A 110,970-nucleotide genomic window follows, 5' to 3' on the forward strand; every position below is an offset into this window, starting at 1 on the left:
CACTCATAAAATGTTTACCTCAAGTAATTAAAACAAATATACTATTATAAGGAATGTTTATTCTTCAATGAATAAGTATAGCTTAATAATTTGTGTGTAAGAGCACAACAAAATAATCTCTTTCTATATTCATATTTCATTTTGTTCCACTCATACTTACTACAGTATAGTGTAGTCTTGTAGCACAAGAGGAGATTTCACACTGTTTATTAATTCATATCTTTCACGATCATGAATCAGTACAAATAAGAAATAACACGATAAATATGTAAAATTATTGTTAGTTTAATAAAAGTTTTACAAGTACATGCTAGCGTCCATGAAGTTTTAGGTTACAAGAGTGAAAGAGCACATCCGAAATTTATTGCCTTACCAAACCTCAGTAGTTTTGAGAACATATTTAAAATAGTATTTAAAAAGACGCTGATATAACCTTTGCAGTTGCGAGCGTCATTAAATCAATCATAAAATTAAATTCTAACACCTATCACAGATATCACAATTAAGTGTCTCCTCGCGTAGAGGCGTTGATTGGATTTTAAGCTACAGGACCGTGAGAACACAAAAACCGCATAAGAAAGGTTTGTTGCAGATATGCTTCAGTACATGAGTACTTATACCTACAAACGAAACATATTGTGACAGAGCTGGGATACGATCTCACGACCGGCAGGATTACAAGGTCGGCCGTGGTTCGGCGCAAGTTGCGCGCGCATCTTCTTCCTGAGGCATGTGCTGTGGCGTAGAGAGGAGAGGAGAGAGAGCGACCGCGGCAGAGAGGGGAGATATTCAGAGAATTCGAGAGTGCCATCTCTGGACATCCGTGGAAATTTCAAGCATCGTAGAAATTTCTCGCAACTATGGTTTGGTTATAAATTACGACACGCGAGTGTACTTGAGCAGTGTTGTTATAATCGATGGACAGCAAGCCAGACAGTCTTGTGTAGCAGTGAAGCCAGCTTCGAGACCGGAGTTCGACTTGAATGTGTCCGCAGCTGTGTGAGCGTACGAAGTCCTGAGTTCGAGCGCGGTGGACCGCAGTTGGGGGAACCTAGTTCGAAGTTCAGTGTACTGTCCCTAAAGGTCTGGGGTTCAAGATACTGTGAACTTGAGTGACTGAGCTAGAAGAGCTAGCCAAGGCAAACGAACTGTGAACTGAGAACTGACAGTTCTGTTTTGTAAATAGTGCTTTGTGAACAGTTCATTGTTGTTCTCAATAATCCAAGTAAATTGTCATTGTCTCGTTTATAGTTGCAAAATTCTGGTTTAGTTTATCCAAATAGGCCTTGAGTTCGTCTTTCACGATGTTAACAATTCCATCTACATGTCGCTTTCACTCCGCTTATGTCGCATTTCATTTCACTTAGGTCGTGCTTCATTTCTGCTTTTACGTCACTTATGTCGTTGTTCACCTCACTGATATGTTTGTTCATTCTTTTGATTGCTTCCAGGATCTGTTGTAGGTTCTCCATTGTGTCAACAATATCCCACTTCTGACACCAGTTGTAACTTTTATTACAAAACAATAATGTAATTTTATTCTCACACCAATAATAGTCACTTTCAACAATTTAATTCTACTCCCGTCAACAATGGGATTTCCACTCCACACCGTAACAGAGTATTCGTTATTGCACTCCACAGACGACAATGACAATTTACTCGGATTATTGAGACCAACAATGAACTCTTAATCTTAACTACTCTTCACAAAGCACTATTAGAAAACAGGACTGTCAGTTCTCAGTTCACAGTTCGTTTGCCTTGGGTAGCTCTTCTTGCTCAATCATTCAAGTTCACAGTATCTCGAATCCCAAACCTTCAGGGACAGTACACTGAACTTCGAACTCAGGTCCCCCCAATTGCGGTCCACCGCACTCGAACTCAGGACTTCGTACGCTCACATAACTGCGGACACACTCAAGTCGAACTCCGGTCTCGAAGCTGGCTTCACTGCTACACAAGACTGGCTGGCTTGCTGTCCATCGACTATAACAACACTACTCACGTTCACTCGCGTGTCGTAATTTATAACCAAACCATAGTTACGAGAAATTTCTACGATGCTAGAAATTTCCACGGATGTCCAGAGATGGCACTCTCGAATTCTCTGGATATCTCCCCTCTCCTCTCCTCTCTACGCCACAGCACATGCCCCAGGAAGCAGATGCGCGCGCAACTTGCGCCGAACCATGGCCGACCTTGTAATCCTTCTGCCGGTCGTGAGATCGTATCCCAGCTCTGTCACAATATTAAGGAGTTTCGCCAGTGTGCAAGAGAGCATAGCTTTTCAGACTATTCGGCTCAGGCAGTCACTGAACATGAACACGGCATTAGAGAATTTTCCCGCATCTGGCGGAGTTCATGGAATTTCAGGCTTATTTGAAAGGTTTCTCGTCACTGTGCAGGCATTCATGTTTACTTAGGTTACTCGAATCTGAGAAACAATTACCACAAACATCACACGTGAAAGGCTTCTCGCGTGTATGCCGGCGTTCATGGTTTCTTAAGCCACGCAACACCGAGAAACACTGACCACAATCACCACACGAGAATATTTTCTCGCCTGTATGCCGGAATGCATGGTTTCTTAAACTACGCAACACCGAAAAACACTTACCACAAACATCACACTTGAAAGGTTTCTCGCCTGTATGCCGGCGTTCATGGTATCTTAAGCTACGCAACTCCGAAAAACACTTACCACAATCACCACACTTAAAAGGTTTCTCGCCTACATGCTGGAGTACATGGTTTCTTAAGCTACGCAACGCCGAAAAACCCTTACCACAATCATCACACTTGAAAGGCTTATCGCGTGTATACCGGCATTCATGCCTTTTTAGGTTGTTCAACACCGAAAAACACTTACCGCAATCACCACACTTGAAAGGTTTCTCGCCTGTGTGCAGGCGTTCATGGTTCTTAAGATTCCTCAAATCCCTGAAACATTTGCAACAAACACTACATATAAAAGGTTCCTGGCGTGTATGCAGGCGTTCGTGACTCCGTATGCTTATCGAATTCGAGAAGCACTTACCACAATAACCACATTTGAAAGGTTTCTCGCCGGTGTGCAGGCGTTCATGGTTCCTTAGGCTCCTCGAATTCGGGTAACACTTAGCACAAACGTCACATTTGAAAGGTAAGTTGCCTGTGTGTATGCGTTCATGATGTCTTAGGCTGCTCAAATGCGAGAAGCACTTACTACAATAACTACATGTAAAAGGTTTCTCGCCTGTGTGTACGCGTTTATGATCTCTTAAGGAACTCGAATACGAGAAAGACTTACCACAAACATCGCAATTGAAAGCTTTCTTCTTCAGTTTTGCCAAATTCGAGACATATAATTTAGGCAATTCAAATTCCAACTGCTTCTGATATTCACGAGTCCCCACAGGTTTGGCCGAGGAACCGGAATTCTTGGGAATCTCACACACAGTCTCGTTCACTTCAAGTGCAATACCGTCCAATACTGTTGATACAGTCCTCTCGTTGGCAGCTGGAATCCTGAAGGAAATATGCTATCAGTCTATAAAATAGTCGCAACATATATTAATACAATTATTGCATATTCATATCAAAACAAACCCATTTCAGCAGGAGGTATATTGTCATTAGAGATGCATCCTTGTAAATAATTTATGACTAATGCTGCTAGTATCAAAATTCTCAACAGTTTGGACTTCACCTGTACAATAAATTTTATAAGGATTACACAACGTTAGTGAACTCTTAGTAGGTTTTTAGTTTTAATAGACATTTCTGTCGAAAGTCACGTGCCTTTGCTTTACCTCTTTCTCGATACGAGCGTGCTATATTCTGCGTTTATTTTGAAATCCGGTATTGCAAATGTGCTGTAACTTTCTCTATCCCTTATTCTTGTGATATACAGAGTGATTCACCGTCCTTTACGAAACTTATTTCTGAAGACATTCTGAGCAAAAAATTTAATCATATAAACATATTCCTATTCTCATTATTTACAGAGTTACGTTTCGTTATTGGAACGTATTGCTGTAAACGCGTGATCTTGGTCAGCGTGCAGTCAGCAGCCAGCGCGAGCGCTAAGGATATCAAAGACAGCCGTATGCAGTTACGTAGCACGACGAGTGCCATTCACAAGTGTGCGGCCAAGTGTACGCAAGCGGACGTCGACATATTTCAAAATGTATTGTGAACTCTCCAAGACTGTAAATTAGGACGAAAATTGAACTGCTAATATTTAAGTCAGTGGAAGTGGTGTGATTTGTAATAATTGTTGTGATAAGTGTGTAATAAAAATGTACAGTATTTCTCTAGTTAAAAATAGGAAAAGACGTCTGTACGAAGAAACTAAAGAGTTATCAGCTAGATGACTGACAAGTGCGCTATTCGGAGAACTTTTCTGGAATATTATGAACAGCATAGAGAAATTCCTACCCTGAAAAAACTTCTTTTTGCTATAAAAGACAGCATTCAGTTTCGTGGGAGTAACACCACACTTTGGCATCTAGTAAAAGAAATGGGATTCAGGTTTAAGAAATGTAAGAATTTCCGGAGTGTACTAATGGAGCGTAAAGATATTGTTGCTCGTAGGGTAGCTTATCTTAGAGCAGTGCGCAAAAATGAAAGGGGCAAAATAAACCTGTAGTATACACCGACGAGACATGGTTCACACTCACTATACTGTCTCTAAATGCTGGCAACACGACGAAATTTCCGGAGTGATGGTAAATGATTCTGCTGGACAGAGGGCAATAGTAGTGGATGCTGGTGGACGAATAGGGTTTATTCCAGGTGCAGAATTAATTTACGACGGAAAGACCACATCTGGAGATTACCATCACGAGATGAATAGTTCTAATTACAATAAATGGATACAAGAAAAGCTCATTCCAAATCTACCCGCAGAGAGTATTATTGTCATTGATAATGCTCCGTACCATACAGCTCAAGAAAACAAAGCCCCTACCAGCGCCAACCTCAAGAAAGACATTGTTGCATGGTTGAAAGATGTCAGCGATAATCTATTTGACGAATCACACACGAAAAACGATCTTCTGCAAGTAGTTAAACTTCACAAACCCGCAGCAGTCTATACAGTTGATAGAATTTTGCAAGATCACGGATTTATTGTTTTACGATTGCCTCCGTATGGCTGCGACCTAAACCCCAGTGAATTAGTTTGGAATGTAATGAAACAGAAAATAGCAGAAAAAAATGTAAAACCGTGTTCCCTAAGGAAACTTAAAAAGTTAACTAGCGAGTGCATTCAAAATATCGATGTTGAGGACTGGCAAAAGGCGTGTGATAAAGTCAAAACGATTGAGAAGGATTATTGGCGACGTGATGGAACAAGAAACTGAGCAAATTAAATTTAATTAGGTCTGAACACAAGCGATGATGAAGGAGACGATAATAACTGTGAGGCCTCATGCAATGAATCTGAAGCTGGCAATACCACTGACACAGCAGGGAGTTCAACAGACATGCCAAGCGAAGCAGAATAAATGATGGAAGCGTTTTTATAGGATTATCAATAATACATTAAGTTTCTTTTTAAATGTTACCATATACCATAGACACAAAAACTATATTTTAATTTATAATATAGTACCTTATATAGGCCGAACCTAAATAATTTATGAACAATTATAATTATCAACTGTATAGGCTAATATTAACCTAATATAATACTGTTCATTGTCAGGTACTACAGACGTCAAGGAATCCTGTTATACCATGATCGCTTCCATTCTACTGTTGCATGGTATGCGAGAACCTACATACTGTCTATAACATTGCAACACGTACTGTACCATGTTTCCTACCCCCTCTTATGTAAACAGAGACGGTAGTGACATCACTCCGAGAGGTAACGTGAAGTGGAACAGGTAGCACAATGCATACTATTTTCGCCTAGAAGTTAATGCTATAGAAATTAACGAGAAGTACTGTTAATTTATAAAGAAATAGTCAAAAACTCATAATTATATAATATCTAAAATACTTCAACCTTTAAATAATTTTTATGTCTTATTTATATGTTTGTGTTCTGCAGAATTTTTCTACCTTCATTACACATTTTTACTCCTCATTATTTTTTGCAAGACGCATTTCAGGTACTAACAACATAAACTGTCTCATTTGTATGATTATGATTTTCCCTACAACTACAATTCCTTACTTACTGCAACATTTTCTACATCCATGACTCAACGCAGGGTAGTCGTACAGTTATATGCAGTCTTATACAGAGAAGCAAGCAGTTATCACGAGTAACTTGAAAATCATAAATTGCCGTGCTGATTTCGTGACAGCATTGCTCTAAACTCACTATGTGCGAGAAATATTGGAGAGCAAGAGAGTTAATGGCTTTATAGCTAAAAACTCTGCATTATTTAATAACAACACCAAACTGTTTCTTGTGTGAGTAAGACAGTAGGGCCATCAGCTGTAACGATGGAGTAAGAATGTAACAGGCCACCAGGCTTAATACGGGATAGGAAGAAGAACAAGAAGAAGCTGAAATAAATAAAATAGCCAAATTAATGTTAGCCAATGATTTTGTAAAAGTGATGAGCGGTTCGAAGAAAAACACTTGGAATGGACTCAAAATGGTAGTTCATTATTTCCGTGGGAATTACAAAGATCCCAATTTTAAAGAAATTGCATTAAGAGAAAAAGTTTCAAGATCTTGGAATGCAATATGAGTGTGAGAGATCACTTCTTGCATGTCCATCTACATTATTTGCCTGACAATCTAGGCACATTTAGTGAACAACTTGAAGAAAAGCTTGAACAGTACTTATGGAAAATCAGATACCAAGGGAAGTGGAGTCTGAATGTGCTGACTGATTATTGCTGGATGATTCAAGCAGACAGTTCTTCCGAAGGTGCTTCTAGACAGTCAAGTAAACGGAAACTTCAAACATAATGAACTCTCTATGTGAAGACTCGTACTGCATACTCACCTTTCTGTTAAACTATCGTTGTCCTCTGCCGTTAGTTCCATCCTTGGCTCCTCTTTCATTGTGTCCAAGTCACTCTGCTCTTCCTAAAAATACAGAAGAAACAAAAGAAAAAGATAGACAATTTACATTAACAAAAGCGCACCGTATTTCGTATTAATCTTAGTAGAATTAAATAATAGAAGACAATTCTTGGGGCAGATTTTTCGTGGCGTAAGTCTTTTCCTTATAGATCTGCGTTTTTGAACCTTTTCCAAAATGTGATACACAAAGGTGTAATATAAAATCCTGCAGCACATTCATATAATCTAAATCTGATGTTCCAAAACAGCAGGGGAATTTTGACGGTTTTGGAAGGGAAAAAGTACTATAAAATACAATAAATTAGATAAATGTATATGCATTAATATATAAAATAAAATATTTTAAATTTTATGACTTATTTTTAGTAACATACGAGGAATGATAATTTGCTGAATGGTAAAAAGGTGCATAGTACAAAAGACGTTGAGAACATAAACTAAATATATGTTAATCAGAAATTAAATTAACACAAATTTTGTTATTTTTTAAGTAAGTTATTTTACGACGCTATATTAACATCTTAGGTTATTTAGTGTCTGAATGGGGTGAAGGTGATAATACCAGTGAAAGGAGTCCGGGGTCCAGCACCTAAAGTTATGCAGCATTTGCTCAAATTGGGTTGAGGGAAAACCCCAGAAAAAAACCTCAACCAAGTAACTTGCGCCGACCAGGATTCGAACCCGGGCCACCTGGTTTCACGGCCAGACGCGCTAACTGTTACTCCACAGGTGTGGACCAACTTTTGTATTGTTATTTGAAGTTAATGACAGAAATGCATAATTTAGTGACAGAAATTATTCCAATGCAATACCAGTGTCAAACTTAGGGTATTATGCATGTTTTCTTAATTTTATATTTAGGAAATATGAATAAATACAACGTTATTACATGTTTTGATAAGATATCTAATGCAGGAGACATTTTATTTCACAAAAGCAGGTAAAATACGATATTTTTTTAAGGTTAGCACTTCTCTAATCTGGTTACCCTAGATGCGCATAAGTCATTCTCTCCTCTGCTGCTTGCACACCTACACTTTGACTTCTGCCATGACGCATATTCTGCCGCACACCAGTGGGTCGTTTGAGTATACCACGGCACACTGCTGGAAAATAGCTGTTATAGAGTAACTATTTAATTATTTATAATAGCAGAAATTATCTATGAATGAATAATTCAATTTCTAGTCACGAATTCGGTGAATTTTGTAAGTGGTTTATCTTACAACATTTTAACAACTGCAATGGCTATCCAGTGTCCCAGTGACCTCAGCAAAATGTTCTACGGTTCAGCACCGAATGTAACCAGGATTTGCTGTCAATGGGTTAAGGGATAACACCTGAAAAGCTTCAAACAGGTAACTTGTGCCAACCAGTATCTGGACACCGATTTCCTAGCATCACTATCAGACATGCTAATTGTAACTCCACGCCTTTGAACGAATTTGGTAAAATTCCCATTTTTCTGACAATGTCTAATACTAACCCATTGTATGATCCCAAATTTTTAGATTACCAGGTACATAATGATCCGGTTCAGTTTGCTTTGGATATTACTCTATGCTCATTACATTTTCTTCCAGTTTAGCTCCACAATTTCTGTTAGGCAAAATTATGAAGCATACAGCTCCAGTACACAACACTTCCTTTGCTATGACAATACTGATCATTATAGTGCACAGAAAAGATTGGTTAGAAAATTCATTGACCAATTTTGTGAAATTCATAACTTTCCCGAGAATTTTAACTAAGTTGGGGTCTAGTTATAAGAACTAAAGCATATTCAAATACATTGTTTATTTCTAGTAATTTTTAAATTGGCAAAATGAAGTTTGTAATTTTAAGTTTCCCTACCTGTATTAAAATTAAATAAGCAAGAGTAACTAAAATAAACAACGGTTTCCTGCATGAATATATCACAACATTTTGCAAAATTTAGAGCCAATTCTACAATACACTCAAAATCAGCTATATAATTTACAGTAAATTTACAAAAATACCTTCTCTCATGGATAAGATAATATTCGGGCGTGCTTCCGTACAGGGGCAGCGCCAAAATGGCGCCAAAACAAAAAAGAAAGAAACTACATAATATAGCAATGAAATATCCTGAACGATTTTGAAGAGAAACGTACCATTTTCGAGGAAAAAAATATACCATCACAACACCTGAAAAAACGCTCAAGGCAGAAACAAAAAAAAAGTATCATTTATCTATCTCATATCTTCTCTTTCCACTCCCGTCCCTCGCACACTCTTCTACACTCTCATTCTTCCATCCTTTTTCCGCACACAACTACTTTATTTCTACTACCTAATTTTATGCCTACATTACATACCGGTACCTTATCATTAACACACTTTTTACTTACCTTGCCAGTGACGAGACTCGAACCACTGACGTTCATTTCTATCCTCCATAGCATTAACCATTAGGCTACAAGAACACTTGCGAAAGATACGCTTGAAACTTATACAAAACCTCAACCCAATCACAAATCTCCCAATTTACGTCATATACTACGTCACCCACTACGTCACATCTTACATAGAAAAACATTCCTCTCCACCAGTCGCTTAATAACAAGGTATTCGACTAACCTACTATCGATATATCTCGAAAACACTGTCACTACCACTCTTCAAACGCCGACTTCAAATGACATAACTCACAAACACACCGACTATCGATCAACATGACACAAGACACGACGTCCAGCAGCCTAAAAGTCCGAACTACTTTAATAAGTCTGTCCCAAACAGTTCTACGCACAAAGGAAGATACTATACAATATGCAATGAAAATAGGTTTCATCAAGAGCGAAGCCAGATGCCCTCGATGCAAACTAACCTTTTTCAAATACACAAACATAAACTGACGTCTAACCTTTCCAAAAAAACCCTAAACTAACGTCTAACCTAACCTAAACTAAACTAACATTTTTCAAATACACACACCTAAACTGACGTCTAACCTTTCCAAAAAAAAAACCCTAAACTAACGTCTAACCTAACCTAACCTAACCTAACCTAACCTAACCAAACCTAACCTAACCTAAACTGACATATTTCAAATACACACACCTAAACTGACGTCTAACCTTTCCAAAAAAACCCTAAACTAACGTCTAACCTAACCTAAACTAACATCTTTCAAATACACACAACTAAACTGACGTCTAACCTTTCCAAAAAAAAAAAAAACCCAAAATGACGTTTAACCTTTCCAAAAAATACTGAAGTAACATTTTTCAAATACACACACCTAAAGTGACGTCTAACCTTTCCAAAAACCCTAAACTGACGTCTAACCTTTCCAAGAAACCCTAAACTAACATTTTTCAAATACATACACCTAAACTGACGTCTAACCTTTCAAAAAAACCCTCAACTGACGTCTAAGATTTCCAAAAAAACCCTAAACTAACATTTTTCAAATACACACACCTAAACTGACGTCTAACCTTTCCAAAAAAAAAAAACCCTGAACTGACGTCTAACCTTTCCAAAAAAAACCCTAAACCAACATTTTTCAAATACACACACATAAACTGACGTCTAACCTTTCCAAAAAACCTTAACTAACATCTTTCAAATACACACACCTAAACTGACATCTAACCCTAAACTAACATGTAACTTATCACTAATCTATGTCAAATTTCTTTAGTCTAAAATCTAACTAATCAACGATAGGCTATGTGGAAACCAGACTTAAATAATTTAGCGTTCTTATACACTTCAAACTCCCCATGACGTCAACTGACGGCATCACATTCGATCTGTGTACACCATTCCTAATAACGTGTACACAGATTTACGTAAAGAACATACAACAAGAACCAACGTCATTACACAAGCCGTCAGTAAAACAACAAAAGGTTAAAAGGTACGTAAAGTAAAAATCTGATAGCTACATTATATTCGCAACACGAAAATGGCGTCCCATTACAACCGCCTCGTAACCTCTCTGTACCATAACATAACCACGTTCAATATTATAATATACCGTGTCGAAAGCACTTGATCCTCGTAAAAAAATACGCTTATCAATATTAAGTAATTATTAAATCAGTACAAAGTACCATAATCCCAATTTGGCGCTGCCCCTCTACGGAAGCGTGTCCTAATATTCTACAAAAGATACATTACAAATACGTAAATACTTAAAAACAAAAAGGTGAAAAAATGAAAAAATGAAATCAAGCATTAGTTCTATGCAACATTACAACAATAAATATTGAGACGTGCTTTTTGTCTCTATCATAAAGTGGAAGGCACTGCAAACACTGTTGTAAAGAGGTAGTGTCTGTGGCAATCAAAATACAAGATAAACATTGGAAGTAGGACACAGTGCATTCCTTATGCTTCACTCACCTCTGATTCACGTTTCACCACAGGGAATGATACTGGCACCGGATCTTCCTCAAACTTTATCTCGGATATGAGATCAGAGCTCTGGTTCACATATTCCTCTTTTATACAAGTCAAATGCTGATCCAAGGTATTCTGTTCCTGCAGTACAAAGAGACATCTTAAATGAGCAATTTATTACACGGTATTAGAAGACGCCTACTAACATGACAAGCTGCTCTCTATACATCTCCATGCAACAGCTTGACTTATGAGGAATGAGGCCAAGTTTCATATACAAATGCAAATTTTTCATACTGAAATATTTTTAGAGATGTCATGAAGGTCTGTAATAATACGAAAAGCAACTCGTGCATATTTCGGCCATTCCTGCATTTAATATACTATTGCGTATTTTTGTAGCATATTTTCAAGACCGTGATCGACTAAACCCAAAAAATTAGAATTGTTTTGCAAAAAAAAAAAAAAAATGAAATAAAACAATAAGAATTTTGTTGACTGTACTTGTTGGATAGAAAATACTTAAGTATGAAGGGACACTATGATAAAACATCACTGCCTACTTTTGGTCCATTGAACTGCTGCACAAAAACACACATTCCCAAACATCCCTACCTACCTGATTCTAACACCCCTACCCTTCTTTTATAAGGTTCACTTATTCTGAGTTAGCACACCAGCAGTATTTTGTTTCGTACCTGCAAGTACTCAAACATTATACCACTGAGCTACCACACACTTCGACAACAAGCATTTCGCAATATCCTTTCGACATGTATGAGTGGGGAAAATTGAAAACCTCTAATTCTATTTCTAATAATATCAAGATTTGCCAACTGAAGTTTTTAACTTCACGTTTCTCTATCTATAGTAAAATTGAATGCAATTCATTGACAGAAAAACGTACGTAAAATAAACAATACACTGATATATGTACTTACGTGTCTGTATGCATCAGAACATTTTTGCAAAATTTAGCGTACCTTCTGCAATTCAACCAAATAAGCCCCACAATTTACACTACAGTTATAAAATATTTTATATATATATATATATATATATATATATATATATATATATATATATACTGGCAGCATAATGTACTAGAAAAGAAATATCCCAGACTTGTAAATACTTAAAAAACAATGGGTGAAAAGACGAATGAAGACAGGGTGATAATATTCATGCATATATGTACCGCATAATAAATAATCATTTGAAAACCGTAAAACACATTCAGAATTTTACACAAAACCTAGACAAACAAAAAGAAATCAACTCAAGTACAACACATGATCAAAATAATACCACAGTCTAGTATATACAATCACGAAGCTTGAGTTGTGAGGTAGCTAGGAACAATAGAATGTGCAGGTGTTATTTCGCATTGTCTCTAATGAGGAGATAGTAGCGATCCTAGTGGTTAGGAACTATCTATGGATGCAAATTTATTACATATTAAACGTCGTGGCTGTATATACTAGACTGTGATAATACACTGTGGGAATGTGTAGCTATGGCAGTCATTACGAGTAAGTATAACGAGCAATTTCGTTCTGCCACTGTCACAGACTATAAGGCGCTGAAGTACTGTTGTAAAAAGGCAGTGTCCGTTACGGTGAACACACAAGATAAACACTGCAAGAAGAACACACGGTGCATTCTTTGTGTCGCACTCACCTCTGGTTCACGTTTCACCACAGGAAACGAAACTGTCTCCGGATCCTTCTCAAATTTTACTTCAGATGTGAGATCTCGGCTGTGGTCCTCATATTCCTCCTTTATACCTGTCAAAAGCTGATGCACAGGATTCCGTTCCTGCAGTACAAAGAGACGCCTTAAATGAGCAATTTATTACAGGATGTTAGAAGACAGCTTCTAACTTTACAAGTTGTTCTGTATTAGTCCGTATGCCACAGCCTGTGCTTTACATTATGGTGGGTAACGGCAGATTTATATGCCAATGCATATTTTCATGCAAAAACGTTTGTTATACATGTTATTAACTTCCGTGATGTTGACTACGCAGAGTTAACTGTGCATAAGTTTTTTTAAATATTTCGGCCATTAATGCATATAATTTACTAATGTGCATTATATTGTATATTCTTCATAGTGTAAGCTTAGCAACATTGTTTGCGTAGTTTTATAAAAAAAAACAATTAGTCTGGATTGTTGTGTTGTCAGAACATAAATGTTATGGTAGACTACATTCGATGGCTAGAAATTCCTTGTATATGAAGGGAAACTGTGAAAAAAAAAAAACACTGCTCGCTTTTGTTTCATTGACCTACTGCACAAAAGAAAATAATCCCTAACAACTCTACTTTCCTGACTCTAACACCCCTAGGCTATCCTCATTTTGTATGATTGACTTATCAATTGAAACCGCAAAATGATTGAGAGTTTTACACAGACCAAAATAAAAAAAAAATGAATTCGTGTCCTTAAGCACGATATCAAATACCTACACTGAGGGAATGTGTAGCCTGGCAACCATTAAGAGTAAAATGTAAATTGCAATTTCCTTTTAACATGCGACGTATAAAACCAGGTAAATTCAACATTAGACTTAGCTACAACATGACATAAATAATAAATATATAGTTATCCAATTTCTTCTACCTCTAACATACAGTAAAAAGCACTGCAACTAATATGTTGATAGGAAGTAGTGCCTGTGCTAATCAAAATAAAATATAAACTCCGGAAAACACCAGTGCATTCCTTGCGCTTCACTCACCTCTGGTTCATGTTTCACCATCCTGAATGAAATTCGCATCGGATCTTCATCAACTTTCACCTCAGGCGCGAGAGCATGTCCCTGGTCCACATATTCTTCGGCGTAATAAGACATCTTTGTTTAGCCCTACGTATAGCAACTCTGTCGTTATATTTTTGCATGCAGTACCGGTACGTTCTTCATCGTAACGATAAAAAGAAGGTCAGGGCTCACTGAATCCTTTACGAACTATTTTCAAGGCGGCCGTGTTCAGATAGATGATTAAGGTTCAGAACGATTGTAATTCAAAGTTTATTCCTCTTTGTAATTATTTTTAGCATTATTAATTTTCTTCTAATATTACTTATTAATACTAATTAATAGTAACTAATCGCGGCAATGATAAAGTTTAGCGGTCCCAGCTTAGGTCGTTCTTGCACGCATGAAAATAACAATGGAATTTACACTCTTTGGACAGGAAGTACTATGTGACTCAAAAGGATGACGGAAATAACAGAAGGCCAACGGTTTCATTTATGGAATTATGGACGTACTTTACGAAGGCTACACCAGAGTCGCATTTGCGGTATATGTCTGCAGTTTGAACCCAGTGAGGGCAATATTTGCTCGATCCCCGACATGAAATTATTATTTTTGGGTACAGCAGAGTCGCATTCGCATTGAAAATAATACATTTTTGATAATATACACAATTAGAACTAAAAATGAGATGTATATTACCAAAAATTTTACCATATATATTTCATTACTGTTACAGTACCTAATATTGTAATTAATGAAATGAAGCATGCTACATTACGAAATTCTTGCACATTCATTTATGCATGAATCAATAATTTTCAGTTGCATCGCACGTATATTTTGATGTTTTAAAATTATAGGTTATGTTTACTCTATCACTACTTTATTTCTACATTCGCAATTATGCAATTATAATTAAGCATAACGTTACGTATGACGACTTGTAAAGGCAGTTTGTTTACACATCAATTACATTTATTCGTTTCATACAGTACTTCAATCTGAAGTCTGATTAGTTAAATATGTTACTAGCAGGGGCGGCTTTAGAGGTAGTGCCGTTGTGCCATGGCACTACCAGAATACAGAAGGAAATGGAGAATTCATATTTTCCGCTCAAAACCTGAGAGAAACAAGTTACGCTTACACAAACTCTACCGTCAATACGATCTTGGCAGCAAAACACGTTGTAACCAATGTTTGGAGGATGGATCTGTGCCAGGCACTATATCCCATAAGAAATACAATGGGATGCGCGCGCAATCTTCATGTTCGCTCGTCCTTTTCAGCATCTAAAAGCATGATCTGAAATGTGCCAGGCACAAATTGCCGCTGGCTTTTGCAATGCTTGTAAAACTGTATACATCTCCATTTACTACGCCGATCCCTTACTACCTCGCGCTCTGTCACCCTTCCGCTTTGTCGGAACAAGTTTCTTAGCGAAGACTGCAACAATAAGATAATAAAATCTCTCCCGGTTTCTTGAAAACTTGCCTTGAGAAAGTTTTCACTTTATTATTTCTACCAACAGTACCAAGTGTAGTGTGAACATGTTAAGTCGTGAGGTTGTCATCGTAATAGTGATCGTGTTGTGTACTGTTAAAATGAATTCGGTTGGCGTTTTATTGAAATCTCAGTTTTCAACATTAACATATGAAAACAAACTTCGTGTTAAAGAATTAGGCAGACCAACACCGCACTTGAACATTCATCAAAAAGCAGCAAAGTGCTAAAGTTAACAGATCTGGCAAATTCAACCCAGATATTTATTTAAAAAACAACTGGTTGTGTGGATGTGATGTGAAAAATGCGTTCTTCTTTTTCCCGTGTGTTCTGTTCGGAGGTGAACTTAGCTGGTCAAAAGTGGGTGTGACAGATTTAGTACACTTATGGGGTAAAATAAAAACACATCATAAGTCAAAAGTTAATATGAATAACGTCTTCAGTTTGTCTATGCTGGGTAAAGCGAACACTGAAAATCAGTTAAATTCACACTACAGACTCGCGAATGCAAAACACAATGAGCAAATTGATAAAAGCAGATATGTGTAAATTTAATAATAAATTGTATACGATTTTGTGGGGCACTAGATTTAGCACTAAGAGGGCACAATGAATCTGAGGAGTTTTGTTTGCAAAATAGACAACTTCAACAAAAAAATGATGGATTTATTTTCAAGTCAGAAGAATAGGCGAATGGGTTTTATCTATCGCGCATATTAACCTGGTCAACAAAAGTGCTCAAGTGCTCCAGTTGTATACATTTTGGTGAGTGATTATTATTATTATTATTATTATTATTATTATTATTATTATTATTATTATTATTATTATTATTATTATTATTATTATTATTATTATTATTAGAGACGAGAATTTCATGCACTATAAAATCCCAAAATATGCATGCATTCATGCACTATCAAACTATGAAATATGCATGATCAAGCGAAAAATACATTAAAATATGCACTTTTATTTTTGTTTCAAAATGTCTTATTTCACTTCACTTTTTTGCACAGTTAAAAACCTAATAACATTTTTAAATTGGTTTCTGTGAGGTTCCTGCACTTGTCTCTATATTGCAAGAAGTTACGGGTTTAAACTTGAATGAACATATTTGTGACAGTGTCAGGTCAAATTCTTAATTCAAGTTTTCGCCACAAATAACCTTCTTCACTGAACAAAAGAATCCGCAGTCCGGGTTAGCATTTAGGACCCTGTCCAATTTGTTTTTCGCCGCTACATCCACTTTCCCACGGGCATAACTGAGGGATCTATGAAATTCTTTAAAGATTATTTCTTTTGTTGCATTCTTGCAATATGTGAAACAGATGCGACATGCTGGTCGACTTGAAATTTTTTAGTACATTTCATCTGAAATTATAATAGAACTTACGATTACCTAGATACGATTTAAAAACGGACATCATAATTTAATAATTATTTTGAACAAGTTTTGTAATTTTTTTACAAAGAACAATTGTCACATAAAATATTCGGAAACAGAACAGCATTGCTTTACTCTTTACTCCAAAAGTCGCAAAATACGACATCCTCATCTGACCTAATAAAATATTTTTCTTTACAGTAATCCACTGTGCAAAGAATACACTTTTGGAACCTTTAAATTGGAAACATATTAGAACCACATTAACACGCGCAAACAGAATAAACAAGCACATTAACAACTTACGACATTCACACACTGCAAACACAGTTTAACGGTGATTCCAATTTTAGAAGAATATAAATTGCTACTAGTACTAGAAAAGGAAGAGAATTTACAACCTCCCTGAAAGAGGATGCTTTTGACCTAAATTATTTGTCGGCAATTTTCTTGAACCCTCTATATTTCCTCTCTACTTACTATTCTCAAAATATCCAACGTAATAAATTTATGACACGCAGTGTATAGAGGGTCGTCGGTAGAGTGTTGTAAAAGTGGATTTCCGTCCAGGGAAAGGTCCTCTAACACCTTATTGAGAAAATCTTAACATCTTATTTAATTTTTCTGTTATTTAGTTTTTTTTTCTTCAATCCTGATTTCTGAAGCTAAAATATGGGACATAAAATCGAGAAACTAAGGTGTCCACACAAAGCCATTAAAGCATGCATTTAAACTGAATTTAATGTATATTATATGCATTATTAAGCTAAAAATTACCTAAATATGCATTATGCATGTTTTTATCCCTAAAAAATCGAAAACATGCAAATATGCACGGGAAAAGTACACATATTTGGAACCGGAAAGTAATGAAATGGATAAGTACTAAGTATGAGCTATGTCCTATGTTCCTATAAAAACATGCATTTGCATGGAATTCTCGTCTCTAATTATTATTATTATTATTATTATTATTATTATTATTATTATTATTATTATTATTATTTATTATTATTGCTTATAGTAGGAAAAAGAGTTACCCTCTCCCTTAGGGTATCCTGGATATACCACTGATTTTGGCACTATGCATTAAATATGTATGAGCCGCCACTGGTTACTAGGACTAAACTAGCGCATATATGCTTCGCATGTACGAATTAGTTTGGTTAATTTAGACTTTTATTATGCCTTGTTTATAGGATCAAATGCATTTCCACAAAAAATAAATTGAACGGTTTTCACTTCCGAAATCACAAGAACTACCTCAGCGCTAGTAGTCAGTGACGTATGCAATGGAAGGGAACAGGAACTGGCCACCCTACCCCCATTATTTCTTGGCTTAGTTGCTTTATGAGTGATGCTTTATTGGTCTTCGGACACTTGACTAAATGACAGCTGTATTGCAATAAGGCAACCTCAAAGCAACCAGATTTACAAGGTTATGTTTTCATGTCGAATGTGAATGTGATAGCACAATTATTCAAATTACAGGCCACTGTATTAATATATGAATGAATATATTGCTGAATAATTTTTTTACAGCGAAAGAAAGCATTTGTGCTGAGAAATCTTCACATATAGACTACTAGTTATGGGCACTGATAAAGCATTTCCGAAAAATATCAGGAATGCTTAATGTACTCAGTTCAAATTAAGAACCAGTTATATAATATAACCATTTCTGTCTAATTTTGATGTTCTTCAATGCCCCGTCATTCCATAACTACGTTATGATACCATATAGGAATTATAGGTTATGTTTACTGTATTTACCTTATAAATTATTTCTATATCCGCAATTATACATCATAATTAAGCATAATGTCACGTATGATACCCAGCACTTTCAATTGTATTTTAATTAACTTATTTATTATGATACTGAGTTGTATTGAATTGTATTTATCGATTATCTACGAGGCGAAATAATATACGGTAGGCCTAACCTATGTAGACTACATTTCATAGGAAAGACTGTGGTGAATTTTCTACCTACAAGTAAGGATAGTAATCGTGTTCTGAAGTCTATCCTAAATATATTCTTCTTTATTAAATCTCAAAATAGCTTTCGTTCTCAACTTAAAATGTTAATGCAAACAGGTTATGTTAACATGCTGAATTCTCTTCACATTAAAATTAACACAGTTTTATAATTATACCTGCAACATATTATGCAACAAATAAATGGAACTTTTGCACACTTTACACTAAATAAACATTTTCATTGTATTATTGATTTATTTCTTACTATTCTGGGTTGTATTGAATTATATTTAACTGCTATCTACCAGAGGACGTAAACTAATATCATAGAAGGGACTGTGGTGAATTTTCTACCTACAATTAAAGAAGGTAAATGTGCTAAATTAAAATAAACTCTCATTTTGAAAGAGGAACATGGGTTAAGCGTATTTGAGAATAAGGTTCTTAGGAAAATATTTGGGGCTAAGAGGGATGAAGTTACAGGAGAATGGAGAAAGTTACACAACGCAGAACTGCACGCATTGTATTCTTCACCTCACATAATTAGAGACATTAAATCCAGACGTTTGAGATGGGTAGGGCATGTAGCACGTATGGGCGAATCCAGAAATGCATATAGAATGTTAGTTGGGAGACCGGAGGGGAAACAACTTTTGGGGAGGCCGAGATGTAGATGGGAGGATAATATTAAAATGCTTTTGAGGGAGGTAGGATATGATGATGGAAACTGGATTAATCTTGCACAGGATAGGGACCAATGGCGGGCTTATGTGAGGGCAGCAATGAACCTTCGGGTTCCTTAAGAGTAATTTGTATTGTTATTTGAGGTTATAAGGCTAAGTTGTTCCTGTTTTGGTTTTGATTTCTCTTTTCGGCTGAAATGCCATCAATTTAAAGTAAATCAACTATAGTGAATATGATTAATGAATCAGAGGATATTTTATTCGGTGCTTTTTAAAGCATATTAACAAAAATGGTAAAGTAAACCAATGAACAAAAATGTTTGTAATGTTTGAGGCTATGGAAGTGATACCTCAGAACAAAGATTATGCATACGTTAAGAAAGCAACTTTGACAAGTACAAATTTAAGTTCACAGTTAGTATCATAATATGAACATATTATGTAGCCAGTGGGTCTACTGCCGACATGAATGCCACTTAATAGGCCTATGACTTTATGAAAAATTCGCTATTTTTTTTCAGCTTTACATTTGATCTATTCATAAACTAGTGCAGCTTTATATTTAATTTGTAGGCTAAAGTTGACAGTGTCAGAAGAACTGGCAGTGGAGGAGGGAAGCCAGCAAAAATTACTGCAGTCGATGAATTGGTATTAGATTATTAAGAAAAAATTCTGCAAGTGTTGCTGGTCTAGGACAGAAAGACCTGATGGCATTGGAATATATGCCAAATAATCAACATTCCAATTTGTAGAGCAACTTGTATTTGAAGCTTTCCTCATAATGCATGACTTCTATTTGTTTGTCTTGTTATGGCAGGTCTCACTATATTTAACAACTCTTCAAGTTTTTCAGCACTTTACCTAATCTGTTCATTATATTTAAACAGTGCTCCCATAATGGAATAATTGTTCTTTCTGGATATAGTTTTAGCTCTTCTCACAACAACTTCATCACTTGAATCGCAACCAGTAAACCACATATTAAAAAAATAACTACAATATTTTGTTTTGATTATCTGAGAAAGGTTGTCACTGGTAACTGATAATATAGAAATCATCCAATCTTTAGAGTCTTGTAGCAATATTCCTGTTGAATACTAGTATAATCAACTAAATCAGCATTTTAAGAAACAGAATCACTTATGAACTGGTGAAATCGAACAATATTACTAGTCTGTGAACTGGTAACTACTACTTTACCCTTGTAGTTTCTAGAAACACAGACCTTGTAAAAATTTTATTTTATAAATTAATATTACTACGGTAGTCCATAAGTTTCGAGAAACAGGCCCCTGGTCTAGATCGAGAAGGCATTGATATCAGTCTTCAGTTTGAACCCAGTCAGGGCTACATTTGCCAAGTTCGATCTCCGACATTTAATTATTATTTTTGGCTACACCAGAGTCACATTCGCTTCCATCGAATATCCGTCTTCAGTTTGAACCCAGTCAGGGCTATATTTCCCTAGTTCGATCCCAGACATTTAATTATTATTTGAAGGGCTCACAACCAGAGTTGACCAAGTTCACCTGTGATCAGTTTGTAGAGTAATACAATCTCGGATGAAGAAAACTTAGATTTATCCATTGCTATAACAAACAAAGTCCATAACTCATTTGTTACTCCACAGAGGACAGCATTTCCTATGGAAGGTGAATGAAGACTCAATATCTCAGAACTATTCCAGATGAACTTGGTCCACTCTAGTTGTGAACCCCTATGACCCCTATGTAGGTATAATGAAATCGCTGGAAAAATCTAAAAACATGTATAGAAAATGAACCTCTCACTTTAAATGTCAGTCCACTGTTGGAATCCACTGACGGCTATATTTCCTCAGTTCGAGTCCCGAAATTTAATTATCCTTTATTTTAGGTATAATACAATTGCTTGAAAAAAAAAGTATGCACAATTACCCTCTCACTTTAAAGGTCAGTCCACAGTTTGAACCCAGTGACGGCTATATTTCTTTGAGTTCGAGCACCGAAAATTAATTATTTTTTTATTATAGATATAATACAATTGCTGGAAAAACCTAAAAAAAAGTATACAAAATTACGCTCTCACTTTAGACATCAGTCTACAGTTTTTTTTTACCTTGGGGATATAATTGAAGTGAATTTTTATGGCAGGCAGAGTAACTATCTCATGCCCCCATGTTTTAAATTGCTTACAGTGCACTTCATTAGAACCAGGTACCCAGCTTCGAAGCCGTTAGCTCTGTGATCTTACAGTATAATTATTTTCCCCTATTATCATAGTACAGGTTATCTAAGAAATTAGCAAGTTCTTTGTGATAGTAGGAGAGAAAGAGTGGGGGAAGGGAAGTGGTCCGCGGCCCATTTCTTTAGGGCTCATCCCGACATTTGTCTTATTACTCAAGGGAAACCACGGAAAAACCTTGAGCAGGATGAGGTGTCGTGCTGACGACAAGCCAATTGGCTACAATGGGGTCATGGGGTCATCAGTCTACAATTTCAACCCAGGGCGGTTATATATTCTCAGTTCGAGACCCGAAATTTAATTAAATTTATTACATTACTAGTTTTGACAACATCTTTGCTTGTTAATTTAAAATGGCTGTGTTATTACATTATTGTGTATACAAGTTTTTAGATTTTTACAGCAATTGAATTATACCCCCAATAAAAGTAATTAATTTTCGGGGCCAGAACTCGGAAAATACCGGTATAGCCGTCACTTGGTTCAAACTGTAAACTGAGATTTAAAGGGAGAAGTTCATTCTGTATACACTTTATTTAGATTTTTCGAGCAATTGTATTAATTCTATAATAAAGAATAATTTAATTTCGGGGTTCGAACCGCCGACTGACATTTAAAAGAGAGGTTAAAGTGACAGACGTTCATTGTGTAAATATATTCATAGACAATTAATATAATTGCGCTTTTTATATACCTATAATAAAGAATAATTTAATTTCGGGGTTCGAACCGTCGACTGACATTTAAAAGAGAGGTTAAACCGTCGACTGACATTTAAAAGAGAGGTTAAGTGACAGACGTTCATTGTGTAAATATATTCTTAGATAATTAATATAATTGCGCTTTTTATATACCTATAATAAAGAATAATTTAATTTCGGGGTTCGAACCGTCGACTGACATTTAAAAGAGAGGTTAAACCGTCGACTGACATTTAAAAGAGAGGTTAAAGTGACAGACGTTCATTGTGTAAATATATGCATAGACAATTAATATAATTGCGCTTTTTATATACCTATAATAAAGAATAATTTCATTTCGGGGTTCGAACCGTTGACTGACATTTAAAGGAGAGGTTAAAGTGACAGACGTTCATTGTGTAAAAATAATCATAGACAAATTAATATAATTGCGCTTTTTATGCCACTCTAGTGTCGGCTTCGTAAACTACGCCGTCAATTGCATACATAAAACCGTCAGACTTCTTTTATTATGGCAGTGCTTTTGAATCTCGTTGTACTTGCATGCGTGCAATAACGACCTAAGCAGGGACCGCTAAAGTTTACCATTGCCCGGTAACAACCAATAATCAGTGCGATGGCAATACTTCTAAATATGAATTTAAATTGGGATACCGCATTTTTCCTTTCTCCCATCCTACAGCATTTCGCTGCGTTTTTATTTATTTATTTAATCCACTCAACAATGTAATTACAGAGTAGATAAAATGAAAATAACAGTAGTAATACATATAATAATGGTATTTAAATTTAAACAGTTACAATCCAATACTAAACAAAAGATATTAAGCAAATATTACATGTAAATCTCGGTTAACAAAAACAAATGTATTTACAGTATGAAGAAAACATGAAATGCAAATAACTAGTCACAGATTAGTAACAATAATACAAATGATGAGGGGCTAGACCTACGTTAAGTCAGAATTAGGAGCGAGTTCGTAATGATAATTGATATGCAATAATTTAAGAAGGAAGACCAAATATACAATATGCAAACCAGTTAAGACTTATTTATTAGTAAAATACTTATGGAGTGTTTTGAATGCTACCGCTATTTATTTCTCTCAAGAGTGTTACTATTTTTCTATTTTCCTTCTAATTACTTTATTCCACTGACTACTTTATGTTAAATAGGAATACCTAACTTACCGGTACCTTTAAATACGCAATGATTCGATCCTAGAACTTTCCGTTTAGTGAACCACTATCATAGCCATTACCCTACGAATTCGTTAACGAACAAACCCTTAAAAATTATATTTACACACAATTAACATCAAATACGTCCAAAGGTATTAAACATATGACTTTAGTATTATATAGTAGAACTGAATTCATTGGTTTTCTATTATTACACTTAATATGCCAAATTGGTCACTAATTAATTATTCTACTATTGTACTGTACAAGGAACCAATATGATAGCATTAGTACATTTATCCACTACTAATTTTGTCACTATAGTCTACATAAATTAGGCCTAAATCGATTCACTACATTAGCCTACTTTCTTTACTATTCGTTTAATCTCATTGTGATAAGTCAAATTTTCACGTTTGTATAAAACAATTTTTTACAAATGTAATCTTCATCTTACGATGTTTGGTGACGTATTTTTTGTACTGCAATGTAATCTGCGGATATACGTGAAGACATATAACTTAGGTCTATTATGTCTTCCAACTTTTTGATCGGTAAAACACCGACTCTTCCTTGGATAATACCAGTTAATCACGTATATCAATGTCAAAGCCGGCTAGACCGGCATTAGCTTCGCTTTCTGACCAGACAGTAACTTGTAACAAGAAAAAGTTAGGCAGATACTATGTTTTTCAGGATGAGTGGTCAACAGAATGGACAAAATGGCTTCAGATGAGTGATGACTCAAATGCCGAATTTAGGTTATGTACCGATATACAAAGATTAATGTAAGATACGAAGGACAACGCGCAGTGAAACGTGTCTTTGAAGAAACAATATTAGGCCTACAGGTGGTTTGACAAATGTTAGCAGTCTCATATGATGTCCAAATTTTTTATACAAAAAGAGTCGAAAAAAATCTTGTGCAGCATACATAAGTTGTATCGGCTTACCATGGTCTTGTCCTCAGTGTAAGTTAGAATACTCAAGATTGTCCAAATAAATTGCATCCAGAACTCACCTCTCATTCCAAAATTGCTTGCGAAATATCGAGTGTGCGCACGAAAGATGCCAGTGTCGTTGGGACTGTTTTGGGGCCACATACTCAGGATTGACTCATTCAAGAAATAAAAAACAGTTATTGTTTCTTTTAGTAGTTTATATGGTCAAATTTAGGAAATAAAAGATTTTCCCTGTACCAGTTACTGTAACCTCAAAACTGGGGACAGTCCTGGCGTTTTACTCTTCTATCAAGACGAAAATGAGTCCATTGAAGTAATCTCCAAATACATCTGAACAATTTTAAATAGAAATGATTTAGAATTATCTCAAGTCGCAGTATATACGGTTCTTAATCATGCTTTAATTATGGAAAAAATGTTTCTGTGCATCAGAAGTTGTTGGCAGTTAACCAAAACATACCAATGACAAAATCTATCTGCCGTATTTTAAATAATTGTTTGATATCTTCCGTAATAGTTTTCAAATTTTTTCATTCAGAGGCATTTGTCATAAAGGTATGTAATGAATTTTCATCTTCTGCAAAAACAAACGAATTAAAACATCTTTTCGACTTTGTTCACCTGAAGTAAGTTATAAAACACTTCTGAGGCAGGTACCAACGCGATGTCTTTAATTGTACCCTGTGATTGATGAACGCGTCTTTCTCAACTGAAAGGCTATGAAGTCGTACTTCTTATCTCAAAGGGAATAAGAGTGCAGCAGTTTGTTGTGGTGTGATTTTAGTGAAAATGGCGATGGCGATTATTCAGTTCATTTGTGCATTTTCTGGTTCCTTCACAATGTACTAACTATTTCACAGAATCATATAACAGCTCGAACACAAGACATTTACATCGACTGAGTTGCATGCTGTGATGTAAAACTTGATATCTGAGCTTGAGAATGAGCAAATTGATTAAGTTTATGGAGTGAAGCCAATAAAATATATAAGTACTTGGGTGATTGAGATAAACAGAAGTTTCAGTCTAGTGCATCGCTTTTCTTTGACAAAGCTCTGCAATATCTTGTAAATGATATGATCTTGAATAGTCAAGTTTAAAAAAAGGCCTCTTTTGTGTTTGGAAACTCCGTTCACTTGGACGGCTCTTTGCAATATTTGTTACTGAGCTTCATCTCATCATTGATGTTGACAGATTGTATGAAGAGATTTGTACCATTAAAATTTTATTATGTTCCTAAATGAAAATGATTTGGAAACAAAACTGAGGTCTAGTTTCCAAAAAAGGTTTGCAATAAAAGTGTATAATATTTGGTTATTTCAAACCTTAAAATATTTGATAATACGAAATCTGTTAAAAATAAGGTTATATGAAAATTAAGAACCTTAACAATTTAAAGATTCAGAGAAAATAAACGAAGGTATGTATGTAATAACTCGGCTACATCAACATTTGGAACCGCTTATTACAGGATTCAAATGTGTACGAGTAATAAATTAATGTATATATGCTTTACAAAATAAAAAAAAACAGCACCACACCGATATGAAGGTAATAGCTTTCTTAAAAACACAATTTCCAATACGTTTAACCCCGTCTTACTAGGAAACTAATATACATAAAACTCTTGATGTCAATCTAATGTCGAAGAGAATGCAATTAAGAATGATTTGGACGCACGCGAACCGTCGAGGTGATCGGGTGTATGTGCCTTGTGTTTTGATACAGTATTGATTTTTCGAGTGATTTAATTGTGATTATTTCAACCTGAAGAGTCAATATTAGTGTTAATTGTTGTTTATTTTGTTATAGTGTTGTTTAATTACTTAAAATAATGGTTTAATTAGTTTTTAAATTAACATTATTATCCATTGATGCGAGTGCGTGAAAAACTTTCTTCAAGCATGGACACAGTTCAAATTAGTGGTTCTTCTGGAAATGAATCCGATTCTTCTGGTTTAGATCCTAGCACAATTGAACATGATTTTCATACTATGGTTGATCAAATGGAAACTGTGAGTAGCGATATAAATATTAATAATTGTGGAAATGATACAGGTTCTCTAAACATTTCCTTGATGCCTAGTAACAAACAAAAGAAGATCAAAAAAATATTTGTGCAGCTACTTAAAAAATCACTGAAAACTCTTTCTGCTAAGCATGTTAAGTTGACTCCTCTTGGAAGTAAAACTGTTACTATTTTAAATACTACGAACAAGAATGTTTCTTCAGTACCTAATCTGAATACAACCTTTTCTAATATGCAAATTAATAAGTGGCGGTGCACAAGCTCAAATACAGAAATAGCACAGAATATGACGTATTACACCAACATTCCAACTTAAAACAGATTTCAGCCCTTAGCTACGGAAGACAGTATGGAGGAACCTTCTGCAGCTTCTACACTTCAAAAGGAAAAAATTCCACCTATCTGCTTAAAGAACATTGAGAACTATCAGCTCTTATTACAAAACATACAGAATCATGTACAATCAGAATTTCATACGGAGTTGAAAGGTTCAATCATAATAGTATACGCATCAACATCCTATGATTTTCGATCACTTTCTACTTACTTTGATTCAATTCATCAGCAATATTATGCTTATAAAAATCCCTCTGAAAAGAAATTTTCTGCTATTATTCGAAATGTACCCTACTCTCTTAGTGATCAAGAGATAAAAGTCGCCCTTGAAGAACTTAACTATCCAGTTCATAAAGTAACGAGACTCCTAGGAAAGAACAAACAGCCCACTCCACTTTGTGCGATAGAACTAGACAACAATGAACAAGGTAAATCAATATTAAATCTCATTCGCCTATTTTACAGTGTAGTTAAAGTCGAAATCAGACGCCAATTCAAAGAGATTCTTCAGTGTACAAGGTGCCAAAATTTTGGTCATACTCAGAACTATTGTCAACTCGAACCACGCTGTGTACGATGTCTAAAGGCTCATAATTTTTCTCAATGCCCTAATCCTAAAATAACACCGCCTAAGTGCGTGAACTGTCAACAACAACATCTAGCTAATTACAGAGGCTGCGAACACTATTTACAATTGAAGGAAAAATTCTCACGTGGTGTTCAGTTAAGACAAGAACAACGGACTCATATTCCAGAATCTTCGCAACCATTATTTCAACGCAAAGTAAATTCTCAACATCAAGTAAATCCTTCAATGTCTCAACCATCTACGTCAAAATTTCAAGCAAATTATCGATCTAACACATATGCAAATGCAGTGAAAGGATCCTTTGATCAGAGTCATCGTCGCCCTATAAATCAACCTGCTCCAGAATCTCCCTCTACATCTCTCTTAACAGATCTACTCTCTAAGGTTATCCCACACATCATCACTCTCTTGACTCCATTCTTGTCAGAAATTAGAGATTACTTTATCTCTTCTCTGTCATCTTACTTCCAGAATGGCAGCAAATAATATAATTTCTATTCATCAGCTCATTATAATCAATTGGAATGCTGATGGTATTAGAATGGAACGATCTTCTCTGATTGCCTTTTTTGTCAACACACAATATTATGATAGCCTGTATCACAGAAACTCACCTTCTTCCAAACGAAGTCTTCACTGTTCCAGGATATAAAATATACAGAAACGATGGGAATGCTTCAACTGCATCTGGTGGTGTTGCCATTTTAATTAAACTTAATATTACACATCATCAAGTCCTTCTTCCTTATACATCTGATATAGAAACAGTCGGAATCAAAATTAAGTGTGCTTATAAGCCCCCAAAATATTTGCTAAATACTGCATACCTTGCTCTTTTATTTCCCTCAGTCGGCTCAACACTCCTTGTGGGCGATCTAAACTGCAAACACACATCATGGGGCTGCAGAGTAACGAACCCAAATGGACATCGTCTTTACGACTGTATTAACAACCTTGGTCTCCATATTCTCGCACAAACTGAACCAACACACTATCCGTATAATCCCGTCAACCTTCCTGATATCCTTGACATTGGAATTCAAAAGAATATTCATTTACCAACTTATATTGCATCATTAACAGCACTTGATTCAGATCATTGTCCAGTGTTGATTACTTTCCACTTGTCTCCTAATGTAACACCTCAAGTGCAACGTCTTATTAATGGTTTTGTTCATTGGGATAAATTTCAGTTGACTCAAAGTTAGTCACAGAAGATCATCCACTAACAGCAAAAGACATTGACAATGATGTTCAACATTTTACGGACACAATATGTTCATGTGTAAATTATTCTACATTGTGCTCCAAGCGGCCATTAACCCGCTACTACTTACCATCTTCCATACTCCAATTCATTAAGGAAAAACGTCGTATTCGTAGACAATGGCAACGAGAGATGCAACCATGGCAACGGAAGAAGCTGAATTATCTCATACGATTAGTCAAGACAAATCCTGAACAACATCGTCTGCAGTCGTATCAGTCTTACTTATCATCTCTATCTGCAGCTGATAATACTCTTTGGTACGCCAGAAAGCGTATTCTGCGCGAGCCAACAGCCATCCCAACACTTCGTGTAGACTCTCAAATAGCCACAGACACAGAGTCGAAATGTAATTTGCTTTCAGCTCATTATCAACATGTATTCACCCCAAACGATAATAAAAATGAACAGACTACCTCTGAATTTGAAGAAGAACTTATAGAAAATATTAATAAACCGACTGTGCCAGAGAAAATTTCCTATACTACTCCGCAAGAATTGTCTCACTTTATTCAAAGGCTTCCAAATAAAAAATCTCCAAGTCATAATCTTATACCAGTGGCGGCTCGTGATAAAATATTATGTGTGTTCACAATTTTGTGGTTCCAAAATCGAAGAGAATTTGAAATTGTACGTTTAGTCTAATATGAAATGTCATGATTCCAATGTTTCACTATCGAAAAAACCGTATATAAATTCAAAACGACATATAATAATAATAATAACAACAATAATAATAATAATAATAATAATAATAATAATAATAATAATAATAATAATAATGAAACTCAGTCTTTCTATTTCCAATTTTTTTTGGTAAGCCAGTTTACCAAGTTCTTTACTGTTCCAAATTTCATTGAACAGAGTTCATTGTTTACGTTTGTTAATAATGAATACATACCACAGTCCCGTTATTTACAAACGCGTGTGTTCAGTAATATATTTTGATTCACAACACACTGATACACTATAGCCTACACCAGTACTGTAATCCCATTCGCATAGATTGATTGCTATAAATACATGCCAATAAATATTATTCTAAAATATTATACACTACCATACAGATACTTACATTCATACCACCACCACCACCACAGTCAGCCAGCACGTGTTTGAAAGTCAAACTATGCTATTATGCCGACACTGAAGTATAGTAATTCACAAACTACACTCTCGTAACCATAGACAAATAAATAGAAAGACCCCCAACTCAATGCATTACCTTCGACACGCTATTGACGCGACGTCAAGACACTTGGCGGCAAAACATCGGAACTACATCTCGTTACACATAGCGGCAGAATGCGGAACTACATCCCTTGTTACACGGCCCGATCGGTATTACAGGTATCCGTTATGCCAACATTAGAGCACGATCGGTACTGCAGATACCTATTATACCAACACATACTGGCATTTTTCATATCGCCAAAGGAGTGTGTAATGGTTTATCAGTTTAAATAACATGTTTAACCATAATATTTATATCACATTTTTGTTCTAACATGTGAATATAAATATAATGGTTGAACATGAAACTGAAAACCATTAACACACTCCCTCTTTTAACACAGTCATTTAACCCTTTTATTAAATTAATTTATCAAATTTGACTAATAAAAGTTTTTGCATCTTCTAGATCAAATATGTAATTGAGATACAAGATGCGAATAGGATAGGATACTTCTCTCCAAAACACCTTAAGCACTATTTTTAAATAATGTTATGTATCATGTATTGGAAGATAAAAACAAAGATTGACTTTGGAATATTGACTTCGAAGTTATTATTGGTCAGTTATATAATTATAATTCGCTCTTAATTTTTTTATGTCTAACATTAGCTTGAAAATAGTCATAAGATGTTTTGCTGTGACATAGTACAACGCACGTTCATAAACATTTATAAAACACCACTTTATTTGTTTTACACTGTCAGAGCTGAACATCTATTTTTAAAAGTAACTGCCATTAGTTTAATATATGGATATTAAAAATCTAAGTAATCAATAATCACCACTGATAAAGAATACAAAGAAAACTATTTGTCTACAACAGACATAAAATTAACTTAGACTTTTAATAAAAACACCATTAAGAAATACAAGTAAAAAAATTATTTTTCATTCTCTGATGTATAGTTGATTCAAAACACTCAACATATTAGAAAAAGTGCAATACAATTTATTAGAGATAAGTCTATACTTCGCAACATTTCCTAATTTTGAGCTTTGATACTGAGTGTTTGATTTGGTTGTGGCCCCATTGCTCAAAATATGTTGTTGTTGTATTCTAATGCCAGGGGTTTGACAAAGTCATTTGACCTCTTGCACTCCAATATTTTTCGAAGATATTATCATGGCCAGCCACTGAAGCACAGATTTTAAGGTGTTCCGAATCCATTTCTAGGTTTGAGTTGCACAGTGGGTAGTTAGGGGACTGATATATTCAAATTCTATGCAGGTGTTTGTTTGGCCAAACAGTCATGGCCTGTTGTCAATCTAAATGCAGCTACAGACGATTTTCGTGGTAAATCGGGAATTAACTGTGGATTATGATGCAGAGAGTTCCATTTTTTCCCTCGAGATTTGTGTTATCAAATTTTGTTTGTTGAAGTCTAAGTATGTAGATTTAATAAATCTTTTCACAGAGTAATACGTAGATTTAGTAACAGGTCTGTAAGTAGCAGTGCTGCCCTTCTTCGCTAAAGCATCAGCATTCTCGTTTCCCAGGATTCCACAATGGAATGGTATCCACTGGAATACAATTCTTTTATTGAGTGATATTAATTGAGAGAGCATTTTAGTTATTTCTGCTGTTTGAGATGAAAGTATGTATTTAGAGACTATTGATAGAATAGCTGCTTTGGATATAACTGTATTCTTAAATTTATTGATGTGGCATAGAAGATTCCTGAGACATTCGCTTATTACAATGATTTTTCCGTCAAAACTTGTTGTTCCATATCCAAGAGATCTATAAAGTGAGATGAGACAAAATATTGTACCATATTTACTCTCTTCTTAGCTGATGTTATACGACAAGCATTCCATTATAAAAAATTTAGTTGCTTCTGTACCATTAAAGTAGTCCCGCCCAGAAATCAGATTGGGGGATTATTTTGCTGCATAGAATTGGAAAATATCAGTCTCCTAACTGTCCATTGTGCTACTCAAACTAAGAAATGGATTCGGAACACCTCAAAATCTGTGCTTCAGTGGCTGACCATGACAATAATTTTGAAAAATACTGGAGTGCAAGAGGTCAAATGACTTTATTGTCAAATGCCTGGCATTAGAAAACATCAACATATTTACTCTGGTAATGATAATATCTTTGAAAAATATTGTAGTGCAAGAAGTCAAATGACTTTATTGTCAAACGCCTGACATTAGAAAACAACAACATATTTACTCTCTAAAAATTCCAAATAATGCACCCAAATCTCACCAGTTGCAGAAGCTGCAGATTCGTATCGCTGCCACTGGACTCCCTCCTATGCCCTATAGATGACACAACTGAAATGCTCATTGTACTAGTAATTATTATTTGTATTTATATTACTATGTAATGTTAACTTAGGGTCTTAAAGATCGTTAGATTTATCATTGCCCTATATATTACAAAAATTATATTGCTTATAATGTAGAAGTCAAGTACTCTACTTTTTTTTTTCAGATGAATGAATGAATTCCCCTTATTTTCCTTCAATTAACTGAAGAAATCAACTCATTAAACGAAATGAGATAACAATGATAATAATAATAATAATAATAATAATAATAATAATAATTTATTCTAGTACCGAGGTCATGGAAAGCATGGGGCTCTACCTCCATGCTCCCCAAATGCCTTCTTGGCATGTTACGGGGATACCTTCGCCTTTTACCTTTAATAATAATAATAATAATAATAATAATAATAATAATAATAATAATAATAAATGAAGTCCATTACCATACACTTGTCAACAAAATTAAACACAATTTTGTTAAAAGATAAAGACAATGAATGAATCACTCAATGAAAGAGAATACAGGTTCAAATTGATGCCACAGTGAAGTGCAATGAATGAAGCAATTATGTTAGGTGGTGAAAAAGGCTAATGTAAGTAGGCTGGTGATGAAGTGGGTCGTAGTTCTTGAGTGGGATACCAAGCATCCCTTGATGGAATGGCCCCTCTTTGTAAGTTATATCTGAAGTCACCGTTATACTGATTACTGCGAAAATGGCTTGCACATATATAGGCCCTTCTGTAAGGATGAGGATTTTCTGCCACAGCTGCCCACATGTGGTACCTGTTACAATCAAAATTCTATTATTATCTTAAAAAAATACACAAACCAGGGTTGGTATTAATTTAAATTAATGATTTAATCATGATGTAAATAAAATAATTTTCATTTTATTTACATCAAATAATTGTTACTACTTAAATCACAGATTAAAATTAAATGCACCTAACATGATTAAGATGAGACATTAACTTCCTGAAAAAAATATATAAACGTTTTTACATATGACTGTTCTGTTGCTTCTTAAAACTATTAGCAATATATATGAGTAGCAAACTTGCATCTCTGCAATGAACAAAATATTTTCTATGGTGAAATATATTTTTCTTCCTATGAATTCATATAAAATTTCACCACAGAAAAATCTTTGTTTATTACAGACATATAATTCTAGCATTTTCTGAAGAAATGGACAGGTTTTGAAAGTTTGCTTCTCATATGTCTTTTCCCAACTCCTAATTAAGGAGCAACAGAACACATGGTACAGGTAGTCAAGTAGAGCCTACTTTCGGAATCACCACCTAATTAAAGCACAGTATGATGTTGAGGATTGAAATGAATAGTTGTAGCTCATAACAATATTCAAAGTAAAAGTTGCACAATGCCAAATGGACTACGTATTTATTCTGAAAACACACAATGCTAAGCTCTTCTGATAAATTTATTTGTAAATATTAATCTCCCTAAATAGTTGAATTCTTTTCTAATGAATAACAAACTGAGCATAATATCTTGCCTAAGTCCAAGCTAATTATTATTATCATTAAGTGCAGGTTATTAGTGCTGTAACTCTTCATGTATTAACAATGAGGCCTATGTGTAAACATAGTAAATTATTTTTGAAGCGATGTTGTTAATTACTTAAAATAACACATTAACAAAATACACAATTATGTAGGAACTAATGCACAAATTAAGTTTAAATGAATTACAAAAGAAGGCAAAAACTCATTTTAATAAATTAATATGAATTTGACAAATAATTCCCACTTAAATTTAAAAACCACTACAGTTTACCAACCCTGACTATTTACTGATGATATATAAGGATATCTTTGCATTGAGCTTATGCTAACGGCATTGCTTACCTTTTAAGCTGTGCTGCATTACTAGGCGCAGGAAACAGGAATAACCAGGTCTTCTCATTACTAACCCATTTCTGACAGTACACTGCAGCACATTCACAGTGTAAAACTCCGCCATTTGTCTTTCTATTAACTGAAACAAACCAGCAGTAGCCTAGTATCATATAATGCATTAATAACACTACATTTCATAGAACAATTGAAGGATTGCAGTATAATCAACGTTTGTGAAATATTCCTGGAAGAATTCTATCCACGAGTCTATAAAAATAATAAATATCTCCGGCAATTTAACTCTTTTTATTTTATCAAAATTATTCCAGTAAAGGTACTACTGTTAACTGTAAAGTCAAATTTCTAAAATATATCTTTTCAGGAACAACACTTCTTTACTATTGCGTTACCAAGCTAAGGTATCCCGCCATCCTTTGGTAACGCAACTGTAAAGAATTACACCGGGAACAACATATTTAGTCATATCAGATTCTGTCCCACGAATTTTAAGATGTCTGACCAACTTAACTTAGCTATATACAAAAATAAGATGTTCGTTCATACCCAAAGTGTATATTAACTCTGTTAGCTTACCTTTAAAGCTCTTGGCGTAATTGCAGTTAGGCCTAATACACTGTTGTAATTCAACACAGAAGTCAGTTGATCATTTGGTAGTGGTAGACGGAAGGTAATCGCGTTCTGAAGTTTATCCCTGAAAACAATTACAGATCTCAGTTTAATAAACGTTTAAGATATGATGGAAGAATTCAGTTTAAATTAGAAAACATGACGGTGCAGTTAAGCTGCATCTACACGGTTCAATTTTTCATGCTCGTACGCACGCAGTCTGGGAAGAATATTGAAAGAATCAAGTTTAAAGCGCATGTTGAATTAAGATAGGTACATTAAGATTTTCTATCTACAAGGTACGCCATATTAATATTAAAATACCATGTGATGGAGTGTAAAAACCGATTATAGTTTCACTGACCAAGTTCTGCAGCAGCGAAAGCTAAAATAATATATTAGCCTGCACATTGTGTGCACTTCCGTTATTATTAAATACCAATCTTGCAGGCATTGCTTGAATGTGTGAAGTTGAAAGAAAAGTTGAACCGTGTAGATGTAATCTCAAACATATTTCTTTCTTACCTTTTACGTTGCGAATTATTTCTCGTTGCAGGAAAGCACCAGTAACTTCTCAATTAACTCGATCTGTTCAAATTTCTTCCTTAAGCAGCCATGTTCGTCCATTCCATAATTTACACAAGATTTAAACAGAATAGGAATGCCAACATCCAACAATTGATCAACTGAACAAATGAGGTTAATAGGTCATACACAGTACACTAATATGGCTACTTTGTCCTCGAATGAAAATGCAAATTAGCTATATAGTAATAGTAATAATAATCCGAATATTATAAAACTGACACATTCTGTAAATAATGGATATTAATAATATCTGTTTAAAACTGTCATATTGGCAAAACTTATAACCAAAGAACTTTCGAAACCAAAGAGTTTTGTACTGCTAATTTTACAAACTCTGTGATCGAAATACAGCCAGCGCTGTCCTGACCACATGCAGCAAACTATGGAACATCTATGATCATCCAACATCTATCATTTGAGTTAAACCCCCCTGCTCGTAACAGCACTGTACACACATCTACGTAAAGTAAACGTTCCTACTGTCAGATGCTGACATCTACAGGCTTTTAAATTTCCTCTTCGAGATATAGCACGTGAACGATAGGCACCGATGCACCTGACATCTGTAGGATAGATACTCATCATGTCCACTTCACGCTTTGTGTTCTTGACGAGTCATAAGCGGCCAGCTAAAGACAATTTTCTCCCGCGCATGCGTGAAATTCCCGTAACCATCTCCAAAAGAGCACGGCTTGTACGTGAACGGATGTTGCCAAGTTTACATAAGAAGTTTATGCAAGATGCGGGAAGTTTAAAATACTCGATTCTGATATTATACATCCCCACTACGTCAATACGGTATCAAATAATAAAACTAGTCGTGCATTAATGGAAACAAGGTGTTCACGTGCTCTTGTGCTCTTATTGACGCACCGCCACTGTCTTATACCCAACATTGTACTAAAGAAGCTTACCAACAAAGCTCTTACTTATTTGACGATAATTTTCAATGTTGCCCTTTTAATTGGGTACTTTCCTAGAGGCTGGAACCTTGCTGAAATCATTGTTTTTCATAAGCCTAACAAACCTAAGCACTTGCCATTTAGTTATCGACCCATTAGCTTACTGCCCACGCTATAGAAATTGTTTGAGAAGGTTATTAATCATCGCATTTGTAAATTTATGTTCCAAAACAAGATAATACCAGATTTTCAGTTTGGCTTTCGTCCGAAACATTCTATAACACACCAATTGCAAAGAGTCACTGAATCCATTATAAAAGGCTTTGATGAAAAACAGTATACTGCCGCTCTGTTTCTGGATATTGCCCATGCATTTGATACTGTTTGGTATGATGGTTTAATGTTAAAATGATATACAATTAGCTTTCCTGACTGTCTCACACACATCGTGAAAAGTTTTTTATCTGAACGTCAGTTCTCAGTACGTATAGATGGCATTAAATCAACGCTTCGTCCAGTTTTAGCCGGAGTACCACAAGGATCCATACTGTCACCACTTCTCTTCAATCTCTTCACATATCAGATTCAATGTTTGCAACTTCACACATAGCTATGTATGCTGATGATACAGTTCTCTTTTATTCTCATAGTAACCTAAATACTGCAATCAGCACCTTCAGTTCAGACATCTTTACAGGAGCTGTCTAAATGGTTCTCTGACTGGAGATTACTAATCAACATTACCAAGACAGAAGCTAAAATCTTCTCTTTAAGGCCTATTCATAATCCACCTCCTTTGATTCTTCTAAATGAACAAGTTACATGGCTCTCTAGTCAAGAAGCTGTAAAATATTTGGGACTATTATTAGACACGAAACTTACACGGAACGCCCATATAACTCGCATTGTTACACTAGCCTCCTCCAGAATTTGAAAATTATACCCTTTGGTTAATAGACGTTCACAAATTGGATTGGATTGTTCAATGCTACTCTACACCTCGCTTGTACGACCTCTTTTAACTTAAGCAGCGCCAGTGTGGGGGACAGCAAATAAGACTCACATGCATCGCCTACAAGTTCTCCAGAACAAGATCCTGCGAACAGCAACAAATGCCCCCTGGTTTGTAAGAAATCAACAACTGCATCAAGAATTGGGAATTCTTCCACTAGAACAGTACATCCATTCAATATCAAAATCCTTCTTCAACAAACCTCCTGACGTTCCTGGAGCTGTGACATATAACATTGGAGCAAGATCTTGTCAGCCATCTAGACTTAAAAGAAAACTTCCTCAAGACATCTTTCTTAGCGATACTGACGACTCTTCATAAATTTAACACAGAAATTCATTATATTTTCATTCTCATAATTCACAAAAATGATTAATTAACTAATTTAAATTACTTAGAGGAGCCTTTAGAGCCAACCTCAGCATGATATTCTGTATGTGATATTCCATAATTTAACAGTGGTCTGTATAGCAAGTTTGCTGGCCGACCAATAATAAAAAAAAAGGATGATTTGTCACATTTGAGTACAGTGGCCTATTTTCGTGTATTTGAAAGAAAATATCGTAAATTTGTTGGATGCCGAACATAACAAGACTTGTCAAATAGGATCACTTCAATAGCTTAAGTATGTAAGGACAAAGTGACAAAATAAATTGATTTCTCCTTTTGCCTCAACGACTGCTATAAAACAAGTTAGTTTAATACAGAATGGCGAAATAAAACGGGAACTAAAAGTAATCTTAAATCTAATCCAAAGACGTACCTACAAACATCACTGTTTCCAGACATAATGGATTATGCCATTACCAATCAATGCTTTCATTGAAGGCCTCATGATTTTGTAAACATTACAGTTTCTTTGTATCATGATAATGTTACACCATGAGTGATAATGCTTGTAATGAATGAAAAAAGAGGAAGACAGCAGAAGTATCTATGGAGTCTCGTCGGAAAATAAATTCGTATGTCAGTTAAAGAATATAAAGAAATTATTCGTTCAGTTCATATTAAAATTATGAATCCCGAGTGAATAAGGTTTCCTTTAAAACACGAAATTGTACATTTGATAGATTTCACAAATCGTTAATAAAGTTGGTGTGTAATCAAAATGTATGGAATAGGTTGCTATTGTTCTTATGGGTTTACCTCATATCTAAGAGATTTATTGGTGAAGATGGCCAAAAATACCATGTTTCAGATCTTTCTTTCTTAAATCATGACCGTATTTTGTAGAAAACGAAAACCGCAAGCTTAAGTGAAACTGCAGTTGGATGGGTTATTTTACGACGCTGTATCAACATCTAGGTTATTTAGCGTCTGAATGATAAGAAGGTGATAATGCCGGTGAAATGAGTCCGGGGTCCAGCACCGAAAGTTACCCAGCATTTATTCGTATTGGGTTGAGGGAAAACCCCGGAAAAAACCTCAACCAGGTAACTTGCCCCTACCGGGATTCGAACCCGGGCCACCTGGTTTCGCGGCCAGACGCGCTGACCGTTACTCCACAGGTGTGGACTAAACTGCAGTTGGAAAGAGAGGGTCTTGTTAGATATGATGGATTATTTATCTCAAAGATGAAAAGAGGACTTTTTACAAAATAATGATACATTATTATTTCAAACATAAGGAATTTGACAGAATAATGATTGTCATAAAAAGTTAGAAGTGATTTATAATTTTCATTATTTTACGAAAAATTTATTCTTCATAAAATAATGTACGATTAATTTTTGTATTTAAGGGTTGAAGGAAATAATCTGTTTCCATATTGATGTTTATTCTTTTTCGTCCATTCATTACACATAGTACAGTATAGTTCACATAACCTGTGACATTTCGTAATCCTATGGTACAAAGTCTCATTTCACCCTGTTTGATATTTCATCACAATTTTCATGGTCATGAATGAGTACACATAAGGAATAACATGAAAAATATTTAAAATTATGGTTACCTTAATAACATTTTTACAACTACATTGTATGACTACAAAATTGCGTTTTGGTTTACCATAAACCAAGCACACAAAAGACAATGCATATGAATAAGTATGTCAATAACGATATGTAAAGTCGATATAACCTCTTCTGATGTTACTTGTCCATAACTCACCAATGGCGTTCTTTCACGAATACAAGCCAGTTAACATAAACAAAAGTCGGTTAATCAGCTACAAAATTTATGACACAGAATACTTAAGAATTCAAATCACGTGGTAGTCTGTTCTGACACACGTAGAATTATAATAAAAGTGATTCTACTGAACTCCTGAATTAGTTAAGACACGATGAAGAAGACATGTCACGGCCCCATATGCAACAACAAATACGAGAAAATAGCTTTCGGATGGCAACAGATAGAATCAATTTCAACGCATGAATCAACTTAATCCTTAGTTGTGAATGCTCAACTTCAAGGTATGTATTTTAACTGTATAACCTTTCTCGTTTTGTTTCCGTTCCAGGTTTATTGCGGACCACGCCTAAAAGTTTCCTACTGTGTTCTAGCGTCCACGAAGTTTCAGGTTACAAGAGTGAAAGGAACCATCCCACATTCATCGCATTACCAAATATTCTCGCCAATATTTTTTAAAACAATCTTTAAATTATCCTTAAAAAGAAACTCGCATCACAGATATCGGAATTGAAAGTCACATCGCGTTCTTGGGTTCTCAACCTACAAGACCTCGAGAACACTTACCACAAAAACCGCATTAGAAATGTTTGTTGCTCATATCCTGCAGTACTCGAGTACTTGAGTTATGCCTACCAGCGAAACGGATTTAGAAAGTGTCTCGGCTATGTGCAACAGATCGTGGCTATTCAGACTATTCGGCTCATCGAGGCACTCAACACGAACACGGCATTAAAAACATTTCCCGTCTCTTTGGCGGAGATAATTGAATTTTAGGCGCATTTGAAAGGTTCCTCGCCTGTGTGCCGGTGTTCATGTCTTCTTAGGCTACTCGAATCCGAGAAATATTTACCACAAACATCGCACTTGCACGGTTTCTTCCCTGTGTGCAGGCGTTTATGTCTCTTTTGGCTGCCCGTACTCGAGAAGCATTTACCACAAACATCACATTTGAAAGACATCTCGTCTGTGTGTTGGCGTTCATGCTTTTTTAGATCCCTCGAGACGGAGAAACATTTACCACAAACTTCACATTTGAACGGTTCGTCGCTTGTGTGCAAAGATTCATGGATTCTTAGGTGACTGGAACACGAGAAACACTTACCACAAACATCACATTTGAACGGTTTCTCGCCTGTATGCATTCGTTCATGTCTTGTTAGATCACTGGAACACGAGAAACGTTTCCCACAAACATAACACATGAAAGGCTTCTCGCCTGTGTGTCGGCGCTTATGCTTTTTCAGGTCCCCCGATATCGAGAAACACTTACTGCAAACATCACATTTGAACGGTTTCTCGCTTGTGTGCAAATATTTATGAGTTCTTAGGTTACTCGAACACGCGAAACACTTACCGCAAACATCACATTTGAACGGTTTCTCGCCTGTGTGAAAATATTCATGAGTTCTTAGTTTACTCGAACATGAGAAACACTTACCGCAAAAAACACATTTGAACGATTTCTCGCCTGTGTGCAAATATTCATGAGTTCTTAATTTACTCGAACACGAGAAACACTTACCGCAAACATCACATTTGAATGGTTTCTCGCCTGTGTGCATGCGTTCATGTCTTGTTAGGTTACTCGAACACGAGAAACACTTACCGCAAACATCACATTTGAACGGTTTCTCGCCTGAGTGTATGCGTTCATGACTCGTTAGGTTACTCGAACAGGAGAAACTTTTTCCACAAACATCACACATGAAAGGCTTCTCGCCTGTGTGTCGGCGCTTATGCTTTTTCAGGTCCCCCAATACAGAAAAACACTTGCCGCATACATCACATTTGAACGGGTTCTCGCCTGTGTGCAAATATCCATGAGCTCTCAGTTTACTCGAACACGAGAAACACTTACCGCAAACATCACATTTGAACGGTTTCTCCCCTGTGTGCAAATATTCATGAGTTCTTAGTTTACTCGAACACGAGAAACACTTACCGCAAACATCACATTTGAACGGTTTCTCCCCTGTGTGAAAATATTCATGAGTTCTTAGTTTACTCGAACACGAGAAACACTTACCGCAAACATCACATTTAAACGGTTTTTCGACTGTGTGCATACGTTTATGTCTTGTTAAGTTACTCGAAAACGAGAAACACTTACCGCAAACAACACATTTGAACGGTTTCTCGCCTGTGTGCATGCGTTCATGACTTTTTAGGTTACTCAAAAACGAGAAACTTTTTCCACACACATCACACATGAAAGACTTCTCGCCCACATGTCGGCAGTTATGCTTTTCCAGGTCCCCCGACAGCGAGAGACACTTACCGCAAACATCACAATTGAACGGTTTCTTGCTTGTATGCAAATATTCATGAGTTTTAAGGCTACTCGAACACGAGAAACACTTACCACAAACATCACACTTCAAAGGTTTCCTACCATTGTGTAAGTGTTTATGTCTTCTAACGTTATCAGAATACGAGAAACTCTTACAACAAATATCACACTTGAAAGGCTTCTCGCCTGTGTGGACGCGATCATGTATTCTAAGGTCGACAGTATCCTTGAAACACCTAGTACAAAATTGGCATTTGAAAGGTTTCTTCTTCAGCTTTGCCGATTTCGGGGAACATATTTTAGGCAATTCAAATTCCAATTGCTTTTCATCGACGTGAGTCCACACCTGTTTTCCCGGGCAACCTGAATTCTTGGGAATCTCACACAAAGTCCCGTTCTCTTCAAGTGCAAGGCTGTCGAATTCTGATGACACAGTTCCCTCATTGGTGGCTGCAATCCTTAAGTAAATACACTATCAGTCTATTAAATACTCACAACTACTGTAATACACATACAATTACAGAATATTTAAATCAAAACAAACCATTTCACCAGGGGTACAGTGCCATTAGAGATTCATTCTTGTAAATAATTCATGAGTAATGTTGAAAGTATCAAAATTCTCAACAATTTGGTCCTAAACTCGACAACAAATTTCATAAGGATTACACAACGGTTGTCAAATCTTAGGTAGCATTTATTTTTAACAAACATTTCTTCCCAAAACCATCTGCTTTCGTTTACATTGTGGCAACCATTATGGAAAGTTCTCGCTGCCTATGGAGTAGAGCACGCGTGCGGCAGAAGGGAGAGCGCGAGGAAGGTAGGCGGGGGAGAGGGAAGACTAAAGTCAGCGGGAGCTGCGACGCGGCGCGGTGAAGGGAAAGAAGACTGAAGCCGGCCGGATTGGAGGGTACGGACGTAAGGATTCCTAGAAAGAAAGGAGGCCAACTGCGGCGGAGAGTGGAGAAACTTCTCGAAACAGATTGTTGCAACGAAACGTCCAGAAAATCGAAGGTACGAGAATGTGTGACCTAACACATATAAAGCGCGAGCAGTTCAGAACAGAAGTCAGTTTTTGTGAACCAGCCATGAGCGAGCAAGGAAGCCAGCCTTCGAGACAGGGGTTCGACGTGAGTCGACTTGAGTGACTGTGGCAGCGCTCAGGCAGTAGCAACGCGTCCTGGAGTCTCGGGTTCGACACGCAGCGAACTTGAGTACCTGTGGCAGTGCCCAGGCGGAAGCAATGCATGCGGAAGTCTTGAGTTCGAAGTGCAGTTGATTGTCTCTGGAAGTCTTGGGTTCGATATACTGTGAACTCGAGTGAATGAGCTAGACAACTAGCCAAGGCAAAAGAACTTTGAACTGACAGTTTTGTTTTGTAAATACTGCTTTGTGAACATTAGTTGAGACTAGGAGTACATTGTTCTCAATAATCCTAGTGAATTGTCATTGTCGTCTGAAGAGAGCAATAACGAATACTGTGTTGCTGTGTGGAGTGGAATACCCATTGTTGACGGGAGTGTTTAAATTCATAAATAGAAAGCCATTATTGTTGTGAATAAAAGTAATATTATTGTTGAATTAAAAGTCACAATATATTTTTTACGGCACAAACATGCTATTTTCTGCGATTATTTTGAAACTGAGTATTGGAAATGAGTTATAACTTTGTCTAGCCATTATTATTGTGATGTATAAATTGTTTATACTTTGTTAAGTTAGTCACTTCAAAATTTGGCAGTGGAGCAATCCAATCCAGGTCGTAGTGAGTATTGTCAACAGTAAACTCACGAGAGGTTTTGATTTGTGTAGAGAATATTAAAATTCGAGTGGGATTAAATTGACTATTACACGATTAGGAGCAAGTATATAAAGATTAGGAAAAATAAAGTACCCTAATAAAAATAAGCTATTAACTGACTTAGGAAAATCTATTGCACTAATGTTAGCATCAGGAAAAATTTTGAGCAGAGGCGCCATTTCTAGTTGACTATCTATGCGGTAAAAAATGACCATCGCAAAACATGTTTCTAGGACTGTAAAGAATTTACAGTTTGAAATGTTGGAAAAAAAAAAGAAACAATTGGTAGAGAGGTGATAAAATCAGAAGAAATTGTATAAAGATTAGAAGAAATAAAGACCTCTAATAAAATTAAACAGGTATCAATTGACTTGTAAAATTCTATTTCACTAATGTTAGTTTCACCAAAATGTTTGAACGGAGCAGCATTTTCAGTTGACTATCTGCGCAGGAAACGATCACAAAGCATAATTTATAGTAGAGTAAAGAATCTGCAGTTTGAAATGTCGGCACACAAAGAAACGAATGCTAGGCAACTGATAAAAAGAAACAAATGCTAGGGAAGTGGTAAGTTTGTAGCGATAACCAGACGTGATTGGTTGAAAGACGTCCTTTCGTATCGTTTTATTGGTGAAAAGTATTGTGACGTAGTAAGAGTGAAATAGTCAAGGGAGAATTTGTATTTGTATTATCTCTAGCTTAGTATTTGTTGTTTTGCGAACGTAAAAATGTCTTCCACTTCTCGCCACCTGAGTAATTGCCGCTTCTTACCCTACATGAAACATAAGCTCCATTTTTCTTCAGTGCCAAACTTTCCCTGGCCACAATTCCTTCCCATTAGTAACTACGACATAAATATGTGCCTTAGTATTAATTTAACACATCTGCCTCACTGTCTGTAAATATGGAGAGAACACTGCAAACATCACGATTTGTATTCAATTCAATTTCATCACTCTCATAGCCACTTGCAAGGAAGTTGTTTTCTTTCTACCCTGAAGTTTTCCTTTTACCGGATCATCATTCATGCTACTACCATTGATGCTGGAACAGCCTGTTACACTATTTACTGGACTATAATGTTAAATGGTGTTTTAGAATATACTGAGATACCGTATTTGCAGTAGTAAATAATCACATTGATCAAATTTTCTTGAAACAAATATTTCAAAATGAAATACAACTGTAGTCCATGAACAATTGTGTTATGAAGTTGAGGGGTGATTTCTATCCATGAGGTTAAACATTTTTCACGCAGGATCCATAACCTCTGTCAGTCTAATTATTACGTGAAAGTAAACAGGTTTAATTGTACAAAGAATCATATATCTATAACTTACAAGTTCTACACAGGACAGCTTAATAAAACAGTCAAATACAAACTGAATGATTTCGCGACTTCACACATTCAATATAACGATGCACATTGACTTTGGTAAGCATCCATTTCATTGCCTCGTGTAATGGTAGATGGAAGCACACTATGGGGAATATAATTCCATCACAGTGGCGCCTCAAATGGCAAACATCGAACTCTTGGGGGACTAAGTAATACACAATGCGTTTTGGACCATAGTTGGGCGCTTGGACCATAGTTACTGGAAATGACGGTGTTGAAGAATAGGAGAGATAATAGCTTTAATGCTAAGAACTCTGGTTTAATAACATCACCGACAAGTGTCTTGTGTGAGTGGGACAGTAGGGATAGGTCTATGCAGTGGAAGGGGAAACAGTGGCCAAACAGAAAGAAATCAGAACCTGGTGGAACATTGTTTAGAACCATTGTATGTATTATTGCAGTTGTAATTCCAGTGCCGTGAAAGATTGATGTCCTTAACTGCATTAGAATGCTTGAAAATTCGTACGAACAAACAAATGAATAAACAAATAAATTAGGAAAATTAGACTTCCTAAATGTGATGAGAGGTTCGCAGAAAAACTATTGGAATGGACTGAAAATGGTAGTTTATTATTTACTAGGGAATTAGAAAAACTTCAATTATAAAGAAACTGTAGAATTAAGTTAAAGATTTCAAGACCCTAGGATGCAATATAAATGATTGCATGTCCATCTAGATTATTTTCTTGAAAATCTAGGCACTTTTAGAGACGAACATGAAGAAAGGTTTGAACAGTACTTATGAAAACCAGATATCAAGAGAAGTGGAGTGTGAATGTGAAGTTCTTGTGAAGCTGCTTCTGAACAGTCAAGAAAACGGTCACTTCAAACACAATGAACTCCCTACGTGAAGACTAGTACACAACACTCACCTTTCGGCAAAAACCTCGTAGCCCTCTGCCGTCACTTCCAACCTTGGCTCCTCATTGAATTCACTCTGCTCTTCCTACAAATACAGAGCAAACAAAACAAAAAGATAGCTCAATCTTACGTGAATAAAAGCGCATCGTTTTCATGTGCCACACAACTGCATTTAACTGTTATTAGGCCTAACAGAGATCTTAGTTAATAAAAGACAATTTTTGTGGCATATATTACCTTTTTCAACATGTGGCTCCTAAAGCTGTACTGGTACCAGTAATTTAAAATGCTGTGGCACATATATATATATATATATAATCTGTTTTAATCAAGCAGGTGGGGAAATTCGAGGGTTATATGAGGAAATGATTACACTCATTCTTTTAATTAGGTTATTTTACAACTCTTTATCAACATCTTTGGTTATTTAGCGTCTGAATGAGATGAAGGTGATAATGCCGGTGAAATGAGTCCAGGTCCAGCATCGAAAGTTACCCAGCATTTGCTCATTTTGTGTTAAGGGGAAAAACCCCAGAAAAAGTCAACCAGGTAAATTACCAAGAGCGGGAATCGAACTCAGGGCCACCTTCGTTCGCGGCCAGACGCGCTAACCGTTATTCACAGGTGTGATCAAATGAGTATACTATAAAATACAGATAAATGAGGTATATGTATATGCATTGATACACTGAATATATTTTCAATTTTATATGAGGCACTACAAGTACTGTTGTAAAAAGTTTGTGTCCGTTACAATCAAAATGCAACATAAACAATGTTAGAACACACAGTGCATTCCTTATGCTCCACTCACCTCAGGTTCACGTTTCACCACAGGTAACGAAATTGGCACCGGAACTTCCTCAAATTTTATCTCAGATGTGAGATCATGGCTCCAGTCCTCATATTCCTCCTTTATACCAGTCACGTGCTGATCCACAAGATTCCGTTCCTGCAGTACAAAGAGATATCTTAAATGAACAATTTATTACAGGGTGTTAGAACACGATTTCTATTGTTATCAGCTGCTCTCAATTAGTTGATATTCCTCAGCCTGAACACAACCTACAGCACGTGCTTTACACTGTGACGAATAGGGTCACGATTCGTATGAAAACGTATATTATCTATGCAGAAACATTAGCCAAGTGCAGATTAAATAAATTAAGAGATTTTCCTTGATTATTTGATGACGGTGCAACAACTATTAGATTAGTTAGCGTCGATGGAACTGGTAATAGAGAGATGGGATTTGGAGACATGAGGCAGAGGACTCGACATGGATTACGTAACATTCACATTATGGTCCGGGAAAACCCAACCAGGGAATCAGACCATGCGTGAATCGAACCCGCGCCCGACCGCAACTCCGGATCGGCAGGCAAGCGTCTTAGCCAACTGAGCCACGCGAGTGGCTGCAATGAAGTTCTCGGAGAACAGAAACAGATAATAAAATAAGTAATAATAATTGATTTAATCTAGCAGAGCTAAGGCCAGTAGGTCTTTTTTCCCGTCCAGCGAGACTCTACTTCTAACTGAATACAACTGGCCTACATTGTTATAGTTATTACTTTAATATTTAGACCGTAAAAAAGCATGAAAGTGAATAATGAAAATTCGATAAGTAATGTTAGTGAGACAGTAATAAACGCTGATAAGAAACAATAATAATAATAATAATAATAATAATAATAATAATAATAATAATAATAATCGCTAATAATTAATATACTGCTAACTTACTGGACCTTCTATACTATCCTACTGCAACTACTTGAAAACTAAATGCGTGGTGAAACATTTAATTATATTTAGATACGCAACACAAGCGATCAACCACAATATCATAGATGAACCCTGGTAACCATGTTCTAATCTTTAAGTTACATTGCAAGCCAGCGTATTAACTGTAGATTCTGTACATAGTTTACAAAATACGTTCTATTTCAGAAAAAAAGCACAAAGAAAATAATTATAGCTTACATATGTTAGGTGACTAAAGAGGTCGCAAGCTGAAGTTGAAGGCACATCTGCTGCACCATATGCATGCTACAGATGTCAATATGGACTTCACTTAGAATATGGCTTACTTCATAACTAAGTATTGCATTAGAATGTAAAATATATTAAAAAGTGAGAATGGTATATGAAAAAAAGTGTCAATAAAAACTGGTAATTATAAACGACATGTCGTTGAGTCAATGATTCAATTGAATTAAAATTATTTTCAGACTTTTTTCTACCTCCTAGATGTCTCCCCTTATTCCGTCTTTTCTTAACTCTACTTTTCTCACCTAGATATCCCTATCTCTTATTGTACCACTCACCTATTCTCTCCTACATCTGTATCTACTTTTATTTTATTACTCCATCAATTCTATATTGTAATTCTACATATCTCAAGTTATACTACCATATCACAAATGTAATTTCACTTACCGACTCTCTGGTGTTGCCAACTGCGATATGCAAAAATGTTAACAACTGACTATCACCGGAAAAAATTCGAAATAAACATCACCCAACAAAACGTATCAAGTCACCCCAACGTATCAAGACACTCCGTTTTACGGTACCTTAGGGGTTTGGATGGGATTCGTTCTTGGGACCTCTGGCAGCGTAGTACCTCGACTTAACACGTTCGGCTAAACAGCTACGTTGTGAAATAAAGTTTAAAATACTTCTCTTATGTTTACGGTACGATTAAAGGAAATAAATAAAATAGACAAGGCAAACTTCGGTAATCTAAATTATTGTTGACGTTTAAAAAACAATAATTTACTTGTTTATAGCAAAGGAAAGCTCGAAAATATGCATAAAGAGGATAATATTGACGAGCATTATCTATGACGTCACATTTCCAAAGCAACCTGATAAACAAACATTGTTAGCAGGAGCGCCATTTTCAAGATACGATGATAACACAGTCTAGTATATACAGTCACGAAGCTCAATACGTAGTAAATATGCATCCATAGATAGTTGCTGACCACTAGGATCGCTAATATCGCCACATTACAGACAATGTGAAATAGTACCTGCACAGTCTATTGTTCCTAGCGCCCTCACAACTCAAGTTTCGTGACTGTATATACTAGACTGTGGTAATAATAATTTATTGCATTAGCCATGTAAAGTAAAAATAAATGTAATTTGAGAAGACTTTTCAGTGATTTGAGCAGTGAAGAAGATGAGATTGATTTCGCCATGTCGTATAAACTAATAGGCCTACCTGACAAAAGAGCAAAGAAATGTGTGAGATGCAACTAAAGTGATAGTGTGAATTGGCAAAGGAGGGCAAAATAGTCAAACTATTCATTCTTTTTGAAGTGTAAAAGGAAACGTCTGTAACCCACAACACATGGTTCGAAAACACAAAAACAACTAGGCCTGGAGACATTGAAATGAGTTTTAAAAAGAGGAGACAGGGAAAGTGGAAATGATCATTTATACGTGTTTGAGTTCCTGTATCGTGAATAACAGAAACTGAAAGGGATTACTACGCCCAGTGAAATGTTTCCGTAGTTTCTACAGCATATCCACGACACATATCCAGGGTACGAAATGGAAGGATTGAAACCTGAAGACTACATTCCTCAGCAATGACTGATAGTGTCATACGAAAAATATTTTTTTTTTGGAAGTGTTCAATTATTAAAAGAAAAACTTAGCGAACTATTGTGATAGAGTTACGTATTATAATATGAGCAATAACTGTACGAAGTCTTCAGTTAACAGTGAATGTTATACCTAGTGAACTATAAAGCGATCACCAAGAAATCGTTCATTTAGGCTAAGTTATATCAACTATTGGTAATTTAATTCTGAGCGAGTTACCTACCTACGTACCGCATTACAATACGAACAATGATTGTGAGAAGAGTTCAGTTAATGAATGGTATAGTATACCTAGTGAACTATACAGCGGTCACCAAAGAATCGTTCACTTAAGTGCACTATTTAATTCTGAGTGTCACCTAGCAACAGGAATCATGTGCTAAATTAAGACTCTCAACTGTCTTACCCGTGTAAGATAAGTACAAGATATGCTATGGTGACAAAGAAGACGAGGATTTGCAAGATATCTTTTGTTTCATTAAGTCCATTGAATATAATTTGAGAGATGTACACTTTAAGCCATAAGGTAAACTTATATTTATATGAATGGCGCATATACAAAAGAGAGTTACAACATACCTCTAATATAGGTTTCTTCTCATCTGTGTCGTCACTTGTTTCTAGAGACAGTGGGTCGACCTCGAGTTCCGCCTTGATTACAGCCATCGTAACTCAAAGAATTAAGAAACTGACATCCATTTGCAGATCGTAAGCTGTTGGGAAAACGACTTTATTCGTTGTTACAAACTGTTATTTTTTACGGCGAATATGGAGTACTATGTTAAGATCCTTATGAATATTGATACTTAACGCGGAAAGTATGTGCCGCTGTAATCAGAAACCACTTATACTGAAGCAATACATATACCGTAATCAATCTAGAATGATAATATATTCAAGATTAAAGCCCATGTTTACTTAGAATATACTATATGTACTTCCAGGAAATGTCATATTTCAGCGTCCCAAATGAAGTAAGATGCAGAGACAAGTTCGCGTGATCACGGAGATCTAAAGGGCAGTGACACTAACAAGCAAACAATGCATAGGCATCATTTATGTCGACAAAGGATTTATTTTATTTTAATAGGTTATTTTATGACGCTTTATCAACAGCTTAGGTTATTTAGCGTCTGAATGAGATGAAGGTGATAATGCCGGTGAAATGAGTCCGGGATCCAGCATCGAAAGTTATCCAGCATTTGCTCATATTGGGTTGAGGGAAACCCCCGGAAAAAACCCCAACCAGGTAACTTGTCCCAACCGGGAATCGAACCCGGGCCACCTGGTTTCGCAGCCAGACGCGCTAACCGTTACTCCACAGGCGTGGACTCGACAAAGGATAATAAAATAAGTTTTAATTTATAATGCTAGTATAATGACGTTTTATTGATAATAATGCTTGTACTTACAAATTTACTTGGTTTCTACAAAAGATAGTTTGCACGCAATGTAATAATGATGTTTCAAACATCCCTGCATTTTGTCCGCGCACAGAATTCCTGTAAGACTGAAACAATTGTCGTGATATTCGAAATTTACGTTTTAATTTGCATTTTGCATGCAACCATTGATTTTCAATATTTTGCGTGTGAATTTGTGGATCACTTGAATCAACAAAATAATGTTCATGGATGATAACTGACTAAATGTAGACCTACAAACCGTTCTAAATTCTGTCCACATTTGCATAGGATAGCAACCCATCAGAAACGATGCGAGTTCTGGGCAAATTGTACCGCATTATGAGGGCTTCCAGTGTGGGACATATATGCAGTTCGACTGCTTTTGGACAATTTCTTCCAAATTTCCACTTTCGCCGTATTTCACCGTCGTAAAAACGATAGAAATATTTTCATTTCTCGGAAATCAACTACAACAGCTACATCTTGGCAGTGGTGATATTCGGCCGGTTCGCACCAGTTCGGACGAATCTGTTGTTATATTAATTCTAGAAAACATTTACAATTACCATGGACATAATTATATCGTATATGTTTAACATAGGTAAACATGAGAGAATTGGTTGTTAAACATTTTTATTTTCACCAGTGCATCTTGGATTATATGAGCCAAGGGCAATCGGGATAAGAAAAAATCCGGATAATATGGAGGATGAGAACGCTATGTGGTTCTTGATCCTGTAAAATTAAGGGGACAAAGGTCGAACCCGTAATGTAAAAAAGACGCTATACTCACACGTACATAATAAACAGGTTTTTATTCATATTACAGTACAGTACCTTATGCAATTTACTTGATAAAGACTTTGTTATTATTCATTACCGTATATATGTACTACACTACTGTACGTAATTAATAAAATAAAAAACTAACCGGGTAACACGGAAGGCCGGATAATCGATAGTCCACTGTAACATGTTTTTATGTAGGCAATATAAAAGTTAATCATATTCCTCCCCAGGTGAATCCCTTGAAGTTGAAGGAATACTCATTATGCATATGTTGGTTCAACATCCTAATATTATTGTAACCTATTTTGTAGGTTTAAACCATACATTCTTATTTTTCACATATAATTATATTCTCAGTCGGTACCCTAGCATTTACAACGGTAGGGACAATCTTATTTCTTTCCTGCAGTTGGGAAAGCTGTGAGATTTTAATTTGCACCTCTGATTACAAGCATTAGCACTATCTATTAGAGAACATTAGAGTTATGGTCCCCATACACTTACAATCCGCCTGCAGTTCTGGGACTCTCCGTTCAGCATGGCAGATCAAAACTGAAGCAGGCCACACATTATTCAGTCCGTGCTGACAGTGCGATCGATCAGTCCCAGGACTGCAGTTTGACTGTCGGTTCACACGCACGCACGTAAGCACGCGTACACACAGCCTAGCAGTCAGATATCTACGTGAAAAAAGTTCTAGTTCAGTTCCATTGTGAAAATGATGCGTACGATCACAAAAACCAGAATGAAGATTGCTGCTCTTAACGTCAAAAGAAAATCGAAAACGGCTGTGGAGAAAAGAGTGGTTGTTAATTCGTGTGATCACACATGAAGTTTCTGGAATGTCTGCAAAATACTAGCAGTGAAGATTTGAAGAAAATATTTAAGAATGGATGAATAATGTTTCTGAAAATTATTGAAAATGATAATCTTATATTGAGAGAAAAAAAATACAATAATAAGAAATACAATCAATGTGCGTCAAGGATTAGTAGTGACGTTAAGATATTTAGCAACTGGCCGTTCATTGGAAGATTTAAAATTTTCTGCAGCCATCTCTCCACAAGCATTTGGAAAAATTATTCCATAAACATGTCATTTTATATACAGAGTGTCTGCAACCTTTGGGGTTAAAATATACAGATGGTAGAGGACTCTAAATTGAGCATTTTGACATGAGGAACCAGTGATCGGAAATGCAGATTTCAGGAGGTATAAGGTCTTGAGCAAGTAATATGTTTGAAGAACATTTTTGCAAGCTGCTTTAATGTGTAACACATATAAACAATTTACGTCTCATAGCAACTATTCAAAGTGATGATCACCAGCCTTGGTGCATCCAGAACATTGCAATACATTTGCTCCACTCTCTTAAATATCCGTCGTGTCTGTTACAACCACATTCTCTCGCAAAACAACAAAATATTTAATGTTCTATTTCCAAAACAATATAAATCTCATGGCAACAACTAAGAGCTCAAAGCAGTTTTTGAAAGTGGCGACCACCTGTCTCAATACCTGCATTACAACGACACATGAAATTTTGTAAGTAATAACAAATGAGGAAAATTCTATTATGGATTGGTTACATTTAATGTTTGTAAAAAACTTGTAAATTTTAAATCTTCTATGGAGACTTTGTACTGGTCTGTCGTAAAACAAATGATGTTTAATCAATCTGGTTGAGCATTACATACATACAAATAACAACTACCACTATGGATGCGTTAGGCAGTTGTTTGTTATGAAAATTAAAGCAGCTTACATAAACGTTCCTCACATGCACTTTGAAGATCTCGTGGCGTCCGAAGTATCCATTTCCGACCACTGGTTCATGACGTCAAAAGCCCACACCTGTGGAGTAACGGTCAGCGCGTCTGGCCGCGAAACCAGGTGGCCCGGGTTCAAATCCCGGTCGGGGCAAGTTACCTAGTTGATGTTTTTTCCGGGGTTTTCCCTCAACCCAATACGAGCAAATGCTGGGTAACTTTCGGTGCTGGACCTCGGACTCATTTCACCGGCATTATCACCTTCATTTCATTCAGACGCTAAATAACCTAGATGTTGATACAGCGTCGTAAAATAACCCAATAAAATAAAAAAAAAAATGAAAAATGACTTCAAAATGCTCAGTTTAGAGTCCTCTATTATCTGTATAATTTTGATCCTAAATGTCTGTACGAAGCTCTGAATGCGGAGTGTATCAAAGTAAGTATTTTATAACTAGATTATGCATTATACAAATATTTATTTAGAACTGATTGTACAAAAACTGTAACTGAAATAAAATCATGCTTGTTACGAAAAGCGCTGTGAATGTTATTAATTTTATTTTAAACTGTATTTAGAGTGGCTTCATTGTCTACACTAGTGCAACAGGTTGCCAATTTTTCATATTATGCTTGTAACTTTAATTTACGACTGCCATATGCTTTAGACTTAATGTTCCATAAAGCGGGTAACTGCCGATAATAATAATAATAATAATAATAATAACAATAATAATAATAATGTGTGATCACTCATAATAGAACTCATTGTTAAAAGTCAAAACTTTTACTAAACTGGAAGTTCGGACGTACAGGCACAATCTGCGGATGTATGGACACACACACAGTTCCGCATAATTTTTATTGTAACTTTCCCATAAGAGAGTAAACGCGGAAGTTTCGATGAACGAGTTTTGTGAAGCCGTCACTGAAGAATCCCAAACTCTGTTTCCGAAACCAGCTTCTCACAACCCTCTCAATTTCTCCATCACATAAATAATGCTGTCCGGGAAGATGTTCTTTAAGTTTGGGGAAATGATGGAAGTCACAGGACGCCTAGTCTGGATTTTATGCTGGCTTGGATGTCTTAGGGTGGCGAGTTTCAGTCTCTGAAGTTCTGCTGTGGTGGCACGTGAAGTGTGTGGCTTCGCATTGTCCTGCTGCAGGATAACATTTCCCTGTTACTTCCGCACTCTTTTCAGCCATCATTTTAATGTTCACAGTGTTGTCATGTAACGCTCTGAGTTGGTTGTTGTTCCACGTTCAAGAAAATTAACATGAGTAACACCATCTGCGTCCTGAAACACTGTTCCCATGAGTTTTCCAGCTGAATGGTGTGTCTTGAATTTCTTTTTCTGGGGCGAATCTTTGTGCCGATATTCCATGGACTGGCGTTTGGTCTCTGGTACAGAGTGCTGTACTCACATTTCATCTCCTGTCACAATTGCATGCAGAAACGCTTCATAACGCGAGAGAAGCTCCTGGTAATTTTCACGTCCTTGAACTTTCGTTTCAGGGGTCAGCATTTGGGGTACTCATCGTACACAGAGCATTCATTAACCAAGCAAAGCAATGATGTGACTTACATGCTCTTGTGAAATTCCGATTCTCGTAGCAATTTCTCTCTGAGTGATGCGGCGATCGTCTTGAATATCTGTCAATTTTTTCCCTGTGAAACTTACTAGTTGCTGTCACAGAACGTCCAACTCTTTGCTTATCATGCAGGTCAGATGTTCCCGTCTCGCCTTCTCTACAACTATTGGCCCAACGATTCACAGTGCTCACATCAACAGCCATCATAAACGGCTTGCATTTTTCGATGAATATCCGTTGGAAAGACACCTTCTGCTGCCAAGAATTCAAAGACAACACGTTGCTTATATCGCACTGAATGAGCGTCTGCACAGGGTTCCATTCTATGCACTGTAACTACACAACCGTCCACTGCCGTGACTTCCTTCTAACCATGGCATCAGAGGGAAGTCTCACGAACATTACAGTTCCAGTTGCATACCAGTGCAGCCATCTGTTGCCGACTTATGAAGTTGAAGGGTTTACTTTTCATTCTGACCTAGTATTTGTTAATGATCTTCATATTAACATTGAGGTTGATAAAATGTATGAATATTTTTGTACCATTAAATTTCATTACATGCTGTAGATTAAAATGAAATGGACTGGAAATGGACGTCTTAAAAAATTATAAAATAAAAGCGTGTAATATTTTGCTCTTTCATAACTTAATTTAATTGATAATACGGACAAGTTAGCAGTAAGCTTATACAAAAATTATGGACATTTATAAGTCTATATTTTCAGGAATAAGTGGAAGTAAACGAAGTAAACAATTCTCCACGTCCCACCAGTGAGGTTGAACATGTACGAGGAATATATTAATGTAATGTTTTACAAAATGAATAAAACATTATCATCTTATCGATAGGAAGTTCACAGCTTTCTAAAAGAAAATTGTGCGAAACTTTTAACAGCGTCAGACTGGGTAACTTATGTACACAAACTCATGATAGGTTATCTGTCTAATGTCGAAGAGAATATAATTAAGACTGATTTGTGACATTGACATAGTTCAGTACAGTGGACAGTTTTCATATAGATGAGAAAGAAAATTGCAAATTTGATGCTTGCCTATCAATACAAGAGTTGGCTAAAACAGGATAACTTGAAAGTTTATATAGATAATGCGCCAAGTAATAAAAACATTGATTTCTAAAGCATGGTTCCCAACTGGTGTGTCGCGCAGCCCCAGGGAGTGTGTCGCGAAATTTTGGAATTGAAGAATAAATTTTATGCTATCCAGAATGTCTCATCACAACGCATGTTTTTATTTACAGCGATGTCTTTGATATAGTACATTTTATTTTGAGACAGACTTTACCAATGACACGTGAACATCTGTAGCAATGCTCAGTTTAATTTTTCTGCCTAGCGATAATTCGAATGACAGTGAACACTGCAACAATGCTTAGTAATTCGTTTACTCTTCCCACTTAGTAAAAAATAGAGTTTAGAATCGTCAGTTTCAGTGAAGACGTGTGTGGGTGATAGTGCCACTATTTTATCAAAAGTGCTTTATTTGGATTTTATCATGGACAAGTTTTTAATTCGACAAAATTAATCTCAATTAAGTTCTGGGTTTATGTGACAGCAGTGCTAATTCAAATAATATGATCGAACATTCCCTTCGGGTTTCACAAAAATGCACTGCGTTTCGTAAATATAGTGATGTATCCTTGCAATACCTAGCGGAGTGGTAGAGGGCTGGCCTCGCATTCGGGAGGTCGGGGGTTCAATCCCAGGGGCCTGCAATCCTAACTGAGGATTTTCATGGTTTGTGCATATTTTTAAGATTGTGTTAAATTACATCCAAAGTTTGTGTACTTTTGTAAAACAAAAACAGAAAGACTTTGAATCCTCCAAATTCGTTTCTATTATCCTTTTTGTTGTTTATAATGACAATTGTTCTTTTAATAATCCTATCAGCCTTTGGTAGACTACACGTTCTTTCCTGTAGTTGATTTGACATACTGGAAAGTTCTTGTAAAAATCACTAAAAGAAGAGTTGGATCAAGAAGAAATTCCTGTGATGTTAGCTAGTTCAATAGTTTCGTGAACCATGACTTTTCTTGTCTCTTTTCTGCCTCTACTATTTTTTCAAAATGCGTTGCAGTAGCACTGTGAGAGTTCTGCACAGACGAAGTTGTTCTAGAGCTACTGCAAACCAAACGAATATAAAATATATACTGATTTCTTTAAACTGCATTCCTAGTTCAGTGGCTACACTTTCAAGTCCCCTTATGTTTTTGGTGATTGGCAACTAATACTGTGTAATGAAATTTATCCTTGTAAGCATCGAAGAGAAAGATGGAATTTTTGTCACAGACTCTGCCACTAATTGCAAGCTCAAGTCTATGGTTAAGGTAGTGCCATAAAATAATGTTTGGAAATTGTTCCTTTAACAAAGTACCCACTTCAGATTTCACTCCAAGCTTTATATCTGTCCTGTCACTAACAAAGCACACTAATTACTTTTTAACAAATCCTTCATCTAAACGGAAAGAAGCTAAGTAATTCAAAAAAGCTTCCTTTATTGTCGTAGTTTTTTTATTTTCTAGCTCACTTAATTCCATAAAAATAATAAATGCTTCACCATCTAAGACAGTTCTTATTTACGTGACCGAATTGTCTTTTTACTTAAGGAAGTGCATTTGTCAGGTAAAATTTCCAGATTTTTACTCTCTTCCACCAGATTTTTCCCTAGACATTTTCTGAATTCACAGCCTACGTGCTCTATTATGAGGATGGTCACAGTAAGGACAATTTTCTTCGACTAAATAGTAGAAAATATTTAAAAATGCTAATTTTTTTTTCGAAATAAAAAAATTTAAGGGTTCGCAAAAGGTTGCTTAATGGTGCCAGAATTTGGGACAAAAAATGATAACCTCCTAGAACAACTTTTAACCAAGCTGTAGAGCAGTTCTTTTCCATTGTCTTATTTTTCCCTAACATAAGCATGTCTGCAGATCTTCACTTGATGCAGATTGCTATGATTTGTTATTGCTGACAGATAAAAGAAAAGGATTATATTTTTAAGTTCCAAGAGATAGCAGGAATGCAAAACAAGACGAACAAATGTTACAGGAGGCAACAACATTTTCATTTTGCTCTCCATGAAAGATAATCTGTCTTCTTCTCACAGCCCTGGAGTTGCTTTCTTGTATCCAGTGTGGACCTGATAAAAACATCTCTCTTTTTCACCATAAATAGTAGCTCAAACATCGCAGACTAGCTTATAGGCCTACACACTTTCAATCGATTGTGTGTGTCATATGAAAGGAGGAATGTTTCTCTCAGGAAATTCTTAAATAGCGGATGTTCTGGTATAATGAATTTCATAAGAAGGGAAAGACAAAATGAGTTCTTATTGCTCATTCGGTATTCAAATTTATTAAACATTACTATAAACTCAGTTGTTTTCTTATATGTATTATTATTTTATTCTATCTGCATTTCACTCTATTTATTTACCTATCCGTATTAACTGTATTAATTTAGCCTGCCTCTTCAATAAATAAACTGCACAACTACATTTCATTTGTTTTAAATATGTTTTCACGTCTGTTGCTGGGGGTGCTTCAGTAGTGCTTGGCCTTTTATTCTGAATGGCATCTCAAATAAATTTCTAATATTTATCCAATACAATTCAGAAACAGATGTTTGCTTAAAGGTATCCTATGCAAATTGATGTGAAAACTGTAATCGTTGGTTACATTATTTTGTTTTTCAAACAATTTTCCTTTCTAGGTCTGATGCTTTTACTTTTGCGCTGGTGACATATTTTACAATAAATGCAACTGTTGTCACCAATACTATGCAGCCACTATTCTGAAAAATGATGTTTTTCTAATATTTTTCAGAACTAGAATGCATTCTACTAAGTGGTTCCATTTTCCTAGCATGTATTTCCTTTTCACTAACATTAACGTTTCATTACCAAGTATTTAGAAGAAGTGTTCAATCTATAAGCAATGCTTTTGCCCAAGGACGATGTGAAGTATACTCGATTCATCATTTCCATCGATAGTAGAAAAATGTTCAACTTCATCTTTCGAGGGAGATGTGTACATTATAGTTAGGGGGAGCTAAATTCCCTGAGTACATTACGAATTTGGACGAGATTAGAAACTCCTACTGTGACAGAACTAATACAGATATTAAAATAAACAAAACTGCACTTAAAGTTGGTTACCAGACTTTAATATTTTCCTGGGGACAGTTCCCAATTTTTTCTTTTGTTCCTGGACGAAATTCTTCTCCAGAATATATCTGGATTTAATAATTTGACCTCGACTATCCTCAGATTTTCACTATTATTTATTAATATGGTTTAATGATCTCTGCACGTTGTTGTGGATGTATTTTTGATAATGCAACTTTGCTGTTTTTTTTTTTTTTCATTATGACATAATGAAAGCTGAAGGTCATAACATAACTGCAGTCGAGTCTTCCACTTCATTATCAAGGTTAACAGAAAAACTGAACTATGGGAAAGAAGAGACATTTATTTTACGATCAATTAAGCCACTCTCCAGCTCCTAATCCAACACAAAATTCTTAATCTCTCTTGTGAATTTTATAAAATCTTGTGCCTGGGTTATTCATTCACAAGAAGAAATATCTACAGAATGTTGCTGAGATCTCCTCCTCAAAAAGAAGAATTTAAAGAGACAGTCCATTGTTTTCCTTCATAAATATGTAAATGGACTTGACCTAGTTGAAGATAATTTATTTGATGAAATTTCTTGTTTGAAGAAATATGCGAATTCAGACAAAACACCGAAGTTGAAAATCGTACTCTTTACACTAAATGATGCAAAATTTTTAAATTTTTCTCTGAGAAAATCATTCTCTGAACTCCAGAAGTGAACTATATAATATGTGCCTTCCTAGAGTTAATATTTCTTTGTCACTATTGGTAGCTTTCTCTTTAATGAACATAATGTGGACTTCCCAAAAATACAGAATGAGTTTAGAAACTGCACGAGATACGCTTGCTATCTTACCAACTTCAACATGATCTGTCAGAAATTCGCTGCAAAACTAGGATCCAGAGAACACCTGCTCAAGAAAATTCACTTTTGTGAAAAATGCCAGTTCTTTCAGTAGTAGGTAAGTAGAATGAATATTTTTACTGTTTATGCCTAAATAGTATTAGAATTTTTAATCTTCAGATGTGAAAAAAAACAGTGTAAGTGACTGGTAAATTAACAAATGTTAAAACAGTGTCCCTTTTTTTTTTTCATTCATCGAAATCTGTTTCCGGAAATTGTAAAAAAAGAAGAAGAAGAAGAAGAAGAAGAAGAAATTTGGTAACCTTAGTTTAACTCAGAGTGGGGCCTAGTAGAAATTTCAACTCTCGAAAGACAATTCTTGGATCACATTTTTCATGGGATAATTCTGTTCCTTACAGAATAACTAATTAACTTACTACTGGTGCAGGAATTATCTGAGAAGGGATACTTCAATTTCCAGTCACCAATTGCGGAATTCTCCTCAGCCTCACAAACTCAAATATTATTTCACTATTGATCACAAATTTCAACATTACATAATGGTCACAACGAAGTAATCTTTATCTGTTTTAGATGAATTTTTGTACTATTTCTGAACTCATAATCTCAGCAGCTATTCATCTGGCAATTTAATTAATGTGACTATGCTGATAACAATGTTAATAGTAATTTACGCAGGTCTTGAACCATAAGTTTTGCCAGGCAAAAGTATAGTTTAAACAGACACACCATTTCATATTTATGCATTTTATCATTGTAATAGCACAGTCATGACGGGTTAGATGTAATCCTCTTTATAACCAGCTGTCACCATTTACTTAATTATCATAATTAACAAAGAATATGACAACACGTAAAAATGTTCCATTTAATATGCTATTGGTTTAAAATTAAAAGTATTAATTCTTTATTTGCGGGAAAGGAACTGTCCACCTTTCTCCATTATCTTCTGTGCTAGTTGTCTTATGAGTGCCTGGTGTCACTTATGAGGTTCAAACCTATCTTTGGATAGTTGACTAAACAACAATATTTTTTTATTTTTCATTCAATTAACTATTATTTTCCTGTCTGATCTATTTGTCAAGTGATGGTGCATTTCATGCATACTGCTATCCAAACAATCCTTCAACACCACATAATAAAACAGTCAGCACAAGAAGAAAAGAAAATATTTAAACAATTAACATCTTTGAATAATTTCAAGGGAAAAATTGTTCCGGTGCCGGATATCGATCCCGAGACCTCTGGTTGAACGTACCAGCGCTCTGCCAACTGAGCTACCTGGGAACTCCACCCGACACCGTCTCAACTTTTCCTTTTATATCCACACAACTCGTGTGGGCTGACGAAACGCCAGAGACCCACATCGAGTGCACACAAAATCTGTGTGACTTGAAATTGTGGTTTTCTATTAACGTACACAGTGACGTATATACCGGCCCTGGAAAAATTTTTCCCTTGAAATTATTCAAATCTGCTTAACAGGAAGCTTTACCTGAAAGATTAGATTTGCATAATATATACATATGGTACTCCTTGCCGAAAATGAAATATATTTAATTTTTTTTTTTCTTTGAGAAAATCATTCCGTGAACTCCAGAAGTGAACTAGCCATGTGTTTTCTTGGAATTAATGCTTCATTGTTTCCAGTGATTAGTTTTTCTTCAATAAACATGATGTGGACTTCCAAAAAATCAACAATGAGTTAGAAAATGTTCGAGCCATAATTGATATCTTAACCGACTTCAACATGACCTGTCAGGAATTCACTGAAAAATTGCAATCCAGAGAACACCTGCTGAAAAAAATTCACTTTCCTGAAAAATAGTTGTCTGCTGTAGGTAAAGTTACAAAATATCTTTTCTATTCTGGCAGAATAATGTCCTACGAAAGACATATTCCAGACATGTAAATACTTAAAAACAATGGGTGGAAAAACAAATAAATATATGTAATAATATTTCTGTATACGTACATCTAAAGCAAAATCAATTATTTTAAAACCGTAAAAATATCGAGAATTTTAGAGAAACACACAGAGAAAACAAAAAGAATCCATATTAAGTACAACACATTATCAAATTAATAATACATCATCGGAATGTGTAGCTACGGCAACCATTAAGAGTGAGTATAACGAGCAATCTCGTTTTCAAATTAAAAAGAAACGAGATAACAGACTGAAAGGCACTACAAGTACTGTTGTAAAGACGCAGTATCCGTTACAATCAAAATACAAGATAAACACTTGCAGAACACACACTGCATTCTTTGTGCTGAACTCACCTCAGGTTCACGTTTCACCACAGGGAACGAAATTGGTTCCGGGTTTCCCTCAAATTTTATCTCAGATGTGAGATCTTGGTTGTGGTCCACGTATTCCTCCTTTATACCAGCCACAAGCTGATACAAAACATTCCGTTCCTGCAGTACAACGAGACGTCTTAAATGAGCAATTTATTACTGGACGTTCGAAGAAGACTTCTAATGTTACAAGTTACTCTCAATATGTCCGTATGCCACAGCCTGATCTCAACCCACAGCAGAGGTCTGCATCGGACGTTTTCGCTCGAGCGCCATGTAGTTCATAGCATAATCCGATAGACAGCACACATGCATGATGGGTAAAATTGTCGCGAGCGATAAATCCTCGAACGGTATAAGCCGAGCATTAGACATTCGTTCTTGTTATAGTGATGAACTGTGTAGTAACATCATAGATGTTTATCACTTCAAAACTTTGCAGTGTTTAACTAATCTCTCCATAGTACAACTACAAAACTTGCTTTAAAATGTAATATAAATGTTGCAGGTAAATGTTTGTTTTTTCCAACAGAAGTGACTTTGTTTTTGCCACATCTGATACAATTGATTATGATACTTAATCACTCGTTTAAAGTTTGTGTGACTGCAACCTATGTATATTTTTGTGTGGCTTTACTTTGTTTATAGTGTTTTTTTCTCTCTCTCTTTATTTTTTGTGTATCTTTATTTTGTATATAGTGTTTTTTTCCTCTGTTTTTTTATATTATTGTATTTGTATTCCTGGTGTTGTGGAAGAGAAGGCCTGATGGCCTTAACTACACCAGAATAAATAAATAGATGTTATTGGATGAAAATGTAATTATTATAAACGGAGAACACAATCACGATAATGCAAGAACCGTATCAAGTTTTGTAATAATAATAATAATAATAATAATAATAATAATAATAATAATAATAATAATAAAAATAATAATAATCTCAATAATTAGTGTATCAATCTTTGCGTCTGTAACAGTTGAGCAGCATGATTATTCGTTTCATTATATTTTCTGTGACGTTATCTCTGTACTAATATTGTTATTAATCTACTGCTATATCAATAATATTTTGTAAAACGTTTCTACATTGTCGCAGTATATAGGCGGAACACTATGTATGGAACCATCATATTATACATGTGGTAAATCAAATATTGAATAATTATTAATTAGCAATACTAACAGTATATCGAAGTGTTTCATACTATTTTATTTATAACTTCATGTTACTGTTTTGGTACGTTCCATTAAACGTTTGTCATAAACGCAGAAAATAAAGCCTTATTTTTACCGTGTGAGCAAAAAACATATGTGTATCTTATCTGTCGCCTTCCATACAAGATAAGACATGTCGGTGAGATGACCTTGTACTGTGCTTCTATTTATTACAAGTGTATCACGACCGATCGTATCTCACTCGAGGATGCGACATTCGACCGAGTTCAAGCGAGCGATTTAACTGCAATGCAGCACTCTGACCCACAACATATGCTTTACATTATGATGAATAAAGCCCTGATTCATATGCAAGTGCATATTTTCATATTGTTATATCGGTACATGTTATAAATGTCCGTGATCATGAATACGAAAAGTTAACTGTTATGTTAGGAGGTAAAACCATTCCGGAAGTTAACAAATGCAAATACCTACGAATAACATTTAGCAGCGATTTCGGCTAGGGGAACACGTTACTGACACAGTGGGAAAAGCATGGAGAGCGTTACACTTTGTGATGAGGGTACTAAGAGATTGCATATAAATCACTAGTGCGTCCAGTAATGGAATATGGTGCTGCATGTTGGGATGCTTAGAGATTAGATCATATATATATATTTTTTTTTAACGGCCAGAAGCCATTTTCCTAGATTGCTGTTTTGCAGGTTTCTTTTTCCTAAACTAACACAAACACAACACCCATGTCCGAGGCGGGACTCGAACCCACATTGCGTGCCTCTACGGCTTACACCACCCAGGTCGGCAAGTTAAGACACTGGAAAAGATTAAAAAACGGGCTCTCAAGCTTTGTCGTAATAATTCACCATTAAAATGGGGCACACTCACGGACCAGAGAACGCGAATTCGATTATGCGCAATGTTCAAAACATACAGAGGTGAGCCTGCCTGAAGAGAAATAAAAAATACGTTGCAGCCTCCAAATTACTCTTCAAGGAACGACAACTCATATAAATTAATTGAGGGAAAGAAGACAGAGGACGGACATTGGAAAGTTTTCTTTCCTCAACCGTACTATCAGGGACTGGAATGCTTAACTGCACACTTACTAAAGGCTTTACCAATAACCAAATATGTATTTAAATAAAAATAGACCTAAGGACTTTACTTATAGACGGTATTATATTATACACACTATTTAAAGGGTGTGATTGATATTTTGTTATTGAAGTATTGTATCAGTGAAGAAGTATGTTGTGTAAGTGAAGTGTGTTGTGTAAGTGAAGTGTGTTTCTGTCAGTAAAGCCTTATAAATTACAGTGGCAATGCAAAGTATTTGAACAGTGAAATGTTTTTGAAGTGTTAGTGAAATCAGGATAGAATCAGTGAAATATGCAGTGAGTGAGTTGTCAACGAAATGAATGCTACTTGTGCAGGTATGAACATATACTCGTGGGTTTTAGTTCGAACTTAGGTTTAAGTTACAAATTAAACTTACTTCAAATGTTATTTTAAGTGATTGTGCTTCATTTAATTTAGAATGCTGCCTATTATTATTATTATTATTATTATTATTATTATTATTATTATTAGTAGTAGTAGTAATTTATATTTAATTGCATTTTTTATGAATTGTGTTTATTGTTGTCATTATTGAGTGTAATTAGTTACCACCGGGTATATACTCATTTGCAGCGTGAATAAATAGATACATTCACACATACATACATATGTTTTACATATTTCGGCCATTTCTGCATTTAATATACCGTAAACTGCAGGAATACTGAAAAAACGAGGGTTACCACATAAACACAGCTTCTTTCCAATTTTGTGTTGGAACTCCCGACATTCTGTGTAGAAAGAACACAGCTTTGTTGCGGTTAGAAGCTGGCACTAGTAGGCAGTACTTGTGTTACCTCCAAGTGAATACACCAGCAGTGTTATAGAGAGAACAGTTTACCTCAATCTGATAACAGAAATCACCTGAGCAGGAGGTAAGTTATTTTCGCACTGAATATAAAGTTTATTTAATACATTCAAACAGCACATTGCTTTTTCTATATCATTTTAAATATTTAAAGCAGCTTTGTTTTAATTTCGCTCACAGGATTTAATACCGAACAATGCAATAAATTGAGAAGAAGGAAAGGGGTTCCGTGTAAAGAAAGATATATGAACTAGAAGCCATGAAAAAGGCAGTTTCAGATGTTACAAGACTTAAACTAACGTACACACAAGCTGGAGAAATGTATGATGTGCCGAAATCTATGCTACGTGCAACTGTGAGTAGAAAATGGGAAACTCAGAACGTTGGGTGATCAACAGTATTAAATGCAGATGAAGAGAAGAAGCTGATTGAAGAAATTGTAACTTTTGGCGAATGGAGGTTTCCACTACAGCAATATGATATGAGGTTAGTGGTTAAAGCATTTTTAGGTAAGCAGAATAGACAGGAAAAAGATTCACAAACAATAAGCCAAGGCCTGGATATGTGACATCTCTTCTAAAAAGACACCCCGATGTCAGTGTCCATACATCCAAAAATATAAAGGCAGTTAGAGCAGAAATACCTGAAGAAGTAATAAATAAATAATTTGATCAATTAGATATCACGCTATGCGAAGACATGGATACGTTACATCTCTTCTAAGAAGACACTCCGATGTTAGTGTCCATACAGCCAAAAATATAAAGGCAGTTAGGGCAGAAATATCTGAAGAAGTAATAAATAGATATTTTGATCAATTAGGTATACACTATGCCAGGACACCCCGATCTGAAGAAGTAATTAATAAATACTTTGATCAATTAGATAACACACTTCAAGATGTTTTCCACACAATCTGATCAAATCCTCGAAAAAAGACTGTAACATCAAATTAATGAAACTGTGACTTCGGTGGAAAAGTAATTTCGAACCTCTCATTTATATCAATAAATGCTTGCATTCAATGGCTGAATAAATTTGTATCCTTGATTAATCAAATGGTTCTAGTCGTAAATACAGGCATAACGAAAGGTGTCCTTTAAATTATTTTCCATTATCCATTACAGATTTGTTGGTTACACCCTTATTCGAGGGAGGTCTTCAATTATGATGAAACCGGCTTCAGTGATGATCCTGGCAATGCTAGTGTAATAGTTAAAAGGGGCTGTAAGCATTTAAATAGGATATTAGACACGTCAAAATCAAGTACTACTGCTACGATGGCTGTCACAGGTGACAGAAATATGTTACCAACATATGTTGTGTACAAAGCGAAGAATGTGTATTCCACCTGGATTGAGAATGGTCCACGAGGACCTTGTTACAACCGCAGTGAATCAGGGTGGTTTGATATGAAACTGTTTGAAGAATGGTTCATCTCCATATGTGTGCCTTACCTGAGAAAATTACAAAACCAAAGGTGTTTCAAGGTGTCAATTTGTGTAGCCACTTATCTGTAAATGTAATATGGTTGTGCCAGGAAAATAACATTAGATACATGTTCCTTCCTCCAAATTCAACACATATGCTTCAGCCATTAGACGTAACTTTTTCCAGACCAACAAAGAGAGTTAATATTTGAAGAGAAAATGCGCTCTGGCGCCGGGGATCGAACCCGGGTCCTTGGTTCTGCGTACCAAGCGCTTTGACCACTGAGCTGCGCCGAATTCAATCCATAGCACCTGATCGAATTCTCCTCCTTCAGTGTTTCTGTGTAACAAATTAGTAAATCTATAATATTCTCATAGCTAGCACTGCATACTTCTGTACAGATTACTGTGCACTTAACTGCGGAATCCCGGCCAAATAAGTCACTCAGCTGAGTGTGCTCCTAGTATAATGCCAGTTGACATTGGACATATACGTCAACGTATATGCCTAACTTGGAGTCAGGCCAAAAAGGGAAACATTTAAGGAGGAGAAGTCGATCCGGTGCAGTGGATTGAATTCGGCGTAGCTCAGTGGTCAGAGCGCTTGGTACGTAGAACCAAGGACTCGGATTCGATCCCCGGCGCTGGAGCGAATTTTCCTCCACAAATATTAATTGTAAATATTGCAGATATTAATCTGTATGACAAATTAATAAATCTATAATATTCAATAAAGAGAGACTGGTGTACATCCTCTCTGAATGGAAGAAATTGTATAGGGGAGTTCTGCCAAAATAAGAATTTCCTAATCTTCTGAAACAATCTCTTGAGAAAATTTCTGGAAATACAGTTATTAAGAACATATGTTGTGGATTCAAGGCTTGTGAACTCTTGGACAGACAACGAGTTTTAAAGAAGTACCAACTGCAGGAAAGAAAGCAAAAGACCAATCAGAGAAGTTATGGACGTAATTCCTGGTTGCAAACTATCTTCATAAGTGAAGACACAAAAGACAGCCACCTCAAAATGCAAAAGAGGGAAAAGAGCGAACATTCTTCCAGGAAAGTCAGTCTGTTTGGAAACTAAACTTGTACGAGAAAGATATTTCTTTGTATAGAAAATGGATAAATATGTTGGTGTAATTCTTCATTTTTCATTATAATATGCATTGTTTGCATTAAATTGCAAATGCATACAAATCATATGTTTCAATCCTTCAAATTTTGTTTTATTTACCTTATAACGTTTATTTACATCCTTGCTCAAACGAAGAGGCTATCTAATAATTAATTGATGAATGCGCATTCTGTATTACAACATTATCCTATCTTTGACAGTGAAATAATTGGGTTTGTTCGGTATTAAAACCTAACAGCCTGTTCAGAATTAGAATAATGAGACAAACAATTTTGATATTAAACACTGTTGACTAAACCCATGGTGTGGAGTAAGAGAAGGCATCGTAAGCATTTTAAAATATTTTTTGTACTTTTTCCAAAGGGGAAATAATATTTTATTGATTTATACGTTATTTCTTTTTGGTATTACCGCTGTTTAACATACTATTGTGTATATATTGTAGTATATTTTCAAGATCGTCTAGCAAGAACCCCAAATTTTGCATAGTTTTATACAAAATAAAAGCAATAAGAGACTGGGATCTTCTGTTGTCAGCAAATAATATGTTTAATTCACTGTATTCGATGGCTGGAAATTCCTTGTGTATGAAGGAAAGCTGTGGAAAGACAACCAATGCCTGCTTCTGTTCAGTTGAACTACTGCACAAAAAGAAACATTCCCAAGCATCTCAACCTTCTTATCACCCCTACCCTCCTTTTCTATGTTTCACTTATTGTGAGCTGGTGCACTTGCAGCATTTTGCTAAATTTGAAACCTATTCTGGAATCTATTCTAAAACAGCTACATTATTTATCGTAACGTTACAAAATATTCTTTCTCTATTGGTAGAACAGGTTTATACAAGGGATATATTGCAAATACGTACCTAAATACTTAAAAACAATGGGTGAAAAAGAAATAAAGACAGGTGATAATGTTTGTACATACATCTAAAACAAAATCAATTATTTAGAAACGGTAAAAAGTATTACGAGTTTTAGAAACAGACACAGAGAAGGCAAAAGGTCGTGTCTTTGATAAAAATTTTTTTTTTCAAACGTACTGTGGGAATGTGTAGCTTGGAAACCATTAAGAGTAAGCATAACAAGTAATTTCGTTTTGATATTTAAAACATAAAACGAGCCAACAGTTCAACATTAGTTCTTTGCAACATGACGTAACTTGTAACAATACGAACTGATAAGTGTTTCTCGTCTCCATTATAGAGTAAAAGGCACTGCAAGTATTGTTGTAAAGGGGCAGTGTCCGTGACAATCAAATAAAAGATCAACACTGGAAGAAGAATACACAGAACATTCTTGTGCTCCACTCACCTCTGGTTCACGTTTCATCATAGAGAACGAAACTGGGTTCGGTTCTCTCTCTTCTTTTATGTCAGATAGGAGCTCAGGGCTCTGGTTCACATATTCCTCTTTTGTAGCAGTCACATGCTGATCCAAGGAATTCCGATCCTGCAGTACAAGGAGACGTATTAAATGAGAAATTTCTTACAGAATGTTAGAAGGCGACTTCTAACGTTACAAGCTGCTCTCTATATTAATATTTTAAGGAGAAAAATTCGCTCCAGCGCCGGGGATCGAATCCGGGTCCCCGGCATCAACCCCTTTGATTTGATTACCACTCTTGATTTGATTACCTGGTTGGATTTTTCTGAGGTTTTCCCCAACCAAAAGGCAAATGCCGGGTAATAATTTGGCGAATCCTCGGACCTCACCTCATCTCACTACATCTCGCCAAAATATTGTAAAAAATTGCACAAACTGTAAAAATTGTAGAAAAATGCTACATTGTAATGCTGTAAAAAGTTGTAAAAATTGTAATTGTAATATTGTAAAATTTTGACTTGTTCCACATCTTAAAGCTTCATTGCTCATGTAAGATCTATGGAATAAAATAAATGAATGAATGAATTAAAATATTAATTGTCAATACAGATATAATCTATAATATTCTCATAGCTGCAATGCATATATATTTGTACAGATTACTGTGCACGTAACTGTGGAATCCCGGCCAGACAAGTCACTCAGCTGAGGGCGTTCCTAGTATAATGGCAGTTGACATTGGACATATACATCAATATATATGCCTAACTTGGAGTCAGGCCACAAAGTGAAACATTGTAGGAGGAGGGTTCGGTCCGGTGCTGTGGATTGAATTCGGCGTAGCTCAGTGGTCAGAGCGCTTTGTACGAAGAAGCAAGTTGGGTCGGGTTCGATCCCCGGCGCCGGAGCGAATTTTTCTCCTTAAAACATTCATTGTCAATATTACAGATATTATTCTGTAGGACAAATTAGTAAATCTATAATATGCTCTCTATATGCCTGCATGCTACAGCTTGACTATGCCAGCAACATCATGATGTATAGGAGCATGATTCATATACAAATGTTAATTTTTCATGGAAAAACATTTATTTGACTTGTTATGAACGTCTGTGATATGCACATTTCGGTCATTGCTGTATATAATATATTATTGTCCATATAATATAGGATATTTTCAAGACTGTGACGAATAAAACCCAAAATTTGAGTAGTTACTTAAAAAAACAATACCAACAAGGCACAACTTTTGAGGCAACTACGCTAGCAGATAACACGGTAGGATGGCCAGTTCCTTTCCCCCTTTCACATTAGTATATCTCGTTATTTTCGTAAAGTTTAACAAACGATGAAGTCATATGGCCCCCAATGCTTTTACGACATGGCCGATGTAGAGACAACATTAACAATTATGTAAACAAAATAATAATGAAAACAATAATTACACACAATTTCAAGTTATCCTATTTTAAAAACGGACACATCCGCACTTATTTACAATATCATCTACACCGAAATTACGACTCATGGTAAGAATAGTCCTATACGATTTAAGGGGAGAGGATGATATTTTCCGGTGAAAAATTAGTAAATTAAAAAAAAATTCTTTAAAATACTCTGTGATATATATGGAATGCATAGCATAACATTTTGTGGGCATTTGTGCCCTTATCGAATGTTGAGTCGCCATTTTTAAACTTCCTGCATTATGGATTTTTAAATCACTCGCCCACTTTTATTGTTGTTTCCGGTAAATTAAATTAAAAATTTTTTTTTTCTTTAAAATACCCTTTGATATGTGTGGAATGCATTGCATAACATTTTGTGGGTATTTGTGCCCTTATCGGATGTTGAGTCGTCATTTTTAAACATCCTGCGCTATGGATTTTTAAATCACGCACCCCCATTTATCTGTTTCCAGTAACTTCATTTTTTTGCTACATTGCCAGACAAAAATGGATATAATTTCTGAACTATTAAAGATACATGCATGAAATTTAGAACACACATTCTTTAGACCATTAGGCAACCTTCCTGTCACAGAATATTTTTATTGATTTCATTTTAAAAATACGTCCGTTTATTTGCAAGAAAGGAAATCAGAAAATTGTTATTAAATTGTAATTGTTTATTTTACAAAAGTAGGGACTAATATCAAAATTCTATTACAGACAGTTTGTAGAACATGCTTTTGCAAATACATTGGAAAAAATTGTCTGAATCTATCCTAAAAAACGGTTTAGATATATCGGTTTTAGTACAATCCTGCATTGGGTTTTTTTTTTTGTCAAATTTGGGCCGCCGAATAATTTTTTCTTTTTCTCAAAATATTTTTATTTGGTTGAGTTGCCACAGCTATGATCTCTCTACATATAAAAAATGAATATTTTACACCAAATAGGAAAAAAGATTTAAAAAATACCATCCTCTCCCCTTAACTGTAAATGACGTCTTCACTTTTAAGTACGATATTATATCACAGTACTCCAGAATTCAATCCATGCAAACTTGTGAATCACATTCGAATGTTGTCCATTGAAAAGAACAATTAAAAAATGCGATAATATTTTATTAATTAATGTCAGTGTTATTAATTGTTCGTATCACATCTTGGCTACATTAAATTCCTTATTGTACACTGCAGATCATTCCAACATGGAATAAATATACCACGTAAGTATAAAAATATATTTTTATTTATTTATTGGTTACAAATTGTTTTGCAAATTTTCTGGCTTCCAGGATGTTCGACACGTCTACGTTCTTCTTTCCTCAGCACTGTATCCGAACAATTTCAGGAAAAGAATCAAGGAAAAAGTGGTACACAGGTGCTTTTGGTGTTTTGGAAGCGAAAATCGTTTAATTTTTAACGGACTTTTTGTGGATCTGATTTGAAAATTAAAGGATTTTATAGTGATATATTTTGGAGGAAGAAAAATTGTTGGATAATATAGTAGGCATAATTTACTTTTGCAATGAGACGTGCGTCGTAATGGAGGTGAATATGTTGCGGTTTCTAGTCAGGAAAGGAACTTCGTTTATACTTCCGTGGAACTTCTCCATTGCAATAACTTCTCAGTCATGAGTACTCACAAAGTCACTAACAAAATTATTACCACCACACTGCTCGCAAATGTTGCACTCAATTGAATCACATATATCTTCACATTGACCACCCGGAGATAGGCCCTTGTCGCCTTCTGAGCTATGCAAAGCTAAGGTAACGTAACCTACGTGAGGGTTTTAAAATAGAAATTGAGTTTTGGAATTGTAAAATCTCCTCGTTTCTAACATGCCTGTATTTATTTTAAAAGTAGAAAGTAATTAAATTGCTTATCTTATAACGTTTTTAATGCTCATAAGGAAGAATGTTGTTAATACTCTTCGTATAACTCAGGCATGTCAATTGATGCCCAGAGGAGCAAGCGCGCGCTTTAGAGCCCAGGAGAGCCTGAGCACTTTACAGCGGAAAGGAAAGAGACAGACGAAAGAGGTGGTATATGCCGCTTGGTCGAGCTATATTCAGGGATGACCAGCAGTGATTCAATAGATAAATCGAAGAGAACTTATTAAAACTGTATCCATGTTAACTTTTAGATTTGCCCGAGAAGTATAAGTGCATTATAAGAATGTAAGTTTTAATTTTAATGCTCATTTTTCACAAGTTTGATTTTTTAATTCAAAAGAAATATTTTCTCAACTTTTCGTATAGAAAAGTACAATTTTCAGGTATAGGCCTATTTATTTAGTAGCCTTACAAAATGTTTTCGTAAATGTAATATACCGTATATACGTATTACTGAAGATAGTGTATTAAAATTTTTGAAAATATTCGCATGGAAAATGTTTGTAAGGAAATGAATTAACAAAGCAACTACTGTTACATCATAAGCAAAAGATACGTGCCCATGTGTTGTAAAAATGTCAGCTCTATAGCTTCAGAAGATTTCGATAAAATAATTTAATATTCTGATGATACGAAATTGCTCACAAATATCACCTTAAAAGCATAATGCGATAAGAGTTTTGTTATGTAATATTAGTTACTGTACACTTAAAACAGATACAGTACCTAGGTAACTTTGCTTTGTACTGTAATATTGTTTTGATTGTTTATTGATTACTTTTGTAAGGCTAAAGATACCATCAATATAAATTCCAACTTATCATGTCATACTCAATCTCTTTCTTTGGAATATCACTTTCTTTATGAATGATGTGTTTCATCCACTTAATACAGTATAATATTATACTACTATGGCATTTAAGTGAATATTCCTTCTTAACTCTCTATTATGTTATTAAGATTTAAAACACAAGTGCAATATTAAGAAATCAGTGTTAGTACTTTTGTTTTACAGACAATATAGATAATATTAAACAGAAAGAAGCCATATACAAACAACGACATAAAATTTCACGTTCCGTTTGAAGTTTGTGCACCACTGTTTTCTTAATCCAACAGGTTGCTTATTCATATACACAACCCTTCCTCCTTCCATACTTAGCGCTTGCTGCCCGCGCACGACGTCAAGGTCAGAAAAATGCTCTTGCTTTGACATCACTGGTATAACTAATCGAAAAAGAGGCAGGAATGTTTAAGTTCACAATATCAACAAAATATCTCATACGTTAAAGCAATATTTCGTCTTATGACTTGGTACAGCAAAGGAATGGGGAAATGAGAGAGGCGCTAATCGACCGTATTTTGGATGCGGCATAACAACACCCACATGCAACTCTCCTGAGCGAGGAGCGCGATTCACGCCCGAGCGCAACAGTGCATTGAAGCAGAAGGAGGTACCTTTGAAAATGTGCGAAAACATCGACCCCGACTTCTAGAATATTAGGTGTGTATGCATATCTGAATATAAACTTTTAATTTGTCCGTAATGTCTCTAAATATGAGTTAGTACAATGAAATCTCAGAAGTTTTTGTGAAATCAAAGAACCATATCTTCGTAACCGTTCGAAAACGGACCTATATTCATATGAACGTTTTGACTAAGAATGAGTTGAGAATTCACATCCTAAATATTTTACTTTTCCTCACCCTGTATATTCAATATTGTCTAAGGATGTCTTCTCTTCCAAAGCATATAATTTAATTTCTAATTTTACACAGATCTAGAGTACTGCAAAATTTTTTAATCTATTGTAAGTGATATGATATGTGAAGAATTTTTAGTTGTTGAGACTAGATTTGAAGATCATTCCGCCTCCACCTAATCGTGCCAAACTTGTTTCAGCATTAGCAATGGCAAAAGAACTTTTGCTACCGAACAAGTGGCAACAAGAAGAGATAAGGGTGCAGTGACCACTCATTGTGGTTCCTCTAAATTGTTCATTCATTCCAAAAATGTTGTCCCATACAAGAATGGCATATCAACTGCACTACAAGGAGGTACTTATGTGTCCCATACCATAACACCATCAGAGTTTCAAGTCCATGAACTCTACAGCTGGGCTAGTGAAGAAATTCTGTCGAGCAAAGTTCGTGTTGTCCATGTCGAAAGTAGAAGCAATTCGTTTCATCAGCTATGAATCAGATGTGGACTTCTCAACGTTCAAGATTGTGTGTAAAACAGTCCAATTCACGTTGACATGACATGATATAGACAAGGCATATATTACAAATGATTCATTCATCGGAGAAATCTGTGTGACTTTATACCTGAACAGTTAGAAATTTGAGTTTCAATCTTGTAGTAATTAGATTTAATGTAGTAACATATAAGTAATAGAACATAATAATAATAATAATAATAATAATAATAATAATAATAATAATAATAGTTACAAACAAATACCTTTTATGGAACCCGGAGGTTCACTGCCGCAGTCACATAAGCCCACCATCAGTCCCTAACCTGTGCAAGATTTATCCAGTCTCTATCATCATATCCCTTCTCTCTCAAATCCATTTTTATATTGTCCTTCCATCTACGTCTCGGCCTCCCCAAAGATCTTTTTCCTTCTGACCTCCCAACTAACACACTACATGCATTTCTAGATTCCCCTATACGTGCTACATGCCCTGCCCATCTCAAACGTCAGGATTTAATATTTCTGATTATGTGAAGTGAAGAATACAATGCGTGCAGTTCTGCACTGTGAACTTTCTCCATTCTCCTGTAACTTCATCCCCCTTAGCCCCAAATAATTTCCTTAGCATCTTATTCTCAAACACCCTTAATCTCTGTTCCTTTCTCAAAGTGAGGGACCCAATTTCACAATATAGTAATAATAATAATAATAATAACAATAATAATAATAATAGAAATAATAATAATAATAATAATAATAACAACAGCGAAACAAGAAAAAGAACAGCAGAGACAACAACGGTAACAGTAATATAGTGATAATACTGTGCAACTACGGCTGTCCCTGAATTTCAGGTAAAAATCTGGAAACCTTAAATTATAGTGGCAGTATAAATTTATAAATTCGCATAGTAATTAGTAAACAGGAATAAGGGAGTAGATATGGAGATATAAATGGTCTTACATCTGGTGACGGTTGACTCTCTTCTTTAACAGCGTCATCACATGACTGTATTGTCAAAGGGACGACCTCGGGTTCCGTCTTGATAACATCCATTACAACTGAAAGCACAGTGTCAGAAAATTACCTGTTTGCTGTTTATGAGCTGCTATACTTTTATACTCACAACTGGATTTGCATGGAAATGGGAGATTTTAGTGTTAATACTCGCATATATGTTACATAGAGGAGAAGGTGGAAATATGGGCTACCATTTGCTTTTCCTCATAATAATGGAAAATGGTGTGGCATATTGCTTGGATATCTTTATTGACATACAAAATAATTATTCATATACAATATTTCAAGTCTTAAAGGTCAATAGTTGCAATAGATATTTGCATATAATTACTTTTTGAAAGAAATACGAAGTGGTCCTTTATAGGTAGTGGGGTCTAAATATGGGCTACCACAAAAATTTGAAAATAAAGTTGGAAAAAAAAAAAAAAAAAACATAAGCAGGAAACCTTTGTCACTTCAATGGCAGTATTCTGTAACAAATAACACAAATCACGATAGTGAAAATACAGGATGTGTTAACGTGCTGGTAATATCGGCTACCTATCCAATATCTGACTTATAGCGGTAGCCCATATTAGCATCATTGACTCAAGAAGGTTTCTAAGATTATGTATATGGCAATTGTTGTTCTAAATAAGTCTTACTCTTATGCCATGTGATAGAGCTATTCTTAATCAGTGCAAAACATCAAGCGTGATTTCTAAACACGAAATATGTTTTTTCAATAAAATTGAAACTGCATTCCTGCAAAAACTTTGAAAATGATGAAAACCACAAAGAATACGCCACATTCCACACCACAAAGGTAACTGGTTTGTCTCTTAGTGCACGCAGACTGATGGACACAAGATGTTCTTTTAGAACTTTTTCTCTAGGTAAAAACACCATATATAGTAAAAATCGAGGTAGCCAATATTAGCCACCGGCATGGCTCAGTTTGTTAAGGCGCTTGCTGCAGATTCGGAGTTGCGCTCGGGCGCGGGTTCGATTGCCGCTTGGGCTGATTACCTGGTTGTTTTCCGAGGTTTTCCCCAACCGTAAGACAAAATATCAGGTAATCTATGGCGAATCCTCGGTCTCATCTGGCCAAACATCATCTCGCTATCACCAATTTCATCGACGCTAAATAACCTCGTAGTTGATACAGCGTCGTTAAATAACCAAGTAAAACAAAGAAAGAGCATATTATCACTCCTAGCCCATATTTATAACCTTTTCCTATATTATATCTGTTTTTCGTGATTTAGGCATAATATATTATAAGGGTTATGGTGAAAGTATAATGGAGTTACAGGGACCTGCAGGTAGAGCAAGTATTAATACACAAATAGGCTATATAAATAACACACCATTTTAGTAGCCTACTCATATTCATTAGAAGACAGTTACTAATAAATAAATGAATGAATAAAAACTATTTTAAACTGGTTTGGCCATATCCAGGATAGAATCTGTGAATGTCTTGTAGCACAGTTTATCAATGTTACTGTATTCGCGTCTAATATAAGAAATGACAATGCGAAGTTTTTAACTATAATAATAATACGGACATCGTTCGTAAATTGTATTTTGAGATAAGTCCGCCGAGTTTGCTCTACCGCGGGACTAGGAGAGATGGGGGTGCACAACTTTTAATCACTAAATTGTGCACCAATATCCCTGAGTTAAATCCCAAATCTCTCCGCAGTGCATATGAAGAGAAGGTAAATGTCAATGTTGATAGTGATTCGTCTGTTGGACGGAAACGTTAAGCCTGGCGACCCCCTTGGAGCTATTCGACAGGAGTAGGCCACGTGCCAGCACTGGGTTTACCTTCATCGTCCTCACTCACTCCCTACACTACACTTACAAGAAAACTTACACATACACTCACCCTAGTACACGACATAACACTCACAAATACATATCATGCACAACGTGGCCCTCCGAAGTGGTGTGCAACTTGAAAATGAGTCACAGTCCTGCCACCTATCCGCAGTATGCGGAACCCAAATCAGGCAAGTGAAGTGGGTAGGCATTAGACACACACACACACTTTGAGATAATTTCAGTAGTAGCTTACTTACTTACTTACTTACAAATGGCTTTTAAGGAACCCGGAGGTTCATTGCCGCCCTCACATAAGCCCGCCACCGGTCCCTATCCTGTGCAAGATTAATCCAGTCTCTATCATCATATCCCACCTCTCTCAAATCCATTTTAATATTATCCTCCCATCTACGTCTCGGCCTCCCTAAAGGTCTTTTTCCCTCCGGTCTCCCAACTAACACTCTATATGCATTTCTGGATTCGCCCATACGTGCTACATGCCCTGCCCATCTCAAACGTCTGGATTTAATGTTCCTAATTATGTCAGGTGGAGAATATAATGCGTGCAGTTCTGCGTTGTGTAACTTTCTCCATTCTCCTGTAACTTCATCCCTCTTAGCCCCAAACATTTTCCTAAGTACCTTATTCTCAAACACCCTTAACCTATGTTCCTCTCTCAGAGTGAGAGTCCAAGTTTCACAACCATACAGAACAATCGGTAATATAACTGTTTTATAAATTCTAACTTTCAGATTTTTGGACAGCAGACTGGATGATAAGAGCTTCTCAACCGAATAATAACATGCATTTCCCATATTTATTCTGCGTTTAATTTCCTCCCGAGTGTCATTTATATTTGTTACTGTTGCTCCAAGATATTTGAATTTTTCCACCTCTTCGAAGGATAAATCTCCAATTTTTATAGTTCCATTTCGTACAATATTCTGGTCACGAGACCTAATCATATACTTTGTCTTTTCGGGATTTACTTCCAAATCGATCGCTTTACTTGCTTCAAGTAAAATTTCCGTGTTTTCCCTAATCGTTTGTGTATTTTCTCCTAACACATTCACGTCATCCGCATAGACAAGAAGCTGATGTAACCCGTTCAATTCCAAACCCTGCCTTTTCAGTAGTAGCTTACACGAATAAATTACGTGTAATTTGTCTCGATAGTTCAAAGACATTATATTTTGTAAATTATTACAAGGAAGAATATTCAACAATGTTATGGTTTGATGTTTAATGCTGAAGTTGAAAGACGATCAAGTAAAATGTTCCCAGATCGAATCCCGGTGATTCCAATATGACAGGTAAAATTAAAATATATAAATACGTATTAATACTGAAGTGCAATTATAGTAACAGAGAGTGAAAAGGAAGAGGGGCAGGAGAAAGAGACGGGGCGGGAAAATGAGATGAAAGTGAAAGGCGACAAAAGTGTAAAATTATTTCTCTTCTCCGCCCTTCATTGCAGTAAGACACGAGTTAATGCATAACTGGCTTTTATGAAAAACGGCTGGATTCAAATGTAACGTCGTATTATGGTTAATAAATTAACATAAAAAAAACATATGCAAAGCAGAAGAGTCATTACCGGCAGCCTGTATTTATTAGGCCTAGGTTAGAATTGTAATCATAATTCCCAAATGAAATAACTGGCTGCAAATTGAGAATATTTCAAAGCTTTCGTCGTTTCCACAGTAACAAACACGCGCATACCATTGTAAAATTAACGTTGGAAGAAGTGAACCATTCAACACAAGACAATCTGCCGTTATCATTCAGATTCAACCTTGCATTGTAGTAACATTATGTACGAAAATTAAACATAACATGAGCAAGTCTTGGTTTGTATAACAGTAACAGATCAATGAGCAATTCCAATAACGAAAATGTTCCACACTCATATCATATATACCTGTGGTAATGAAGTCGAAACTTATAATATTTCTGTTATCCATTCTACAATGACGAGGGAAGCCGATGTATAATGGCGAACGTGCGCAAGCTTCGAGCATTAAAGTAAGCTACTACCACAGTCTAGTATATACAGTCACGAAGCTCAATATGTAGTGAATATGCATCCATTAATAGTTGCTAACCACTAGGATCGCTAATATCGCCACGTTACAGACAATGCGGCACAATCTATTGTTCCTAGCACCATCACAATTATAAAGCTTCGCGAATGTATATACTAGACTGTGCTACTACGTGAAACAAATTAACATTTAACGATGAGAGAAAAGCTGAATAATTTCAAGGGAAAAATTGTTCCGGGGCCGGGTATCGATCCCGGGACGTCTGGTTGAACGTACCAGAGGTCTCGGGATCGATACCCGGCCCCGGAACAATTTTTCCCTTGAAATTATTCAAATCTGCTTTACAGGAAGCTTTACCTGAAAGATTACATTTGCATGAGAGAAAAGCTGTTATCTTGTATTTGAAAAGCTAATAAGTTGTAATACGAAATCGTGGACGTAGTCTAGAGATTAAACACCAGTGTCGCATTGATACGAAGCTACGGATAACCATGAACTATTTCTATCAAGTTAATATGGATTATGAATTCTCTGAACTTGGACGTAAACATCATAAATATGCTCGAGGGCGCGGGTTCGATTCCGGCCCAGGTCGATGGTATTTAAGTGTGTTTAAATGCGACAGGCTTATGACAGTAGATTTACTGGCATGTAAAAAAGAACTCCTGCGGGGCAAAATTCCGGCACACCGGCTACGCTAATATAACTTCTGCAGTTGCGAGCGTCGTTAAATGAACCATAATTTAAATTTTTGAAAGTACTCTACATTATTTCTAACTGAAAAAAATATAGATACCAATGTAAACATATCAAAACTAAAGACAAATATATAAAATAAATCTCTAATCTCTTCTACGCCACATATTTACATGCACTACTCCCGATCAGAAGGATAAATATGGGTTAGGAATAATGAAGATTAAAATAAAAGTTAAATATGGTACAAGAAAACCACACAATTACATTCACAGCACTTTTAAACATACACTGCAGTGTTGGTAGTAAAACGAAAGTTATATTTTGATTATACATCTTGGTTACACAACTTTTAACACTATACGCTTATCACTTCGGAATATATACTGTATTTACTTTCACGTGTTTAATTTGTTAAAATTAAAATGTTAACACGTGAAAGTAAATACAGTATATATTACAAAGTTATATTTTGAAGTAGAAAGATTTATTTGCCGTTAAAATTGTACAATGGTTGGTTTTATCATGAGTTAAATTACTATAATTAATGTAGCTAAATTTAGCGATTTTATAGGTACATACTGGTATCCATACCTTGACCTGACAATATAGGCTAAAACCTGTTAATGTATGTGATATGAGCTGAGTTTCCTGTTCAAACTTATTCTCTTGTGAACAGAAATACACATCAGTAAAAAAAATGCCAAGTATAAATATACATACTAAATAATGGTAGATAAGCGCTACAAGAAAAATGGAAATTTATCAAAATAACAATACACACAAAATATTACATTACATTGCACCAAAAGGTCAATAGTTAAATAGGTATACTTGAAAAATATGAAATATACAAACATTATGTAGGAACAGATGCGAACTTCTGCCTACGCGAACTAGAGTCCCAACTTTAGATGTGGCCCGGGTAGGGAAAATAATAATAATAATAATAATAATAATAATAATAATAATAATAATAATAATAGTTGAACACTATAACTTTCGTGTGGCAATATAATCTTGTAATATATTGTTGTTGTTTAGTCCAAAGACAGGTTTGAACCTCATAAGTGACACCAATGAGGCATCACTCATGAAACAAATGAACTAGGACATAATGGGGTGGGGTGGGGTGGTGGCCATCTCCTTTCCCTCTCCATTGCATACATCACTGACTAGTAACATATTTCATTAATCAGACTTTAGATGTAATTGTTGTTCCTCTGACACATATCAAGTGGAATGTACTGTCTAATAATTTATATATACGTATCAGTCCGCTTTACGTATATATGATGAAGGGTATCAGCCAGAACCTCAATCAGAGGTTATCATTTATATCTTGTAATTATAAATGTAAAAAAGTACAGTTGGTACTTGTCTACTTCATTTCTAAGTCTGCTTGTCTATTTTCTAAATTCAAACTACGTTAAATAAATCCTAGAGGCCCTGGGTCTCTATTCCAGGCTTGTTTCGAAAAATAAACTAGGCTTATATAGTCACTTGTTTGTTACTCAATCTTAGATACTATTTTTTTTTTCGTTGTTGCATCTATTAGATGCTTTATGGTTCTGCTAACAGATGGAGTTACTTGTCAACAATGTGAACTTAATCTATTATTATTCGTCCTATTTATACATTTATATTGAATGATTCATAGACATCTATGACGTAGTGGAGAGGGCGGCCACTAGAGGGAACCCAAGAGATGGAGCTTAATCTGAGACGATTCTAACCGGCGTCGGGGTTGTATCCGGCGTGGCTTAGTGGATAAAGCATTAGCACGTAGAGCTGAAAACCCGGGTTCAATCCCGGCGCCGGAGAGAATTTTTCTCCGTTCCATCACTCTTTCATCATATGATGACGCAGAATATCTGCATGGAAATATCATATGTACTTCGGTACATCAAAATATATATAGTATATATAGTATAGTATATAAGGTACAATAAAATTTCATCAAGTTTCAAACGAAGTAATTCCATCTTTCTAACAGGGGGACAATAAATACTTAAAGTAATGGTAAACTCGAAAAACTTATTGATGCAACTTAATTTCATATTCTATACCACTGGCACCAAAAAAAAGTGTCCTATTGTTCATACTCATTCAAGATGAATAGTTTCTTAGTGTTTGTCCATTCCACTTTTTTTATTGTCCTTCCCATTTCTATTTCTCTCATTTTTAGTAGGTACTTCACATGTAGTATATGTTTTACTTTAATACATATAATGACCATGAAGATATTTGGATATGTCTTACAAAATTCTTGCTTAAGACCATTGTGGTAACATTCTGCCGCATCTGTAGTTTGTACATTTCGAAATTTTCGTGCTTCAGCCCAGAATTCAGGCGGGGGGAGGGGAGGTTGATATGCCAATGTAGTTTTCCAGAATATAATAATATTGAAAACATTCTCTAATAGGAGGGGCCTCTGATATTAGCTCTGCAAAAAATCTGATACTGGTACTTCTGTTGCTGGTAAATAAGAAAGAACGAAATATAAAAATTTTTAACCACTTTCGAATTTCAGGTGCTTTGTGTCTCAGCTGCTGGTTTGATATACTATTTGTTTTCTTTAATTTTTCAGAGCAAAGACTGTCCTAAGCGAAATTTACACTCTGTAATTTTAACACTGGGAACATTTATTTTGGCAGCATTGTGTGATGGTATTTCATAATATAACAAGAGCTTTGAAATGATTAACTGCTAACTACTTACCTGGGTGAAGGTAGCACTGAAGCGGTTCCTGTGATTTCTGAAGTGAAAACCGTTCAATTTATAAGGAATTTTTTTGTGGAGGTGCAGTTGATTGTATATGCAAGATGTAAAAGTGCCTAAACTAACTGACCCCAATGCTGTCATGGAGGCCACATGAGGCCATATATCGTATGGAACCTACAATTTTTTTTTTTTTTTAATTAATCGTATGGGAAAATGAAAATTTTGTCTGTAAGGAGCCATACGGCATATGGGTGCCTAAGTTTTGTAGGTACATGGAAATCTATACAGATCTTAGATTATCTCTTGCTGTTCCTACTGTACCTACCAGTATTTTGTTTGATGTTCATAAACAAAAATTATCCACCTCTTCAGCACTGGAATCCAGAATTATATAAAATAATGGTTGAAAAACAAGAAGTGCTGCAAATATACACACCAAGATTCATCGAGACAAGTGTGCATCTATGGTGGTACTACATGGTGTATTCTTTAAATCAAACTTGTACAATTAAATTGTAAAGCAAAACAATTTCTTTACTTCTTCTTTAATATTAAAAAAAAAATAATTAAATGACAATTGGAGAGATAGAGAGAGGAGAGTAAAATATATTTCAAGGGAGAAAACAAGGGGTGGGGTGTATGACCAAGAAAAAAAATTACCATGCCAGCACTGACCAAACCTAACCTGTTACAGACTCATGTATGCAAGGTGAATAAGCTGAGTATGAAGGAAACTACCTCAGCGCTAGTTTAACTCTTATAGATGAACTACATAAAGAACTTCAAGTGTCAATATTATCTCAAAGGTTTCTGTGTAACAAACTTCATTTAGAAATGTCCATCTGCGATCATGTTAACTGCAGAAGAAGGAAGAAATATTGTCGTAATATGAAGTTACTCAAATTTCCAATTAAGGACAAGGAAAGGCTACAAAAATTATTTTTGATTTCACCCTCATAAATTGAACGATTTTCACTTCAGAAATCGCCGTAACTATCTCAGCACTAGTTTCAGTAATTTAAGGACCAGTATAAAGGAAATTTGATTAAAGTGAGAAAGAAATTCGTAAGGGAGGCAGTCAGGAGGGATTGAGGTTGTCTACTAATTCGTTACAAACAACTATTATAGGCCATTTCATTTGACTAATGATGATTTGTAGAGCGCAAAATACCTACAGTAGGGTAAAGAATCTAAATCAGTACGTTTATGAGAACGGATATAGAAGTGTCAGGAAAATAACAGAATTTCCGTATATTGCAATTAACTCTGCATTGGCAGAGAAACCGCACAGGGCATCGTAAATCTGCTGAAAATTAGAAAATTGTGTAAAAAAAAATGCATTCAGAGCGAATTTTCCAGCCTGATAATATCTCGCCCACGTTATGGACATAATTCAATACCGTAAGACTGATATGAAACGAATATTAGAACAATTTGTTAACCAAAGACGATGTTCAGTAGTTATTTAACAACATAGAGCAAATAAAAACACAAACGCATATTCTAGCAATAGTTCAGATGAAAAGAAAATGATTAGTACGACCGCTTATTCGGAAAAAGAAAACTGCCAGCTGTGTAGCCTACATGAAGCCATATATCAGGCCTACATTATGAACACGTTGAATTTAATGTGGACGAGAAACGTACAGTTATTATTTATCTGCTTCAATATCGCATCATATAATACACCTGTAAAATGAAAACATGTAGGCCTAGAAAAGAGGAAAAATGTTTGGGGGAGGGAGTTGTAATTCTTCCCCTTTCGGATAAATTTCAGAAGAGGGATACCTGCTTTTCCTTCATATTCAAAAATTGTAATCTTGTACAAACAAAATAAATTAGTGCCTTTTCGTGAGCATCATGATGTGCATTCAACAAACGCAGACAAATCTGCTCTTTTTAGTATTTTGTGATAATTGTTGCTAGTGAGGTATTGTATACTGAAAATTAAAAACAGTTAGATATCGATCATCAAATGATGACAGATTATATATTGAACGCAACAACATTATATCAGCCATGTACCAAAATGTCATCTATGTGTATTGATGAATTTGGGTAAAACAAGCTTCTGCAGTCTACAATTTAGCGATACATCAGTGTCTTATTGTAACATAACCTCACATTACAATGAGAAAGACATTTGGAGGTGGCATGACGTAAAAAAGTCATCCCACAGTCGTATTACTCTATGTACTTTTCAGGTACTCTGCCATCTAGTGTTGGTTATCGCAAGCTCATTTCTCGACACTAGCGACGCATAGCGTCCGTTATTTTCCAGTTGCGTGCAAATTTAATATAAGCTTGGCTGATCTGTGTTATATATGATCTAGGGTATATTCTAGATCATGATCTAGGATGTATATATGCTTTACAAAATGAAAAAAAAAAAAACAGCACCACACCGATATGGAGGTAATAGCATTCTAAAAAACACAATTTCCAGTACGTTTAACCTCTTCTTACTAGGAAAATAATATAATGTACATAAACTCTTGATGTCTATCTAATGTCGAAGAGACTGCAATTAAGAATGATTTGTCACATTGGCATATTTGAGTACAGTGGCCTATTTTCGTGTATCTGAAAGAAAATATCGTAAATTTGTTGCTTCCATAACATAACAAGACTTGTCAAATAGGATCACTTCAATAGCTTAAGTAACGCACAAAGTGACAAAAAAAATTGATTTTTCTTTTTGCCTTAACGAGTGCTATAAAACTAGTTAGTTTAATACAGAATGGCGAAATAAAACCGCAACTAAAAGTAATCTCAAATCTAATTCAAAGACGTAGCTACAAACATCACTGGTTCCAGATATAATGGATTATGCCATTACCAACCAATGCTTTCATTGAATGCCTCATGATTTTGTAAACATTACAGTTTTTTGTATCATGATAATGTTACATCATGAGTGATAATGCTTGTAATGCAATGAAAAAAGAGGAAGACAGGAGAAGTTTCTATGGAGTCTCCTCGGAAAATAAATTCGTATGTCAGTTAAAGAATACAAACAAATTATTCATTCCGTTCATATTAAAATTAAGAATCCCGAGTGAATAAGGTTTCCTTTAAAACAGGAAATTGTACATTTGATAGATTTCAGAAATCGTTAATTAAGGTGGTGTGTAATCAAAATGTATGGAATAGGTTGCTATTGTTCTTATGGGTTTACCTCATAGCTAAGAGATTTATTGGTGACGATGGCCAGAAAATCCTTCTTTCAGATCTTTCTTTCTCAAGCCATGACCGAATTTTGTAGAAAACGAAAACCCCAACCTTAAGTGCAACTGCAGCTGGAAAGAGAGGGTCTTGTTAGATATGATGGATTATTTATCTAAAGGATGAAAATAGGCCTTTTTACAAAATAATGATACATTATTATGTCAAACATAAGCCATTTGACAGAGTAATGATTGTCATATAAAGATAGAAGTGATTTATAATTTTCACTATTTTACGAAACATTTATTCTTCATTGAATAGTGTACGATTAATTTCTATATGTAAGAGTTGCAGGAAATAATCTGTTTCCATATTGATATTTATTCATTTTCTTCCATTCATTACACATAGTACAGTATAGTTCACATAACCTGTGACATTTCGTAGTCTGACGGCACAAAGCCTCATTTCACCCTGTTTGATATTTCATCACAATCTTCATGGTCATGAATGAGTACATATAAGGAATAACATGAAAAATATGTAAAATTATGGTTACCTTAATAACATTTTTACAACTACAGTGTATGACTACAAAAGTGCTTTTTCGTTTACCATAAACCAAGCACATAAAAGACAATTCGGTAATTTCATAGAAGACGGGCACTTGGTTGAATGTAGTAAGCATTACCAACTTTTTTACTTCAAAGTTAAATGTTAGTGACTTTTATATGTTAGTTCTAGGTTTTTATACTAGTTGTCGCCGTGATTTTCTTTTAATTTGATTGGTTAAAGTTGTCATTTGTTCTAGAATTTTCATTAATTTTGAATGGATAATGACGGTGTCAGTTGTTCTTGGTTGTTTGACGTGAGTGGTGTTATGTCGTGTCTGATGGCTAAAGCTACTGAAAGTTTTGTCATTTTATGATTTTCTTTCGATTTGATTGGTTATAGTCGTCACTTGTTCTAGAATTTTCATTAATTTTGCATGGATAATGACGTTGTCAGTTGTGATTGGTTGTTTGACGTGAGTGGTGGTTATATTATGTCTGATGGCTAAAACTATTGAAAGTTTGTCATTTTATGAAATTGTGAAAGATATGTGAACTTAGAACAAAGTATTAAATTTTGTGTCGATTTTGGTTTAGTTCTTTCGCTGGTGAATAAGAATTGTGTTGAATGTTGAGGAGAAAACTGTTTGTTATGTTGTTTAAAGGAATTATTTACTGAATTTTCTGTATAAGTTAAGGTGTAATAAGTGTTCGAAGAGAATTTCATTTAGTGTAAACACATGATTTATTTATGCGAAGTTGACTGTACGACAAAGTGTTGGTTAAGTGCTTTATTGCCTGCATAGTTTGTTTAAATTGCCTTAAAGTCTGTGTCATATACTTGAAGTGAAGTGGTTGTCGTTGAAGACTTCAATGAGAATTGACGTCAATGAGAAATGAATTTTATTTGTTAAGGTGATAAATTATGATTTGTTTTGTGTTTTAGTGATTTTTGGGTGTAAAGTGCGGAAGAAAACTGCCAGAAAAATACTGCCAACTATGAAGTTCGAATGCCACCAAACGCCAAAAAAATCAAAGGTGAAAAATTAATTATATTTTAATTTTTTAGAGGGCTTTTTCCTCTTTAAAAATTTAGATATATATTTGATTTTCCATCTTTTTTTTGTGATGTTTGGTGACATTTGAACTGTATAGTTGGCATAACGTTTTTGGTAGTTTTCGTCCGCCATGTTGGATTTTGCCCGTCTTCTAGGAAATTACCGACAATTCATATCAATAATTATGTCAATAACGATATGTAAAGTCGATATAGACTATTCCGATGTTACTTGTGCATAATTCACCAATGGCGTTCTTTCACAAATAAAGCCAGTTAACATAAACAAAAGTTGGTTAATCAGCTACAAAATTTATGACACATAATACTTAAGAATTCAAATCAAGTGGTTGTCTGGTATGACACACGTAGAATTATAATGAAAGTTATTCGACTGAACTCCTGAATTAGTTATACACGATAAAGAAGATATGTGACGGCCCCATATGCGACAAGAAATACGAGAAAATAGGTTTAGGATGGGAAGAGATGAGATAGAATCAATTTCAAAGTATGAATCAACTTAATCCTTAGTTGTGAATGCTCAAATTCAAGGTATGTATTTTAACTGTATAAACATTCTCGTTTTTGTTTCCGTACCAGGTTTATTGTGGACCACGCCAAAAAGTTTCCTACTGTGTTCTAGTGTCCAAGAAGTTTCAAGTTACAAGAGTGAGAGGAACACACCCCACAATCATCGCATTACCACATATTTTCGTCAATATTTTTGAAAACATTCTTTAAATAATCTTTAAAAAGAAACTCGTATCAGAGCTATCGGAATTGAAAGTCACCTCGCGTTTATAAGTTGTTAACCTACAAGACCTCGAGAACACATACCACAAAAACCGCATTAGAAATGTTTGTTGCTCATATCCTGCAGTACACGAGTACTTGAGTTATGCCTACCAGCGAAACGGATTTAGAAAGTGTCTCGGCTATGTGCAAGAGATCGTGGCTATTCAGACTATTCGGCTCATAGAGTCACTCAACACGAACACGGCATTAAAACAATCCCAGTCTCTTTGGCGAAGATCATTAAATTTTAGGAGCATTTGAAAGGTTCCTCGCCTGTGTGCCGGCGTTTATGTTTTCTTAGGTCACTCGAATCCGAGAAACACTTACCACAAACATCGCACTTGAACGGTTTCTCGCCTGTGTGCAGGCGTTTATGTCTTCTTTGGTCACTCGAATCCGAGAAACACTTACCACAAACATCGCACTTGAACGGTTTCTCGCCTGTGTGCACGCGTTTATGTCTTCTTTGGTCACCCGTACTCGCGAAACACTTTCCACAAACATCACATTTGAACGGTTTGTCGCATGTGTGCATGCGTTCATGTCTTCTTAGGTTACTCGAACACGAGAAACTTTTTCCACAAACATCACACATGAAAGGCCTCTCGCCTGTGTGTCGGCGATTATGCTTTTTCAGGGCCCCAGATAACGAGAAACACTTACCGCAAACATCACATTTGAACGGTTTCTCCCTTGTGTGCAAATATTCATGAGTTCTTAGGTTACTCGAAGACGAGAAACACTTACCACAAACATCACATTTGAACGGTTTGTCGCCTGTGTGCATGCGTTCATGTTTTGTTAGGTTACTCGAACACGAGAAACATTTTCCACAAAGATCACATATGAAAGACTTCTCGCCTGTGTGTCGGCGCTTATGCTTCTTCAGGGCCCCCGATACCGAGAAACACTTACCGCACACATCACAGTTGTAAAAAATGTCAGTGTGCAAGAGTTTATGCTTTGTCAGGCAACTGGAATTAAAGAAACACTTATCACAACTATCACATTTGAAAGGTTTCTCACCAATGAGCAGGTGTTTATGTCTTCCTACGTTACCAGAATACGAGAAAATCTTACAACAAATATCACACTTGAAAGGTTTCTCGCCTGTGTGCACGCAATCATGTATACTTAGGTTGACCGAATCCGTGAAACACTTACTACAAAATTGGCATTTGAAAGGTTTTTTCTTCAGTTTTGCCGAATTCGAGGAACGTATTTTAGGCAATTCAAATTCAAATTGCTTTTCATCGTCGTGAGACCGCAGAGGTTTTCCTGGGCAACCTGAATTCTTGGGAATCTCACACAAAGTCAAGTTCGATTCAAGTGCAAGACTGTCGAATTCTGATGACACAGTTCCCTCATTGGTAGCTGCAATCCTAAATAAAATATACTATCAGTCTATTAAAAACTCAAAACTACTGTAATACACATTCAATTACTGAATATTTAAATCAAAACAAACCATTTCCCCAGAAGGTACAGTGCCATTAGAAATTCATTCTTGTACATAATTCATGAGTAATGTTGAAAGTATCAAAATTCTCAACAATTTGGTTCTCACCTCTACAACAAATTTCATAAAGATTACACAACGTTTGTCAAATCTTAGGTAGCATTTATTTTTAACAAACATCTCTTCCCAAAATCATCTGATTTTCGTTTCTATTGAGGCAACCATGCTGGAAAGTTCTCGCTGCCTATGGAGTCGAGCATGCGTCAGGCAGAAGGGTGGGCGCGCGGAAGGAAGGCGGCAGAGAGGGAAGACTCAAGTCAGCGGGAGCTGGGGCGCGGCGCGGTGAAGGGAAAGAAGACTGAAGCTGGCCGGATTGGAAGGGACGGACGTAAGGGGAAAGTCTGGTTTCCGAAAAAGGAAGTAGTCCAACTGCGGCGGAGAGTGGAGAAACCTCTCGAGACAGATTGTTGCAACGAAACATCCAGAAAATCGAAGGTACGAGAATGTGTGACCTAACACATGTAAAGCGCGAGCACTTCAGAACAAAGTCAGTTTTTGTGAAGCATACGTGACCGAGCAAGGAAGCCAGCCTTTGAGACCGGGGTTCGACGTGAGTCAACTTGAGTGACTGTGGCAGCGCCCAGGCAGAAGCAACGCGTCCGGGAGTCTCGGGTTTGACACGCAGCGAACTTGAGTAACTGTGGCAGCGCCCAGGCGCAAGCAACGCATCCGGAAGTTTTGAGATCGAAGTCCAGTTGACTGTCTCTGGAAGACTAGGGTTCGATATATTGTGAACTCGATTGAATGAGCTAGACAACTAGCCAAGGCAAAAGATCTTTGAACTGACAATTTTGTTTTGTAAATACTGCTTTGTGAAAATTAATTGAGATTAGGAGTACATTGTTGTTCTCAATAATTCTAGTGAATTGTCATTGTCGTCTGTGGAGTGCAATAACGAATACTGTGCTGCTGTGTGGAGTGGAATACCCATTGTTGACGAGAGTGTTTAAATTCAGAAATAGAAAGCCATTATTGTTGTGAATAAAAGTAATATTATTGTTGAATTAAAAGTCACAATATATTTTTACGGCACAAACGTGATATTTTCTGCAATTATTTTGAAATTGAGTATTGCAAATGAGCTACAACTTTGTCTATCCATTATTATTGTGATATATAAATTGTTTATACTTTGTTAAGTTAGTCACTTCAAAATTTGGCATTGGAGCAATTCTGAGTACAGTTCGTAGTATTGCCAACAGTAATCACTCGAGAGGTTTTGATTTGAATAGAGAATATTAAAATTCGAGAGGGATTTAATTGAGTTTACACGATTAGGAGAAAGTATATAAAGATTAGGGAAAATAAAGTACTCTAATAACAATAAGATATTAACTGACTTAGGAAAAATCTATTTCACTAATGTTAGATTCAGGAAAACTTTTGAACAGAGCCGCCATTTCTAGTTGACTATCTATGCGGTAAAAAATGGCTATCGCAAAACAATTTTTACTAGGACTGTAAAGAATGTACAGGTTGAAATGTTGGAAAACAAAGAACAAATGGTAGAGAGTTGATAAAATCAGAAGAAAGTGTATAAAGATTAGATGAAATAAAGACCTCTAATAAAATTAAACAGGTATTAATTGACTTAGTAAAATTCTATTTCACTAATGTTACTTTCACTAAAACGTTTGAACAGAGGCGCCATTTTTAGTTGACTATCTATGCGGGTAACGATAGCAAAACATAATTTATAGTGCAGTAGCTAAAGAATCTGCAGTTTGAAATGTCGGCACACAAAGAAACGAATGCTACGCAACTGATAAAAAAGAAAGATATGCTAGGGAAGTGATAAGGTTGTAGCGATAAGCAGACATGATTGGTTGAAAGACATAGTTTCGTATCGTTTCATTGGTCAAAAGTATTATGACGTAGTAAGAGTGTAACAGTCAAGAGAGAATTTGTATTTGTATTATCTCTACCTTGGTATTTGTTGCTTTGCGAACGTTAAAAGTCTTCCACTTCTCGCCACCTGAGCAATTGCCGCTTCTACCTTACATGAAACAACAGCTCCATTATTCTTCACTTTCAGAACTTTCCTTGGCCACAATTCCTTCTCATAAGTAACTACCACATAACTATGTGCCTTTAGTATTAATTTAACACATCTGCCTCACGGTCTGTAAATATGGAGAGAACACTAGAAACATCACGAATTGTATTCAATTCAATTTCATCGCACTCATAGCCACTTGCAGGGAAGGTTGTTTTCCTTGTAACCTGAAGTTTTCGTTTTACAGGAACATCATTCATGCTACTACCATTGATGCTGGAACAGCCTGTTTCACTATTTACTGGACTATAATGTTAAATGGTGTTTTAGAATATACTGAGATACCGTATTTGCAGAAGTAAATAAACACATTGATCAAATTTTATTGAAACAAGTATTTCAAAATGAAATACAACTGTGGTCCACGAACAATTGTGGTATGTAGTTGAGGTCTGATTTCTATCCATGAGGTTAAACATTTTTCACGCAGAGTCCTTACATGAAAGTAAACACTATATAGCCAGGTTTAATGGTACAAAAGAATCATATATCTATAACTTACCAATTCTACAGAGAAGAGCTTAATAAAACAGACAAATACAAACTGAATGATTTCGCGTCTTCACACATTCAATACAACGATGCACATTGACTTTGGTAAGCATCCATATCATTGCCTCGTGTAATGGTAGATGGAAGCACACTATGAGGAATATAATTCCATCACAGTGGCGCCTCAAATGGCAAACACCGAACTCTTGGGGGACTAAGTAACACAAAATGCCTTTTGGACCATAGTTGGGCGCTTGGACCATAGTTACTGGAAATGACGGTGTTGAAGTATAAGAGAGATGATAGCTTTATTGCTAAGAACTCTGGATTAATAACATCACCAACAAGTGTCTTGTGTGAGTGAGACAGCAGGGCTAGGTCTATGTAGTGGAAGGGGAAACAGTGGCCAAACAGAAAGAAATCAGAACATGGTGGATCATTGTTTAGAACCATTGTATGTATTACTGCACTTGTAATTTAAGGGATGTGAAAGATTGATGTCTCTAACAAGATTAGAAAGCTTGAACTAACGGATGAACAAACAAATACATGAATAAACAAATAAATGAGGGAAATTAGACTTCCTAAATGTGATGAGCAGATCGCAGAAAAACTCTTGGAATGGACTCAAAATGGTAGTTTATTATTTACTACGGAATTAAAAAAACTTCAATTATAAACAAACTGTAGAAATTAAGTTAAAGATTTCAAGACCCTAGGATGCAATATAAGTAGCTGTATGTCCATCTAGATTATTTTCTTGAAAATCTAGGCACTTTTAGTGAAGAACATGAAGAAATGTTTGAACAGTACTTATGAAAACCAGATATCAAGAGAAGTGGTGTGTGAATGTGAAGTTCCTCTGAAGCTGCTTCTGAATAGTCAAGAAAACAGTCACTTCAAACACAATGAACTCTCTACGTGAAGACTAGTATACTACACTCACCTTTCGGCGTAAAACTCGTTGTCCTCTGCCGTCACTTCCATCCTTGGCTCCTCATTGAATTCAATCTGCTCACCCTACAAATACAGATGAAATAAAACAAAAAGTGAGCTCAATTTACGTGAACAAAAGAGCATCAATTTTAGTTGTCACACAACTGCATTTAAATCTTAATATGCGTAGTAGAATCTAAGGTAATAAAAAACATTTCTTGGGGCATATATTTCATGGGACATATCTTTTTCTTGTAGAACAGTTTTTTTTAACCTTTTTCAACATGTGGCACACTAAAGGTGTACCAGTAATTTAAAATGCCGTGGCACACTCTTATAATCTGTTGTTAAGACGGTTTTACGAGAAAATGAGTAGCCTACCGTTTTTTTAAGTTGTTTATTTTACGATGTTTTATCTAAATATCAGGTTATTTAGGGTCTGAATGCGATGAAGGTGATAATGCCAGTGAAATGAGTACGAGGTTCAGCACTGAAAGTTACACAGCATTTCCTCATATTGGGTTGAGGGAAAACCACGGAAAGACCTCAACCACGTAACTTGCCCCGAACGGGAATCGAACCCGGACAACCTGGGATCGCAGCCAGATCGCTAACTGTTATTGCACAAGTGTGAACAAATGAGTGTACTATAAAATACAAATAAATGAGGTATATGTATATGCATTAATATATTAAGTATAATATTTTCAATTTTATATGAATTACGAGTCAACATACCGGGAAATGATAGTATCATGTATGGTAAAAAGGTACATGGTTCAAACACGTTGAGAAAATAGATATTCACAAAGAGAAACAACACAATGTTTGTATTTTTATTTAATGTTTATAATAGAAACGCAAAATTTAATAACAGAAAAATATTAAAATGCAATATTAGTGTGAAAATTAACTTTGATACTTAGGAAATTTGAAAACATACAATATCAGTACATGTGTTTCTAATAGCATATAATGCAAGAAATATTTTGTTTCATAAAGCTAAGTAAAATAAGATGTTTTTCATCTTTGCACAATATCCTAATTTTACTGGTCTGGCTACCCTAGACGCGAGTCAGTCATTCTCTTCTCTGCTGTTCGCACATCTACACTGTGTTAACTGAAGGATGAGTTGAGCTGCATTCGGTATTCTTCCGCAAACCAGCGGATCTTTCAAGTGTCCCATGGCAAACTGGAGGAAAATGATTGCAAAAGAATAACTATTTAACTACTGTATAATAGCAGAAATTATTTATGGACGGATTTTAAGTGACGAATTTGGTGGATTTGATAAACTGTTTATGTTACGACACTTCACCAACTACAATGACTATCTAATATCTTAGTGGAGTGAAGGTGATAATGTCAGGACAATGATTTCAGTGTCCAGCGCCAAAAGTTACCCAGCATTTGCTCTGAATGGTGTAAGAAATAACCCCAGAAAAAACTTCCAACAGGTAACTCGTCCCCACCAGTATACAGACATCAGTGCAACAATTCTATGGTCAGACATCGTAATTATAACAAAATATTTTTGGACAAAAATTCGTACAATTCCCCTTCTTGTAACCTTGACTAAACTATATATTATTTTAATGTACTGAAGTACATATGATATTTCCATGCAGATATTCTGCGTCATCATACGATGAAAGAGTAATGGAACGGAGAGATTTGATTAATTTTTCTCCATTCCATTACTCTTTCATCATATGATGACGCAGAATATCTGCATGGAAATATCATATGTACTTCAGTACATTAAAATAATATATATGATATGCGTAAATCACTTCGTGATTTAAGACGGCGCATTCTGTCGGATCCCGGCCAACTAGTCACTCTTATGAGTGCACCTCAGCACATGTGTGGACTTCGGTCCTACGTTCATAGACATCTATGACGTAGTGCAGAAGCCGGCCACTAGAGGGAATCCAAGAGTTGGAACTTAATCTGAGACGATTCTGTCCAACGCTGGGGTGGAATCCGGTGTGGCTTAGTGGATAAAGCATCCTGGGTTCAAATCCTAGCGCTGGAGAGAGTTTTTCTCCGTTCCATTACTCTTTCATCGTTTGGCTAAACTATGTCATTGTATGGCTTGAAATTTTTACATTACCAGGCATATATATTGGTCTGGTTCAGAAAATTTGTTCTCCCATTCACTGAACTTGATAATTTGGTGTATACTCATAAGAAGTACAAAAAAAATCAAATTCATTATGTTTGTTTCCAGTATTTTTAAAATTGGTAAATTGGTGTTTCTAATTTTACGTTTGTCTTCTACCTGTATAAATACTAAATGCAATTCACTGACAGAATGTACCTGTAGGTATGTATCACAACATATTGCAGAATTTAGAACCTATTCTGGAATCCATTCAAAGTCAGCTACATATTTTATCGTAAAATTATGAAATATCTTTTCTTTACGGGTAAGATAATGTTTTACAAAGGATAAATTGCAAATATGTAAATATTTAAAACCAAATGGTGATAAGCAGATGAAGCCAGGAGATAATGTTTATACATAAATCTAAAGCAAACTCAATTATCTGGAAACGGTAAGAAGTATTACGAATTTTAGACAAAGACACAGAGAAGACAAAAAGAAGTCGCGTCCTTAAGGACATTTTTTTCAAACCCGCTGTGGGAATGCGCTGCTTGGCAACAATTAAGAGTAAGCATAACAAGGAATTTCCTTTTCGTATTTAAAACATAATTTGTGACAAAATTAAACACTAGTCTCTGCAACATGACATCACTTGTAATAAAAATAGTGGTTAGTTCCTTGTCTCTATCATAGAGGAAAAGGCACTACATGTACTGTTGTAAAGAGGTAGTGTCCGTTACAATCAAAATGCAAGACAAACAATGGAAGAACACATAGTGCATTCCTTGTCCTCCACTCACCTCAGGTTCACGTTTCACCACAGGGAACGAAATAGGCACTGGACCTTCCTCAAATTTTATCTCGGTTGTGAGATCATGGCTCTGGTCCTCATATTCCTCCTTTGTACCAGTCACATGCTGATCCACAAGATTCCGTTCCTGCAGTACAAACAGATATCTTAAATGAACAATTTATTACAGGGTGTTTGAAGACGATTTTATTGTTATCAGCTGCTCTCTATTTGTTGATATGCCTCAGCCTGATCACAATCCACAGCACGTGCTTTACACTATGAAGAATAGGGTCAGGATTCATATGGAAATGTACATTATCTGTGCAAAAACGTTTTTCAAGTGCAGTTTTAATAAATTAAGAGATTTTACTTGATTATTTAATGACGGTGTAACAACTACTATATTATTTAGCGTCGATGGGATTGGTGATAGAGAGATATTTGGCGACATGAGGCCGAGGATTCGACACAGATTACGTAACATTCACATTATGGTTCGGGAAAACCTCGGAAAAACCCAACCAGGGAATCAGCCAAAGCATGAACGTACCAGTTGGTAGAGCGCTGGTACGTTAAACCAAAGGTCCCGGGTTCGATGCCTGGCCCCGGAACAATTTTTCCCTCGAAATTATTCAAATCAACTTTACAGGGAGTTATACCTGAAAGCTTGATTTGCATAATCCACGTCACTATTCGTTAACAGAAAACTACAATTTAAGTCACACTGAGTTAGTGTGCACTCAACGTTGGTTGCTTGACGGATGTCAGCCCACTTAGAGGTCTGTGAATATAGAGGGTAAAATTGGATCAGTGTTTGGTAGAGTTACCGGGTAGCTCAGTTGGTAGAGCGTTGGTATAGGTTAAACCAAAGGTCCCGGGTTCGATGCCTGGCCCCAGAAGAATTTTTCCCTCGAAATTATGAATTACCTGCCTTTCATTATATACGCGCGTGATTGGAGTCATCTTCTAAAACAGTGATCGCCAAAAGCTGTGTTGCGACACATGCCCCTGTCTCCACTCAAGCGTAACCATGGCATCATACCTCCACCCTCTGTTTACAGCCTTCACTTAGATATAAGTAAAGACATTTATCAGCAGTCGACGTACGCATGTAATGTTACAAGTGTATAGGATAATATGTTTCGATGTCTTTTCGAAAACAGATAGTAAGTAAAAACGTAATTTTAAAGAGCATAGAAGGAAAAGTATTTATTTTGTGCAGATGGCAAAAATTTGAGATATTTAATTTGTTTTAAAATTTTAAATGAAGTATAAAAGAACAATGTACGTTGTCATTATTTTTCTTGTTATGAAGACTACCACGCCCTTACCTGTAACTTGAATAATAAATGAACAATAAAATGTAACGGCTTATATGTCTTAAACGGGGTAAAATACATCGACGTTTTCTTTCGACATATGTAGTGTAATTTGAATATTTCATTAATAAATAAACAATAAAAAATATCGCCTTCTATGTCTTAATCAGAGTAAAATACTTCAACGTTTTTTTTTTTTTTTAAGTATGTAGTGTAATTTACAACTTGACCAGTCTGGTACGTTTTTCTAATTTCAAATATCTGCTGATGTAAAGTACACGCTCTTACTATGGTAAATAAGAAAATAAATTTACTTTAGTCTATTAATAATATAAAAATAATTAATAGGACAATACAAAATCAACATGGAAAAAAGTGTATGTATAGTTTATAAGTAGAAGAATATTATATTGCTTTCGATTTTTTTTGTCACAGTCCGTCTCTGCACTGTTATTCACTGCATTACCTGAGGAGATACCCACTCCACCCCTCTCACTGCGATAGTGGTGTGCGGGTTGCATTTCTATTACGTCACAATTTCGTGGTGTTTGGCAACCACTGTTCTAAAACAACACATTACAAAGGGCGTAAAATAAATACGAAAATAGTTTCATCTCTGTGGTTTAATGACTCAGTGGTACAACAGAAAAAATTGATATTCTGTGTGTTGAGCTTTTTCTTTTAAATTTCAGTTTCTCATTTTGAAATTTTAAGCTAAGCTTCCAGAAAAGTTAAAAAAAAAAAAAAAAAAAAAAAAAAAAAACAGTATATTTTATAAAAGCTTCCTAAGATTATTTTCAGTGGATTTCTTATAAATATGATAAAACCTGCTTTAGACAGTAGGCCTGTATGCAGTTATGAGCATTAAAGTGTTTGTTCTGTATATCCATAAAAATGCTTGTTAATAATAAGGTTTCTTTTAGAAAAGTCACTGTTTGGCTTCATAAAGTCAGGAGCACCACTGTTAATTTTATAAGGGCCCGAATAGAAGGCGAACATGATTTCACATAGAAAACCCATTAGGATAAAATAAAACAATCAGAGCATGAGAGAAACTTGTATGAAATATCTTAAAAAAACAACAACAACGACATGTTTTGATGATATCGTTTTAAACATCGTTCAGTATTAACACAGAAAAAAATAATAAACATAACAGAGACTTCTGTTGGCTTAAAAATTAATAATAATCGCTAATAATTAATATACTGCTAAGCTGCTCGACCTTCTATACTATCCTACTGCAAATAAATGTGTGGTAAAACATGTAATTATATTTTATATACGCATCACAAATGATGAACCACATCATAGATCAACCTTGGTAATCACAATTTAATCTCATAAGTTACATTGCAAGCCAGCGTACGAAGTGTCGATCCTGTACATAGTTTACAAAATATGTTTAATTTTAGACAAATCACAAAGAAAAAAATTACACACATGTTAGATAACTAAAGAGGTCGCAAGTTGTAGTTGAAGGCATATTTGCTGCACCATATGCATGGTACAGATATCAAAATAGCTTAATTTATAACAAGTGTTGCAATAGACATGTTGTAAAATGTTAAAAAGTGACAATGGTTTATGAAAGTAAGTTTCAATAAAGCTTCCTCGACACTATATATTAAATTAAAAACTCTGATCAACTTTAAAATGGTTTTCCGTGATATATAATTTATGTACATAATGTGTTATGGTGACAAATAAGACAGGACGTCCAAGATTTTTTTTTTTTTTTTTGTTTCATTAAGTCCAGTGAATATAAATTGAAAGCTGAACACTTTATGTCGTAAGGTAAATTTATATTGCTGTGACTGGAAGGAAAAAGGTCTTAAGTAAAAATTTTATACTTTTCAGGAGAGCAGTAGAAAAATTTAAATTGGTGTCAATTATAGAGTTTTTTTACTTAAGAGGTTTTTCCTGGATATTATTTGTTCATATTTCTTCTAAAATAGGTAATGTTGGTCATTTAACAAATTTCTTGATTATTTCCAAAAATAGCCGCACTTAAGCCCTTTTAATACTAGAAGCCAAACTGAGTAGAACGGACTATTAAACATAAGACCTTTTTCATGTAAAAGTAAATGAGACATATAAATTATTAGGAATGCAAAATCGTTCTAAAGCTGGACTGTTTACCCTGGTGCTCGAAGTTTTAAAAGGAAAGGGCATCATTATGTGATAAAATGGCTAAAATACAAGTTAGACCTTTTTAATAGGGAAGTAAGGAATGTAAACATGTGATGGTTTGTAAGAAATAACGTATTAAATAAATATTCTTAAGCCCTTTATTCTGTGTGTGCTGGATTCAAAAAGTACTTAGGACATTTGGTAACGCTCTATAAATCCAGTCAGGAGTCTTATTTGACTTTAGCCATTTTACCAGATTGTAGAGAATTGTTTCCGCTGTCAGAATATATAAAAATCTCATTTTTACGAAAAATGACTTAAGACCTTTTTACTTCCGGCAACAGATTTATATAAATGTCGCATAGGTTGAACGAGGATTGAGCGTATTGTCTTCCTGCACTTTCAGCCATCTTACATGTCATACAAATATAACTTACGAGGCATTACGAACGTTCCGCGCTAGTTTGCAATATTCCAGCGGGATGGTTGTGCAGGTATTTAAAATGTATATATTCATAGCTATCGATATAACATAACGAATGTTTCGCGTTAGTTTCTAATGTTCGAGCGGGAATTCGTAGTTGTGGAAATGGCTGCAGTAGGTGATCGTATTAATATTAGAAACCTCAGCATTATTAATAGTGAAAATGAAGCGCAACAGTGGTGCCGGGAGAAAGGTCTGCTTCCCGCAAATATGGAGTGTCCACTTTGTGGGGAGTTTTCGTACTCCCAAAAAATAAGGGAGTGCGATGAGACGAATGTACCAGATGTAGCGGAGTCAACGATCGCGGATTGGTTTTCATACTTGAGGGAAGTGCGTAGAGGTAAGAAAATAAAGTGTTATGGCAGATTGGGTTAATTCAGGATTTTACTGACAGGTTAGGTTAGTTTAGGATAGATAAGATTAGTGTAGGATTTCAGTGACAGGTTAGGTTAGCTTAGGTTTTTATGATGCGTTACGTAATTATTTGTGACAGGTTAGGTTAGTTTAGGATTTTAGTGACAAGTTAGGTTAGTTTAGGATTTTAGTGACAGATTAGGTTAGTTTAGGATTTTAGTGATAGGTTAGGTTAGTTTAGGATTTTAGTGACAGGTTAGGTTAGTTTAGGATTTTAGTGACAGATTAGGTTAGTTTAGACTTTTATAATGCGTTGCATAATTATCTGTGACAGGGTAGGTTAGGTTAGTTTAGAGTTTTGGTTAGGTTAGGTTAGTTTAGGGATTTGGTTAGGTTAGATTAGATTAGGTTAGATAAGGTTAGTGTAGGATTTTAACGACAGGTTACGTTACCTTAGGTTTTTATGATGCGTTACGTATTAGGTTAGTTTAGGATTTTTGTAACAGGTTAGGTTAGTTTAGGATTTTAGTGACAGGTTAGGTTAGTTTAGACTATTATGATGCGAAGCATATTTATCTGTGACAGGTTAGCTTAGTTTAGGGTTTTGGTTAGGTTAGGTTAATTTAGGGTTTAGGTTAGGTTAGTTTAGGTTTTTATGATGCCTTAGATAGTTTTAGCTTTTTTATGCCTTGTGTAGGCAAATCTGCGGCAGGTTAGGTTGGGTTAGTTTAGAATTTTAATGAGAAGTTGGGTTAGGTTAGTTTAGGCTTTTTTATGCTTTGCATATACGAAACTGTGCAAGGTTAGGTTAGGTTAGTTTAGTATTTTAGTGACAGGTTAGGTTAGTTTAGACTTTTATTATGCGTTAAGTTAGGTTAGGTTAGGTTTTTGTAGGCTTTTATTTGCTATAAGTTTTATTTTCTTTCAGGCAGTGTGGATCGCCGTTAGAAGAACGAACCTAGAATTGGAGGGCCAAGTCATATAGTAGAAATTGATGAATGCAAGATGGGACGTAGAAAATTTGAGGCTGGTGGTCGTATTGTGGAGGGTTCTTGGGTTTTGGGCATGATAGATCGTGAGACGAAGGAAGTGCGATTGGAGATTTGTCCGAATAATAACAGGGTAAAAGATACTTTGCTTGGTCTTATTGGGAAACATGTCGCTTCTCAAACCACAATAATGACGGACCGCTGGAAGGGATATGAAGGCCTGGATATTAACAATTTCCGTCATTTGACTGTGAATCAGAGCCTCAACTTATTTGATCCGGAAAGCGGTGCATGCACGAATTTGATCGAAAACGCAAGCGAGTGAGTGTGGCTGTCGTGAAGTAGTGATTTTTTGTTTTTTACGTTGGCAGTTCCAGTACGTCATTGTCTAACATAATGGCGGGCTTCGAAAGAAAGTTCAGTTGTGAAATTTATGTGTTTATTGTAGTATTATATGCTCTAGTTGAGTGTTTTTAGTGCGTATTGAATTAATAACAGTTCTGCGTTCTTCACATTACATCGTATCGTGTGTTTCATGTGACTAAAATCGTTTCAATGACTAGAAAACAGAACGTTTGCACTGACATTACGTTGGACGTGTCATTTCACAGGTAATTTGCCACATATCTCTACAATTAGTTTACTTGTAACAATTACCAATAGAATGCTTAGGTTTTAAAATGCATCTCCACAAAAATTCCATCAAATTCGCTTTGTAATTCGAACATTTTGTATTGCAAAATCGTCGCAATCCGCTCAATCCTCGTTTCACTGTCGCATATACAAAACAGATAGTAATGGCTTATAATATACCTCTAATATAGGTTTCTTCTCATCCTCAACTGTGTCGTCACTTGTTTCTAGAGACAGTGGGTCGACCTCGAGTTCCGCCTTTATCACATCCATGGTAACTGAAAGAATTAAGCAACTGACATCCATTTGCAGATCGTAAGCTGTTGGGAAAACGTCCTTACTCGTTGTTACAAACTGTGATTTTTACGGCGAATATGGAGCACTACGTTATGATCCATATGAATATTGATATTTACGGGGAAATTATGTGCGCTGCAATCAGAAACAACTTACATTGAAGTAATACAAAGACCGTAATCAATCTAGAATGATAATATATTCAAGATTAAAGCCCATGTTTACTTACAATATATACTTCCAGGAAATGTACTTCAGTGTCCCAAATGAAGTAAGATGCAGAGACGAGTTCGCGTGACCACTGAGATCTAAAGGGCAGTGACACTATCATGCAAACAGTATATAGGCATGCATTATGTCCAGAAAGGAGAATAAAATAAGTTTAATTTATAATGCTAGTTTAATGCCATTTTATTGATAGTAATGCTTGTACTTACAAATTTACTTGGTTTCTACAAAGGGTAGTTTGCATGCAATGTAATAAGAAATAATAATAAATATGACTACAAAAATGCTTTTCGATTCACGATAAACCAAGAATGGAAAAGACAGCACATATCGATAAGTATGACAATAATGATATGTGAAGTCGATACTATGTATTCTGATGTTACTTGTGCATAACTCACCAATGGCGGTCTCTCATGAGTACAAGCCAGGCAACATAAACGCAGATTACCCAACTACAAAATTTATGACAAAGAATATTTAAGTAATCAAATCACGTGGCGGTCTGATCAACTACACAGAGCAAAATACTAAATGTGATTCTGTTGAATTTTATAATTAGTTAGACACGATGGATGAAGAAGATATCATTTTACCGCTTAATTGCCATAATACTACGAGAATATAGATTTATAATGGCAATAGAGTGCATCAACTTTCATGTTCTAGGCAAGTTTCTCGAATGCTCACCTTCAATGTATTCAAATCAACTTGACAGGAAGTTATACCTGAAATCTTGATTTGCATTATTATTATTATTATTATTATTATTATTATTATTATTATTATTATTATTATTATTATTATTATTATTGACGGTTGTCAGAGCACTTTGAGGTCTGTGGATATAGAGGGAAAAGTTGGATCGGTGTCGGGTAGAGTTTCCGGGTAGCTCAGTTGGTAGAGCGTTGGTACGTTAAACAAACATGTCCCGGGTTCGATGCCCAGCCCCGGAACAATTCTTCCCTCGAAATTATTCAAATCAACTTTACAGGAAATTATACCTGAAATCTTGATTTGCATTATTATTATTATTACTATTATTATTATTATTATTATTATTATTATTATTATTATTATTATTATTTATTTATTTATTTAATCTGACATGATTAAGGCCATAGGGCCTTCTCTTCCATCCTACCAGACAGCACATATAAGTACAAAAAAGAAAAACAAACACCGATGAAAATAATACATATTAAATTAAAGCCCTATACAGGGTCAACAGGGTCAAAAGAACACTATAGAGCTCTCATCGAGCTAATACAAGAAAAAAGAAAGAAAACAGAGATAGCAATGATGATGGTGATAACCAGGGAAAGGATTTATATGTAAATACATATTTACTTATAAAGCTAATATAATTTATATTTTGCATTATCTTTATGTTTCACAATGTGTAGGGTTGAAAAATCCTACTTTTATTTTCCATATTTTTCCATATTTTAGAGTTTAGTACATATTTTCGTTAATTTCCATATATTTTCCATATTTCATATAAAACAGTCCATATTATATTAGGTTTAACAATAAAACAAAACAAAATTCCATTAACTTTTAAAAATACATTTCAACAATAGAGATTTAAACACATGTTCAGTAATCCCTTTAACATCAGAGTTATTTGAAAATTAGCAGTCCTATCAACAATGGGAAAGTAAGTTACAAAACTGTATTAATTTAATTTAAAATTTTTAACAGACTTCAGTTGTGCAGCTCAACAGTTAAATGCCAGTCAGAGTACACATAGGTTCAGTTTTGTAAATCATACTATAAAGACGGTAAATATGCCAAAAGTACGTCATTCAGTCAATTTAAAATCAAAACTAACAAGTTACATTTCAGAATTTAAAGAAGATGGTTTATCAACTGACAATAAAATATTATTTTGTAATTTGTGTCAGTGTGCAGTATCATCTACACAAAAGTTCCTGGTGCAACAACACATTACAACTAGTAAACATCAGGCCAACAAACAACTAAATTCCAAGCAGAGACAATTGTTTTTAACACAACCAACAACATCGAATGTAAGATCTGAGTTTAACATCGACCTGTGCCGTTCTCTCATCTCTGCTGATATTCCTCTCTACAAACTAAAGAATAAGGTCTTCAGGGAATTCCTTGAAAAATATACTCAACATACAATCCCGGATGAGTCAACACTTAGGAAGACGTATGCTCCATCCATCTACGATGAGACAATACAGAAGATAAGAGATGAAATTAAAGATAGTTCAATTTGGGTTTCCATTGATGAGACTCCCGACAAAGAAGGTAGACTTGTTGGTAATGTAGTTATCGGTTTGTTAAGTGAACAATATTCTGAACGAATTCTTTTACATTGTGATGTTCTAGAAAAGTGCAATAACAAAACTATAGTTAAACTGTTCAACGAAGCTATGGGTATCCTGTGGCCAAAGGGTATTATGTACGATAATGTGTTATTCTTTATTAGCGATGCTGCCCCTTATATGGTCAAAGCTGGACAAGCATTATCTGTTGTATATCCTAAATTGACTCATTTTACTTGTGTGGCGCATGCATTTCATCGTGTGGCAGAAGTGGTCAGAGACAATTTCCCTAAAGTAGATTTGTTGATTTCATCAGTGAAAAAAGTATTTCTCAAAGCTCCCAGTAGAGTTAACGTGTTGAAAGAAATGTACCCTGAAATTCCATTGCCACCAAAGCCAATTTTAACTAGATGGGGTACATGGCTAGAAGCAGTTGAATATTATGCCGAACATATAGACTCTATTAACAATGTTCTCCTTGCATTGGACTCTGAAGATGCAGTCTCAATTGATACTGCGAAAACAGTTACCTGTGACATAAGTGTGAAGAATGACTTAGCTCACATTCAGCATACATTTTCATGCATCATAAAAACGCTCAAAAGTCTCCAAAATAGGCACCTTTCACTATCTGAAAGTTTTGAAATTATAAATAGTACTGTGGAACAACTGAATCGTGGTAGAGGTAAAGTTGCAGATGCAGTAAGAGCTAAGGTGGACACTGTACTTTCAAAAAACCCTGGATATGAAGAACTACAAAAGGTTGTTGCTGTGATGAGTGGTGAATCAACAGTGAAGATTAACTTGGACTTATCCCCAGCAGACATTGTGAAATTGAATTATGTACCAGTTACTTCTTGTGACGTCGAACGCTCTTTTAGTCAGTATAAATCTATCCTCAGAGACAATAGAAGAAGATTCACTTTTCAGCACTTGAAAGAAATGTTTGTAACCTATTGTTATGGTAACAGACAATAAAAATTGTGTTTTGTTGAAACTACATTGGAAGATAAGGTACGTCCATTATATTTTTTGTTTAGTTTGATTAAAATGTACCAATATTTAACGTACATAGTCATTTTTTTATAATTTTAAGTCCATATTTAATTCCATATTTTGGTAAAAATCCATATTTAATTCCATATTTTGGTAAAAATAACTACATATATATTTACATATTTCATATATTTTTAGTCCATATAAATCCGTTCCCTGGTGATAACTGATAATAATAATAATAATAATAATAATAATAATAATAATAAATAATTACATATTAATTGTCAATTTTACAACAGCATAGTTACAATATTTACTGTATGTCAACAGTTAAGCCGAAGTTGCGATACCTGACAGGTGTTCAACAAGCAATTCCATGAACTATAGTCCCGACGCTGTTATTTCCGGCGTGACTCAGCCTCTTTGCTTACGTCTTAGAAAGTAAACGCTCTATAAAGTCTAGATAGGTAGTATCGTTCGCCATTTTTGTTCTTACGTTGCCAAGCTACCATACGAGGAATCTATTTGCCACACCGTTAAAATTATTATGCCGTAGCTCCTATGATAATAAATCAAACGCAGTGTAATTCAGCAAATAATTGAGCGGCAAATAACGTCTTCGTGTGCTTTCTGCGATCGCCAACGAAAGAGGTAAAATGGCGGGCGATTATATTAAGTATTTATCGAGCCTTAAGAAAAGAATCAGCGAATCACAATACGCACACGTTTAAATGTAGCCGACCTGCAACGCGATTGGCTCCCGGAAATTAGAGCGACGGGACTATAGAATGTGATTTTTTAATTAAATTTGAATTTTGATATTGTCCGACAGTCTCTGACATGGTCAGGGAGAGAGTTTCAGAGGCGTGGAATAGATATGCTGAAAGATGAGTAGAAGGATGTTCTGTGCAGAGGAATAGAGAGAAGGTACATGTTCCGGGTTCGAGGCAGTGAAAGGTAAACAAAATGAGATGCTAGGTAAGAGGGTGTGGAGGTGTGGATGATTTTAAACAGTAATAAGAGGGAGCTGAAGAATCTTCTTTCTTTAAGTGGACTCCAAGACAACAATTCTAGTGACGGTGTTACATGATCGAATTTTCTAATGTTACAAACAAAACGAACGCAGATATTGTGAACACGCTGTAGTCTATGGGCAAGATCAGTATTTAGATTCGTGAATAGAGAATCGCAATAATCGAAGTGGGGCATCACTAAAGTTTGGATCAGGTTCTTTTTAAGGCTGAGAGGTAAAACGTTGGTTAAGTGCCTGAGGGAATGAATTACGGAAAGAGTTTTCTTACATATGTAGATCACTTGAGTTTGAAAATTTAAATTTGAATCTAAGGGTCGAATTCATAGTCGTCACTTATAAAATGAGGAAACACTTAAGTAATTAGCATTTCCTTAGCACTTATTTCAGATCGTATTGCAGAGACGCTACTCATTCATATGCCCTGAGCATTCCCTTGACATCGAAAGAAATATGGCAACATGGCTAGACGTGTGCGCTTTCCTACATTCAATTGTTTTCCAGCGCCTTCAAATTGTTAAATCGGCATTATTGTCATACACAAATACAGAAGTAAATATTATAGAGCTAAAAATTATACAAGATGTCCAGAAAGAATTTTACAGAAAAGAAAGAAGTGAGCCAAGGTAACTAGTTATGACATATGGAGATATCGTCGAAAGTAAAAAAAAAATCAATTGTTCTCTCCCAAAGGAGAAATTGACATGGAACAAAATTGCAGTTGAGTTTAATGCAAACTCCGGAAATATTCCTGTAAGTAAATCATTTTCATTTATTTTTCAGTTATTTTTATGCTAAACAAAGTGGAAATGATATAATTACGCAAATTTTAACAGCTTATTCCTTGGGTAGAATACAAACAAAAATGCAAATAACACGTTGTTGGAACGTGAATACTTTTCGAAAAAAAAATGCCACTTAAATCTACCTGAAACGCTGCTGTATCACAAAATCTCAAAGCAACCAGTACTTTCAGCAGTGGCGAATTCGGTAAGCCTCATGGTTGTATTGTGAATTTCAATGAGAGACACCAGAATATTCACAACAGTGTTCTTGTCGAAACGGTATCTCCTCTTAAATTGTTGATTATTATACATCTCTAAAGGGTTTTCCATATCTCTGATATATCTTTTGCTTGCCGAAACTCATTTTCATTTTATTTACAGAACTCAATAAATTAAATTAAATCATAACCATCATCTATTGAATACCGAATCAGCTGATTACAATGCATATGAGGAAACACTTGAGTAAACTGACAAGCTACCTTATTTGAATAAGTGTTCACTTCAGTGGGATTTATGAATTGGAAATTATTATAAGCAACTGCTTAAGTGTTTCCTTACGATAAGTGTTGACTATGAATTCGGCCCTAAGTCTACCCCTAAATTTTTTCTGTCTTACTATACTGTATGTAATTGTAGTATTATTTATTTTTGTATTTGATAGAGTGTCTAGATCTATTTTGTTTATTATTATTATTATTATTATTATTATTATTATTATTATTGTTATATCATATGCCAGTACGTTGACATTCTTAACTCTGTAATAATAATTTTTATGCTCGACCATGCCGAAATGTAGTAATTATACACCTGGTAGCAGCCCTTTAATGCACCTCATTAAACTACACCTATTCATTATAACTCAGTTGTTCAGCCAATGAGAAATCACCATTGTACCATTATAAAACCGCAAGTATCGATTATTCTAGGATATGAAATCGAAAGAGAATTAGCGAAACGTCACGGAGGTTGGAAATCCAATACTGTCGCAGAAGGTTATGTTCTGTTACTATAATAATTAGCGTTAATTGTAAATAATATTCAATTTGTTATCTCGTTTTTCAATTCCAAATCAATTTCCAGGTTATATCAATATTAATGTCCATGTTATTCTCTAGATTATATCAAGGTCAATGACATTCGTCCCTCGGAAAAAATCAATACTTTCGCGTCTGCGCACATCTCACAATTTAGAAGGTCAGTTCCAATCTTCACTCACATAACCATAACATGAATGCTTATGAATAATTTCAAGTTAAAAATATGGTCGAGCATAAAAAGTCGTATGAAACTTGCCTATAATGGTAATTAAGACGCTCGTATGAAAATTATGAAACTCGCTTGCGCTCGTTTAATAAACAAACATACTCGCGTCTTAATTACTATCATTATACGCTCGTTGCATAATGTACTATTAATCACATACCCTAATGTTCGTCCTCAGCACAAGACATTGCAACCTCGGTTTTAGTCTACGTGGATAAGACAAGTAGATGTCATTTAATAATGGAAGCAGCTTATTGGTTCCAACATTGAAATTGAGGCTAGTGATTGGAAAACAATAATACAATTAAATTTCAAAGACCTGCCGAATGTTAACCATGAAGGCGCGGCGATAATATGTGAAGTGGAAAGACATTGCAGGTCATGGCCTTCGTATAATAGCCTATTGTTTATTAAATGCTGTGAACCAAGTTCATTAGACGTTGAAATAAACATTTTTCAGGTTTATTTTCAATTAAAAATCCAGACATTTTGACAGTTATTTACATGGACGGGCAACTCGTGCTCACAAAGTGCTAAAAAAAACCTTGAAAGAGAGAAAGACAGACGGAGCCAGCCGCAGCAGTTACAAGTTGTTCGGAGTTTCGCTGCAAAAGCAATTCATTGCCACTGTCTCCTCTGGCGGCTCATGCAGGTGGTCGTGATATCTACTCCATGATGTGAATTTCAGAATGAGGCATGGTGCAATAATTATAGTAATTTTAAACAGACTGTACCTAAGCACACATAACAAAATTATATTATTTTCTAGCTTTGTAAATTAGTTTAGTACTGGAAACACAAATTGAATACAAACTTTACAAGATTCAACAAACATAACTGCAACACTTATTATTATTACTAGCCGTACCCGTGCGCTCCGCTGCACCCGTTAGGAATAAATATAAATTAATTACATAATTAAAATAGGACATTTGATCCAGGGAACATTCGTGTTTGATAGGAGGATAAATCGTTTATTATGTTACTTAATTTAAATTGTATTAAAAAATTAAAATGCGATCATTTTGATCCAGAGACCACTCATTTGGTCATAGAATTACTTTAGGAAATACTAGAAACGAATGTACAAAATAGTCTATCAAGTTTTCTGTGCATAAGAAGCTATTTTAATCTTAGGCCTACCTGTCCTCAATTCACTCAGAAGTTACTGTAATAACGTTATAGCATTATGTCCATCTAGAGAAACTACACTTTCCAATGGAGAAATAATAATTAATTATACAAATCGGTTAATTTAGCTTCCGATATTACTTCATACAAATACAGAAACATTCTCTGTAGGCTATGTTTCATAGCTTTCGTTTGTTGTTGTCCTAAACCC

General features: G+C 35.5%; 4 protein-coding genes and 1 long non-coding RNA gene across 6 annotated transcripts; all 5 read right to left on the reverse strand.

Moving 5' to 3' along the window:
• Positions 1–1,031: 1,031 nt before the first annotated feature.
• LOC138691541 (gastrula zinc finger protein XlCGF26.1-like) lies at positions 1,032–14,354 on the reverse strand. Its single transcript, XM_069813583.1, has 5 exons — positions 14,154–14,354; positions 13,091–13,228; positions 11,414–11,551; positions 6,957–7,039; positions 1,032–3,510 (listed from the first exon to the last, which is right to left on the reverse strand). Exons 1-5 carry the CDS (start codon positions 14,265–14,267, stop codon positions 2,379–2,381), a joined length of 1,605 nt encoding a protein of 534 aa, XP_069669684.1. The 5' UTR covers positions 14,268–14,354; the 3' UTR covers positions 1,032–2,378.
• Positions 14,355–30,916: 16,562 nt separating this feature from the next.
• LOC138691539 (uncharacterized) lies at positions 30,917–35,079 on the reverse strand. The gene is made up of 2 exons (XR_011329903.1): positions 34,402–35,079; positions 30,917–33,316 (listed from the first exon to the last, which is right to left on the reverse strand). It is a non-coding gene; the product is annotated as an uncharacterized lncRNA (long non-coding RNA).
• Positions 35,080–39,281: 4,202 nt separating this feature from the next.
• On the reverse strand, positions 39,282–50,643 carry LOC138691540 (zinc finger protein 665-like). The gene is made up of 4 exons (XM_069813582.1): positions 50,209–50,643; positions 46,826–46,963; positions 46,023–46,096; positions 39,282–42,405 (listed from the first exon to the last, which is right to left on the reverse strand). Exons 1-4 carry the CDS (start codon positions 50,293–50,295, stop codon positions 40,428–40,430), a joined length of 2,277 nt encoding a protein of 758 aa, XP_069669683.1. The 5' UTR covers positions 50,296–50,643; the 3' UTR covers positions 39,282–40,427.
• A 4,167-nt stretch (positions 50,644–54,810) lies between these two features.
• On the reverse strand, positions 54,811–76,301 carry LOC138691417 (uncharacterized). Its single transcript, XM_069813328.1, has 5 exons — positions 76,001–76,301; positions 69,479–69,616; positions 62,470–62,607; positions 55,276–55,441; positions 54,811–54,995 (listed from the first exon to the last, which is right to left on the reverse strand). Exons 1-5 carry the CDS (start codon positions 76,091–76,093, stop codon positions 54,811–54,813), a joined length of 720 nt encoding a protein of 239 aa, XP_069669429.1. The 5' UTR covers positions 76,094–76,301.
• A 10,346-nt stretch (positions 76,302–86,647) lies between these two features.
• On the reverse strand, positions 86,648–103,645 carry LOC138691542 (zinc finger protein 726-like). 2 transcript variants are annotated; one of them, XM_069813585.1, is made up of 5 exons: positions 103,458–103,645; positions 102,904–103,001; positions 96,819–96,956; positions 93,919–93,992; positions 86,648–90,287 (listed from the first exon to the last, which is right to left on the reverse strand). In XM_069813585.1, the coding sequence occupies exons 2-5, from the start codon at positions 102,994–102,996 to the stop codon at positions 89,153–89,155; spliced, it is 1,440 nt and encodes a 479-aa protein (XP_069669686.1). In that variant the 5' UTR covers positions 102,997–103,001; positions 103,458–103,645; the 3' UTR covers positions 86,648–89,152. The 2 variants fall into 2 exon arrangements, with proteins under 2 accessions (XP_069669686.1, XP_069669685.1); XM_069813584.1 differs by lacking the exon at positions 103,458–103,645 and adding an exon at positions 103,250–103,441.
• Positions 103,646–110,970: the final 7,325 nt, after the last annotated feature.

This window comes from Periplaneta americana, chromosome 16 (assembly GCF_040183065.1).
Source record: "Periplaneta americana isolate PAMFEO1 chromosome 16, P.americana_PAMFEO1_priV1, whole genome shotgun sequence".
Taxonomy (NCBI): domain Eukaryota; kingdom Metazoa; phylum Arthropoda; class Insecta; order Blattodea; family Blattidae; genus Periplaneta; species Periplaneta americana.

Coding starts and splice junctions, on each gene's coding strand:
- LOC138691541 (XM_069813583.1), bottom strand. CDS start 14,267: ATGTCTTATTACGCCGAAGAATATGTGGACCAGGGACATGCTCTCGCG. Junction 13,229..14,153: donor TGGTGAAACATGAACCAGAG/GTGAGTGAAGCG, acceptor TTTGTACTGCAG/GAACGGAATCCTGTGCATCA. Junction 3,511..6,956: donor AACGATAGTTTAACAGAAAG/GTGAGTATGCAG, acceptor TATTTCCTTCAG/GATTCCAGCTGCCAACGAGA.
- LOC138691540 (XM_069813582.1), bottom strand. CDS start 50,295: ATGGCTGTAATCAAGGCGGAACTCGAGGTCGACCCACTGTCTCTAGAA. Junction 46,964..50,208: donor AGAAGAAACCTATATTAGAG/GTATGTTGTAAC, acceptor TTTGTACTGCAG/GAACGGAATCTTGTGGATCA. Junction 46,097..46,825: donor TGGTGAAACGTGAACCTGAG/GTGAGTGGAGCA, acceptor CTGTATTTGTAG/GAAGAGCAGAGTGAATTCAA.
- LOC138691417 (XM_069813328.1), bottom strand. CDS start 76,093: ATGGATGTTATCAAGACGGAACCCGAGGTCGTCCCTTTGACAATACAG. Junction 69,617..76,000: donor AGAGTCAACCGTCACCAGAT/GTAAGACCATTT, acceptor CTTGTACTGCAG/GATCGGAATTCCTTGGATCA. Junction 54,996..55,275: donor ACGTTCTGTGACAGCAACTA/GTAAGTTTCACA, acceptor ACTCTGTACCAG/AGACCAAACGCCAGTCCATG.
- LOC138691542 (XM_069813585.1), bottom strand. CDS start 102,996: ATGGATGTGATAAAGGCGGAACTCGAGGTCGACCCACTGTCTCTAGAA. Junction 96,957..102,903: donor AGAAGAAACCTATATTAGAG/GTATATTATAAG, acceptor TTTGTACTGCAG/GAACGGAATCTTGTGGATCA. Junction 93,993..96,818: donor TGGTGAAACGTGAACCTGAG/GTGAGTGGAGGA, acceptor CTGTATTTGTAG/GGTGAGCAGATTGAATTCAA.